The 143,597-nt window shown below is 40.8% G+C and overlaps 5 protein-coding genes across 11 annotated transcripts in view; 2 read left to right on the forward strand and 3 right to left on the reverse strand.

Annotated features, from left to right (window-relative positions):
• zbbx (zinc finger, B-box domain containing) overlaps positions 1-6,172 on the reverse strand; it is a 51,038-nt gene extending 44,866 nt beyond the window's left edge. The window contains exons 1-2 of the mRNA XM_017423951.2: positions 6,047-6,172; positions 5,480-5,593 (exon numbers count right to left, since the gene is read on the reverse strand). Coding sequence (XP_017279440.2) covers positions 5,480-5,593; positions 6,047-6,144 — 212 coding nt within the window. The 5' untranslated portion in view covers positions 6,145-6,172. The remainder of the gene's footprint in view (positions 1-5,479; positions 5,594-6,046) is intronic.
• Positions 6,173-29,117: 22,945 nt separating this feature from the next.
• On the reverse strand, positions 29,118-80,383 carry LOC108240470 (WD repeat-containing protein 49). Of its 5 annotated transcripts, none has more exons than XM_025007592.2 (19): positions 80,270-80,383; positions 77,577-77,600; positions 67,470-67,565; positions 66,987-67,295; positions 63,096-63,269; positions 61,891-61,974; positions 61,606-61,698; positions 61,308-61,479; positions 55,720-55,887; positions 54,266-54,414; positions 53,446-53,673; positions 51,982-52,146; positions 49,125-49,240; positions 42,902-43,032; positions 35,398-35,469; positions 35,122-35,178; positions 33,447-33,637; positions 31,218-31,415; positions 29,118-30,371 (listed from the first exon to the last, which is right to left on the reverse strand). In XM_025007592.2, the coding sequence occupies exons 3-19, from the start codon at positions 67,548-67,550 to the stop codon at positions 30,273-30,275; spliced, it is 2,487 nt and encodes an 828-aa protein (XP_024863360.1). In that variant the 5' UTR covers positions 67,551-67,565; positions 77,577-77,600; positions 80,270-80,383; the 3' UTR covers positions 29,118-30,272. The 5 variants fall into 5 exon arrangements, with proteins under 5 accessions (XP_024863360.1, XP_024863362.1, XP_024863357.1 ...); XM_025007594.2 differs by having other exon boundaries at positions 80,238-80,372; XM_025007589.2 differs by lacking the exon at positions 77,577-77,600 and having other exon boundaries at positions 80,270-80,382.
• A 1,696-nt stretch (positions 80,384-82,079) lies between these two features.
• serpini1 (serpin peptidase inhibitor, clade I (neuroserpin), member 1) lies at positions 82,080-103,894 on the forward strand. Of its 2 annotated transcripts, none has more exons than XM_017423934.3 (9): positions 82,080-82,173; positions 96,162-96,459; positions 96,748-96,978; positions 97,160-97,354; positions 99,072-99,276; positions 100,111-100,208; positions 101,047-101,133; positions 101,274-101,363; positions 103,048-103,894. In XM_017423934.3, the coding sequence occupies exons 2-9, from the start codon at positions 96,183-96,185 to the stop codon at positions 103,122-103,124; spliced, it is 1,260 nt and encodes a 419-aa protein (XP_017279423.1). In that variant the 5' UTR covers positions 82,080-82,173; positions 96,162-96,182; the 3' UTR covers positions 103,125-103,894. The 2 variants fall into 2 exon arrangements, with proteins under 2 accessions (XP_017279423.1, XP_037836596.1); XM_037980668.1 differs by lacking the exon at positions 82,080-82,173 and adding an exon at positions 85,232-85,505 and having other exon boundaries at positions 103,048-103,124.
• Positions 103,895-113,068: 9,174 nt separating this feature from the next.
• Positions 113,069-118,185, forward strand: LOC108240471. 2 transcript variants are annotated; one of them, XM_025007584.2, is made up of 7 exons: positions 113,069-113,295; positions 113,718-113,847; positions 115,570-115,726; positions 116,466-116,593; positions 116,719-116,861; positions 117,494-117,691; positions 117,796-118,185. In XM_025007584.2, the coding sequence occupies exons 1-7, from the start codon at positions 113,285-113,287 to the stop codon at positions 117,911-117,913; spliced, it is 885 nt and encodes a 294-aa protein (XP_024863352.1). In that variant the 5' UTR covers positions 113,069-113,284; the 3' UTR covers positions 117,914-118,185. The 2 variants fall into 2 exon arrangements, with proteins under 2 accessions (XP_024863352.1, XP_024863353.1); XM_025007585.2 differs by having other exon boundaries at positions 113,072-113,295; positions 115,570-115,663.
• A 3,124-nt stretch (positions 118,186-121,309) lies between these two features.
• On the reverse strand, positions 121,310-140,724 carry golim4a (golgi integral membrane protein 4a). The gene is made up of 16 exons (XM_017424024.3): positions 140,024-140,724; positions 130,923-130,997; positions 130,703-130,752; positions 130,572-130,625; positions 130,329-130,479; positions 129,322-129,404; positions 129,060-129,143; positions 126,594-126,800; positions 126,218-126,505; positions 125,835-126,121; positions 125,278-125,348; positions 124,203-124,276; positions 123,765-123,974; positions 123,563-123,625; positions 123,322-123,408; positions 121,310-122,395 (listed from the first exon to the last, which is right to left on the reverse strand). Exons 1-16 carry the CDS (start codon positions 140,208-140,210, stop codon positions 122,240-122,242), a joined length of 2,127 nt encoding a protein of 708 aa, XP_017279513.1. The 5' UTR covers positions 140,211-140,724; the 3' UTR covers positions 121,310-122,239.
• Between the last annotated feature and the right edge of the window lie 2,873 nt (positions 140,725-143,597).

The raw sequence follows: 143,597 nt of genomic DNA on the forward strand, positions 1-143,597 counted from the left end.
GGGGGGGGGGGGGGTAGAAAGTGAAGTCAGCACCCTGTTGTTGCTGTACTATGATGACACTGAGGGTAGGCGTCAGGTAATCATCCTACCAGCATCACCTAGGCAACTGGACTGTCACTAGAGGTGACAGTTGAGGTACACCCCCTGTCACAGCAGGTTGACAAGGTGTCCCTTTAGGACAGGCAACCTGGAGAGATAAAGTGTTGTGTGTGGGGGGGTATGTGTGTGTGTCTGTCTCTATTTAGGTTTATGGACTGCATAAGGAAAGATCAAATTATCTAATCCAAATGGACTGGGAAAGAAAAAACACTCACATAGATGTGTAAACACAGCCTTCAAAATAATAATAGCTAAGATAGCTTTTAGATGCAGACACAGACATTCCCACAGTCAACGATTCTCTTGCTTACAAGCACAACAACAAAAACACTTTTCTCATCTGTTTGTGTTGAGTTCTATGTTTTAAACTCTAATCAGAAAAATCTAAGTTCTTTGCCAACAGTTTTCCTATATATTTTTATAAATAAAACCAGTTTCATTGTGTGTGTGCATATCTATACTTCCCTGAACTCAGCACAAAAAGTGGGCAAAGTAAATGGCTGGATAGATAGATGCTCATCTGTATGAAAAATAATTTGAGGTTTAAAGTTGGGGGGGGGGCATGTTTGAATATTTTTGTCTGTCAACTTTAGGATAAAACAAAGATTCAGATAGTTTTAAAAAAAATTATTTTTTAAAAGTGTATTTGCTCAATAGATTAAATAGCTGAATAAGAACATTACAATCCCTGATCATAAATGGGCTGAGATATAATGTGATGTAATGTTTTACCAGTAATTTGGCATGGCTTCATGTGAACTCATGTAGGGCTGGGTGGTATAATGCAGTTTCTTTTTCTTCCCCAAATTAAAATAAAATGAGACCATACTCTTTTATATTGACAGTTGACTTTGTTTAAGATATTTTAACTCTATTCTGTGTCTGTAAATAACCAAGTGAGGTTTAGAATAGTTATTTTTTGTGTGTTTGTCCTACATCTCAGCCAGCATCTTGAGTTTTAAATAAGGTAACAATAAAGGCTTAGCACTGAGTTTTAACGACTTTGAAGCTGGGCTGAGATGTCACCTTCACACATCAATCAATGCTATGTATGAAATAACCAAGAATAAATGGAGATTTAAACTTGATCTACAGATGTTGCACTTTTGAGCCAGTGAGGGAGATAGTCACAGAGCTGAGTTGGTGAGTATGTGTGTAGGCTGATGGGCTGCTGTCACGCCACTGGTTTTGCAATACCAGTTTTATGTGTAAGAAATGTGAGACTTGGTCAGCTTGATTGGATCATGTGGTAATGACCAAAGGTATCTTAAAAACTGATTATTTTTATGGCCATAACATGAAATTATAAGATAATATTTTTTGTTTTATTTGTTTTATAATACTACTCGCAAGTTTATTATTTTATGTTATTTTATTTAAAATTAAAGCAACTTACATGTAAGGAACACAAAGGAAGTATTGTGAGATTGAACAAGATGCTTCATCGTGTAGACTGAGGGAGTTGGGGATAAAGCCAATGACCATCCAGTCAAAAGACCATTTTAATATCTAAGCTACAATCACATGGCCTTCAGGTCAAATGAAACCAAAGTTACAAGGGCTTCTCTACTTCTCTTCGTCTCTCACTCTTTTGAAGGGTTCAGGAGGGTTAAAACAGGACATGCAATGCAGTAAAAAGAAAAATATTGCAGAATCAAAGAGAAACACACACAGTCAAACAACATCTTAAAATAAATTTGTAACTTTTCCTGACTTAAAAATGATTGGTTGTCAACACACATGACCTGTTCCATTGCAAAATTAAACTAACGCAGTCAAAAAAAAAACACAGAATAAAAAGTTCAGTTTCCCATTACCTTGAGTCAAGTACAAATTTCTAAACATTACGAAGACATATTGCAATGGAAGAAGAAGTAAAGCTAAATAATTCAATGTCAATCCTTCTGCCGTGCTGAGAATGGCCCAAACTGATATGCACACATACAGCTATCACCTTTAACAGGTACGTCTTACCCAAAGGGAGAAATAACAACACCTATGTTCGACACACACACACTTTAAGTTTTACAATGCACATGTTCAGTACATGTGCCTTTGTGTTTAGCTACTAATGCATCAGTAATCTGTGCACACATAATGCTTCCTTGTAAGCATTATTATATGTATGCCTAAATATCCTCTTGCTCTAAGACAAGGAGAATAGGGCAAGAACTGAGTTAAACTTAAAAAAAAAGAATTCAGACAGGGCATGCACACCAAACCTGGTACTTGTCAGAGCCAAAATCAAAATAAAGAATAGGAATAAAACCTGGAAAGCAGCTGAACTAAAAGTTCACTTTAACAACCAAAGAAAAGAAAGAAGTAGGAAAGCAAGGAAGGAAGACATCTTTATTGTACTTTAAGATAAGACAAGAGCTAGTATATGTTAGCCATAATGCCTAAAGACAAAGCTACATCGAATCTGAGGCTCAGACAAAACATAGCTGAGAATGATGCACTATGTTTGCCCCGAGCTCCTTATTATTGCCTGAGTACCCTTCACAAACTGATTATACTTCACCTTTCTTCAGCAAACTGAATTTGTCTGCCTATTTCTTTAGTGCCTAAATGAGAGTGTGTGTGTGTGTGTGTGTGTGGGCTTGTATTCTGACTGTAAGACAAAGATGAAAAACGGATCTGCTCTGGGCACATTGCAATGTAACAGATCGGAAGAGAGGGAGAGAAATTGAGTGGTGCATCTTACAGATACAGTACAATGCAACACCTGAGAATAAATCGCAGCATGAAGGCTTAGTGTAAAGGCTTCCTAAAGATGTAGAGCTATGCTCTGCAAAGGAAAAGGCAAAAAGGGGGATAACGCTTAGAGGAAATTCATGTAAGATACATATCATATAAGGAAACTACTGATTAACCATATTACTCCAACTCAATTTGTTTTCCAAACTATATCATCAAGAGACTTAATTTCATTAAAGGAGTAACAACTAATGGATCCAAAGTGTAAAACTGGATTTTTCAGACTGTTGCACCCTTACACACCAAATGTAAATGGATAAATAATTTTTTTCAAATGTATATGCCTTGTATAAAATGTTATTATTTACTTGAAAACTGCTCCACTTGACTGTTTTCATAAGTTCCTATAGCCATTTTTTGTTGTTGTTGGTTTTCACTACTTACTGTTGATCACCAGACAAAAATTCAAATAAACCAGGTTGATGGATATGACAGCTTGATGAATATTCTTTGTGAAAACCCATTTGATTTACTGATAAAGTTGCATTATTTTTAAGAAACTTACATAATCTCACATTTAGGACATTACTAAACAATTTCCTACTACTTAGGAGAGTAATTCCTCTGTTACATCTCCAGTTGCACCTTTTCCCTTAAAGATTGTTATTATTAAACCCATTAGCTGATTTTCAAAAGCAGACTAGCATCACAGCTGGACCTTCCTGATGTGTACTTTTAAATCCCTAAAATATATTTTAAACATTCACTTGAACACACCACAAAGACAACTAACTTCCAACTTCAGCATACAATCTACTCGCGCACAAAAATATATAACATTGCAGCAAAGAATAAATGAAAAAGCTGTACACTATTTATTGGAGGTAAAAATGCTAACAAAATAATGTTTATGTAAACTTGAGTAATTATTATGATTTTGTGATTTTGTGTGTGTGTGTGTGTCCAACACAATTTAGCTCATTTAAGTTTGTTTTAAAGTCCTTATGTTTATGTTATACAGTGTTTTGCTCCGTCAAGTAAATTTTCACTCTTGCTTTTCCTTTTTTCTTCAGTTTGTTGGTATTTCTGTTTTGGACTCCCTGCAACTGCAGCAGCTTTGGTTTAGTTTTTCTAAGTAAGAAATACAAGTTTAAAGGTTTATTTTCGAGCCAGCTGCCCCCTGTGGTAAGCCTGGTTTTGGACCTTCGTACAAACTTAAATGCGATAAGCAGTGTTATCAGTTCCCACCTGGTGCCCGGGAATCAGTTGCACAAAATATGACTCTGTGAAAGAAGATGCATTACTGACGCATCTCTTGGATGGTGTTTATCTTCAAACTGTTTGCATTTAAATTCTGCCCACAATTTCTCTTTAAAAAATAGGACAACAAAACAAAACTCTACACCAATAATGTCAATGTTTTTTGTCCATAAGACAAAAAGGAAGATAGAAATTAAACTGAAAACTTACAGAAGATTGAGTTGTAGTCAATTTGTTGATCATCTCAGTCACTGTTTTATTTTGCAGGCTTGACCTTTACAAGAGGAAAAAACATCTACATGTTTGCATTCATGTTTTCCTATTAGTCATCTGCTCCATCCCATCGCCATCTACATTTATTCCTCAGTTCCTCTTAGCAACAGAAAATCTGGAAATAACTAAAGGCCTAGCATTCCTTGAAGGAACAATGATGCCTTTCATGCCAGAATCTTAAACTAGGATCTTTTTTTGATGAGAAGAGACAGAGTTGTATCCATTTTAAAAGTGCTGATATTGGTCCTTTGATGGAATAATGCTCATGATATGCAACTTTTCAGATATTTACTGGCCCCCTTTCTCCAATTTTCCATGGCTGCTTTGTCCAATCAACATAAAGAGAAAGTAATGCTGTCCTGTTAAGAGTTAAACAGTCAAATACTGAATAAACCACTAAGAAATAACAGTGTGACCTCTTGCAAATAAACCTCACTTTATCAGTTTATCTTGTTATGACACAATGTCTCTTTAACAATCCATATACTGCTATTCACAATAATGTTTGACACTTCACCTAACATAGATTTTTGGTAGCTGAATCTTCTGTGGCAGGAACACAGAGTCCTCCATCTGTCACACTGCATGTTACAATGTTCCAGACAGTGGTCAAAGTGTAATAGAAACCAGTTTCCGATGGATGGTACAAGCCACTACTCCCAAAAGTACTGACATTCTGATCCATGAGTTATACGCACGCTACTACTGTTTTTTACACAAGCTATAAGTATACTTGGGTCAGGACACACTCATTTTTTAACCCACCCTCATTTTGATCTCAGCCATGAAGATACATGTTTAAACTTAATGCGGATTTCGGCATACCGCCACAAAAGTTGAACTACAACTAACAAATGACAAAAAGTATAGACAGAATGCGGACAAGCATCAGTAAATGGAGTTAAAACTTTATACAGAAATACAAATACCTCCATCGTTTTGGATTTCCAGTAGTTTATACTGCACCTTTCTTCTCTATCCTCTCCATTTCCTAACCTTATTCAATGTTGTTTTATACTCTGCCTTCTCCCTGTGTGCCCTATGTTTGTTTCCTTACAATAAGGTGTTTTATTTAAATTTGCACGTATTCTTGTTTCACCTTTTTCTGCTCCCTGTTATTGTTTTCAAGGATTGTAACAGTCGGGCTCACCCTCTTTCCACTTTCTCTTTACTCATGTTGTCTCTTAGCTGTTGCAGTTTCTCTTCCATGTCCTTGCTCTCGGTAGCCAGAGCCACAGTGCCCATTTGCAGTTCTTGCAGGTTCCTAGGACAACAAGAACGTATGTACATATATACAATCAATCAGCAACAACCGATCATACAAATGACCTGTTCTGTCAGATTGAACAGTCAGACCTTCATCAGCACATGCTCAATTCATCTTCTGAACTAGTGGATCCCTGCTGTCATGACTAATCGATCCTTTATTCAATTAGTTACTGGATGAGTGTACTACCAAGACAGGCATCAACTCAGACAATTATTTGTTTGCAAATAAAAAAATGCATTGCAAGACAGATAAAACTCTAGCATAAATACGTGGTGAGGATTTCGCACTAAAAACTGCATAATCTGCTATTTCCTTCTAAGTGAAATAGTCTTCTCTGTATAAAAGTTGAATGGCTACAGATGAGTAGTAGATGAATTGCATGGCAGTGAAGGGAGGCAAACGGGCTTCTATCAAATGCCTTAAATCACATTATTGATCTTATCTTACCTGGCACTGAGCTTGACAGATCTGGCCTTGTTGTTGAGAAGCACAAAGTCATTTAATTTCATACTTCTCTTTTCCTGTGGCAGAGGTTTTTCTCCCATGTCTGTTGCTGTGCTTTTACAAGCAGACTGTCCCTGCAGTAAAATAAAAACACAGTAATGGCATAAAACCGGTCATCACGCATGGCTCAGGGTAAATAACAGGGTAAATAGTGCCGCGGTGAAATAAGAAGGATAGCAGGTGAGCATCTGCTGAGGGGAAAGACAGGAAGATGAATCTTTCAGTCCTGGGTTTAAAATGTATATGACAGTTTTATAGGTATTATAAATGTTTTTAAAAGGCAAAAGTCAGTTAATAATTAAAGACCTAGCCTTCCTTGAAGGACCATATATTGCCCACTGCCTTTTATGCCAGAGACTTAAACTAAAATCATCTTAAAATAAGAAGGGACAGAGTTATAGCCATTTTGGTTAAACAGTCAGACAGTGCTGACAGCATTAATGCCAAAGCTTTAAGCAAAAATCTTGTGCGTAGTGTATGTGTTGTGACAGACTCTCGGATACTACCACACCAAATTTTAGCTCAATGTCTCTTAAATTGCCTGACATATAACCATTTTTACTTTTTCTAAGATTAGTTAATTGTGGCAACCATCTTGCATCGGACTGACTGCAGAAGTTATTCATTCGTAGATGCACATCTAATGATTGCTTTCAGAAAGTTTCATTAAAATCCATGTATTGCACAGGTGTCAAACTCCATTCCTTGGAGGCCACTCTCCTGCACGTTTCAGATGTGTTCTTGCTTTAGAACATCTGGTTTAAATGACTGACTTGTGGACATGCTCCTGGAGAATTTGATGATTTGATGAGGAGGTAATTAAACCGATTGAATCTGGTGTGTCGGAACAGTAAAACCTAAAACTTCCAGGACAGTGGAGCCTTGAGGCCCTGGAGTTTGACACCCCTGATTTATTGGTTCATGAGATATTTTGCTGACAGAGTCAACTCCAACAGTTAATGTTAAAGTTTTAAGAACTGAATTTGTATGATCAGTAGCTGTCCAAATGTAAGGCTACATTCAGGCTGCAGGCAAAAGTGGCTCAAATCCGGGTTTTTTTGCCGAACTGACCTATATCTGATCTGAACATCATTAATCCATTTTTCTCAAATCATATCCAGGTCACTTTCACATGTGGTTCTAAATCAGATACACATGTGATGTATTTCAAAGTGACCTCGGTGAGCAGTCGTGTCGCATTTCATCCAACTTTTACGTCACTGAGGTGTGACAGACATCATAATTCTGGGCCAGAGTAGACGGGAAGCGGCACAAGCAACCTGTTGATGGAGCTAGTCAGTAGAAAGAAAACGAGGCTTTGGATTGGATTATAGTGTTTGTGGTGACAATCCTGTTCAAGCTAACTATGAGGAGGTTGTGCGGCTCCCTTTTTCAGGGCCGTAGACTGTTCACACCTGAGTCTGATTGTGGTTGCAATAAAATTATAATAAGAACAATTAAATTGAATTGAATTGAATTGAGCATTAAGACATCATCCTCAGCTACAGCCACGCCAACTGTTAGCTCATCGGCTGTAAAACTGACTGAGTTGTAGCCACTTGTGTTCATTAAAGTCATGTGGCAGCCTGCTTGACTTGAAATGACTCCAAAAGATAAATAATTGTAGATGAACAGCCAATGATAACTTTCTCAGAGTTTCATTAAAATCCATTCAGTGATTTAGGAGATATTAAGCTAACACAAGAGACAAACCAACACGCACACACACACACACACATAAGCAGACATGGGCAAAAACGGGATCATCCTTTCACCTTTGGCAGTGAACAATAAACAGCCAGTAAGGCAGACATTATATTGGCAAGACGGCAATATAGTTTATCCAAAAACTTTTAATCAACAGATGTTAAACATCTAAATAGATATTTAACCATCTTAATGCTGAAAACCTTCAAGTCCTGCCCTTTATGTGGATGTCACTTTGACGCACAGGACTCACCTGAACAGTGTTACAAGCCAGGCTCACCCAAAAGACACAAAACCTCCTCTAGAATACCTCAAGAACAAGCCAAAGAACTTGACCTCCAAGCTCAGAGGATTTACAAAATGCATTAGGTTTAGTAAGCAGAGTACTACAATATTTGTCCCAGAGCCAAACACCAGAGTTCCTGTATTTGAAAGTACTATGGTCCTGATGGTATGTGAATCTGCACAATATTAACCAGGTAGCTTTAACATTTAGGCTTATAAGCGTATAGCAGAATAAAGTCTGACTCCCAGTAAAATGGTTCTTTGCACGACGGGTCATTTTAAACCATTTTTCAGAGGGAATAGTCCTACTTGCTCTAGAAGGGAGAATGAATCAGCTAAAATCACATGCCAAAGTGATGCTGCATCATAAACCAGTTATTATCCAGAGTTTGCATCTCCTGTTTTTTCTGTGAACTCTGCACTTTTCCATTTTGATTTGAATTTACCTTTTTTCCCTCAACCTCAATGGGAAAAAGAAATGTCAGGTTTGAAAGTAAGACTATGCACAAAACTCTGAATAAAACTACACACAATTTATATATAAAAATATATATAGTCTCCTCTCTTGAAAGGCACACGAAAACTAGTCCGTTTGAAGAAATATTTGCTTCACTAAAGCTAAAACTAGCAGTGACTCACCTAAGAGGCCACGTGACAGATGCTCACCTGTAACACAAGCAGCACAGGTGTTTCAAATCTCATTAATGACGGGTAACATTACACTTAGTTTAGTTATCCCAGCAGGAACAACTTATAGCGATACTCCGTCATAACTGGCATTTTATTATTATTATTATTATTATTATTATTAACTGGCATTTTATTATTATTATTATTATTATTATTATTATTATTATTATTATTATTATTATTATTCCCACGAGTTCTTTTCACGTTCTCGTCAAACTGGCAACAATTTAAGCCAGATAAACTGAAGCTAATCAGCGTTAACACAGCAGCAGCAGCGTTTCCAGCAGGTAAGTCACACTTTTACACAGAAGCAGGGAATATTTAAACTTACCCCGAACATGAGTGTGACCCTCCGCTCACAAGCGTCAGTATGACACTTATATGTCACTTAGTTGCATTTCTCTTTTTTTTTTTTTTTGATCTTCGTCGGGAAAAGGTGCTACCAGTTTGTACTCTGAGCGCCTCTCTGTTGGGAATGTCGTCGCTATGGCAACCGATGCCTCTCTCTGTTTGTCTCGCGACAGCCCGGCTCCCACTCGACGCGTGCGTCCCGAGAAACTTTTCCCCGTCTGCATTTGGCATCTAATTTTCAACTTTAGACCGATTATTACCGCATGACTTCCGTTGTTAGGGCGAATAAACATCGAATTCAAAGGCATTAATTCCCGTCTTGCCTGAATAATCACGGGTAGTGGGAATTCTTTCTAATTGATGCCTACTCGCAGCATCAAGATAAATTTAATAGCACTGATTAAAGCTTTGAACCGCATTTTTTTTTCTCTCTTCCCCCCTTCCTTAGCATACTTTAGAGTTGTCTTTAGTCATCGGAGAGGAAGTTCTCCAGATATTTCATGTTGACAAGCTTTAAAGATCAGAAGCAAAATAATTTCCCATTAGTCCCCCATCAAAATGTGAAGGAATTAATTTGATAAGGCCAAAGAAAGAAAATATAGTGCATGTGTCCACAAGAGGGTTTTGGTTTGTTTGTCTGCAAGGGAAAGGTGTGACTATCTTTTTACTTCGTAAGCGTGTAATGTGTGCCTCTAAAGCTCTGGATTTGAACAAACAAGTTAACTGCATTAAGTTTTTTTGTCTGTATAATTAGCAGCATAAAGTGTAAGGCTTAAATAATGTGAATTTTTCTTTGTTTCTATATATATTTTTGCAAATAAGAAGCATATAAACACTTTTTTTTATTATTCCCAACCTTAAAATTCCTGTTTTAAAATAAGTCCTGTTTTTTAATGGCGATAGGAGTCACAGCTTCTTCCAGGATCTGGATAATTTTGGCTCAAGTGGGATCTTCTAGCACCAAACAAGCACAGCTCTTTTTAGTGAGCTGAGCCAAACTAAATGAAGAGCCGTCCAAGAGCCAAAAGAGCCGATTCTTTTCAGCAAGCTGAGCCAAATGAGCCAGATCCCAGAAAAAAGGTGGAATAAGCTGGAAGTAGTAAGACATCTATTGGGTCAAAGGAATGGGCCTGGTGTATAAGCAATGCGAACACGTAGGTCAATATTTAGGGGACATTAAATAAAAAAGTAAAAAAGAACATGAATCTATGNGTGGGATCTTCTAGCACCAAACAAGCACAGCTCTTTTTAGTGAGCTGAGCCAAACTAAATGAAGAGCCGTCCAAGAGCCAAAAGAGCCGATTCTTGGGGGGGGGCTGAGCCAAATGAGTCACATCCGGAAAAAGAGCAGGAATCAGCATCACCAAGCAAAATAAAAGGGGAGTCAAAGGAATGGGCCTGGTGTATAAGCAATGCGAACACGTAGGTCAATATTTAGGGGACATTAAATAAAAAAGTAAAAAAGAACATGAATCTATGTACCTGTCCAGGGTGTCCCCTGCCTGTCGCACAGTGACTGCTGGGGATAGGCACCAGCTCCTCGTGACCCGAAATGGAGAAGCGGGTAAAGAAAATGGATGGATAGATGGATGGATGGATGGATGGATGGATGGATGGATGAATCTATATCTGGTAAAATGACTAATCAAGCAGCTTTTCATACTGCACATAAAACACAAGCTTACTTAAAACAAACAAATAAAACTTCAAGCTTTGATTAAGTGTTTCCTTTTCCACACACATCCTTTTTGCTGCATCCTAAACCATTTGGTCTGCAATTTGATCATTTTTGTTATAAATTATTCATATAGATATACATTATCTCTGTCTTAAAGAGATAAAAACAGTAGTTGTAAATGAATAAAATGTAATTTAATATTTGGTACGGATTTTTATTATACTGGTAATTAGCAACTGTTGTTTACCAAAACCGGCATTTGTCACGAGTCTCTCTCTAATACACCCCACCCTCATTCATTACAGATGATGGTTTTTAATCTATACGCTGAATGCTTTTTTTTTTTTTTAGATTAGATAATACAGCAATCAAAATTTCCCTGAACATAAGACATTGTTTCACTTTGTTCCAGTTCCTTTTGTATGAGCTTGAGTCCAGATAAAGTAACAGATCCTTGTTTTTCTCTTTTTTTTTTTCCTTTGCCTGGTGTAGCTTTAACTCACATTTATGGATGCAATAACAAACAGTTATCACTCACAATGATGTCACAGGCTTTTCTGAGCCTAAGCCCTGATCTTTATTTTATAATTGTTTCTGTTTTTTGATGCAGTGCCACTCAGGAACAACCCAAATGAATTTAATACTCATTTTCTGTCTTTGACCCTGGGACATATTTCTGGCTTTTTTGTATTCCAGGGCAAAGGAGACATTCTGTCAGCCCAAACTTAACCCCTTTTTCCAGCTCCTCTATTCTTGTCATCCAACCCTCCACACCACAGCACAATCATGCTTTAGCAAGCACACCTCCTCCTCATTCCTAAACCCTGCTTTCTCTTTTTCCCTTTGTCTGTCTCTCCCTCTTCCAAAATTGTTGGCATATAACCTATTGTTCCTGCCATAAGGGAAGTGTGGGTATATGACTTATTGAGCGTGCCTGTGAGCCTGTGTGTGTGGATGGTCATTTAGGGTTGTGACCCTCCAGCTGGATTCTGTCTGTGCCGCTAAACAGTGACTCCCTCCAGCTCCTGTTCTCTCTCAGCTCTGCCTGCTCAGACAGCAGGGCGTGTGGCGGCATACCGATGAGCGGACAACAGAGGGGAGTCGGAGGAAGGAGAAGAGTTGGGTGGTGAAGACATGGAGAGCGGAGGTAGGGCAGGAGCGATCGGAGGGGGTGGAGGTGGGGAAGTGGGTGAGCAAGAGGCCAAAAGGCACGTGAAGGAGCCACACAAGAGAAAGAACAAGAGAGCAAAATGATGCATGAAAGGAGGGCTACAACAGCAGAGCAGTTTCAGGAAAAGGACAAGCACTGTTCTGTGAAATGTCAGGGCCATTTAATTCATTAGGAGGCAATCATTATGGCACTGCACTGAATGTCATCTGTTGGGTTAAACAGTTTCTAGCAGCCAAATGTTGAATATATTGTACACTGACCGCTTGACAATGATTGGAGGCATTTTAGAAAAGACACAATGGGAACAGTCAGGTTGGAGAACAGAAAGTATTGTCAGCCACCCTGAGGTAAATTCAGTCTAGGTCACTGTGTAATGTCTGTGCTGCCCCTCTGAAAACTGAGAAACCATCTGCTGTGCATCAAAACATCACTAACCAAAGAGACAGCAGATCAGAAGGTTGTTGTTTTTCTTTTGGCTGCTCCCCTCTGCAAGGGTCGCCACACCTAGCAGACTCGCACAACCGATTTGGCAAATGTTTTACGCAGTATATGCTTCCTGACGCAATGTGGGCTCAAATCTGCAGCCTCAGAATTACAAGACTGCGGCTCTGATCACCGAGCTAGCTCAGCCCCCACATGGCAGATCAGAATAACAGCGAGTTTTTCTACTGTTTTATGTGTCTTTACTTACTTTATCCTATATTCTAGATGTTTCTCTATTTTACTTAAATTTTTTGTAGATGTTATTTTATGTACTGACAGGTGCAACTTTGCAAATGATGGTAAAATCTAAAAAAACTCTACGTTCCTGGTTAAAGATAAATAATAAAAAGTATATAATCAACTTATCTCAAGTTGAAGAGGACATAAAAAAGAAAACATTTTCTATTTTTGGGAGAAATTTATTGAGTGTTTCAACTTATAAACACTGCCCAAACTCTGACCCTGTCACTAAGAAGGAACTCTGTTGGAAAGTATCTTTCTTAGGGCACTTTCACAAAACATCTCAAGCAGAAACTAAGACTCCCTCTGGTCATCTGAGGCGACATGAGGGATGTTGAAGCTATTCCACTGTTGTTACACCGTTGAGCCGCCAAGAGAGGTAGTATCAGGTAGTATCAGAGCCCTAACAGTCAACATGTGAAAAGGTAAGCTAGCTTTGCGACTCAAAGATGTGATATAGTATGTGTGACTGTAGTATGTGTGACAAGTCAGCCGTGGGATTTAAAAGCTTAAACAACAATAAACAGATTCATTATCTTGGAGAAGATCAATGATGAAGCTCTACAACTTATAAACTATTATTACGAAGCTGTTTGGTGTAGTTAAATATACAAATCCTGTATGGCGAAACATTACAGGACCATCTCTTAAATCCATCTTCTCCAACACCCTTTATTGTGAGTCAAATAGTGATCGCACATTAGTCTCGTTATTAAAGAAGACTTAGTGAACTTAAAGAAAATATATTTTTGCTGAGAAAACTACTCAAAAAAAAAAGTAAAACTCCTGAAAAGGCAGCTGAATAATGCCACTCCGAAAACCTTCAACCCCACTGGTGTGGAATAAGTGAAGTCTGCCTGCCATCAGGGAATGGTGGAGCTTGCAAACTTAGCTGAACTTTCTTTACAAAAAAAGCTTCCTCAGTGGCTGAGATTGAGGAAAGTCCTTCCAACAACAACAAAGGTGAGTCTGATTCAGGCCAAGAAAAATACTTGTTAGAATACTCAGGGAGATTTTCCCAACTCTACAAAGAGAGGAGCCTTCCCAAATGAAACAGGAGAAGAACAGTATAACAGGGCTACCAAAAAACTCAAAACAGACAAGAACAACCTGAATATAACATTTGGTTTATTAATGCCAAACACACATTCATAACACAGGGGAGTTACAAGATGAGGCAAATCAAGGTAAAGCTGCCCTGATGACAGCTCAATCTCATCTGGAAGGCCAAAACCAAGAGACACTGAAGAAAGAAAAAGTTTGAGAAAGGAGGGGTGGCTGTTTCCAGATCAGCATAAATTTCAGACAGCTGAAAATGACAAAAAAAAAACAAAGACAGTTGTTCTTCAAAAAGAGCTGGAAAAACAACCCAGCTCATGCAGGTGCTGTCAGGAAAGTTACCTAGTTGGAAGCAACTCTCACTACTGAGAGGATGACGATGAAACAAGCAGAAAGGTGTTTGGCCCAGCAAGCAGAGGAAAACTCCAAGATAAAAGCCTCTCTGGTGCAATTAGAAAAAAACCCCACTTTAAACAGCAACAACAGCTGTGGGGAAATGACAGGTTCAGTCTTCTGAATGAACAACAAGGAGAAAGCAGTCATCAAAGTCCAGAAAAATCTGAAATAAGAGAAGCGGCAATTGGAAAAAGAAAAGTCCGACCATTCAGAGACAATTTCAAGTCTGAAAGATATTGTCACTGAAAAGGAGGCAGAGAGAAAATTATCCACAGAGATCAACAGATGGACAAATTACCAACCCAGACAACCAAAAAGGATCTTCCAGGAAGACACTGACTCAGTTCTTTAAAAGACAGACTCCACCTCAGTTTGACATCACTTAAAATTCATAAGACCCCTTCTTCCCCGATCCTTAATCCCTACCCTTGACCTAATTTCCTACCTCCAGTCTTTAACCTTTTTAAAGTTAACTCTCAAACGTTAAACCATGAATCCCGTAACCCTTTAACCTTCAAACTGAGCTGGGCCTTTCTGTAGAACATTATAGTTTAAAACTGACTTTAATGTTTTAGCCTTGCCCTTATGCAAACCACTACGGATATTTCTTAACTGATATATTTTTCTCTGTTTTATTTTTTATTTATTTATTATCTGCCCACACATTCTAACCAAAAATACAGAAACACCCCGCATGCATTACTAGATGGCAAGATGGTGACCACTTTAATGACATATCAGAATACAGAAATCATTAGCTTGATAGTGGGAATATGCTAAATAGGCTGCTACGTCATAGTTTCTGAAAAGTTCTGCAGCTCAAATCCACACAGAACCACCATGAGTGGAGATTTTGGGCTGTGCTTAAAATGTTCACTCATGACATTAGTACATCGTGGTTACGATATAGTAGACTATAGGGGATAAAGGACAGTTTTTTTAGGTTTTTTTTTAGTTTTTCAGTTGAATGCAATAGTTCAATAGTAAATGCCAGCAAGATACACTATTGATATATTTAATTTATAATGGTAATAATATTATTTTATTGTGGTAAAAGTAGCTACAGCTTTTCTGTGTAGAAAATCTCATTTTATGTTTAATATGTAGTTTGAGACTTGATGATTCTGAATAATTTAAAAAAAAGTTTTAAAAAAATAATAACATCATTATTTTTACACTATATTTTGCTAAAAGTACACAAATGACAAATTTATCAAGACTCTTTTTTTATTATTTTGCAGTATAGATTTGTAGTATCTGTGGTCAGAATTCAATCCACTTGCAGGGTTTAATCTTTAACAACACATTCTGTAAATCTAAAAATTCATATTGCTGAAGTTCTTTTGGCTATACCCCACCACCCACCCCCACCCCCTTCTCAGGCCATGACTGTGAATAAGACATAGTCGGGGGGGATGTCAGTGTAAAATATGGGGGCTATAGATGATGAAGAGCCAGAGATGGAAATGCAGAGAATGAGTTTTTAGAGCCATCACTGTAGGCCACAGTGGGACAAGAAACATGGGGAAGAATACTTCTTCAGGTCCTTGACACAATGAGGAGAGTCCATTGTACTGACTCCACATTCTTCTTTGACTTTTGCACTGTGGGTTCTAGAAAGTGCGGGATTATCTGGGTTTTAAACAGTTTGCCTTTTTAGAGAATATACTGCTACTGGCCTATAAACACGAATAAGTTCAAATGTGCTCTACATACATTATGCATGTACCTAAAAACCTAAAAAGCGTTCAGTAGCCAAAGAAAAAAAAAAGAGACATCAAAATGAGGACTTAGTCTATTTATTTTTACAGTCTAACCAACACAGTGATGAGATGGCTGCATGAGAGACAGATAGGAAATTAGAAAGGAAGAAGTGAGGGAGAGGGGTACAGAGCAAGTGACAAAGAACTGCGGTATGAGTGAAAGAAAGAAGGGCGCGAAGGAGCGAGGAGGATATCAAGGTGTCAGGAACTGATGGCTGGTCATTGCGTGTCATTGAGAAAGAGACAGAGAGGTAATGAGAGCTGTGGTGGAGCGGAGAGAGGCCAGAGGGCTGCAAGCAAAGGCCAAGTGAGAAATTGAGAGGTGGAGTGCAGAAGGGATGGAAGAGATGGATGGGTGAGGGAGATGACAGTGCAGAGGGGGAGGTGAGGAGCGCGGAGGAACGTATACGCGAGTGGCTCTCCATCATGTGGCGTAGCTCGGGCTGACGGCTCTGTGTCACGCCCCAGATGGCTCCTCGACGCAGCTGCGCGTTGAAAAAGTGCCGACGTAGAGATCACACATCAGGCAAAGCTCAGATGAGGATCTGATGGCAGCCGGCGGGGGCTTCAGTTTCACTGGGTGGCAAGCAGGGATTCTGACGATCACCTGATGTAATAAAAGAAGCAGGGGAAGATGGGAGAAGGAGGGGGGAAAAAATGAAAGAAAGTTCAGTAGTAAAACAAAAGAGCTGTGTAATCCGCTTTGAAAGAAAAAGCAAGACATATGTAAAAAGAGGAATGATATAAAATGATCAAAAGCATTTGGATGACAGGAACCAGGCAAAAAGTGGCAAAAAGGAAGGGATAATGTTTGGGAAAACAACAAACTACATGTTCAGCAGGATACCGTATAACTGCAACCCACCAATGAGCAATGATAAATCACTAATTCAGTTCTCAGACTGAAGATTTGACAGGATCACTGACACTCTGATTAAAGCTGCATTGAAATACAATCCCGTATCATTATCACTTTTGGTTTTACTATGTTCTACACCAAGTGTGACAGGAGCTGCTGTAGAGAAATTTAAGTTGTACAAATAGAGGCATGAACAAGATTAACAATTTCTTCACCTTTTGTCCGTAAAACAATGTATGAGAATAGTGGCGAGAGAAAACTCCAACGCTTTTTGAGGGGGTTTTTTTTCTGCCTGGTCACTCTTGCTAAATCTCTTTTTCTTTTTTTTATTTACACAGTTGTACAGATAGCACACGCTCGTGTCAGTACAAGCTCATGCAAAACACTGAGCTGTTCCTCTACTGCCATCTCAAGGTTACAGGTAGAACATGGTCGTAACTGGACCAGTGCACTCGTGACTTCCCATGAAAGATAGGAAAGGGAGTGGTCATTACAACCAGAAAATCCATAGGTACCACTGGGAACGGGGTCTCAGGGACAAACGGGCTGCAGCTTGTTTATCAAAATAGGTGTGCTTCAACTCCACAACAATCCACCAGGGCATGTGGAAAACTGTTTGAATCTGATAAGACAATCTGTGTACTGTATATGTGGGGGAAAAAGGTTTTTGTTTACTTTTGATTACACTCATTGAAACTTGAATTAACAAGGACTTTATTGAGTCATACATATATAGACAACATGCATACAGTCCATGTATACATAAAAACTGTAAAAAGACCCACATGTTAAATAAATCAATAATATAATCATAACCCAAATGTGACCCAACATGAGAAAAGGCTGTAATTCAGTAGCTTAGATCAGTGGTTCCCAAAGTTTGGGTCAGGACCTCACTATGAGTCATGAAGCTCAAACTGTGGGGCATCGCAAGGACTTACTGAAATTAAATTTAAATTATTGCAAAAAGCATATTTTTACTCAATTGTTACAAAACCATGAGGGGCATAAATAGATACAAATAATGTAAAGGATGCTGTGGTGGTTTGAGTCGTAAATTTGATATTGGTAAATTAACTTATTAGCAGTATTTGTCTGCTTCAACCCCAAAATGTTTGCAGTTAGTCTGTGCTGCAAATATCAGAATGGCTTACACAACTATTTTAAAATCCCCCTACCAGTACCTCTGAAGCTCACAGATACACACATTACACCTTTTTGTGTAATTCACATTTAAACAAACTAAAAAAATGTGGGTCCAAGAACAAAACAAATATTGTAACTACTGCCAAAGGCAAAAATGGAACGTTTTATGACATGTGTACTTTTTCTCTAATTTGCTAATCTTAGCCAAATCAGTTGAAAGTCTTAGGCTTTCATGCCTAAACTATTTTAGGAATGGAAGTATTTGGCACTGACATCAAATCTCTCTCAGGTAGTCCTTGGAGAGGTAATGAAAACAATTAGCCAAACATGAAAACATATCCATCCAGGTTGGTGCATTGATGCGAGTATGCCAACAATGAATAAAGTTGAGTTGTACACACACAATCATGTGCTGTGCTTTTTAAAACTTCTAAAGGTAATATTCCAAAACCAAGAAAAAATATAATAATGTGTCATATTAGCTATTTGACAACAATCTTGACTGCACAGAATCATTAAACTTTAACAAAATGACTTTATCTCATGAGATGATAATACATTTGCTGTCTATCATAAAGAAGCAGCATAAAACATCTATGATAAATTTTCCATTTTCAGACATATACAAGCAATTATCAGTTTCTTTTTACAATGAACTATATGGATTTTTTTTTTCCTTTCAGCAGCAAGTTGAGCTTTATCTCTATACTTCCATGTTCAGCCACGCTTATCACCTCAAAAGCAGCTCAAGTTTTTTTTTTTTCCTTCTTCTTTTTTTTTTTACATAAGAAAAAAAGTCACAAAATTGTCAAACCATTTATTTAGGATCCAATATAACAGATGGGATCTGGTTCGCACTAGAACAGTGCATTATCAGTAACGTCATTTATTTACCCCGCTCCAGTCACTGCATTTTCCTGTTCCCACCTCCTCCATGTCAGACACTGAAGTCTTAACCACTGCTTTGTGATGTGATATTGTATTTAATTAGCTTTATTAATCTGTGTTCATTTATTCACGCCAGCTGGTAAACATCCCTGATTTTATCCCCTGCATCAGACGACACCGCCCGAATACTGATTAGCTATGAATTACTGGCCATATAAACAAAAAGGCTGTTATCGCGCACATGCACACAGGCAAAAAGACACCCAGAAAGATAAAAAAAATAAAATCTCTTCTCTTTTTATCTCCACTTATCATCTAGGCTTATACTCATGAACATACTGTAAAGTGCATACGTGCACACATATAGGCACAGCACTCGGGATGGACAGTTTTTGTCATCGCAGCACTTCGCCAAACAGGCTCTGATTAAACAGCAGCTTAGAGCGCTTTAATTTCATGGAAGACCAGACAGCGAGGGAGGGAGCAATGGAGAGAGAGAGAGAGAGAGAGAGAGAGAGAGAGAGAGAGAGAGAGAGAGAGAAAAAGTGGGTGTATGAGAGGAGGCAACAGATGTGCGGACAGGGAGAGGGAAAAGAGAGGTGGAGGTGAGGACGGAAACAGGCGAGGATGAAACGAGCTGCGGGGAGAGAGAGAGAGGGCTGATGGACGTGATGGACGGAAGATGAGAGAGACAGAGTGAGACACATTAAAGAGGGAGATTACTTAAGCAACGGGATTCAGCAGTGATGGACAGGATATGGAGGGGAGAACGCGAGGAGGAGGAAGGCAAGAGAGGGGAGATAAAAGAAACCAAAAGTAAGGAAGAAAGTGAGAGTTAAATAAAGAGAAAGATTTGAAGGCCCGTCCAGAATTAAATTAAAAAGAAAAGAGAAAAACTTGAACAGGAGAGAGGAGGGTAGAGAATATACACGCTGCGGGCAGGTGGTGGGCTTCAATTTTTCAGTCACATAAAAGATTCAAATCCCAGATAAAATCTGTGAGCACTGCATATTTCTGATTGGTCCTGTGATCCGTCACACAACAAACTCTCCCTTCTTATCTCCTATCAATACACATGTTCAAAAACAAAAAAAGATAATGCTTTCACAGCACAGTTTCCGGTTGAACGGCAAACAGAGAGAGACTATTAGAGGATATCAGGGACTCAACCAGGAGGCCAAACTGTCACACCCCGTCCTGAGCAAACAAAAAGTGAGCGGATGTGTCAGCAGAGCCTATAGAGCGCGTGAGAGGAGTTAAGCCATCATCCTGTAGCACTTTAAATGCGCAGCTATTCGTTTTTGGCTGGGGCATTGCTCTCCTTTCAAATGCATTATTCTATAGGCTCCCACACAACAGAGGTTCAAAGAGATGTAGCATTCAGAAAGGACAATATGATCTCCAAATACACACACACACACACACAGGGCCAAAGACTTCTGAAAATACAGTACACGGCATTACAATATAAGTTAAAGTACATTATCCTTTTGCTTTGAAGAACTCACTGTGACCTTATGGAGAACCATGCAGTGGCTTTAGCTGCAAACTCAAAGCAGTCACAATATATAAATATTAATGCTGCATTCCTTACTTTTGAGCTGCCTATTCTGTAGATAGACTCGACTCTTGGATGCATGTTAACTACAGTATATGTTCTGTGCAAAGCACATGTGCACCTGAGTGGCAAGTGCACATGTGCCGCTCCTCACCTTTACTCCCCGAGCCGTGACAGGAACGATTTAGGACAGGCGTTTCAGTGATCCGGACATGGACGTCGACATCAAACACCAGAGCTCCCAGCCTATCGAAGTGTAATGTTTGCAACTTTCAGTCTTTTATATTTTTGATCTTCTTCAAGCACCGAGCCCGATTCATCAAACACGCCGATGTTTGAAAACGTTTCCGCACGTTAGATATGAAGCTCAACTCTGCGTCTTGTGGGAAAAGAGCAACAAGGATGAAAATATCACACGAGAAGTCAATTGAAGAGGACTTGCAAGCATAGATTTATATATTTTTTGGTCATTAACTTCTGTTTACATTATGAACCTTGAAACATGTGGAGCAGCATGCCCTCAAGTTAATATTTTCCACTCAAATCACGGTGAAAGTGTGCATCTGCAGTCTTCATCAATAAGCTTCAGGTGGACATTTGAGTTCATCATATTTAAATGGTAAAAGCTCAACACATTCATACACCGCTTTCTGCTATACAGTTTTAATACTATATAGGGAACCTGTGTATTCTTACTGAAAGCCAAAAAACCCCTACGCTCTTTAAAATACAAAAGCATGTTTACTTCAGTTACTCAAATGCAATATGATAACTTAGCCTGCTCTTTCTGGAACCCATGAATACTTTCAAACACTGAGCTTTCTTCTTGCAAGGATTTCTTTTTTTGTTTGTTTTTTTACTGTACCATTTTCCCCGCTGTTTGTTTGCTTGTGGGTCTTTATGCCTTCAGTTCTGTAGCAAGCACATGAAATCAAGCTCAACAGGGAAAAAACAGGGAAACAATAGTGTGAATGCTGAATCAGCATTCACACTATTGTTTCCCTGTTTTTTATTTTTTATTTTTCTGTGCATTTCCTACACAACCAGTATCTTCTCAAAACAGTCAAGACTTTTTTTTCCATGTTGCTAAGCTTACCAGAGCATTTGTTTTTTCCGAATGTCATGATGATAATTTAGTGAATCATTATGTATTTTCATCTGCTTATGTTACTTTTAATCATTTATTTCAATTAGATTATCTTAGCTCATGTTTTAGTTAAGTTTAGTTTAGCTTTTATATTATTTCATGTGTTTTCATGTTATTTAAGTACTTTGAACCGCCTTGTTGCTGAAAATGACTTGTATCTGCTATCTGCCTAAATAAATTAGCTCTATTTCTGCGGCCTAAGGATGTCAACCATGTTTGCTGTGCAGCAAGAACATTCAAAACAGAACGCCAGCTGTGAACCTTATAAAATAGAGTTCACATTAATCATTATAAAACTTTTCAGACTGGCGTTGTTTTAAGACAGCAATCCACTTTAGTCATTGCCTCACTCAAACTAGCTGGTATCTGTTCAATCTGGTCAGAATTAAACTTGATTTTTCCGAACTGAAGGCATTCAATGAGATATCTACAACAGGTAAGATATCACTTGTTCGTAACCTTTCTACAGAGCCCCACTTCCAAAAAATATGAACTATTGTTTTTAACTTTGCACATGTTTTTCTCTGCAATTTGATGTTTGTTCTGGCAAATGTAGATTTTTTTAGAAGCAGCAGAGCCTTTACCAGGAGTTATTCCAGGTGCAGAGCTACTCATCACACCGCTTCAACCTTTCTCTCACCTCTTCCTCGTCTCCGTCTGTCCTCTTCAACTACAATTTCTCTTTTGCCCATCTCTGTCTAACATACGTCCTCTCACATTTTCTTTACTCCTGCGCTTTTCCCCAATTCTATATACCCTGGCCTCTTGTCCTTTTCTTTTTTCACTCTTCATCTACTGTCTCTGGCCTCTCTGTTCTTTTCATCGTCTCCTCACTTCTTGTCATGTGTGCCCTCTATTTCCACTCTCTCATCAGCTCTTTTTTTATTTGTTTCTTCCCATTTCTTTTTTTTTTCACCTCTCAGTGTAGTTTCTCACTTCTTCTTTCTTCTCTGCATGTTGAGGGCATCACTGTTTACAACCAAAGTGAGTGTGTAGCCCCTGATCAGAGGCAACCGTATAGCCCAGGGAAGCAGCACACTGTCAAAGTGGATTTATTGACCTACACTTTCTCACCATTAAAACTCTTTAAAAGCGCTGGTTAGCATTCTGATAGCACACATCCTTCTGCTTCAAGTCAATGTTCTCCGACTTGTTTAGTCCAGATATTTAAAAAAAGGAGCCGAAGTACGAGGGAAAACATGCATATCCCGCTCTCTTGGACTGAATTTTATTATGTTGTGATGAATGACTTTCATCTCAATCTTATGTTTTGTGTTCCTGTCTTTCAAGTACAGCTCTGCTCTAATTTACCATAATAAAACTGATGCATGGATGGACACACTGACCACACCCCCACCCCCACACGCACACACACATTCTTGTCTTGAGGGGACGATCAGACAGCGCATCAGCCCGATTTGAATAATGGTTCTTCATTATGCTGTAGTCCCTGTATATAACACGCTAGAATGGGTTGAAAATGCCTGTAAAACGGTAAAAAATTTACTGTCTTCCCTTGACTCTCTTCCTCTCATAAAAGATGTAATATCCAGCCATTTCCAGCTTTACAAGTGCAGCGGTAATCATAATGCAATTAAAAACGCATTCAGGCAGCATCCTCATGAAATGTAATGTTGTGAGAAACAAAAAACTGAGCAAATAGAAAAACAGGCAGGAGTCAGGACAGACTATTAGTATATGTTTAATCTCAGAAAGAGTACACTGTGTACTTGTACATACGATTCTAAATCTAATCTGTGTGATGAAGATGACCTCAGGATGTCACCTGCCACTAACCTAACAGCAAACTAAAAATTGATTGGGTTGGATTTTCTACAAATAAAAAAAACAAGCCATATTCAAATTAGTTGTTCTTTATTCTTCAGCGTAATTTCACTGCTGAGAGGTTGTCAGTCTGCATCTGTAGCTGGACTTTTTTTTCTCCCCATCAGCACATGTGATTTAATCACCTTATTGCCTGCTTCATTAGTAGGTACTTTGCCTATGTGATTAGATTAGCTAATCATTTCCTCAAGTTTTGAAGGCAATTAAAAACATTTGAAACAACAAAAGCATTGCAAAAGACATTAGGCCGACATGCTTGTGTAACTTGTAGTTTAACTAATATTAATGACAGATAATGAAGATACGCAGATGTGTTCACCTGCTGCCTCTTGCTAGTGAGATTGAGGAAAATGCGGGGAGGGTTAGATGTTGGGGGAAAAAAAGCCGAGAGAGAGGAGGACACTTTGTAAAGTACGTGCAGTCTTGTTAGTGACTGGTAGCAGAAAGTAGTAAAGTGAAAGGAAAGCACAAATCTTTTGACGTGGGGTTTTGTGGAAGCATTATGAACCATCAGTGTCTTATTTTTTGTTTTTGAACAACCTCACCTTGGAGAATTAGAGTTTAACTGACAGGACTGACGAGCTAAAGGCTAGTCTGAGTGGGTTGGTTCCGTCCTAAAACTCCAGTCTTCAAAATTTCACAGCGATTCATGTGAATGCTATTTTATAAACCTTTTATATTACCACCAGTTTTACATTACACAGTTATTGTGGTGGAAATATTATGGTATTCCTGCTGGAACTGTGCCAGAATGCAACTAAACTGCTACATCTAGCTGCTGCTGCTCTATGCAATCTGTGCAAAGTGAAACTGTCTGCGGTGTAAAGGTTTATAAAAAAGTAAATAAATAAACGCTCACACGAATAACTATGATATTTTGGTGAATGAAGTTGCTTTAAGACACTACTTTGGCCTCAGCCCCACTCTGACTAGCCATTCTGTTGTCAATCCAGTCAGAATCAAACTCGATTCCTCCAAACTGAGATCAGAACAGCCGTCTACAACAAGCTAAATGTGAATCGTTCAGCACCTTGTCACAGGATCCTACTTAAAGATTTGTACTTTAGGCACAAGAGCAAAAATGCTTCATAGTCGCTCAACTTGAGAATATAATAAAACTAAAAATGCTTTGAGTTGAGTTTCTGAATGGCAATGTTTCCCGTCATCCTGTCTTTACACCACTTCAAAATATAATAACACACATATTTAGGATTCCTGTTAATGAAAACAAGCACTTTCAGTCAGTCAGCTAGGTCAACAAAGAACTGCTCTGATTAAGTGTCATGACTCTAAACACACTTCGGCGTCATCACTCGAGACAGAAAAGTTTCCCAATTTGCAACTTGTATTCATTGTATTCTTTTACTTAACTTTTTTGGTCCTGCTCAATATAGAAGGAGACCATACATTTTAAAATAGTATAAATACAACCTCAGTCAAGCACATGCTGTATTGCACTACCCAAGCCATTTTTAGTTTAAGCAAAACTAAATCAGAAGCAGCGAGTAAAAATGTATGCCCTCGCTGGTTTCATAGAAATTTAAGGGTTGTTAGGCACATGATGTTAATTAAACACATTTAACTGACTGATCATCAGCGAGTAAAAGCAGCCCAGTAAAAGCAAAAGTTTGGAAAGTTTTCTGGTCTGTAGCATTCAGATGTCTGTTAACGGAATGACAAGGATGAAAGACATCAACATAATCTTATAGAAGCAACCGGTGCTGCCCATCCATCTGGAAAGGGTAATAAGGCCATTTCCAAGCAATTTGGAGTCTGTCATTCTCGAAAGATTAATCAAAAGTGGAAAACAATCAAGACAGTTGCCAGTCTCCCAGTCCCTGTAAGTTCACCCGGAGGTCAGACTGTGCAAAGCAGGGAGAGGTGTTTGTTTTCTGTCTCTGACAGGTGCCTAACTCAAACACTGAAAGAAAAAAATGATCAATGTGCCGTGCCCTTCTTCAATTTTTCATATTTATCTGTCGTGCTAAAGTTATTTACAGATTATGTTTGATCACAATTTTTGTCCACACGTCCTCCCAGTGGATTTTTTTTTTCTTACTTTCATGTTGGTTTGGCTCAGCGTGCAGTTTTTTTTTTTGTTTTTTTTTTAAGCTTGTCTTACTGAATCAAGGTTCTATTCTTACTTATTTTGACTGAAGATGTTTCTGGACTGCAGCTGCTCTCTGAAAGCCCAGCAGGGTTTAAATACACAGAGGTCTACTTATATATGCTCAGTGTGCTGAGCCTGATAAATTATTGGAAAGGCGAATTAAGCTGCAAAACCTTTACAGTTCAATCCTTCTGGGTTAGATTCTTTTTTAGAAAGTTTGTCTTTTGGATGCATGTGTATATTTCCCAAAAGCTATTACTGATGCATTAGCAGGTAATGACACCAGGGAGAAATCCATAAAGACAAAAAAACCTAAATAAATAAATAAAAATCCTGATAATATACTCTCAGTTGGGGTATAATGACAACTCCCCTGAGACGTGTTGGATACACGTGTGTGTACATATCTTCCAGTTATTAATCCATATCACAATAAATCTTACTTGTGCTGGGCACTAAAATTAACCAGCCAGTGCCAAGATGAGAACTAAATTATGTGACAAATGTAAATTTGATTTATGGTAATTATGCTGCAATCAGGCAGCCTGGGCTGCAACTTGCATACAGACTAATTCACCTGCCAAACAAACTCATACATACAAATGAAAGTCTCTTAAAAATATATATAAACACAGATCCAATGCACCATTGAAACAGATAAGGCAATATTGTATGCCTGGGTGCTTCAGGCCAATTATGTGGAAAGCATGCATGTATATGCATTTGCGTGCGCTTGCGAAGGCAATATACCGCAATGCACATAGTAACCATAACCTCAATTATGAGCTGAAATTACCAGCAGGTTCAACTAATTCTCTGAAGGCACTGTGTGAGAGAATGTGCTGCGAAATAACGACGCAGTCGTCGTTTCACAAATTAGTTTTGTGAGCGAACCTGTGCGCTCCGCACAAATTAGTTACAAAGTCGAGCCGCGGTGCGGCGCGACGGCGAGGACTCGGGTCGGCGCGCGTGCAGGATGAGAGGGCTTCACCGCGGTGCTGTAAGTCTGGAGAGATGTGTGAAGGTGCAAATACACACACACACACTATGAGGCAGCAGGGCACTTTGTTCACGGAGTTCATTTCCTCTCCTCCCTCTTTTATCGCCGGCTTGGTTCTTATTCATCTTCATAAGAAAGCAGAGGAGGAGAAGCCAGCTCCCCTAATAGCTCACTGATTTACATGATGAGTGCTTCGCCTCGTGTAGACAAACTCCTCCAAAAGGAGACCAGAGGAGGTGCACACACACACACACACACACAGGTGTCTTCACGCAGCGTCTGGAACACGTGCAAACACGCGGCCGGGAATGTAATTTGCTTTCATAGACAAAGACAAAGAATCCCCAGGTAAACACGCGCGATCGCTGATATCCAAAAACATACATGAGGGAAGAGCAAACAGGACGCCCCCCCTGCAACAAACACATGAGTTAGCGGCCCGCACGCTGCTCCTGCTTGTTTAGCGTGTAACTCAGTTTGAAATGCTAACACCGCCGCGCGCTACGGGGGGAGTGGGGGGCAGCAGCAGCAGAGCGCGCGTGCGCTTCCTCGTAATTTACCTCGGCTCTTTCAACGCTGCGCCGCCGCCGCCGCCGCCACCGCCGAGCAGTGGCCCCATATTTTACACACAGTGAATAAAATTAATTGGGAATTTCTGGGCACACATCATTTGCACGCTGGACCCGCTTTGAATTGCAGATGAGGAACACGGGAGAGGGGTGGGAGGTGTGGGGGTGGGGGGTGCTGTAATGTACTGCAGCGTGTTTAACTGGGCCCCTCTTTCTAGTTCTGACTATTTGAGATGGGTGCGTTTGCGCGTTTGTGCGTGCGTGTGTGTGTATGTGTGTGTGTGTGAATGATTACGACCTGTAGCTCCATCATTAGGATCCATCATCAGCTGATTTATGCGTCGAGGTTATTTCTATTTATTTATTTATTTTGAAAAAATAATGACAAGGATCTGGCACGAGAAGCGCGCGCGCACGCGAGGAGCACGCGGGCCCCTGTTTGTCGGCGGACGGACACAATTAGGCGCGGAGAGACTTCTGATAGGCGCGCGGGTGCGCTTACTGCTCAGCGCGCGGCGTTCAGGACGGTAGCCGAGGAGAGAAGAGTCGGCGCGTCGCGCGCGTATAATTCCTAAAATGCATTTCACTAAGTAGCGCCTATAACGACCTCGCACTAAAACTTCTCATCCAATTTATTAGGAGAGCTTGGAGGGGGGAATTGATGATTAGGCCGCGGGAATTTGGATTAGGCTGAGTGAGGAAGTTGTGCCGATCTGACAGGTTCACGTTTATGTTTGCTGGCTGTCGACAATAACAGGTGGAACTCGCAGCTAGGGCTCCAATTAAAATCAAAATCAACCTGCCTGCTTGTAATTGCATTTCCATCTCCACGTATGCATATGTGTGTGTGTGCGTGCATGCTAAATTTAATGACGTCTAAATTTCACAGATTGCTTTGCCTATTAGACGTTTTACCCTCGTTCGCGCTTTTAATCTAGTTCGTTAGAATTTCGCGTGATCTTTACGGCTGTGTGGGAAAAAAAAGAAAGGAACAACACAAAGAGCGTATCCTGTACTCGGCTGCGCCAGTGTGTGCGTCACACACACACACAGCAGTGTGTCTTATTTCTCCCGCGAATGCCAGAGTACTTTGTGTTGCCGCAGAGATTAGACCGAGCGCCCAGACCCATCAATATCCATGACTCCTGTAAACCTAAACACACACACACCCAGTGGTGTAGAGAGCGGAACAGACCTGACACTTTCACTCACTGGTGAATGGCTGCTCTGATGTACTGAGGCTATTTAGACACACACACACACACACACAGAGAGCTGGTGATGGAGTGAAAACATTCCCTCTCCTCACCTCATGCCCAGTTGCTGGAAAGCAGCCATGTCAAGACTTGCCAATTGGCGCCTGGACTAAAGCAGCCACACAAACTTCTTTTATTTAATTATTTATTTATTTTGATAAGCTCAGTCAGTATAGCACTCTCTCTCTCTCTTTCACACGCACACACACACACACAGATTAACACAGTCAGTATTGATCACCCCCTACCCATAGACACACAGTCCTCCTCCTGTTCACACTTTTCCACGTGTTTCCGAAGTTGATCGTTCCCTTTAAAATGTTGAGTCCTTCGTAGTTTCCCTCGTCCTTGGGCTTTAATTTCCTCTCCACATCTATCATTTTCATTATCCTTCGAAAAACCATTCTCCTCTGGATTAATATTACATTATCGCTCTGATTTCTTACATCTTATCGTGCTGTAATGAAAGCCTTTTAACTACCAGAACAGTTTGATTTTTTTTTCCCCTTGTTAGAGGAATATATTACTCCACCCCCAGTCAGTGAAACAAAGGGCTCAGCGTTATCCATTGTCTGTTGCAGACACAATGTAATTTGTACTACAAGCAAACAAGACCCACAAAGAGCTTTATACAGTTTGTTCAGCTTACTGTTACTAGTGACTCTGCTTTTTTTTTTTTTTTTTTGGACATTTTTTTTTTTTCCTAAGATGAAAAAGAACATTTCCTCCATTCATTGTTCCAGCCAGTTTTAGTTTTTATGATTGTGGAAAGCAGCGTGCAGAGGCTGTGCAGCTTACATAAGAGCAGGGGTTTTTCAACTGGTGGGTTGCAGACCTCTTTCAGTCGGTCGTGAGCCTTTGTCTAGGCAAACAAATGTGAAGGGGAAAAAAAATCAACGTTATGGCTGTTATGTCAGCCTTATGGTTGATGTGTGAATAAGTGACAATCACTGTTATGTATTCAGTGAGTGGGTACTCAGCTAAAGCTACATATTTTAGGGTTTTTTTAAACTACTTCTCAGTAGTTGGACTTTTTATTCAATGTGTGTGTGTGAAAGCACTGGTGAGTTTGTTAAAAAAATATATAGGCTGAGGTATCTGAAGTGAAGCGTTTTGGTTTTAATTGAAATGCAGCAAATTGAGCTGAAAAGGTAATATTTCCCTCTCTAGCATCAACACTTGCTGGTCGTTTTGGTTTATCATTAAACTTTTTTGTTTGTGTTGGCGTACTCTGATATTCTATTCTACTAGCTCAGTTCAAAGGGCACTATCTTTACAGTCAATAAACTTAAGAAGTTGAACATTTTCCTAAATTTGGGTCATAACTTACCATTATTGGGTAATGGTGGGTTCCAAATCCACACCGGTGTAGAACCACTGCATTAGGGGTTCATCTATGTTTGTTCCCCATGTTATACTGCAAACTTAGGGTTAGGGCTAGTTAGTTTGATTGTGTGCTGAAATGTTTTCTGAGAGGAAACTGTATGTGGCATGAAAGACAAAAGAAAAAAAAGAAGTTTTGGGAGAATCTTTAGCCAAGCTAATAACGCTCTTCCCGTGTATATTGGTGGGTCGTTAATGTGGACGTTCCTACGTGGTATTTCAGCGTTTATCTTAGAAGCATGTAAATGAAGAAAAAATATAAATGGAGGAAAAGAAATGTCTGTTTAAGAGAATATTCAAAGTAGTGTAAACGGAGGCCTTGATCCCATGAAATAAATAAATGTTTCCTGTCTGCTTAAGTATAAAACTAGGATAACCATGGTTTATATAGTATTATCTGCTGTCATAAAAGGCACTTACGGTGAGAACGGACAGCACATAAATATTATGCATTAATCCAGACTTGACTCTTCACCTGGATACAGGTTCTTTTTGTTCGCTTTTGTCCTCATCTCACTGCTTTCACTCTGAGTTTATATTTCCACCTTTCTTTCCTCTGCAGCAGCATCGTGTCCTGGGTTAACATTATTCTGTGGTACTTCTAGCCCCGGTATCTTCTATCTCTCTTTGGTTCCACCCTATTTTCTGTGGTGGGGGAAATCTTTCCAAGCTCCAACAGTCCTCCTGCAGATGATAAAGAAGAACAGCAGTGGGGAAAAAAAGAAATCTTAATCAACAGATTATGTGGTTATCTGGATTTGAAAAAAAAAACACAAGCCTGCAGCCTAGTCTCTATGAAAAATTAACACACTAATTAAATTATAGAGGAAAGCTGTTTAATATGAATCACTGTCTCTGTATTGTTGTGTCTGCTTTAAAACACATTCATAATTAACAGTGTATCCTTTGATAAACCTGGGATGTTGAATATGGATGTAGACCCATTAGCAGAACTCCTGTGCTGGTAAACACCAGGCAGTGAGCGTATTAATCCAATGGAACATAAAGAAATAATGGGGGAAAACAGTAAATATGGCATAAAACGTCAGAAACCTGTATATTCAAATTGTGTTTTATTTTAATGCACATGTACTATAAGTGTGCAAGCATGTTTGCTGCCATTCCTGCATGCTTTTTTTTTGGGTTGTGGGGAGTTTATGGGAAATAATTTGTTTCACTGTGTGTGGGCGCCCGAGGCAAGCTGAAATAAGGCAACAATCAGCAGTCACCGCCCCAGGCTAACTTCATATGGTCCTCCTTTGACACAAAAACAAACACCTAACCATGGCTTGACACCGAGTTTCACATTCATTTCCTCCACGTGAATGCTACCACTCACCAGCCAGCTGTAGAGCTGAAGGTTACGGTCTATATGAGCCTAACTGTTCAATTGTGAGGATCTAAGTTTGCTACTTTGACCGTGTTGCACTGGAAAACCTCTCGAACCAAATGATAAGCATTAATTCCAAGTCATGTTTCATAATTTAGGCTCCTGCTGTTCACTTCAATGAGCTGTACGTGTTTGTTTACCTGTCCGAACAAACCAACAGTCTCTCCCGGCAGGTAGCTCAGAGCCACGCTGCAGTCTGACGATGAGGACAGGAGGAGAAGCTTGTCACCGTGTTCGCATATCTCCAGATGAGTCACGTGATCGAGGTGGGGACGAAAACTATCCAGCAGCTCAGGGAGTTCTTCACTAACTTGTTCCTCTGGCTTGAGACAGTAATGCTAAATGATACAGAAAACACATGACCTGATGAGACCTGTTGAGGCTAGAAAAAGAAAATCCTTTTTGGGTGTACAAAAACACACTTTTAATTTCAGAAATTTCTGTTTTGTTTTTGTTGTTATTTTGTTTATTTAGTTAGTTGGGTTATACACTTGGACCAGTGATTCTGTTTGTATGTGTCCTCTCAAACCCCAGCTGGTCAAAGCACATGGCAGCTCATCCTGAGCCTGGTTCTGGTTCTACCGGAGGTTTCTTCCTGTTAAAAGGGAGTTGTTTCTTTCCACTGTCACCAATGGGCTGCTCAGGATGGGAGACTGCGACACAGTGAAGATTTGACGCAATCTGCTGGATGCCTTGGGTAGATAACTTTTACTAACTGCCTTTTATAATGTATGTGTTTGTGTACAGCGCCCTGAGACAACTTTTGTTGTGACTTGGAGCTATATAAATAAACTGAATTAAACTGAACTGAATTGGATAGAGGTTTATTGGTTTGGTTGGTAGATCGGTTAGTTGACTGAATGACTGGCTTGTTGGTCCATTTGTAGGTTTATTCATTCATTCATCTTCTTTTTGACAAAACATTTTTCAATAACACTCATCATAAAAACAATTAAATTGCAGAATCTCGATTTTTTTGAACAGTTTTTAAAAATGGGATTTTACGCAACTAGCTTTTCAACACAATCGTGATCCAAAACATACAGCCATGGTTGAGAAATTGTGAACAGGAAAAAGTATATCAGTACTTTAGATTGAGTTGTATTTTAATCTCAGTCTTAATCAGAAAAATAATAAACACTGTTCTGAGCAGACCAATGTAGTCTGCCAGACCCAAGGACCTGAAGAAGAAGCCCAAGAGCCAAGAGTTTCCAGATAAAACGTACAAGAAGTTTGTTAAAATCACGGAAACTTTTTATATTGATGGCAAATAAAAGTGTTGACTCTGATGGCTGAGAAAAAGTATGAATAATTTAAATTTCTTTTTCTTATGTAAAAAGAATTAAATGGGAATAGTAACAGTTAATAATTTAAAATCTCTAACACAAAGCCTTCCATGTTTTCTCACTTAATTGGATCATTTTCCAGAGGAGACATATTAATCAAGTAAAGATTTAGTATAAATCTTGGGCTTAACTGCGTTTTTTTGTTTCCACTAGCTATGCAATATATAATTTTAGGGTGAGACCTTTCCCTAAATTGTGAAGTACTGTGTCTGAGCAGGCAAAGCCGTACACTGTGCAATCATGTTAGTCATCCATCCAATTCAAAAGAATGCTCCAGACTTGCCACAGGACAAGATTTCTCCCAGAATACTGAGCACGCCTAGCTTCTTCAACTCTGTTACATACATACATAAATCTCCATAAATTAAACTGGAAGCCAAATGAAACATAGCCATCTGAATTCATCCCCACTTATAAACTGTGACAGAGGGCTGAGCTCTGAATATTGTGGCAATAATACCCAAGAGGATGTTCTTTTACTTTGATTATGGGCATGACAGTGACGCAGCTCCGCCTTATACCAATGGCACCCTCCCAGTCTCTGTTGATTCAAGTCAAAAAGTCAAAAGGTCTCGCTGAGGTATCAGAAAGTCTTCCTTTTTTCAAACATGTGACATGAAAATGTGATCAAATGAATCCCCCTTCCTAATCCACTAATTTCTTTGGTCATTTACCACATTTCAGTGCTTTTTATGAAATATATAATAAGCAATCTTGCTCTAAGTATTCCTATTGGCCTCAAATGTTTTAAAATAAAACACCAAAGAGGATTAGTTATTTCTGTTAATAAATCGGGGTAGATTTCAGTCTTGAATGTACTCTGGCAAGCTGCTGAGGCCTCAAAGTGACAGACAGCTTGAACAACATGGCTGATCTAATCCGCTCTTTCTTCCCTGTTCATTACAGTTCTTGTCTTGATTCGTGTCACTCCCTCCGGCTCCCCAAACTCCATCACTGTCCCTGTCACTTTCTCTCCTCCTGCACAAACGCTGTGGTGGAAAGAGTGTTTTAGTGTCAACGTACCTCTATGTCCCACACTTTGATTGTTCCTTCTTTATCGGCTGTGACTAAATATTTCCCACAGGGGCTGATGGCCATAACAATAGATCCCAACTTCCCGTTGTGAGCTGTGAACTGTCCCACCAGTTGGCCACGGTGGATGTTCCAGAGCCGGACAGCACCTAAACCACCGCAGGACACCAAATCTGCACCCCCTAAAGGAAATTCACAAATAGTTAAAGCCACAGTTCAGATCCTTAGAAGTGGGGTTCTGTGGAAAGGTTGTGAATAGGTGATATTTTACCTGCTGTAGAGTAAACCAACCACAGAAATAACACAATCACCAACAACTTTTCTTTAACCTTTAAAAGCACTTACATTTTGACAGTCTGAAACTGACAAAATCATATCTGGATTTCTGATATCTGGCTAAAATTCATGGTCAGTCAGCCTCAAACGTTTTGAGAATAAAAACCGATAGAGATATGCCTGAAAAGTGAGTAATAGCTGATAAATGTGCCACAACAAATAATCACTGAAGTGAGATAATTTCAGTAACATAGCACAAAACATCCCAACAAATAGGTACTGCTTTTTTATGTGTGAATACAATACATACAAAAGAAACCTGCATCTGTAATTGAAATTGTCTTTTTTACCAACTAAAAATAGATTTAAACATAGGGAATCTGGCCTTTTTCGGGGGTTTTTTGTTTTGTTTAGTTTTTTTTTTAAAAAAGACTTCTTGTTTTTTGAGGGAACATCAATATTTTTATCAACTCCAAAACTTAAATTACGAGCTCCAACACACAGCCTCAAACTTACACAGAAGATAATTATCTGTAGAATAAAAGGGGTATGTTTTGAGAAAAAATACATCAATTTTCAAAAGAGCTGAAGATTTTTTGTTTCAGCGTTCAACAGAATATGTCACTATTATTTATTTTTGATTCAAAGAATAAAAAGAAAAAAAACGAACATTAGGTTGAATTGGGGCAAAAAAGTTTCTTTAGTCCAGTTTTCAGTACCTTTGAGACAAAGAAATATTTTAAATCTAGGTCTATCTTGCAGCTGATCAAAGTAACTGTTACCAAATAACTGAATACTTACCAGCAAATTCAAAGTATACTTTGGCTTGACATGTCCATACCTACTCTAAACACTCTCAGGCCAGGTCCAAACAGAAATGCAGTATTTCTTAATTAATCTCACTTATGGTTTCTAAAACTGTCCTTTTAAACATATCTTCATCCACACAAACATGCAGCAAACAACCCTAATTGCAGTGGTAACTATGCCAGGCCTGTATGTGGCCACAAAAATGCAACAAAAACAGAGAAACAAGGTGTGAAGTGTATGCTTGAAGCTTGTGTCCTGGGTGCAAAATGTAAACACAACAAGAAAAAGAGGACACCCTTAGGTTATAGGTTAGATTAGAGGTGAGCCTGTGACTGAATTGCTTTGTAAAAGTTGGTTTTGGCTGGCACAAAAATGTAAAGGTGGCTTTATTCTGGAACCCCTTTGCAAAAAATATCATTTTAGAGCTCCTAAAATGCCAATTCCATGTGGATGCAAGCCTGAAGCAGTAATAAAAAATAAAATAAAAACGTTTACATATTCTCAAAAACCTTGTGTGAGTGTCCCCTAAGATGCTAAGGAAATACAGGTGATTTATTTATTTATTTTTAAAACGTCTTACCCTTAGCTGAAGTGCGATGAGGTATGAAAAGCAGTCTGGTGATGACAGTGGAGCCCTCTGTTGAATTTAGAAGTCGAGGAGGGACCCACGATGAGCAAAATGTTGAATAAAAAAGACAGAAGATCGACAGGAAACGGATCAGAAAAAAAGAAGTCAGGTTTACTCATCTTCACTTCCTAAAAGCGGAGAGCAAATTTCACCAGATAATTGTCGAGCACTGAATATATTTGCATTTGTCAGAGTGGGACCTCGCCGTTTTCTTAACTTTGTGTTCACCTTGTCGCTGCAGTTTTTTTACAGCCTTTTCTGTGCTGCTGTTCCACACAACGATCTCCCCATCGTCACTTCCTACACACGCCAGAACAGAGACAAACAAAAGGCTACAATACATTAGAAACCTGAAGGACGTGTTAGCACAATTAATGCAAAAGCTTTTATATTTACATCTTCTCCTCGCTGACAATGAAATGCTCATAGCAGATATGTAACCAAAGCACTTTTTGTCAGCCCAACACCATCTTGTTTAGGAATCACACATAACAGCCACTAAAACCACTTCAAGCCCTTAACATCTGTCCCCAGCTGCCATCTGTTTCACCACTCAACTCTAACTCAACTCTTAATTTCACCTCACAGGAAAACAGTTTTTACATGATTTCCATAATACCCGCATGAGAACCAGTGCATTGTACATATATGAGCATGTTTAGAGAGGAGGAATCTTATCAGAGGTTTTGACAGTCAAACGTTAGGAGGTAAAGAATGTGTGAAGAGTGTGTTCACTGCTGGTGCTGAGCATGTGTGAATAAAAAAAAAAAAAAGGTGTAAAGTTTATGAGCGTGTGGGTCGCTTGTATTATTCATGCAGCTCAGAGCCAGCGTCTGTATTTCAAGTGACTTTTAGCATGTCGTTTGTGTGTGAGGCTAGACAGAATGTACATATCTGCATCCTCTACGCAACTTCCCTTATTAGGTTGCAGGAGTGGCTTGATGCGCCGAGCGTGGGTAATTTATCAGCTCATACAGTATACAGAACAAACCCCGGAGCAGAATACTAATAACACAGAACAACAAAAATGCCTTACATTCCGGTAAGTGTTTATATTTTTAAGAATTAAATAGTAATTTGGCCCAACATTTTCTTTCTTCTTCATAACAAAATCCCAGGCAGGTGCATAAAACTGCATGTGCTGCTCGACTAAATCTGTCTAAATGCATAAAAGTGTGTTTATATTACTTTGACCAGATTTATAAAAGTTTGTGCACTTTTGGTTCTCTTTTACAAATCTGAATCATAAAGAAATTCTTCACACATGCACGGTCCTAATGTCCTCGCCCCCTTTCAACCATGAGAAGGTGTGGGCACTCCGTTAACTCATCTGCAGAGACTGCATCCTTTGCAGCACTGTTGTACAGACGTTGCAATGAAAGCAACAGCAATGACGAGTCGCAGTTTTACAGAATGTGAAAATGACGCGTTTTAGCAATGAAGAAGGAAAAAGGAATCTGTTTTTATTGACCGGTAAATGTTCTGGGATCGCAACCACAATAAAAGCTGCTAGAAGAAAATAATAGAAGCAATGAACTCCGTAAGCTCAGAGCAAAGGGCCCTGCAAAAGTGTATAAAAAAGATATGATTGTATTAAAACCATAAAATAGCGTCTGAGTGATTTCATGACAGAATCAAAGATAAGGCTTTACTTGGCTCTATTATTTGGACCAAGACCATCTGAGCAATCTCTTTTTAAATTATTTGTATGTGAAAGGTTTTCTGATTATGTTAGAGCAAGGATCATTACTTACAACCATTATGCATGGGTGTAGCACCTACAAAAAAAAAAATTATTACAAAGCTAATGAAAGGAATTAAACTAAAACTGAGCAATCTTTGTGAAAATTGCACTTTCAATGAATACAATTCCAGACGGATAACAGACATGGCAGTAAGGGCACATGGCTGTCCCCAGGTCAGGAGGGTGTGGGACTAGATACAAGTGATGATTTGATACAGACTTTATTCAAACAATTGTAGCAATTTCTTCTGATCCAAGTCAATGCACAGCGTTGGTAACTGGGTATAAAGATGAGGCAGACCTGGAACAGGTTGGTCTTTATGTCAGAGGTTATCCCACATGTTCAATTGAGCAAAGATCAGGAGGACTGGGTGACCACAGGAGGACCTCTATGTTATTCAGGCAGTCCGCAAACACATGTACCAGAACATACCTGCGTCCTGGAATTATGGTGTCACCCCATACCACGATGACAGAAGTAACAATGGTCTTCTCTCAATATCACCAGATGTGCAAACGATGGTCATACATGTCAATGCAGAACCAAAATTTGTGACTGAACAAACCAAATATCCATCATCATCAATCGCTGCCTCCTGGTTATCGCACCTTTCCAAACACAGCCATCTCGTCTCTGGTGATAATTGCATGCGTGAGATGGTGAAGTCATAGTCCTTCTGATGCCAGTAGTCAAGACACGGTGCAGGATGACAGGGTGTTGTAAAAAGTGCAATGCCACCATGAATGCCTTCATTGTCCAGATGGGCAAGTACCTCGCAATCTGAACAATGTGTATATGCATGTGTACCAAATGACATCCACATCAGACCATTGGGCAGTGATATCTTTTTTTTATTTTATGTTTTATTTTCTTTGTCAGAGAGTGTTTTAGTTAGAGTATTTTCTGTTACAAACTGTGCCGGGTTATGATTTCATATCAGTCTTTACTTTTTTCCAAAACACAAGAGCATGCTTGGTTGTAGGTTGGACTCACCCCCCTTATCAATACCAGTTTGTGCCAAAACAGGTCTATGCGTGGTTCTTTAGCACAAGCCTTGTTTATCCCTCTCAGGCTCAAATTAACTTTTAGTAACAGGAAAAATCAGATATGTTGTTGCAATGCCTGCCTTGAGAGGGTTATACATCTTGCCCCTGGATTCTGAAAGTACCACCAATGGAAACGAAACACCAAAAGTTCTGTTTGAGATTTGTTGTGCCAGTAATGGTTACTGGAGCACGAGGGGCTACAAATGGGAAATGACATCATCTCACGTAAAACTTCATTTATCTGATTTGATGCAGCACATTCTTGTGATCCAAAGACATTTACTCAACCTTTGTTATGCGTGTGGAAATGCTCTCCAATAAATACACTGACCAAACACCCCCTGCTCACAAAGAAAACTCATTGTTGTCAAAAGTATTTTGATTTCTGTCCAAGCAATTCCATTTGAGAAACATTCTGGTCATCAATCAAAGTTCAGATGAGTTGGAGCTTGGCTGCTCAGAAGTTATTCAGCCACGAGGGATTAAGGGATCCGAGGAAAGTCGGAAGAGTGAAAAGTAAGGTTGCGATTTGAAGAGGTACACAGAACCCCAGTGTACATGTATCTTACTGTGTATATGTGTGCGAAAGATAGTGTTTGTGTGTGAGAAGTCAAGCGGAACCTTGCAAAGACTGAATATGAATGAGGAGGCTCGGTCCCACATAAACCAAATGTTCCTGCTGCAACTGGAGACACAAACAAACAGATCTGCGTGCACACGCACACATATGAAAAATGCACAAACACACATAGTGCTCTTGAGTATGCTAGAGTCCAAACAAAACTTTAAATTGACTTTTATCACTGGTGGCCACGATGCCACCACTGTTTTCACTTGGCGGCACTAATGCATAACTTGGCGCCACATGTGCTTTGATGTGACAAACGCAGCCCTGAGGAATATGCTGCCAAGTTCACTGCTTTTAACATGCTGTGGTTGTACTCAGCGGATTCCTGCGGGAAGAATCAGCAAAAGGAAACTGTTAATGCGAAAAGCGCACTTGTATTTTAAACTCGTGATCAGATAAGTGTGGATGTACAAGATTCAAAGACAATCCGCACTATTTTCAAGGGTCAAGGAATAACAAAACATATGACATCAGGAGACCAAGGAGAAATTTCTGACTGACTTTTTCTTCTTTTACAATCCTTCAGAAAGGTTATATGGATAAACAGACATCTCCAGTCAAAGAAAGAAGATTTAACATGAGACCTTGAAAACTGTTTTCTCTTTAATAACACAGTAAAAGGAAACTATTCTTGACGGATGCTTCCTTTCTCTAGATGAGATTTGGCTCACTGAGGCAGGGAGATAATTGAATTTTTAACACCAATTTTATTACAAGGACCAAACATAAGCAGGTTCTAAAATGTGTGCAGTAATTGCTTACCTTCTTGAACCAGATACAGTCTTTCATGGCAGTTGTTAGGTCTAAAACAGAATGAAGTTCCTTTAGGTACCAAACCAAAGTACAGTTTGTCTTTCACACCACGTCAACCTTCTTCTAGTTCATGCAGAGATTGAAAAGGTGCCATAGAACCTTACAGATGGTTCACGCTGGGTTTCAGTGTCAGATAGACAGAAACACCATCTGTACTTTAAAACTTTTTTTACGAAGTGACTGGAACTTGCTCTCTAGCTTTTTCCCCCCACACACATCCTTGATTTTACATGGCTTATTTTCAGCTTCATCTGGACATTTCAAAATGAGTCTTTCTACATTTTTAGAGAGTTCCCTGAAAGCACCGGTGATCAGTTCTGAGACCCATCTGTGTGGATGATGTTCTCCACACAGATGGCTCACAGAGTGCATCCAACCTGGAATCTCATAAACAGTTCTGTAATATAGCAGCAAACACAAGGCCTCTTTAATCTGTCTCTGGCCATTCATAAATCACCATTTGAGCTGGCAATGTCTCATAATGGTGTGAGCTTTTACAAATGGAGCCGTAATCATGGAACCACAGAAGGCTTGGAGAGTAAATAAGCAACTTTGACGTGGTGCATTACTCCTAAAATGCGTGCCGAACACATCCCGATCAGTCTGTGCTGGGTACACAGACCAGCTGTTCTCACCACATTACTCCCTCGAGATGAGATGCTCACTTACGATTTCAAAAAACTGACCATTAGGGCTCTAACAACTCTTGGTGGCTCAGAGCAGAAAGAGTGAAGTTCAACCCCCCATGTCTCATTGATCTTTTCAGAAGTCACATCAAGACTACAAGAGGATGTGTCAGGCATGGCTTGAAAGTTTTTTATGAAAGGGACACCTGTTTGCCTGTAAAGTCTGAAACCACAATAGAGAAGTTTTTATGGAATTTGCTTGGACCACTGTAAAAATTTGTGGTTTTTATTCAAAATTATTTTTGTATCCGTTTCTCTGCCAGATTGTGCTTAACATGTTCCATTTTCAAAATGTGTTTTACATGGTTCATTATTGGTCTACAAACCAACTCAGTCTTCAGTGTAAGTAATTGTAGACCTCTGTGTAAATAGCCAGAGTTTTACACAATGATCTGTTAGCACTTTGAGATGTTTGAGATGACTCTCGGCTACTGTCACACCAAACTTTAGTTTAATATCTGTGCAATTGACTGAGTTATAGCCAGTTTTGTGTTTGCTAAGGTCAATTAGCTGTGGTGGCCATCTTGAATTGGGTTGACACCAAAAGTTAATTAGTTGGAGTTTCATTAAAAGCTGTTCAGTGTTCCATGTGATATTTACAGACAAACAGGGTCGACTTCAACAGTTAATGCCAAAGTTTTCAACAAAGATCTTGTGTGATTTATTAGTTCTCGGCATATGTGTTAAAGATGATGTTCAGCTACAACCACAGCAAGTTTCTGTTCATTATTTGCAAATATACAGATATACTCTTAAGGACAGAAAAAGTGCCAATTCCTTTTTCATCATCCCCACTGAGAAAGCTCTAATGGACATAATTTAAATTAGAATGATATTGTGGAGGCTGCATTGAGGAGGCTGTGTGTGTGCATACAGAAAGTAAAATCACGCTAAACTAAAAAAAAAACTGAAAAAGTTTCTTCATTTTAAAACAAGATCCTAAATTGTGCTTTTGTTCCAGCCACTAATGCTCATTTCCTTCTGCTTTGAAAAAACCCATCATCTACCCGACCACCTTTATCCTTCACTTTATCGCTTTTCTCTCTGTGACTGATCTGTCATGAAAAGCTATAGAAGGTCTGCGCTTTTTTATTTGCTCTCTGCTTGCATGGATTGGCAAAGTTATTCACCCTTTTTTTTTCTTTAGAAGTAAGTAAGCCAAAGTGGTGCAACTTCACAAACTGAGGAGCATAAGGGGGCAAATTGGGTGCAGAATATTTGTAGCTTGATGGTAATGAAAGTGGACGAGAGATTGGAGGACCGCTTGTTGTATCCTCAAGGCGTTTAAGTCCAAGGAAGTAAAGAGTGCCAAGATGCCTTGTTGGTATTTTAGTATGCTCTCTTTACATGGTAAAGATTTTAAACAGGTCACCGATTTTTGACATAAAGTGTGAGGATGCTGATTTTCTTAAGTAATAAGCACAACATCTGCTTTTTTTAAGGATGACTGACAGTCTAAATCTGCCTAATTTAAGCCATAAAGACAAAAAAAAAATAGTTAAAAAGCTACCAGACAAATTTTGAACATAAGTTTTAAAGTCTGCAAAAGTTCACATTAGTGGGAAAAGTAATGAAGAGATTGGAAGAGGCGAGACGGCTTCATTAGCCAGAGGCACCAAGCGTTTCTAAATTTTAATGATTTTAAGCTTTTACACTGATTTTTGTATTACAAAGCTGTTTCATGCTACTGAATCCACACTCTGATCAGTTTATAATTGTAACAAAAGATAGGTTTGTACACAGCAATTTCACTTTAGCTCTTACTTTCTGTATAAGAAGTGTTCATCAAATGGAACCAAAGTAGTTATACTGTACTGTAAATATATATATATATATATATATGGGGGTATTGTTATTGTGTATTTAAATATTTACTGATTATGTAATGACTTTTCACCTTCAAAGTAATATGAAGGTGGAATTCAGATCAATTTATTTTTTTCAACTGTATAAGTTTATTGAAAAATAGACCTGAAACAAGCAATTTACATTAGAGAACCCAGCAGCATACAAGAGGTTCTTTTGTTGTTCTGTTTGAAAGAGCAGGCTGAAAACTGAGCTGATGTGCAGGAGTGCTCAACAGTCATTTGAAACATTTATGTCTAATTAGCGCAACACAAGGACAAGGTCACATCATGCAATGAAAATGATTTTCTTATATCTAATACTCATTAGATATTCCTCCATTAATATATCACTTAGTGTAATAATCATCTCCTGTATTAAATCTGTTTCTGCTCATATTTAGGGATAAATAAAAACTATTCACGAGGTTTGTAAAGCTGCAAGGATTACTTTAGGTGCAGAAGGCCAAAGAGGTGCAAATGCAAGTGCACTTGTTCTATAGCTTGTGAACTGTGATTGTTTTTTTTTTGTTTCTGCCTGCATATGTATCCATATAAAAACATGCAGTTATTTCCAGCTGAGAACGAAGAGCGGAGCTTGGTTCCTTTGATAACAACAACACTTACTATAATCAGCAGATAACTGCTCCAAGTTATTTTTCCATTTCAGTGAAGTTTCTTTTTAAAAATTCTCTTTAATTCCCTTGCCTTTGTTTATAACTCTTTCCATCTCTCTTGTTTTTTTTTTCTGCACAAGCACTCAGCTTGTTCTCCATCCAAGCTGTGAGAGTGTAAAGAAGGAGAATGCACAAAACTGCAGGCGTGCAAAGGTTGAGCAACGAGTCTCTGTGCATTTCTGTGCAAATGCAAGTTCAGTGACGAGATGCTGAACAAGTTAGGTAATAAAAGACACTTTCTCAGTTGTGTGTGTTGTAAAAGGAACAATGGTGACACCTGTAAAAACACACACCTGTTACAAGAGTCTGCGGAGGCTGGAACGCAGCACAGAGGACATTACTGTCGTGCTGAACACCCCCGTTCCATTCAGAGGGCTCAACAACAGGCTGGGAGAAGGAATGCAGATGGAAAGCTGTTAAAACCCTGTGGAGACAAACACAGAGGGAAGAAGACGGTAAGTTCAAGCGTCCAACAATGTGTCACCTCAACGTGACAGGAATTCGATATGTTGATACCAAAAATAATTATATAAATGCTTAGCCTAAGTAGTTTACCAGTTGTAAAGATCTTACGTGGATAAAAGTTTATAAGTTTTATTATCAGCACTTACACAGAGATATTGAAAATAAATGTCAGAGTCAAGAGATCCTAGTTAGTCTTTATCTACTATAAAGTATATTTGCTGAAATGCTAAACATGTAGGGAGGCACAAGTGAACCCAACTGGCCTCGAGTTGCTGTAGGTTCTGGACATTGTGGGGCTGTTATGGCTGACATGCCTCCAGTGTCACATCTAGGACTGCCTGTGGAGTAGCAGACTGGGGTACCACCTATTGAGGGGTCACACTTCCCAGTCTCCTTGCATGGGAAAGTTTACTCAAGGGTGTTGGAATGGAGGCTGATCAGTTGTTGGTCAGAGCCTCCATTGTCCATTTGTGATCATGACCAATTGTTGGTCGAAGGGTGAACTTCAAATTCACCCTTTACCCTTGCAGAGTTACTAAAGAGGTCATAGGAGTTGGACTGCCCAGTTCACATGTGCCCTGTCGAACTGAAGAAGGCTTATGATTGTCTCCCATGAGGCATTCTGTGAGAATGTGAGTTTTCCGGTCCCTGTATGACCACAGCAAGAGCTGTGTTCACATTCCTAGCACAAAGTTCAGTTTGTTTCTATCTCCATCAGGGCTGTTCCTCGTCTCTGATCATGTTTGTAGTGTTCACGGACAGAATCTCACAGTGCAGTTGTGGAGAGAAAGGTGTCTCAGGGGCAGTTTGAAGCTGAGTGAATGGCTGGGATGAAAGTCAGCTCCTCCAAGTCTTGAGGACATAGTTCTTATCCAGAATAAGGTGAAACGAATCCACCGGGTCCGGTGTTCAAGTATTTGGGAGTTTTGTTCATGAGTGAGCCCAGTCATAGGGATGCTACTCCATTTTGTTGTGGTAAAGCAGGCGCTGAGCCGGAAGGCAAAGCTCTCAGTTCTAGTCTTCACTTGTGGTCATGAAGTATGGATCATGACTGAAAGAAGAAGGATGTAAGTAGCTGAAATGAGCTTCCTACGTAGGGTGGCCAGGCTCAGCATTACAAATAAGATGAGGCGCTAAGTCATCTGGGGAAGCCCTAAGTAGAGCCGCTGCCCACTACATTGAAATGAGTCATTGTAGATGGTTCAAGCATCTGATTAGGATGCCTCCTGGACGCCTCTCTCTGAAGGATTTTTTTGGAACGTCCAACTGAAAGGAGCAAGAGCTGGAGAGTGCCACAGGGGAGGGGTGTGTGTGTGTGTGTGTGTGTGTGTGTGTGTGTGTGTGTGGGGGGTCTGGATTTTACTCCTGGACCTGATATCTCTGCAACCAGACCACAGATAAGCAGAAGCCAATAAATGAGTGGAAAATAAACATGTAGTGTTTCAAAGCTGTAGACATAAAAAAAACATGAGATTATTGGAACAATTTTATGACTTGATGTGTGGTTTACTATACAGTAAAGCATCTTATTTTAAAAGCACACTAGGATTAGAACCACATTCAGTAATTCTCAAAAAATGAACTTCATTTTATTTTTTCATATTTATATTGTCCATATTGTCATCTCATCAATGTGTCTTCGCATTTTCTAGCTAATAAATGTTATTAAAACTTCAAATTTAAAGTTCAGAGGTAGATTAAGTGTTTTTTTACAGCAGCAGTGATGCAATTTTGCAGTGGCAGCAGCAACAGATTTACAGGTTTGCAAAAACCATATTAGTGCCACAAAAATAATAACATTATGAGTTGCACATAAGCATTAGCAATATAGCCAGATTAACAAGCAGTGGAAGCAATAAAGAGTCATAACTGTGTAAACAGTAAGAGGTATAACAGTGATAGTAGCTGTGACAGCAGCATTAACAGCATGTATAAAAAGTAGCTGTGGCAGTAAAATTGGTAAAATATGTACACAAGATTCATTCATTTTGAGACCAGACAAAAAGCTTTCTGAGTTCCAAAATAAGAAGTAGCATTTTCCTAATTTTGTAAGGCTGTAAACGTGACAGATCAGTACCAGCAGAAACTGTATTTGACTGAAATGGATTGTATTTTATCTCTCTGCAGCTCCTTTAAAATTTGCTTTATACTCGTAACATCTGATGACAGTCTCTGTAATGAATGTGAGTACAGTTTCTTTACCCCACAGTGCTTTGAAGGAGGGATATGAATATGCAACACCTTCATATTTATCATCTCAGGAGGGCTTTCAGCACACCTGCAAAGAGTTCTCCTTTTCTAAACTTTTATTTTTCTGTCATCCCAGCACTTTTTTTATTCTGCAGACGTGCAGGTACAGTCTATAAAATGAAATAATGATGCAGTATCTGGCTTCTAACTGAGAAGCATGTCTGTCAGCAGGATGTGGATATTTCGACCTGTGTGAGACTGTTTGGGCAGCGAAGTGCTACAGGACTTTGAATTAGATGCCATGTGATATGCCGCTGTATGGATTAAACTGGGCGCTATTTCATGCGAAGAAGCAGGAAGTTATGCGAGTGATGAAAGTCATAACGACACTATTTTCTTTTACCGCTGCTGATCTGTCGTCTCTGTTCTTTGTGCCCACTGTGAAACCATGGTGAGCAAAAAATTGTCTGTTGAGGCGTGTGTGGGGGTGGGGGTGGGGGGTTACTCATGTTGTGGGGAACTTAAATGTGTTTACACAGTCACAATTTTAGAACTTGTCTTCCTTACTGAGACAGAAAAACTAGTTCAAATGACCTCAAAGACATGTTTTAGGGTTGGGTTAAACTTGGGTTAGGATTACAGGTATAAAAAGGTAAATATTAGATATGGTGAAGCTGAGTAAATTTAAAGAAAATTAATTGTAATGCCCTCTGAAGTCACAGAAACACAATCCCTGTGTGTGTATGTGTGTGCGTGTACACGTGGAAACGAGAAAGAAAGAGTGGAAGTCGTATAACTTGACGACAGCATGCTACTGAGTTCAGCTCACTGGGTGTGAAATGATGATGATGATGAAGAGCAGATGTGATGTGGATACACAAAGGAGACACACACACATTCACACAAATCTGAGGTGGTGATGGTAAAGCGAATGTGAGCGCCCCAGAGCGTTCTGACTTGTTAGGGTCCAGATGTCTGGTTGGCTCTGAGTTGTTGGCACGCAGACGCAGCGGGAAAGGACAGATAGAAACACACACACTCACACACTCTTCTGCACTTCTATCTTTGTGAGGACAACCGCTGACAAAAAGTATCTCATTTCTCTGAAGCCTCACAATACTGGAACTAGTTTAACCTGGATCCTGAAATCTTAAGCTTTAAACAGTTTCTTTTTTTTCCCTAAAAATGAGCCTGTCTAAAACTGGTCCAATATACTTTAAGGTTCATCAAATTATCCATCCACCCATCATGGGTCATGTGCATAACAGCCTAAGTAGCGATCCTTGGACCTCCCTCTCCCCAGCTACCTCTTCTAGCTTATTTGGGTCTCCAAAGGTTTCTCAAGATACAATATTTTCATCAAGTCCATTTCTATCTGCTTAGTAATCTGCTCCCAGTGGGACTTGTCCAAAACACCTCCTTGAACAAAAGGTGTCCAGAAAACATCTTTACTAGATGCCAGAACCACCTGAACTTGCCCTTTTTAATGAAGAGGAGCATCACCTCCACTCTGAACTCCTCCTAAATAGCCAGTGTCTTCCCCCTTTCTCTAAGACAGCAAAATAACACATTTAAAAAGAAGGTAAAATAATACCCATCAGTGGCAAGGTCTTGTATGTCTGAGACACCAGGTTTACACTTTTAAACATGTGTGGCGTCACTAGACGGAAGTTTGGATTTTATGGGATTTTAGTTCCAATAGGTTGCTCAACAACGCCACTCTGGGAATTTCACCCAGAGAATATTACCTCCTGTCTGAGGCACACAGGTTCAGTTGTGCGAAGATTTAAAACATCTGAGGCAGTTCACAATTATAAAAGAAGTTTTATTAAATTCTCCTAAAAAATGTTCATTTTAAAACAAATTAGTCCTTTTAAGAAGGACACCGAATCAAAATAAATCAAAGAAAGTAAAAAAACTGCAGCAGCTGAGGTTACCGGCCGGAGGGGGCGCTATGGGACGACATCCACCAAGCACCGCAAACCAAAACAACCCATTAACACCAGACACAGTGAGACAACCCAAACTCAAGAATCACAGCACGCAAACGGGGGAGACGCCGTCACCACACCAACACCAACACCGGACCTCAGGAGCTGCAAACAGAAACAAAACACAAACAGTTAAATAAAAACGAGAATATCAGCCCGGGCTAAATAAAGAAAAACAAGGGGCTGTGAACAAAATAAGAAATAGAAATCAGACAAAACAAATTAAAACATCAGGACCCGGTGTGGCCCTCTTGTCACGCCACAGCGGGAGATGAGATGGGCGCCGCTGCCACGCCCCAAACGCTTCAATGCAGGCGGATACAGCACCACAGTCAAACCTCAAAAACAGTGGCGTACAAAATCCGGGAGATGAACGTAGATAAAAGCAGAGCAAATCAGCACAAATCCGGGAAACGCACACCGACAGAGCAGCAATGGTCCAACTGTGGGGACTGCCGATCCACAAACACGCGCACACACACACACACTCGCAGACCGAGGAAGAGGAGGGTAGCGCTGAGGCGTTTTTACCACCAGCCAGCGATTTGTTGCTTTCCGCTGCCAGAGTCCACCGGACGCAAACCACACAGTGGGAAAACAAAGACGACACATCCTGAATGAGCGTTCAGCTCCCTTATATACACCACGCCCACCCTCAGAACCGGAACTCCTCACCTGGAAACTATTTGTGGAATTACTATACTTCTATACCACTACACATGTAAACTCTTTTTTTATGCCCTCGCCTTATTGTTTAATACGTTCATTGAGTAATTCTAACCCTAACACTAACCTAAGTTTTAATACAACCCAGAGTTGCCACCTTATTGTGATGAGGTCTGGGGCAGTTCACCCTAGTAGGATCTCTCATAACTATTTGATTCTGGATGAAGCAAGATTCAATAAATCTGATGATTAAAAAAGACCAAGGGACCCAGACATTATGTCTGGATTACGGATACCGAGGCCTCACCTAGAGCCAGGTCTGGGGAAGAGGCTTGTCACCAAGCTCCTCATGGCAGGTACTTTACCCAACAGTATCTGATTGGACCTTTAACCAAAATGGTCTGGCTGGGTACAGCTTGAACAAGCATGGCACCACTCACATGTGGACCTGTTACCTGCAGGGGGTGATGTAAGGTATCATTGAATTCTGAGTGACAATTAGAAGCGGAGGCCTTAGGGCTTGTGTTTCCGAATTCTGAACTGCTTTAAGGTTTAAACTTCTAACGTTTAAAAATCCATCTGTTTTCAGCTGCTTATCAGTGGTCAGGTCACAAGCGTAGCAGGTTAACAAGGAAAACCCAGACATCCCTCCCCGAGTGACACTCTCCAGCTCTTCCTGGGAAATTCCAAGGCGCTCCCAGGCCAGAGATGATATCTAATCCTTCCAGTGAGATCTAGATCTTAACTAGGGTCTCCTCCCAGAAGGACCCAAAACACCTCCAAGGGGAGGTGACCAGATGGCATTCTGATCAGATGCCACCTCAGCTGACTCCTTTTGATGCAGCAAAGCAGCAACTTTATTCTGAGCTCTTAAGGAGCTCCTCATCCCATCTCTAAGGCTGAGCCTGGAGAAAAGAGAAAATTCATTTTAGCTGCTTGCATCTGGGATCTCGGCCATGATTAAAAGTGAAGGTTGGAACATAGATAGATCAGTAAATCAAGAGCTTCACCTTAATCACGCTCTTTATCACAACAAAGCCGAGCAACAATCTCATTACGCCAGACAAAGATCTCGATCCATCTGTCCATCTGTCGCTCCAATTCACCATTAACTCCATTTGTGTTGCTCCACTATCTGATTGAGCAGGGGAAAAAAAAAGAAAAATTATGAAGTTGCCTAAAACATTTAGCTATTATGTAGTACCTTTTCCAGCCCATCACCAATATGGTCCTCCTCAACAACAAGACCTGCGAGATGCTCCCAGTTCGACCCAGCGCAGGGTTCATTCTGTGAAGGCAGCGGCCGCTGAAGTCCCACACCTGAGTGGCAGACAAACTGAGCATTTAAAGTGCCACCACAAGGAACGTCCTGAAACTCAAAAAACAACAGGGAACATTGGTCAACATGTCAACTTGTTCTTTCGCAGGTAATTTACCAGATAAAGCAACACGTCTTCATAAGATTGCAGCGACATTTTCTTTCAAACAGGAATCTGTATTTTTATCTAGCTGCAGTTTCTGTTTGATTTACTCCTGAAAGAAACAAAAACTGGTCCCATTTTTTTTTTTATTTTAATGATTGATGACAACAGAATAAAGCGAGAATTAATGTTGGCGCTATTATTCTGCAGCACATTAATCCACTGTGACAGCTCAGTTAATATTTCTCACTGTCTCGCAACAACTTTGCATGATGACGCAGTTTGGGCTCGTGTTTATGGCATTTAACAAAGAAACACTGATTGGCTCAATGGGAACACTGTAATTAAAAGGTCAAAATTTCAAATTCTGAATGGTATTAACTGCTACGCCATGGGTTTCGGTGTTGATGAAAATTGGAGAGATGATGCTTTTTCTTCCTAATTGGCCCAAAGGGGGGCCAGCTTCTTCTGTTGAGGATGACATGTGGAGATGTTTCAAACGGCACCGTGAGTATTTCTGATGCCGCTCGCGCATGCGCAGGCCGCACGAGGCTGCACTCTCACAAGAGCTCATGGGGTCAGAGCTGATGTGGTTGATTATATTGATTAATTACAAAATGCATAATTATTCCATTTGTTTGTTAGGTCTGGAGTCATTATGCAGGGATGAAATCCGTGAAACAATAGTCACAGAGCACCTTGTGTTCAAACGGAGCAAATTTGAAACCACAAGAAGAAGAAGACAATAAGCAAAGCATAATTTTGCTACTTGTCCATGAATATAATCAAAGAATGGGTGAATAGGTTACACCTTTAATGTTGCTACTTTCTGCATTTCATGTTGCCTCCAGTAAGTGACACACGGCTTGATTAGGTTGTGATCCAACGATCAGTCAATGAAGAATATGAAAAGAATCGCGGCGCTTTTCACCGCAAAAATTCTAGGCTTGCTTTTGCAGCATGATTTAGGTCATTGTTCATCTGAATATTCTAATCATCAAAGCAACATTTGGCCGTGCTGAAGCCGGCAGTAATTCCCTGAAATATTCCACAATTCATCGAGCTGCTTCTGTCTTTGGACATGTCATCGATAAACACCAGGGAGACAGAAGGGCTCTCACTTTTCAACACGTTTTTGCACAAAGTCTAATCATGCCTTTGTATTCTAGTGGACTTTAAATGTTTTGCATCTTGTTTGTCATAATGAAGTATTCTCTTCTAGTTCTAAAAACCTGTCCTCCAATGGTTTGATGATGAGAATATGTTTAAGTGGCAGACTTTTTTTAATTCATTGTGCAGCTCAAACTTTAATACAGTGGGGAAAAAAACTAAAAGAACAAAACATGCATTAATTATTCATTTTGATGTGATTTCTTTGCACAAATACAAGTTGACTAAGTAAACTAATTTATAGTTATCTCAGGGAAGTTAGCTTTTGCTGGTCATGATAACTAAATATATATTTATACTTTATTTTTTAGAAAACAAGCTTTGTTATAGTGATACATATTTCATTATTTAAATGTATTGTAATAAAAAAAATTCTATGTCCTCTCCGTCTTTGTACATCTGTGGCCAGTTTTTTTTTTCCTCTTTGTATTTTAAAATGACTGCTCTCATTGTGTTTGTCTATTTACATCCACTGTATGTACTGTGCATTTTTTTTCTTTCCGTTTTGTTCAGTTATATCAGAATTGCAATTTGTGAATGCAATATTAAGTTACATGTATGTTATTATGAACAAATTTCTTATTGGACGGGTACACTGTTTTGTATTTTGCCACATTTTGTAAAACGTCAAGCCTTATAAAGTATATAACATGTGTACTGGTCATGATATGTTTCTGTTACTCATTTGTTTAAAGGGTTAAGGTTATATATGCCATGACAGTTACGTTGGACTGCCAGGACGTAACTGTGGTGTTGTTTTGGATGGCTCCTACATGTGATGTCGCTGCAGGGCATCGGTGGCGTTCACCAGTATATTCTTGTGGCAGTTTCCCCATTAATCTGTGGTAATGTCTGAACTGCAATCGTCTGTCAGCATCTAGCTATGGTCTCAGCCACCATCTTCTGGGTCTACTTCTACTTGCTAGTCTAAACCGACCAACGAAAGCAACTTGCACTGTAATTTCTTTCAAGTCCGAATTTGTGTAATGAATGACAAATACATTACCAGTAGCAAAAAAGAAAGAAATGCTATGTAGACGTTGGTACTCCTACAATGGCACACATACTGCAACAATATATCGCAACAATGTAACGAAGGCCTACACAGCAGCAACCGCACTACATTGTGAACAATGTCATTTTTACTCACTATATAAAAGAGAATGAGATAGTGTGACATTATTGTTGGGTCACTTTTGTTATTATGGCAACAAAAGAGTGAAATGGATGTGATGTTTTTAAGTTGCTACATTCATGCTGCAGAATATTTCGACGTGATCAATAAATCTTTGGCAACATGGAGTTTGTGAAGACATTAAAGCTCGTACACCACAGTATCAGACACATAAAGAGGCGATCTCGTCATGTCGTTCTTTTACATCCACCTGTCTTGATATGCCATAGAAATGCAAGGTAGATATTTAGTTAGTTTTTACGTTTGTGTGCGCGCGTGTGTGTGTGTTCACTGACTTTGACTGTTCTGTCAGCGCCTGCAGTAAACAGCCGGGTCTGCGTACCGTCCAGGCCCATGGTGGAGATCGCCGCGTTGCCGTGGCAACGGTTGAACTGTTTGACTTTTTGGCCCGTGTCAGGCAGCCAGCAGATCACAGAGGAGGCAGAGTCGCTGCTGACTACCTGCAGGGAGAAAGACAGAAGAGACTGAATGTCAAACGTCGAGAGTGTGATCCAGAGGATTTTACTTTGAAAACGAGCCCTAATAAGCCACTTCGGATATGCATACAGCTAATGATGCTGCTGAGAGGAAACATAGTAGTTTATACTGCATTCATTTACATGCATATGTTAAAAAGAGATAAATGCATGGAACAGCTAATACTTTGTGTGTCTCATGATTATAAAAGAAAAGGAAAACTAGCTATCAGAACCTGTTCAAAATTAAAGGCTTGGCATTCTTTAAAGGAATGGTAGGCCTGTCGCCTTTCCTGCCAAAGTTTAAACACTAAAATCGTTTTTTGTTAAGAAAGTGATGCAGCTGTAGCTGTTTTGGTCATCCCTGAAAATAACAGCATACGCAATCTCATGCAATTTTGTGAGACGTCACGCTCAGAATGTGTGTGTGTTGTGAATGACTCTCAGCTAAGAAGACGCCAAATTTTAGCTCAGAATTTAGAAAATTAACTGAGTTATAGGCCTTTTTCTGTCGGCTAAACTTGATTAGCTGTGGCAGCCATCTTGAATTGGATTGATTCCAGTAGTTAATGAGTTGTAGATGTACATCCAGTGATTAATTCCTGAAAGATTTATTTAAATTCATTCAGTGGTTCAAGAGCTATTTTGCTAACAGACAAACAGTGTTGACTCAAACACTTGACGGTAAAGTTTTAAGCAAAGGTCTTGCACACTAATTAGCACTTGGAATATGTGTTGTGAATGACTCAACTACAGCTACACCAGATTTTAGCACAACGTCTGTAAAACTGACTGAATTTTAGTCATTTTTGTGTTTTCAAAGATAAGTGGGCTGTGTCATTCATCTTGAACTGTGTTGGCTTTAACAGTGAATCATGAGTGGATGCACAACCACTGATTATTTCTTGGAAGTTTCATTAAAACCTAGCAGTGCTTCATGAGATATTTTTGCTAGCAGACAGACCGAGTTGATGGAAAATAGGCAAATGCAAGATATTAAACAAAGATTTTACGTCATATGTTACTGCTCAGAATCGATGGTGGGGATCAGGCTCAGCTACTGCCACGCCAATTTTTTATTAAATTTCTGTAAAATGGAAAGAATTACAGGCACTTTTACATTCGTTAAGGTCAGTTCCAAATACAATTTGTCCGAAGTTTCATAAAATATTCTGGTATTAGACAAACACAAAGAGGCTCAGGCAAAAAACACTGCTACCTGCTTTCGCCTTTCGACGGCGGGCAATAATAACTAGTGAGCACTGCGTCTCACGGAGGACACACCTGTCTGAACAGACTGTTATAAAGCACACAGGTAACCGGGTGTTCGTGGCTGCTGGTCCTCCTCTCCTCCTTCAGGGCCTCCAGCAGGAGAAGTCTGCTGTCGAATGAAAGCAGAAGCTGCTGATGCTCCTCTTGGTAAAACAGGAGCACACGTGCGTCCTCCGGGGTCCTCGGGAAGGTCACATGTTGAAGACACAGCTGGCTGGACACGTCCCACAGACAGAGCACCTGGACACATGAGACAACAAGGGGCTTTTGGCTGCGTTTACGGTCCACGCGCTGGCGAACTTTAAAGTTTAAAGCCCGCGACAAATTTGATGTCAACCAAATACAGTCACTGGCGGGAGGAGCTTGAACTCTGCCACGTTTCTTTCCGGCGCACAAACAACACGACTGTTGCCGTTTTTCAGGAAGCCCTCCGGAGGAAACCGAGGTAAAGCCGTTTGAGTTTCTTGCTTTGGCAGATGGTGTTTGAGCAAAGGGCAGATGGAGCATAAATCACCTCTAAAATATTCATTCTCTTCAGAAAAAAAAAGGACTAAAGAGAAGGCAAGCAAGCAGAATGCTACAACAGGGAGAGGCAGAGCAGCGCGGGCTCCCACGTCCTCTCTACATCAGAATGAAGACGAGTTCAAAGGCAATGAGGGCTTTATTCTGAGAAAAGACTGATTTTATTATTATTATAATTATTGCGACACGATGGAAACCGTAACCTCCCTCATCTGAGTTATTTATTCCAAGAAAAGCACGTTAATGCAAGGATGCCATGGTTCTTTGTCCTCACGTTATCTGTTTCACTCACAGACGGACACTCGCCTACCTTGTCTCTGGAGTAGCTGAGCAGTTGCTGCTTGGTTTGCAGGAAACGAACGGCGGTGACGGGGCTCGAGTGCCCGGCGAGAGCACACGCTGGCTCAGAAGTCACGTACGGGTTCCACAGCAAGACCCGATGATCCACACCTGCTGTGGCTGGAAGCAGCAACAATAATGTCACGTATTAGTCTTAATTATTTACCCTCGAAGCCTTGCACCTCACACACACACACTGTGTGTGTGTAAGGTACAAGGCTTTGTACACAGCCAATTACTTAGTGTTTGATGAGGCGTGTGACAGTTTGGGACGTGTAATTTGGATTGATCGTAAACTTGCCGCGGCTCGAAGGCGCAGGGCGCAACAGCGCTATGGACAAAGCACGACACGCACTCACTTCCTGTCCCCCCACTTTACCCTGTTCAGGGTCAAGGAGCGGCTAAAGCCTGACCCGGCAAGTTGACAAGCGAGAGGCGGGGGACAGCCTGGACAGGTCATCCGTCCACTGCAGAGACGCACAATCTCCCTCATGCCGAAAGGGCAATTTAGAAACTCCAGGTAACCTGAAGTGCATTCGCTTTGTTTGTTTTAAATCAAACGAAAAGGTAGAAATTCTGAGTTTCTCTTTGTGGCTTTTTGCCAGGAAAAGAGATATAAGCGATTATGATAGCCTGAAATATAAGCCAAGGTTCTTCTTTTTAGCCTTTAAAAACACCTAAAACAGTGGAGGGGACCTGCAGTGGAGTCTGTTATTTATGGAGACAATATTTAATGGAGACAATGTGAGAGCAACAGGTTTTACTGTTTGTCTGGGTCTGTATTTGCAGTATGATGCTGTTCGTTATTTACTTCATAATTAGGGACCTAGCGATATTTAAAGGGGGTTGACTCTAAAAGTTATTTCTAATGCTTTAAGCAAAGATTATATGCTATGAGTTGCACTTGGAGTATGTGTCGTGGATGATTCTCAGCTACCACCACACCAGGTTTGAGCTCAGGATCTGTAAAAACCACTTTATTAAGCCATTTTAGTGTTCGCTAACTTGACTCCAAAACATTAAACAGTTGCAGCCGTACACCCAGTGATTACTTTCTGGGAGTTTCATTCAAATCAGCTCAGTGGTCTATGAGATATGTTGCTAACAGACATTATATTGAACCCATGCATACAGACACAGGCAGTTTCCTGGCAGCAGGTGCTAATCAGGCACTGCCCGTATATTATTTAGAAGACAGACAATGTAAAAAAAAAAAAAAAAACTCTCATCTTTCCAGTTCAGATATTTTTAACTCATTTAAAACCGAGGATAAATTCTGTCAATTTTAGCTGTGAAATCACAACCTTTTGAGCAGAGCACTGTGGTTCGGTGCTGCAAAGGAAGGGAAAATGACAGTATTTGTTCTCCTCGCATTATTATGAAAATGCCGCAAATGGCAGCCTGGAAGTAAAAATTCCCTCCTACCGATCAGCCGGAGTCCACGGTGGTAATCCACATCCCACACACCCCTCTTTGTGACATGAAAAGAGACTTGCAGACTCCCGCTGTCCTTCTCCTTCCAGCCAACCGCCACGCTGCAGCGTGGCGAGGTGCTGCAGGACACGACGGCCTCCAGCGAGCCCAGGTAGAGCACTGCGGGAGGCAAGGCAGAGTCAGAGCAGGGGTCAGAACTGAGGCGTGCTGGAAAAGCTTTAGCAATACAAAAATACTGAGAGTCTGCACACAATTAGCTTTTTAATTAGGAATGTGAAGACTAATATATATATGTATATGTATATGTATATTGTCCTGTTGTGGCATATCAGTCATACCATATAGAGAAGATGGCTGCCTACATGTGCCAGAACAGATTTGCTCTACAATAAGGATATCTCAAGATAAGATGAGAATCCTAATTGCATGATTTACTTTATTGAATCAAGACTGAATCTAGCATCAGAGTAGGCAGACCACATTGCTGCAATAGCAACCTGTTTGTATGACCTTCAGTTATTAGGACTTTTTTGTGAATCGGTGCGTAAAAGTGTGTGTGTTGGGGGGGTGTGGGGGTTGGGTGTGTGTCAGGGGGAAAGGGTATGTGTAACAGAGACACAGAAAGACAGACAGCATATATATATTTATAGATATATATATATCCATATGCACATACACACATATATAGACTAAAATATTTTTAAATTAAGGGCTTCGGACTTCTTGAATTTTAGACTAAGATTGCTTTGTGGTGAGAAATGATGTTGTGCATGAAGTCATGCTCCTCAGTATGGTTTGTGAATGACTCTCAGCTACTACCACATCAGATCTGAGCCTAGTCTCTGTAGAGCTGCCTGAGTTGTAGACATTTCTCTGCTTGCTATGGTCGCTAAGCTCTGCCAGCCATCTTGAATTAGACTGGCTCTGAAAGTTAACCAGTTGTAGACGGACGTGCGGTGATCATTTCCTAGAAGCTTCGGTAAAAATCAGTCCAGTAGTTTATGAAATATTTTGCTAAATAGAGTTGACTCCAACAGTTAATGCTATAGTTTTAAGCAAAGACCTGGCCCAGCTACTGCCACACCACACTGTAGCTCATTATTTTGAAAAAAAAACTGAGTTCTAGTCATTTTTGTGTTTGCAGAGGTCCATTAGTTCTGGTGGCCATCTTAAATCAGGTTGACTCCAAAAGTTAATCAGTTGTAGAGGTACATCCAGTGATAATTTCGCTGAAAGTTTTATGACAATTCACCTTCTGGTTCTTAAGATACTTTGCTGGCGAACAGACAGAAAAAACAGGTTAATTGGTTCATTTTCTTTAAATTTGACCCCCCATCTCCGCTGATGCAAAAAAACGAAAGGAGGAGGAGTTGGTATTTTCTGACCTGGCTGTTCTGAATGTGCGATGACCGCAGCGCTGCTGTAGGGTAAACCAACCGACCCACAGGCGCTCAGCACAGCATGGAATTAGGCCCAATTCATTTGCTCTCTGCTATTACAAAAAAAAACTAATAGAGCTCACAATCCCATCTATCTCAATTAACACGTTGACTGAGAAGAGTTAAAATGGACGCCACGTGTCTCTGCTAGAAGCTGCTCCGTGCTCAAAGTCGCACAAAGACGTGCCGAGAGTGAGACAGGCTGAGGTCAAAGGTCGGTCAGAGAGCTAGGGCAAATAATTACGTCTGATTGCGCTCCAGACATCACGCCTTTTCTCCTCTCTCCCTAAATCAGAAATCAGCGAGACAGAGTGACTGATGAGACGCTCGGTCTTTCCCTGTCACGCGTAAATCAGACTGGAGTACAGACCCAAACATCTGCGCTCTTCGGCTGTTGTTGCAGCTCATCTCGCACTTTTATCGCTGAGCTTAGAGTTGAAATGGAAACAGAGCGGGATATCTCACATCGAAGAAAGCCATTTTATCACCCACCGCCAAAAGGCTGCTGTGCTGCTTCTCTGCTTTTCTCCTGTGTGTGTTTGTCTGTCTGTTAGCAAAATACCTCATGAACCGCCAAACAGATTTTAATGAAACTCACAGAAGGTAATCATTAGGTGTCCATTTACAGTTGATTAACTTTTGACGTCAACCCAAGTTAAGATGTCTGCCACAGCCAACTAAACTTACAAAAAAAAAGCTCTAACTCTGTCAGTTTTACAGATATTAAGCTAAGGTTTGGCGCAGTAGTAGCCGAGAGTCACTCAACATATACTCTGAGCACTAAGTGATCACACAATGTCTTTGACTAAACTTTTTCATTATGTCTAGGAGTCCACCCTGCCTATCTGTTAGAAAAATATCTCATGAACCAGTGGATGGATTTTCATGAAACTCTCCAGCAGTAATCATTAGATGAACATCTACAACTGATTCACTTCAAGTCAATTCAAGATGGCTGCCATAGCTAACTAACCTTAACAAACACAAAAAATATGATAATCCATTTGACATTAAAGACACAAAGCTAAAATTTGGTGCGGAAGTAGCTGAAAGTCATCCGCAACACCTACTCTGAGCAATAACTAATTGCACAAGATCTTTGTTTAAAACTTTGCCATTAACTGTTAGAGTCAACACTACCTGTCTGTTAGCAAAATATCTCATGAACTACTTGACGGGCTTTAATAAAGCTCTCAGAAAGTAATCATTAGAAGTTTGTCTACAGCTCAATTACTTTTAGAGTCAATTCAATTCAAGAATCCAACACAAAAATGGCTACAATTCAGTCAGTTTTACTGAAATTGAGCTAAAAAATGATTTGGTAGTAGCTGAGAGTCATTCGCTGCACTCCAAGCACTACCTGATTGTGTGAGAGTGTGCATAACACTTCCAAAACAGCTACAACTCTGTCACTTTTCAACAGATTATCTTCGTCTAAAACTCTCTGGCACGAAAGGCAGCGGGCGATATGCATTCCTTCAGGGAATGCTAGGCCTTCCAGTGGTTCTGCGGTGCTACCTACATGTTCATCCTTAGTGTTTATTTTCATGTATTTGGGTGAAACATTATGATTTTATGCTAATACTGCTGGCCTTACACACACACACACCCTCCTTCCTTGTCCTTACAGCCTTGTGTCCTTCCACATTTCCTCCTAATTTCCTCTCATTTTCCCCTCCGTGTTCCACCTCCCCCCACCCCCACTGCCCCACCTCCTTCTCCTCCGTCTCTCTGGTGGCCCACGAGCCCCGAGGTTTAAGAGTCTGGATAACCAGCCATGTCTAATGGTACACAGCCCACTCATACTGAAGGGGAGGAAACTTCAAAAGAATACCAGCAGCACCCCTGAGGTATGCAAACACACATAGACACTCTCATAGGCTGCTTCTTTTTTTTTTTTTTTGTACTCACATCGCAAAAACCCACCCCCCACCCACTTTGCAGCCAAGCTGGTTTCAAAGCACAGCCTCTGCTGAATCATTATCAAACAGCCCAATTACTCTTCAGAGAAGCTCTGTTCGAATGACGCAATTGAGATAAAACTAAGCATCCTCTTTGTTACACGCACCGAGCTGAAGAGGGGAGTCTCAGCGGGCCGGACCCCCACGCCTGTGACGCTTCATCAACAGTGGGGGGAAGAGGAACAAAAAAAAAAACAAACAAACAACAAAACAAAACAAAACAAAAAATAAAGAAAACAATTCGGCTGTGAAGTGAGTGACTGAGTGTGCATACAGTAAGTGACTGGGACCCACCCAAGCGTTTTTACACGGCGTTGCATAAGCAGGCCCGGTGGCTCTCATCCCAGGTGCCAAGGTGAGACACGTGTGGGTGTGGGTGTTCAGCCCCCTCCTGACACCCACTGTGTGTTCTTTTCCTGTCATCCCACCCATTTCTTTTATGTACTTTTGCATGCAGGTATGTACAAGAAGGGGGAAAAAAAGGTTAAACTTATTGGCCAGCGTGAAAATGAACTGGTTTAACAACAGTGGTCCGAGTGGTTTGTGTCTTCAGCTTCTGATTAACCTTTAGAGTGCTCACAGGTGTCTCTCATTCTTCTCTTGCATGATTTGTGAGGATGGTCTGCTTTTGGTAGATTTACACATGTCCCATATTCCTTCCATTTCTGGATGATGGATTAGAAAATTAGAAATCCTTTTGTATCCATCCTCCCCGACTTGTGCTATTCAAAATCTTTTCTCTGACTTGAATTAGGACAGTCACTTTTAAAGAGGGTGAATATTTATAAATTCACTCATTTTACATTACATATTTTTTTATGAAATTGGCATTACTTTCTAGAAATTTCATTTCACTTTGTCATTGAAGCGGGATTTTTGAAATTTTCCTTGCCAAAAAGGTCAATTTCATTGATCGTGGCTGATTTATAACAGCAATAAAAGGGTAAAACATCCAAGGTGAATACGTTTTAGGGCACTGTAAAACCAAACTGTCCCAATCTGAGTCTTGGATTTGGACTTTTTGCCACTTGTCTTTGTGTTTGTTTGCAAATCATTTCATAAACCAATTGACAAATTTTAATGTAACTCTCCAAAAGTAATGGCTGGGTGTACATCTACAGCTGATTATCTTTTGGAGTCAACCCAATTCCAGATGGCGCCACAGCTAACTGACCTTAGAAAACATAGAAATGTCTGTAACTTGATCAGTTTTACAGATATTAGGTTAAAGTGGTGGTGGCTGTGGGTGATTTCAAAATAAATAAGTGACATATGTGCTTTCTTCTCTATTATTACATTTTCTTGTTTTACCTTCATGCATTTAAGAACAGGCCCATGGTTTGGATCCTTGCTTGCTAAGCGGTCTCCCCTCTCGCCTTCAGGCAGGTCTTATCTTAGTTTCAAAGTGAATTACTTTGGATTATATTTCGAAAACCTCTGGATGTAAAATGCTATCTGTTGAAATGTTTTATAATCTTAAGGTTTTGCATTTTGAATGTACAGTAAAAAAGCAACAATAAGATTTTAATCACTTGTTTTGTACATTTTCTTCTCAACAATGTCTGACACTTATTAGAGGATCAACTCTACCGTTCCTGGCATGTCTGCCTTCTTTTTGGGAAGGCAACAGTGCAGCAGATTGCTCCTCTTCCTCTCTATCTGCTCCTTGGTCGGAGTTACCACCAACTCTCAGGAGGTGTTAACTGCTGGTCGCAAACAGCCCTGGTCTTTGAGAATCCAGCGATTATTGAATATTAGTTTATTGGCTGTAAAATCCAAACAAACCTTTGATGTATCAAGACCTTTGCATTTTGTCATTCCTGTATATTTCTGTTTATTTTCCTATTTTCATTTTGTGGTCTGGTCCTTGTTTTTCCTGCCATAGTCTCTAGATGTCCTCAGTTAGTTATGTTATAGTTTCAGCTCCATATTATCAATCAGTCCACCTGTTTCCACTCACCCCTCTAAGTGTTTATGGTTTTTATCATCACTGTCAGTTCCTGAACAGACTTCATGTCATGCTGTTGGGTCTGAACTATCTGTGCATTTGTTTAGTTCTTTAAGTTTTGTTGGATCCTGAACCTTCCTGCATTTGGGTCCTTTCAGCTATTCTCCATGACACACATTTGTAATTGTTTTTGACTATGTGTGTTGTTGCGTTCTTGTTTTTTTTTTTTACCTTTTCTGACCCAGGCCGGTGCGTGTGCTTGGTGCGTCTTGACATAACAGAAGTGATGTTTGCCTTTGACAAGCTCATTCCACAGGATGATGTCCGCTGAGTCAGAATCCATCTTCATTTTGGGTCTCTCAAACAAGGAGATCTGAGCTGAAGTGAAATATAAAGCACTGACCTGGGTAAACACACAGACATCGTTTGTTAAGTAATGGATCATGCAGACAGCGCAAGGAAAATGGTGGCTCATGACTATGTGCCACCTAACTCCTTCATTTTCCTCTTTTTTCCGCCTGCGTATTACCTGTCCTCCAATGTCTCCTATAGTGAGCACAGCCTGGTCAGGGTGACACGGGTCCGCCCAGTAATCCAGACACCAGGGGACAAACCTCAAACCCTAAAGAATTAAAAAGTATATATATTTTAAAAAGTATGCATACTATCATTTCCCACACTCCATTGTGTGTACTTTGGACAACAATCAAGGCCAAAATAATGAGTGAAAACAATGCCACATACAGAGACAAAAAAAGATTATTTTTAAACAGTGTATGGATTATAAAACAAATCATAATTTCATAAATGTTACCTGAAGTTTATAGTCGCATCGGAAACCTCGTTTAGGCAGTATGTCGTAAAAACAGATCTCTTTACACGTGAAAGACACAGCTATCTGAAAATAAGAACAGCGTGAACAAGCACAACACTTTTTACACTCAAAAAACAACACGTTGAATGAACTTTTAAAAAATGCACGGTTTTATGGCACTCCGTGAAACTGCAATATAAAGCTGTGTGTCTGCTATGAAGAAGGATGGCTTGTGTCCTGATGACGACCCCCAGTGGCAGCAAGTATAAGTTAAAAGGTGTAGGGCCTAATATTTATCCCTGTGGAACTCCTAAAGTGTATAATGTTTAGAAAAATAAGAACCTGTACCTAGAAAGAGTTTTATATTTGTGAGATATTACTTAATCCCGGAGATGCTAAATGATCTAAGCCTGACAACAAGGATGGTGTGGTCGAGGGTGTCAAATGCTGTGTTTACTTGTTTGAGTCACTTGTGTCCATCTTGTTGGATGAATGAAAACAGATCTAAGGCAGCAAGACTTGTGTTACTGATCTTGGCAACATATATATTGGTTCATTTATCAAACAAAACCAACCCAGTTAAGTTAAGAAGCAACACCAATAAAAAGGTTGGGTCAATTTAAAAAGACAGAAATGACCCAACTCATATGTAAAACAATATAAATGCTTAACTCTTAAAGGAAATAATAAAACTATGTGTAAAAACATTTCCAATGTATTTTTTTATTTTCATTAAACAAGTTGTTTTTTAGGCGTAAGAGTTACAAACAATTAATTAATAATTTAAAAAGGCTAAACTCATTACTGTGTTTACATTATGCAAATATATTTCTATTTAAGACAAAAAAAACACGTGAGGTTGTTTTTTGTGTATTTTTCTTGTGTATTCAGTATTTAACACAGCGTTCCTATCTCAGATGTATAGATTACAGAGTTTCCAATTAAAGGTTTTGATAAATCATTGATGGCTTCCCTCCAAACAAGTGAATGTTTACTTTGTAAACTTTACGCATCAAGGTACAGATCCATTATTCAATAATTGATAAACCAACAAGTATATGTCTCCCTCTGTAAGTTATCTGCTCCAATAACTCTGATTACTTATCAATTAATAATTCATAATCATTTCTGTGAAGGTAAATAACTCAGAGCCCAGAGTGTGTTGTCATGCTCTGCAGCAGTTAAATGCAGGGGAATCCAAAAACCTTGTCCGTGTTTTGCAGAAACGCCACGTCTGTGACCCAGAGGTCTTTGGGCCTGACCGCGTTGTTTTGCAGGCGCCGTGCGTGCAGAATGGACATGTCCCCTCCGTCTCGCACCACCACGGTCCCGCCTTTACTCACAGACAGGTACCAAGCTGAACTCTCAAGGTACAGCACCTGGAGAGATCAGAGGAAAAAAAGAGCATTTAACCGGGACAGAAAAACAAATTATCCAGACTAACAGACACTATTCCTAACTCACGCTGACAAAACAGCAGCCTCCACAGCGCCTTCAATACAGTGATGCATCTTTTACACTGGAGTGTGAAGTTAATTAGTTACAATGAGGCCTTTTAAAATAGAATTTTAAATATTTATTATAACTTGCTCCCCCTCCTCATGCTGGCCACTCAATAGTGATGAAACTGCACTAGAATAAGCCCATTAAACATGATCTCCCCTCTAAATCTTCCTTTTACCGGGTGCGAGAAAATAAAATTGAGCGGCCCACATTCGGCACTGCAGCCAATAAAACAATGCAGAATTAATGAATTGCTGGGTTTTATTGGCTGAACTGTAAGAGCAAATCTGCAAAATAAAAGGCTGCAATTAACTGCATCTCATGGGCAAGAGACACAGAATATCTAATGAGGGGAAGGTTTGTTAATGCTTTCAGAACAAAAGTAAGAGGATCAACGTTATTAAGGTCCACTTTTTCCCCATACTATCTGATGGATATGTACAGTTGTTTTTTTAATTGTTTTATCTTAAATTATTCTAATATTAGACAGAGATATTTTAGAACATGTATAAATAAAGTATATATTTTTGTCTGTGTTTCGTTTTGTTTGAACTTCTGCTTCGATGTCTACGAATGTGCAAAAGTCTTGTGTCATTCCTAATAGCCCAGCATGTTGTATTTACAAATATTTTTTTTATAAAAAAAACATCAAGCTCACTTTGATTTCTTCAAAAACATTGTTTTCTTTTGAGAACAATGTTTTTTTTCCAGCATGCTAGCTTTATTTTTGCCTTCTTGTGTTAGCTTTTAGCTTTTAGCTACTGTTCTGCTACTTTAAGATTACAGGCAGTTTTTTGCTACTTTAGCTTTTGCAACTTTAGAAAGCCTTTTGCTTGATTTAGCTTTCAGCTAGCCTATTTCTACATTTAACATCTAACTACTTTTAGTTTTTACCAACCGTTCTGCTATGTTTGTTTTTTTTATATAGCTGTTTGTTATATTTAACTTGTATCTAGCCTTTTATTACTTTTAGCTTTCAGCTAGCCTAATGTTACATTTAGCTTTTAGCTAACATTTTGCTGATTTTAGCAAGCATTTTTGGTCCTTTTAGTTTGTAACTTAGGTTCTGCTTCCTTTACTATCTCAGTTTCAGATAATTGTAGCAAACTCCTTCAGTATTCAGTATTTACACAGTTTCTCTAATTACTCTGTGTATTTTGCTTCCAAGGAGGCCGACTGTCTTGTAATCCTTTAAACTTGTCTTGGCCAGTTGTTCTTTAACATATGCCTTTGTTTCACTTTTAATTCAGTCCTGGTAGCCAAATCATGGCATGTCTTGGCAAACTGTCCAGCACGTCTTGAAGAAGTTGGACAAGTGATGAGCAAAATCAGAATTGGCACGTGTAAAATGGCAGCAGATGAAAAACACCTGACACTGCAGCTGTGAATAGCATCATCACTCACTTGATCCAGATACCATTTTTCAAAGTTTTAGTTCAAAATTTTTTAGGACGCAGATTGTTAGTAGGGGTTGGATTTTGCTAAGTTCATTTTTGTGTCACTGTACCTTACTTCCTGTTTTATTTCCTTCTGTTACTACATTTCACCTGGTCATTTTCTTCTTATCTACAGACCTGCCCTCTGTTCACTGAATACCTCCCTCAGTATAAGTCTTTTGTTTTCTGTTGATCAGTGTCAGATCAGAGGAGTTAGTTTCTTGTGGTAAGTTTTAGTTTAGTTTCTGTTTTTTTTCTTGTGTCTGCAGTTACTTTTATGTTGCTTTTATTAATTAAAGGCTTCTTTTTGTTCTCGCCTCCTGCATTCTGCACTGGAGTCCTACTTTTACTTCCATTTTATAACATTATGCATGTTAAATTGTTATCATCAGCAATTTTCTTTTAGTCAAATAAAGAAAAAGGAACAAATTGTGTCTTAGCAACACACTGCTGGTAACAAAGGACCCAAAAAAGTCCAACTTCAAATTGGTTTTTGCTTTGTCTTCTTACTTGTAGAGGTGGTTTTTTTTAAGACTAGATGATTCCCAGTTCTGTGGCTGAGCTAGCAAAAACACATTCCTTTGAAAATGGTCAGGTCAAAGAATTGGACTTAAAATAAATGATAAAAATGCCAATACTCACAGAAAAACTTCAGACATGTCTTCAAAGGAACACTCTTTGGGAAACCAACTCCTGCCAAACATCACTTTAAGGCTGAATCCCTTTCTTAATGGTACCCTAATTACTTACCACACACCTACTTATGGACCATTTAAAGTCACAAAGAGTGGTGAATAAAATATTTAACTGCCAATAAACATATCTTTGAGAAGTCATAGCCAATTAAAGTGAAGAGCTGTCACCAAATCCTTTAACATAAACAGATACAATGTTAATATATTCATTTATGGCAGGTAAAACCAATATTCAAGCCTGCATTTAATGATTTTTGTTTTGTTTTGTTTTTTGTTAGGAAAGATTGACAATAAAACCAAACTTAATATACTGATTCTTATCATACTAGACATCACAATGTTTGTTGGGAAATTAGTGGAAAAAAATACTATGCATGTAATTTTATTACACAGGACACATTGTATCCCTTCATGATGAGGTGTGCCCCACAAAAAAAATGTTTTTAAAGGCTAGGGAGCTCTGCCATTGTGCTTTAGGTCCCAAATGGGATTATATCACTCTGACCCTCAGTGTGAATAAATATAGGGGTAGGGCAAAAGAGTCAGGGGAAGGCGTGAAATGGGAGTACAAAACTTGGAAGCAAAATATATTAAAAACACATAGAAGTCATCGCCGGACTGATATTTTTTCTCCTGGCTCATTTTTGTCTTCACCAAGTCATGAAGAAAATATCTGGCTCGTGTTCTTCCTGTTACTCTGTCCACGAGTTATTCACTTGTGGCTCAGAAGGAAGCAAAAATGTGTCTGTTTGTTTTTGCATCCACTTGTTGCAAATCCAGACCCAAATAAATCAATGTGACACGAAACCCTCTGATAAGATCAGTCACACTTTGGTGAGTAAGTTGGACCATTATGAGCTCATTTTGACAGCTGATTGACACCTCTCATCTTTGCCAAAAAATAAAAAAAATATGTTGAATAAAACATCGATTAAAGCAGCTCGAACCAATGCTCACTGACTATACCTTGACTGAAGAAAATCGTGGACAAAAATACACTCTTCTAAAGCGACAGTATTCTGCCCGCCTCTTTAAAGGGTCGAAACCTTCCAGCCATGCAGAAAACAACTGACGCAACATTCTGACATTTTGACATCGTCAGGATTGAAAGATTAAAGTGGTGAGCCTTTGCTTCATCCACAGCGGTAGGGACTTTATACCGGCTCCCTCATTTGCATATTAATTGATAGATGTTAAAGCAGTCCGGAGCCATTTATCTCAGAAGTAGGTGTGCCATTTTGATGAGCAAGAGCCTAATACTTTTGAACATTTCCCAGCAGCACTATGTTTAATAATGTGGATTTCCCTCCTGTCAGCAAAGTTTTCTTTTTTCCTTTTTAAATCTTCACTCAGTAAATGTTTTTGGATGACATGTCACAATGCGTTAATGTGTTTAAAATGGCCAGTACGTTCAGAGCGAGCGTTGTGACAAACTTTCCCAGAGGGTCAGAGAGCGTTTCACCTTTTGGACGGAGTCTCGATGTGGACAAGTCAAGGTGCGCGGTGGCCTCCAGCGGGGCGCGTGAAGCCCCCCACTGCTTTTAACTTTCTCAGAAAGCTCCTGCAGCAGAAAGGAGCACAGCCCCGACCAGTCGATACGCACGTCCTCCTTCACGCTGCCACCGCCCAGGAGGAGGCCGCGAGGCCTCCGAGTGACAACCACGGCGTCGAACAGCAGGCCGTACTCCTCCCCGGATCCACGGCCCACTGCTGCGCAGGTGAGATCGATGAATTTAGCTCTGGACAGGGAGCGAGATGCACCAGAGGAGTCCTGCATGCGTAATGAACAGAGTCATTAATATGTTGCAAATTGCCGTCTCGTTTTTTTTTATTTTTTACAGAATTTCTCACTGTGGTTCCGTATAACACGGACAACTCACTTTTTCAAACTTTTTTTTTTTTGGGGGGTTTAAAATCAATTTAGTCTTTTAACAAATGGACTCACGATGAAAAGGCTCTTTAATTTTTGATAATCCTCCACGTTCATCCTGCTTTCCAGCTGTGCCACCTCCATCCTTGTTCCCATGGTTACAGCTCAGACCTGCCAATCAGTCACCAGCATATCAGACACAAGGTCAGAGACAGACAGCCTGTGCTCCATTTGTGCAGAAAGCTCGGTCAAATAATACGTCCCCTCCGTTGCATTTGTAGTTGTGTTACATGACAAAACAGGATGTCCCCAGCTTGAGTAATCCTTTAGTAACCTTCAGAATCTATATCACAGCAGGTTGTCATGTCATAATGGTCATAAAGCTGGTTCACAGCAGCAGACTTCTTTTTGTTCGCTCTTTATACCTAATCCAAACAGGGCTGTGTCGAACAGCATGCAAATGTCCTTCATTTTCACCCGGCTCGATGGCTTTTTGGTGATGGGGGAAAAGGGGTCCGATGTCACGCCTCGGAAATGGTTCAAACACCCAGCAGGACGCCGAAGTACGTCAAATCTCTGATATGTCAGCTACTGTCAAATTTTTTTTAAAAAAAGGAATGCCGGCTGGATGACAAACACAGTAAAACTTTAGGATATGATCAATTAGCCTCGTACTGAAATTTGGAGCACATTTGAAGTCTGAGAGAGGGATGGAAGATGATACTATTTTTTTTTTCCAATTCTCTGCGAAACACTTTAAAGGGCAACAGAGGACGGGCTCGCTTTTATAGTCTGCCCGACACAAGCATTTATGTGACAAATTCATTGGATGAGGCATCAAACTGATCTGAGATTTAGATGGCACGGCTTGTATTGAAAGCCAAAAAATAAAAAACTCAACGCTTTGCCACAACCGTCACTGCGCCGTGTGATCTCGGTATGATGCTTTCATCTATGTGAACAAGGAGACGACCGACAGATGTGTTTTTGTGGTGTTATAAACAAAAAAAATAATGGTACTAGGCTAATTGAGGGATAATGTTTTCACGTTTGGTTTATGAGTCTAACGATTTTTAATCAAGTGCATCTTGACTGAAACACACTGCTGGATGTGACTACGTGGCACTGTTCTGTTCAGAAGCAGCTTTTGAAGCTCCGTACAGATTTGTGTTTGAATGAAGGCAAAAAGTGGCAGAGTCAGCAAACGTTTGATTGTAACAGTATTAGCTGTAACGTTTTAACCACTGACCGGTGACAATGACATCTTGGAGCTAATAAAAAGGGAAAACGTCAGGATTTGAGCAGTTTTTGCAAAGACCAAACTGTTCCTCGGTGGTGGGTTTTCTCATCACAAAGGGAGTTTCCACAAATTTAACACTTCAATCTTTTTTCTGAACAACCTCTTTAAAGTCATAGGACTACACCGCACTGCTACACACAGAAACATAAACATTACTTGATTAAAGGCGATTTCAAAAGCGCAGAGTTGAACACAGGCTTGAAATCCAAACTTACCCAAAACGGCTAACTTTATCCTTCTAGGCCAGAGTGAATCGCCTGCACAGTCTTCAAGGTCAGGTGATTTTAAACAAAGACGTGTACCATTTCTCAAATCGTGCATCTCTGGTTGATCCGTCTCTGCCTCATTGGTCCAAAACTCAGCCAGACTTTGAGTCCGTGCAGAGGTTTGTCTGAGCCAACAATGACTGCGAGGCAATCAACACCAACAGCCCTGGCTGCAGCCTTCACACACCCACAGAGAGTTAACTAACTGCCCCCAAAGTAGCACAGACCGTGGGACACACACACACACACACAATTCTTGATTAACGCTCACTTTTAAAGACTCAGGCTAAGTTTCTTGGCAACCAAGTAGTCAATGAGAGTTGTGTTTGTAAGTCCAGGCGCTAGTGTTTGTATGTACTACAATGGGTGTGTGTGTGTGTGTTATTTCTATTCACAGATTAGAGAACATAATCTGTGTGAAGTACATCTCCTCTCCAACACAACCAGCACCGCAACACAACTCAAAACAACAACAGCCTCCACTCATAAAGGTCTCCACACACTAAAAGCTTGCAAAAAAAAAAATGCCAAAGTGGGCCTGAACTTTAATTAAATAAATAAATAACCAAGCCACACACCACGAGAGCCTACAGGGCTATTCACTTGCCTTTGAAAGGGATTTCTGGAGGTCATTCACAGCGGTGTACACGAAATGAAAGAGAGAGAGAGAAGAAAACCAAACTTAGAGACTTGTTAAAATCAAACAAAGAAGATTGTCAGCATGACAACCGACAGACAAAAACCATACGTCCAACACAGATACCCGCATTCCCACTTCTCCTGCCTCGGCAACCGCGACCAATCTCCGCGTGTGACTTAATGGTCCGGAATAACTTGAATTAGATGATTACAGTGGTTGTCAACAGTGACAGGATGGGAAAATTAAGCCTCAGCAATTTCAATAATAAAGCTTTAAAAATTAACACTATCACAATTGGATTACAGCAGTGCATGCAGGAGCCAGTGCAGAACCCCAAAATAGCCCAGCACAAATCCACCATGGAAAATCCACTATTATACAGGGAGAAGAATAAAGATGCTGGAATGGGGGGAGGGGGGGAGGAAGGGGAGAAAATTGGTGCGGATCTTAGCGCTAGAAGGGAAGAGGTGCAGCAGTCGAAGAAAAGAGAATGCAAGGGCAGCTGAGCCAAAATGAAGCCGTTTTCTTTCCACAATGCAAATCTGAAGGGAGACCCACTTTTGAAAATCCTCTTCAGAACTCTTTAACATATGGTAAAAAAAAAAGAAAAGTGTTCCCACTCTTTGTGACTCTTTCAGGACTTAAAGGTACTTCAGGTCCCGCTACTTTCATATGGCAGCTTTTAAATTCAAGGCCCAGCCATTGTCTGTGAGGAGTTGCATATCGCCCGCCGTCTTTTATGGTCAGAGATTTAAAATAAGATGATCTCCTGCTGAGAAAAGACGGAGTTGGAGAAGGTTTTTTTTGGTCAAACCTTGTAAATGATGTTATGCATGATCTGCCCAGTGTGAAATGGTGAGATTTTGCAAGATCTGTTCGTGCTCTTGGCTACTATCACGTCAAACTTTAACTTGATATCTGTGAAACTGACTTACAGCTGTTTTTCTGTTGGCAAAGGTGACCATTTAAAATTGGATTGACTCCAAAAGTTAATCAGTTGTAGACGTACATCCAGTGATTACTTTTTGACAATTTCATTAAAATCTGTTCAGTAGTTCATGAGATATCTTATCAGACATAAGAATAGATGATAAGTAATCAAAGTAAAACAATATAATTTGGTTTCCTTTGATTCAAGTTCCCTAGAAACTATAATTTTAGTTTAAATCTCTGATGGTTTACAGCATGTTTTGGTGATAAAAATAATCATAACTTGTTTTGTTTTTCCCAAACCCATATTTGTCCATTTTGGTTTCTAACTGTAATTGAACCATTTGGGTGTTTTTTTTTGGACACCAGGATGTGCATACAATTACAAATATTACAATATATTGTGTGAGATCCAACTTTAAACTGGACTTTCAAAGGAAAAAAAGAAAAACCTCTTTGATGTATACTGACTCACATGTAAAAACCTATTAGAGGCTTTCTCAAAAGTCTTCAAATCAGCGTTGATGTTCAAAAGCAAAAGAGACAGTTGTCAACAATATTTAGGACTTCTCGTATAGTTATATAACTAAAGTCAAGGAGAAAGCACAGTTGATGATTTACGGCTCCCCTGGGTGGTTGATGCTTCCAGTGCATCAGGGTGAAACAGTGCAGTCTACAACAGAACAGGATGAATAAAGAACTAAACAAAGTCTGCATTTATTATTCATAAGCGATGCATTTTAGTTCCAAACCTTGATTTCTTGGTGCTTTTGAACATGTCAGCTTTAAGTGAACAACGATGCATAGTGATTGTAGCAACTAGGGCAGTAACTTTACATTATCAGTCTAAAAAAAAAAAAAAAAAAAACGAAAGGAGAGGAAATTAAATTCTTTAAATATCAGATTGTCGACATTTGTGTGGATCCGACTTGTGAAATGTGAGTTACTCACTGGCACAAAACATTAAGCACCCAACACTGCATGTGTCGAGAGGTCCTGAGATTGTGTTGGAATGATTACATGAGATCAAATAGATAACAGGCACACTGCTGGTCTCTTGTCAGTGGGGTGTGAGCCCCCCTTGGGCCTGGATATAAGTAGTGATTCAGTGCAGTTGGAACAGTTGTTGTAACTGGCCCCCTGAGATCCGGCAGATCAGCACTGGGTCGGTGTTTATGTCCAAGGTGATCCCACGCATGTTCGATTGAAGCAAGATGAAGGGATCGGGCTGGCTACAGGAAGACTTCAACATGATGCAGGCAGTCTATAGGCAGAAGTGAAAGTGTCTGAGTGGGCATTGTCTTGTTGTAAGGCTGAACCAGGTGCTGTCTCAGCAGAGGGAAGAATGCAGACATGGGATCTCATTGATGTAGCATCATGTCATCATGGTTCCCCAAACCACTGTCAGAACTGACCTGACCTGTCATACTCTTTGGCTCGCCACACCATGATGCCAGGAATAAAGCCAGTGTGTGTGTCCGTCACACTGGTCCTCTCTTCTTGATACCACCATACATACACACAATGATCCTCTAAGGTAATGCAGAACCAGGATTTATTGCTGAGCTGATCATCGGCCCATGCAGCTCATCATCAGCCCATGCCCCTCAATTATGACACCACTCCAAACAAAGCTGTCTTTGCTCTGGTATTAATGGCAGCCCCCTCATAGAAAGCTGAAACCATAATCTGGCTGATGCCAGGCAACAAGATGTGGCGTAGGATAACTTGAGGTGTTGTAAAGAATTAGAAACAGCTTGCCCCCAATTGATGCTGGTTCATCCATTTATCACTTCTAGGTTTCTTTATTATCTAGGTGTCCAAACAAGTTCTTTAAAAAGTCTTCAGCTGATCCAAAATGCTGCTGCCAGAGTTCTGATAAGAGCTGCAAGGAGACATCCTATTTCTCCAGTTTTAGCTTCTCTCCATTGGCTCCCTGTCAAATTCAGAATAGAATTTAAAATCTTACTCCTAACATGCAAATCTCTCAACCATCAAGCTCCAGTTTGTATAAATATCTTATTGTTCCATATTTTCCAAACAGAGCACTTTGCTCTCAGACTGCAGGTTTACTTGTGGTTCCTGGAGTTTCTAAAAGCAGAACGGGAGGCAGAGCTTTCAGTTCTCAGACTCTTCTCTTGTGGAACCAACTTCCAGTTTCTGTCCATGAGGCTGACACTGTCTACTTTTAAGACTTTCATTTTTGATAAATCCTATAGTTAGGGTTGGTTTGGATTTCCTGAGCTCTCCTTTAGTTCTGCTGCTATAGGCTCAGACTGCTGGAGGACAAACTGACCACATTTCCTCACTCTGTTGCTGTCTTTACTTGCCTACTTTAATTATTTTTCTCAGTAACATGTGTTTTCTTTGTGTTTTTTTACCCCATAGAAACTACACCCAGACCAGTCATTGTGTTTGTGTTTGTCTGTCTCCTTCCTGTCCTCTCAAACCCCAGCTAGTCGAGGCAGATGGCAGCACATCCTGGTTCTGGTTCTGCTGGAGGTTTCTTTCTGTTAAAATGGAGTCGTTCTTTTCCACTGTTAATCTGCAATGTGACCTGCTTCTGTCACAGAGTAATTTTGCACTTCTGATCAGACAAGAGAGCACTCTTGAGAGTGACACCTTGGTCTCAGAGAAATTGTGATGGTCATTCTAACATTTAACGGAAAATATTTGGCAGATTAGGCAACTTTGGAATAAGAAATATACTGATTTAGATAATATAATATCTATATTTGCATATATTGTAGCAAAGCGCCTTTGTGTGTGTGACACTTTGCCTTCCCAGTCAGCTACAACTTATCATCAGAGGCCCACAGTATCATGCTGCTCTCTTAAGCGAGCCGGATGGCACTGACAAACACATTTCCCGCCCTGGAAACAACCATGACAGAGACACAAGGACACCTCATGTCAATCACACGGCAAAGAAACCATGGCAACAACATTAGGATTGATCTAGGAAACACTTTGATCTGTCTGGAATGGAGAATGTCAAGCTTCAGAGACGACGAGCCGGCATGAATCCACCGGAAATGGGTCAGGGGAATTTATTCCGCAATGGTGGATTTGATAGAAACGGGACTGTGATCAAACAAGCTCCATTTACATGGTTTTGACAAAAAAAAAAAAAAAAAAAAAAAAAAAACACGTGTATGCATTGGTATGTGAGCACACAGGCACTTAATGTGCTGATGGTGTGTGGGTGCATGTGAAGAAAAAGAGGTTAAACAAGTGATTGAAAAGACATGAAGAAGGAAATAAAACAGAAAAAATAGCAGAAAAACAATGTCATATTTTCCATCTCTGAGCTCAGTCTTAAGAGTCTTTCACAAACTCTTTTTTTTCCTGTTGTTACAACTCCTATCCAACCATAACAGACAGCCTTTCAGCTCTACTTATTTCACATAAAACTGTTTTTGTGCTTGGGATCTTTTTCCTTTTTTTTTTGTTCCTAATGTATCTGCTTGCCCGTCTGTTGTGATATTGTGGTATTTCCTAAAGACAGCACTAACTGTGTCTAACAGCTCCTTGATGACACTGGTATTTTCTCTGTGGAAGACACACATAAGTACATACAGTACACGGTAAAAAAAAAAAACAACCAATATCTCAGAATCTGCTCTTTGTAAGGCACTGATACCCTGAAACTAGTCCTTTGATCGAGGGTTGCTTCTTTTTTTTTTTGTATAAAACATAATCTCACCTTCAACTTTTTCCTCTTTTCACATAGCTGAATATTTCTTAGCGTTGCCTTTGAAAACAAATATTTCTAAGTTCTCTGCTTGGTAAGTAACTTCGGTTATGACTCATTAAAAGTATTGAGTTTGCTCAAAATAATAAAAGATTAGGGGAAGCAGATGAAATGTTTCAATGTCTTCTCGCTCCTCTGGCATAAAAATGTGTGTGTGGGCGTGTGTGTGTTTAGCACCGTGGACATAAATCATTGTTCGAAATGAATTGAACATACCAAGAAATGTTATTGGACAAGCGTGCATCATCCTTTCTGTGTGATATAATCTTTTTTTTTTTGTTGTTCAAGGTATCTTTACATCACTGTCAGGTTCACATTACTCAGTTGTATACACTGAATTGTTGGGTTGTTTCCAAGAACAAACAGCAGCAGCTGGCTGTAGCACTTCCTGCAGGGCTACCTTAAATTTCTTGTTGCAATAACAGTGCATTGTGTGAATGACAGCAGCGTAAAGATTAACAAAATACATTTCAGATGAACTGCTATGAGATTTGTGGAGGTTGGAGTCGTTTCCAAACAGCAGAGATCCGCTTTGATCTCGGCGGCACTCAGACCAGCTCATCGGTCTGTTCACAATGAAACTGTTTCTGAGGTCGGTCAAAGAGCAATCCACGACAGGTAAGGGAATATTTGTTTACAACCTTTCTGCAGAACCCCAGTTCCAGAGATCTGTGCTATCCCATTTACGAGGGGAGCAGATGAATTAGTTCCAAAGGGTACAGACAGCTGTGTATTTAAAAGGTAAAGCTTTTTTTCAAAATTAAAAGCAGATTTAATGCATAATTTTAGTTTTGTAAAGGTTTAGAGAGGATAAAAAAGTCAATTCTGAGCTACCGAGAGACATTAAATAACTTTTCCGGTGGTCTTACCGATGGTTTCTGAAACCTTTTTTTGTCTTCACCACAAGAGTCTGAATTTCATGTTTCCAAACGAACAAGTGAACCATCCTGACTGTAATCTGCAGCAGTGAACGGACTCTGTTTTAGGTTTGAGTCAGCAGCACACACATGCAACATTTTGCGGGCAGAATGAAGAATGAACCCTTATGAAATTTCAGCAATTTCTGCAAGCAAACATCACACAAACTTTAAAGCAGCTGAAGATGAAAGGAGGATCGCTTCCACGGCAGGCAGATGGTTGGTCTAAAGACTGCAGAGATCAAGACAAAAAAAAAAAAAAGTGGGCCTATACATTTCAGCATTTCTCATGTTTTATTTGAAACAATACTAATGAAACTAAACTTTTCCATATGTGAATTAAAGGAATACATATCACCCATCCAGTTGGGGCGGAAGTGGGTCCGGAGGTAGGGGTTCCTCCTGTAACCGGAGGGTTGTTGGTTCAAACCCCCACTCCATCCTGCTCAGCCGATCCGATCCGTTGTGTCCTTGGGCAAGACACCTCACCTGCCTTGCCTACTGGTGGCCGGTGTAATGACAGCCTCACTGTCAGTCTGTCCCAGGGCAGCTGTGGCTGCAGTGCAGCTTACCATCAGTGTGTGAATGTGTGAATGTGAGGATGAATGGGTGAATAACTGACTGTAGTGTAAAGTGCTTTGGGGTCCTTGGACTAGATAAGTGCTATACAAGTGCAGGCTATTTACTAATAAATGAAGATCAGCGTATGCTGAGAAGTAACAGAGTTATAACCATTTGATCAAACCTTGTAAAGGACAAAATGTGGTATCTGTTAGTGCTCGATATATAGCCATTTTTATTTATTTAGCTGTGATGGCCATTGGCTCCAAAAGTTAATGAGCTGTAGATGTTTGCCCAATGATTACTTTCTGAGAGTTTCACCAAAGTCTGTCCAGTGGTTTATGAGATAGTTTGCCAACAGACAGGCAGAGGTGATTGTAACAGTTACCGCCAAAGTCTTGAAAACAGATCTTGTTGGAGTATGTGTTGTGAATGACTCTCAACTACTACCACACCAAACTTAAACTCAATATCTTTAAAAATGACAGAGTTATAGACATTTGTGTGTTTGAAAAGGTTGCTTAGCTGTGGCAGCCATTTTGAAAGGGGCTGACTCCATAAGTTAATCAGTTATAGATGTACATCCAGCAACTACTTCCCGAGAGTTCTATTGAAATCCATCTAGTGGTCCATTAGATATTTTACTTATGCTTTAGACACAGTTTTTCAACACATACACATGTGTATATATATATATATATATATATATATATATATATATATATATATATATATATATATACACACACACACACACACATTCATTAACACAAAGTTATGTCCTACTTTATGGTCTGCATGTGTCATTGATCTCTTCTTGTATGGTGCCAAGGATGTTTTTCAGAGATCGGGCCCTTCTCGTTCACCTCCTGGAATTCAGGCTCACGTCTGTCAATCACGAACTCCGAAAACACCAGGAGGAAGAGCAAAAATCCACATCTCACACCGCTCAGTGATCAGCGCACATGCAAATGGCCCCACGAGACGCCGGAGCAGAGGCATCTATTGGCACGCGTTAAAGACCAGTGTTACCACCAGAAATGTGGAAAATGCAAAGAGGATCAAGTCAAAAACGTGCACATGTGACTCCGTGTGTGTGCACTTTGATGTGACAGTGTTGAGTTTGTGAAGTGAAAGGAAAGATTAAGGTAGAGCTTTGGATGTGCCGTGCAGGAGGTACATTAAAAATTCAGCCAAACGGGGGGGGTGCACGTGCGTGTGCGCGCGTGTGTGAATTCATTACTGCCATCAATCACTGTAGTCGGCAAAAGGAATTCAATTACAGACAGAAACAAGGGAACATCTGAAACAGGAGGTGCGGTTGATTTGTGGTGAAACAGTGCCACCCAGTGGACAACTGATGTAATGTCACATTACAGAGAAAGATGGTAATCTTTTAAGATCATCCTATCTTTTTTTGGTTTGTTTGTTTGGGGATTTTTTTGTTGTTACTGGGTGGTTTGTTTTTTCAAAATATAGAACTGGGCTCTATTTGGTGCAGGAAGAAAAGGGAGGAATAAAAACAAATTCAAAGTTACGCGTCAGCTCTGGTGATCTGTGACAACACTTATCAAAGCTACAAAGCTGCGTCCTCTGATAGTTTTAAAACTAAAAATGTAATAGGAAAAGTCATTTCAAAAAAGATAGCGGCCGACATGACGTATAAGTAAACAACCTAAAGGAATTTTTACGTTTTATAAAAGCTGCTCTCAAGGTGTGCGCTGCTGATAAATTGACTTTCTAAAGTTGCAAGTTGTAATACACAGACACACTGAGATAAGCCAGTGGCAGAAACCACAACCCATACAGCTTACCTCCCGCTGAGGTCCTGGATCTTTCTGAAAAAGAGCATATATATAAGCCAGAAATCATTTCATATCAAAGAATAACACGGAACTGTTGAAAAGGGGGGAAAGCTCTGTCGGGTCTGTTCATCTGGATTTTCCTTGTAAACTTCAGAAGTGAAATAGAATTCCGCTTTAAGGTTTGCCCACGGTGAATTCAGTCACCTTCTACCATCTTACTGCTCTTTACAAATACACAGAAACGGCAAAACCAAAAGGTTAATGAAATGGAGATAAGACTGGAGCTTATAGTCATGGGAAAAAGATGGTTGACCCTCCTTTAGTTTTGGCATTTTAAGTATACATACATACATACATACATACATACATACATACATCCCAGAACTGATCTGGTTCTTTCTAAAATTATTCAAATCTGACCTCAAGTGGACAAAAGCACAAAACAGGTCCCGTCATGCCATTATTTATTAAAGAAAAATGAAAAAGTTGTGTGTGGAAAAACTAAATCCATTCAATGATCCAGCAGCTTGTAGAAGCACCTTTAGCAGCAGTAAAGCTCTGTAGTCACATTCTACATGATGCCATCAGTCTCTCACATGGTTGTGGAAGAATTTTGGCCCATTCAGCTTTACAGCGTTGCTTCAGCTCATCGAGACTTGTAGACAATCGTTTCTGCACAGCTCCTGTTAAGGTCCCACCCCAGCATTTTTATTAAACTGAGTTCTGGACTTTGATTAGACCAATTGCGACACCTTGTTCCTTTTTTTGTTGTTGTTTTGGAGCCATTCTTTTGTAGATTTGCTGCTGTGTTTGGGATCCCTGTCCTCTTGAAAGACCCAATTTTGGTCAAGTTTTAGCTGTCAAGTCACATGGCTTCACATTAGTGCACAGAGGAGTTCTCAGTCGACTTACTGACTGCAAGGTAAAAAAGCCCAAATCATCCCAAAAGTAACTGTTTCAGAATCTAATCCAACTTTATCTACAGTCCATTTACAGGTGAGGAAGAATTTAGTGCTCATCACAACTTTAAATCTTTTTCTTCTGAAGATTACTGAGGCCATGCCCACCACATGCTTCATTTCCTTTTCTAATCACTGCACTAGACTCAGTTATTCATGAAAAAGAACTGGAGGAGAGACGGATCTGACGAGGAGGAGAAAAACTCCTGGTGAACAAGTAGGGATGGATCAACGGCACAAAAGAAATTTGTGTGAAGACCTAAAAAAAAAAAAAAAGCAACAATAACAAAAAGACACCATGAAGTATCAAAATTATATCAACCACTTGATTCAAAAGTTTTGAGAAACAAAGATAAAAAAAACCTGCCGGCTGATATTATCACTGATTGTGGAGCTGAGACACAAATGCAGGCAAACGAGGCAAAAGCCATGCAGGCAGGCAACTAAATCCACGGATGTTACTGACTGGAACAAACTCAACTAAAACAAACCAGAAGGTCTGACAGAGGACAGGCTGACCAGCAGCAGGTAGGATGGCAACCCAAAGGGAAGCAGGCGCGATCGAACAAGGAAGTCAAGAAGAAACTGCAACACGAGAATATGAAAACGTAAACTCGGAGAAGATGAAAACGTGACAAACTCACAAAGATAAATTAATCTTTCGCTGTGCGTGAGAGGCTGGGACTGACCCAGCAACCTGGTGAGCAACAATCGGTCCAGCCGTTCACTCACTGAGCGAACAAGCTTACCGAATAGTAAGAACTGCTGTTTTGTAAAAAGTCAACGTGGTAAGACACAGCTGTTACAAACGATTATCTTCAATCTGTTAATAAAATATGTTAAAGTTTGGCTTCATCAACCGGGATGTTTCCTAGCAGAGCAAAGGACAGTTCAGGCCCGGTGTGTTTGACCCGCTGCCCTCCGCGAGGCACTTCATGTGCATCAGAGTCCAGAACTCACGAACAGTCCTGAACCGTAATCATGCTGAATGGAAACGCGTACTAACCCCCTGTTAACTGAGCAGCATTCATTCATTCATTCATTCATTTACGTATGAGTAAGTCTACCACCTCAACAGTGCAACAGTACAAATATGATCCACGCTTTGTGCAGCTTTTAAAGCAGCAGCTTGTTTTAATGAATCCAATATTTATGTGGAGGTTTTTTTGTTGCTTTTGTTTTTTTTTTTTTTACACTTGAGGCTATACTTTTAATCTTGTACTTTGTGCAATGACGAATTATGACTCAAAAGCTTTCTGGTTTTGTGCTGGTTGACTAACTAGCCTGCACAGAATGCTTCAAATATTAGAGAGACGTTTTTCACAGCAAATCAAAATGTGTAACTGGACTTCACATTGGTATTCATTTAAGTACATGCTAATGAACTTAAATGATATTTAGCACCTCTACTTTCCTGGTGATTACTGTGAGTGACGTGTGCAGAGAGAGCACAACACCAGTGCTGCAAATTGATGAAAAAAATTGGGGGCTCAGCAAACACCTGGGTAAACAAATACCTCAAAAGTACTTTACCCAACACAAATACAGTACCTGCAGGGAGAATCAACACACACACACACACACACACACACACAGGGATGATGGTTCAATCAGGTCTCAGGTTTCCTCCTTTGCCTGCAGGGTCAGGTTACTCCCTAACTCCCCCTCTCATCTTCTGTCTTTCATTTTTGTTGAAAACAGATAAACTCACCCTCTGCCCTTTTTCTTTCGTGGTGCTTGTACCTGATTGGCAGATTTTCAATTAACGTGTCCGTTCTTGTGCACCCGGTGGATGTGTTAGAACAGGGGTGTCCAATCCTGGTCCTTGAGGGCCACCATCCTGCATGTTTGACTTGTTTCTCTGCTCCAACACACCTGATTTGAATCAATAGGTGATTAACAGGCTTCTTCTTCTTCTTCTTTTCTATTATGGCAGATCGCAAGCAACTGTAAGGTGCATACCGCCACCTACTGTACATGAGTGTGTAGCAACACTGCTTTACACCTATTAAATTCTATTTTTTAATCTTGTATTTTGAAGGAAAGTAAATAATGCTTTCCTTAATCAAAATATGTCCATTATGTTTCCTTCATTTCCCAACATTCCTTTCAGACCTGTCCTTCCAACCATTCTTTTCAATTTCTCCCTTTCAGGTTCATATGTTTTACATTTCATCAATACATGTTCTACATTTTCTTTTTCACCACACCCTTCACATTTATCATTATGTTTCCTCCCTATTAAATATAAAATATTAATAGGCTTCTGCAGAACATGAAGAGGTAATTCAACCACTGAATCAGGTGTGTTGGAGCAGGGAAACAAGGAAAACATACAGGATAGTGGCCCTCCAGGACCAGGATTGGACACCTCTGTGTTAGACAGACTGGTCGATGTTTGTTTTTGGGGGGTTTTCTTATGTCGCCCCTCTTGGTGCGGTCATGTGTGTGTCAGAAAGTTTCCTGTCTGACAAACTGTGGCTAAAACTATAAATAAGTAAAGCTGAAAAGTAAAGCCTGCTGTAGTACCAGCATCATGTGAGAGGGTGTTAGTTTTCCTTTTTGTTTTTCTTTTATTGTAGTTTTTGATGAAAGAGTAACCAGAAAACACTTCAAATCCCAAACATGTGGAAATGTTTTTACCTGGTGTTGTTTTGCTCTAATCTCTTTATTAAACCACATAATGAGAAAAAGGAAGATGTAAATACATCTAGATTGAACAGCAAAGCATACCAGAAGGAGAAAATGAAAAATTTTGGATTCTGAATTTTTTATTTTTTTGTTATGTAATTTCTAAAACATTTGTTTGTGCTTATACAATTTTTGCAAATTCAGTTACTTACATTAATATTTGTGTGAATGCTGTTCCAGTATTTAAAGCCTTGCTCCTTTTGAGCTCCGTTTCAGCTTATTAGCAAATTTGAGCAAAGTCATTCAACGCTCAGGATTCTCACTGAATTGTCACAGAAAGTGTAAATTGCAATTATTATTATTATTGTTTTGTTTCGTTTTGTTTGTTTTTAGAAGCTGGACTAAACTTTGCAAAAATGCCGTCCTGGGTTTTAAAGTGCAAATAATCAGATATATAACAGTAGAGAGCAGAAGTCAGTCATTTATTAGCCATGAAAATACATTCAGATTTAGCATACTGATGAACTTAATAGCCTAAAGTATCGAATAAGATCGATTTCGGTGACACTGATTCTGTGTTTACTTGCTGTAGGATCGATACCGCAGTTTGCGCACAGCACTACTTTGATTTGCTAAAGCAAAACTAGCCTTTGCAGCGACGAAGCAAAGAGTCAGAGTAAATAAAGTACGTTGCAGGAAAAAATAAGGTGTGAAAAATACTCGCGTGGCGTACAACTGAATAACACGAGGAAGCCCACGCGTGAGTGAGGGCCTTCGTCATGACTGATACATAAGCTACTCGAGCAGACGATGCTCCACATGCCAACCAGGAAATGTTCAGCAGCGACTTATTTCGACCCGCTTCTTTACTCTTTGGATGGGCTCCGTTGGGCCAATCCGGGCGGAGGGGGCGGAGTCTGCGGCAAATTAACAAGCAGCGAGCTGCGGATGAGAGCGTCAGAGAGAAGCCTCTCGTATCTGTTCGTCCATCCGGCGCTACCTGACTCCCTTTAACGGTAAGAGACGATTTATGCCTCGTCCGTGTGGTGCTTCCACTCATGTCGCTTTTACTCATTTATATCCGGGCCACAGAACAGAAGGACGTTTGCTACACCAAAATATTAAGTTTTTTTCAATAGATAGAATAAATTTTGAGGTAAGGTGGGGAATGTGGAGATGTTTCAGAGCATATATAGACATTAATATAATAAAAAATAAATAAATAAAAATGCCGTAATCAACATGTGTGGGCTTTCAATAAGGGAGGGGTATAATTAAAGCCCGTGTGTGTGTGTCCACCACCCGAGGATATTTGTTTGTTTTTTTTTTTATTTTATTTTTTATTTTTTTACCCTCTGGAATCATATGGGATGTGCTTGATGTCCTTGAAATGCAGCCAGAGACGCATTGAGTGAATTTGGGTGAAAACTAACAAAGTAGATTCTCGTAAACCCACACCCAAACACCCCCTCCTCCTCCCTCCTCACACACACACACACTCACACACCAGTTCACACGCATGCCTCCTGGATGCAGGTATTTGATGTGCGAGTACTCTTGGTGATTTTGAGGATAATTTATGTTGATGATGTTGATCAGACATTTTGGGCTTGTTTAAAAAAATACTGTTTTTGTTTAAAAGGCATCACACCTCCTATTCTATATTCTTTGAGGAGAAAATGTTAAATATAATCACATGTTTTAAATATAGTCGTTTTTATTCCTAACATCTTCTCTCAGATAAGAAACGTTTATTATAATAGCTATAATAAACATGGTCAATGTTCTTCTTTCTAATTTCTCACGATCTCTGTTTCCCTCTGTCCTCTTAAATCCTCATTTAGGTTTATAGTTGCCATTTTAGACTCAAAGAAAATAAAAAAAAGAAAAGAAAGAAACAAGTATCCTTTTAAATCCTAATCCCAGTGAATTAATCTCATATGCCTTTGAATCTCTACCTAATCTCTGCTGATAACCAGCTGTTTGCCTACGGTGTGAGTGCCTGTGTGTGTGTGTGTGTGTCTGTGTCTGTGTGTGTGTGTGTGTGTGTGTGTGTGTGTGTGTGTGTGTTGTGCCTATTCCCACAGAGCATTAATGCCTTAATTGCATTTCAATAATTAAATGTCTTTCAAAGCATCCAAGCGAAAACAAACGAGGAGGGACTGGGAGACGCAAGCAGTTGTCTTTGAACATTTCTCGCACGGAGGAGCTGCCACAGCCGTCCAAATCTGCATGTGGACGTGCATCACTGTCGATGTGTTTCTGTCAGGTTTTCCTGCTGAGAATAGGGGGGGTGGGGGGGCTGTAATAAACAGCGTAGTTGTTTATTACAGGCTAGAAAATATGTGTTTCCTCGAGCTAGAACCAAGTCTGCTATGCACTTTTTTTAATAAACTGATGAAGAAAAGTATTCAAGATTGATCTGCCCTTAATTTTAAATGCATTAGTTTTGCCCTGGTTACAAAATGAAGGGAACATGCAGAAGAAGAAAAGAACAGAAGTAATCATCTTGTAAAAAAAATTATATCTGTTTATGTCTGAAAATAATTTCATTGTCAGCCTGTTCACAAAGCAGTCACAGTTTAGACAACATTTTAAGTCCATGTTAAACCGAAATCATGCAGAAATGCAGTTAAAGAACTTATTTCTTCTATTTTAGCATTTGTTTTTCACTTGAGAAGTATAAACCACACACAAAAAAGGAGGTTTGGCATTAAAATAAAGATCAGTTTACAAATAAAAAGCACAAAATCAGAATTAAAAGATACAAAAAGTTGAGACTGTTACTCCCAAAGTAACTTAAGATGGTGAAATAGCCTTTAAACTTTAAAAATAATAATGAAAATTGTACAGTTTGTGGCCTCAAAGAAAGAAGTATCCTGGTTCGAACTGCAATTTATTTGTGAGGGGTTTGCGTGTTTTTTTTAAAACATGCATGTTATTTTGAATCGGATGGATGGATGGATGGATGGATGGATGGATGGATGGATGGATGGATGGGCTCATTTCTGCATTTTAAAAAGTAACTCACACCAGCATCCATCTTGGAATCCAACCTTCCATTGGTTATTGACTCTGAAGGGTGGAGAGGGGGTGATGAAAGTAACAGAAACGGATCTTTGCGTTGTTTGGTAGTACAATAGACGAGCAAAACGCACAAACAAATTTATTTTCTGGATCTGAACTACAAAAACGAGTCGGCACATTCTGTGTCAACGGAGACCCAAGTGTCATGGATGGTGGATGATGAGTCGAAGCGGGACTGAAAGCAGCAACGTAGGAGACAATCTCAGGAGCAAATAAGACTTTTAAGACTAACCAGCAAGATGTATGTAGGTGAACGGAGAACGTGACAGACAACTGAGGAAAAAGCAGGGACTGTTGGACACTAGGTGGAGAACAGGGTTCAGATGGGAGTCTCTAAAATAAAGAAACATTCAGGGGAGTTCTCAATGTCCCCGTGAGTCATGGAGGTCTTGTCACCTAAATTAAGAACATTTTTCAAGAATTTGTGTGACAAATCTGCTCTCAAAATAGTCAGAGTTGTAGGCATGCAGAAGCCTTTTTCGTTTATAACTCTAGAGTTGAATTTGACACCTGCATGGGAGCTCTCCTTATAGAGAAAACATCCAAGGCTCCAGGTCTAAATCCCAATCGATGATACTGTAAATAATATCCATTCTTAAAAATCTGCCTCTCTTTATTTCAAAAGTGTACACCAGTAGATTGTCGTGATGGTGGAGGGCAAGATGAACCCAGGGCGCAGACTCACTTCCAAGAAACTAAAATTTATTTAAATAATAAAACAGAAAACAAAGGGCTGGCGTGGCAGCAAAACAACTATAACAAAAATCCAAACGGTAGACAAAGGCGAGACAAGGCAAGGCAAAACGAGGAGGGACCAGAGACAAGACTAGAACAGAACACAAACAATCAACATCTAACCAGCAACAATGAATCGGCAGGGAGGTGGAGAGGAAGACCAAGTTTTAAACACTGGGGACAATCAGGTGAAGTGGGCACAGGTGAGTAATGAAGATTGACAACAGGTGGAGATGGGTGTTGCNTGTTATGGTAATGTGGGTGTGGCATGAAAGACTGGAATGTAACAGAACAGCATGGTATGGAAGAATGAGGCGTGGCAAGTTACTGAGGGAGGAGAAAGTGACAAGACATGAACAGGAAAAACTAAACTGAAACAATAACACAAACCGAACAAGACAATAATCAAAACAACAAACTGAAATCACCAAACCATGACAGAAACAAGACAATAATCAAAAACAACAAACTGAAAATACCAGACTATGACATAGATTTAATCTTAGACGGTGAGGCGGCTGCCAAGGTAGGTACAGAGCGGATCGAGGAGGTTGGCAACAAAACAATGTGCTCAGCCTAGAATACAGTTTTGCGAGCTGTGCACACAAAAAAAGTTGTGATTTTTTGAAACACTTTGGCATGACTCACTGCTCTCTTGATCACAAACACTGCAAATGAAAATTCAATTTTTTTTTTCGCAGTTTTGTTTCCAGTGAGACACTGGTTTGAGTACTGGCAGAGGTGATTACTGAATGAGAACAGGTGTGCTGATTACTAACAGAATACAGGCGTCATGTTAGGAGCTGGATGGAGCTATTGGGGTTTCAGCAAACAAAAATAAAATAAAACCATTACTAGATAGCCAAAGTACCAAACCTCATAACAATCCAAAGAAAACCAACCGGAGAACTTCACCATAAATCTCAAATAAAGCCAACATATGACACTGATAACTTACATCTTCTTACACAGAGCTCATAGGATGAGCTGAAGCTGAAAAGTCTTGGCTGTTGTTGAATAGCTTCAACACATACAAAAAAAAACACAAACATATTTCTAATTTTTACTGTATCTACCTCAATCAAACCAACCAATCACAGTTCAGGTTGTGTGTGTGACTCCTCTCTGCTCCTTCCAAATCAAGATAACCTTTCTGGTCTCTTGGTCTCACCCGTTACCCCCAAACAATATACCCTCCCTCCCATCTCCCCCGTCGGAGTCGTTGACGGTGACCTTTCTTGCACTCCGGCAGCTCCTCTGTGTCAAGTCTGTTTGAAAAGGCCTCTAGTCCTTTTTTTTTTTTTTAACTTTTTGTGCTGACCTCAAACACAGCTCAATATAGTTACAGCTCAAGGCTCTCAAATGCGCTCCCACAGCACCCTGTCTGTTAGTGTGTGGGAGTTTAGGTGTTTTCTGATACACGGTACATTTAAAGACGTTGTTGAGTTTACCTTGGCTGGGTTGAGGGGGGAGTGGGGGTGTTGTCAGTCAACATGCTCTGTGCACAGGGGCTTGCTGGATATCATCACCTGGGAGTCAAAACTAGCATGGAGGCCGCTTCTGTTCAGCTCCTCAGTTCACTTCCTGTTCCCATCATCTTATCTACTTCTTTATTATTTTCCTGAAAACCTCCAGAGCATCATTCTGGTTGAATCCTCATTCAGCTTTGCACTGTTGTTGTCCCGTTTCTAGTTTCCTCTAGATGTATTTTTTGTATTCCAACGACATCTGCATACTTTCAGCCGTTTTACCCTTTTCATATCAAAACATTCAGCTCAACCAGGGATAGTGTGACTTTTGGATTTTATATCTTATGTTGTTCAAAATATTTAACATATTTACATAAATCTCCCCATAGAAATGCACTGAGATCTCTTCAACTCTTTCAAACCAGTGTTCTCTTCGAAATCCACTTGTTTTATTTTCGTCTTATTATTATTATTTTAGCTTTTAGCTCCTCTTTTGCTCATTCTAAATTGTAGCTATGGTTTGGAAGCTTGTAGCTCCCGTTTCTGCTCATTTTCACTTTTAACTGCGGTTCTGCTCGTTTTAGTTCTGCTCCGCTTGTTCTAACTTCAAACCATTCGGCTTCAGCTTCTTCAACAAATTTGGGCAAAGTCATCCCCGTTTTAGCATTCACACCGCGTTTTAGCAGAAAATGCAGTTTCTCTAGTTTTGAATAAATTTCGGCTCATTTCTGTCTCTCCTCCCTCACTGCATTTCACCTTATGTGTCTCTCTCCTTCTGGGTGTAGCCGTGATTGATAGGGGTTGTTCATTTGCCCGCCGGGATGAAGGCGGCGAGCATTCTGGGATTCCAGGCAGGCTCCGTGGTGCATTTTCATTTCCCAACAAGGACCTGATTAAGTTTAGGTGCTGAGGTGAAAATGGGCTGCAGATTGGTCATTTTGTCTGCTACTGGAGTGGCTTAAAACGGCAGGGCTGGGAGTTTAGGATTGGGAAAAAAGTGCTTATTGCTAAGAGCAGCTTTTATATTTGTTTGGTAATGATATAAAGGTGCTTTCAGCTTTGGTTTTGACTTTAATGAAGGGTTCCTAATGAGCATCCACGTGAAAACCTCCAACTTCGGTCAGAGTGGCCTTTCAGCGCACACGCTACCTTCAACTGGCTTCTCAATTATCTCCAGACTTGATTAGGCTTCATTTTGCATGGGGAAATTTAGTTAATTAAATTGTCCAAGTAAAAGCTGTGAATGAGCCAATGCTGAAGAGACAGTCTACGATTCAAATGTTGGGGGAGCTTATTAAATTAAAATACACTAGATTTGACTGTCAGCGTTTAAATCTATTGGAATCCCATCCTCCCTGTTGGATCTAAAGTAAAAAGTTAATCTGGTGATGAAGCTGTTCGGTGCAATGTTTTTACAGACTGTGAAGGGAAAGCCGATTACCAGTATTTATCTTTTTTAAATTAATATTTACTAAGCAGCATCGCAATCTGCACACTCATAGATGCCCTGAGTTTTCTCTTGTTTCCATTTTTGGGTATATTTTTGAAGAAACAGATGATCATAAGTTGACCTATTTGTTTTCTTTGATCGTTTGTCAATGCATTGTTTTTGCTGACAGATTTCACTTCAAACAGAAATGACTGAAACTGTACGGTACTGTTACATGGGGGGGTGGGATATTTGCCAGGTTCTTTTCAGCAGGTTAACCCTTGAATGTTAGCAGGATTGATGACATGAAGGCTGTTTTGAAGCCTTTATGAATTGTTAGCGTACCAAACTAACAGCTGTTTATTTCTCCTCTGTTTTTATTTACTTGTAGATGAAAGAAAAAAAAATGTCTTACAAAACAGGAATTCATTGTCACAAGTCCAATACATTATAGTGTGTAACAGGGTGTTCGTGTTGCAGCTTTTTGATCAGTCAGATCACATCAACCTGTTGTGACAGTGGTATTAATTTCTCTCTTTTTTTTTTCTTAAGCACAGTCAGTATTTTAATCGAAAAGCACCATTTGACTAAAAAAACTGCCCAGATGAAATACACTGCGCTGTATCACCTGCTTGTGTGGTAGCTTTGGTGCAGGCCAGACAGCCTGATTGATAAATTGGATCAATTTAATTGCGTTCCTTAATGGAAGTTCCCACCCACCGCTGGAGCACAGAGCCATTTTTTTTTTCCTCCTTCGATCGCAATGAAGTTAAAGACCTTGAAAGGCGTTTGGCTTGATTGCAGCCCCTTTGGGGAAAATATTCTCCATTCTGCTTTGGTTCTCTGCGTCAGTGGGTAAGCAGTAGGTGATAAACACACAGGTAGTTCATCAAAGTGGCAAAAAGAGCAACTGGAGGTTGACCAGGTTTTCTTTAGGGGTGGGGAGATATCTATATCGTTTTATTATTTCTACATATTCCAGTCTACAAGGCAAACAAAAACAACTGTGACTGAAGAATACTAGCGGCATCAGAAAGCTCAAACCCTTATAGGCATTCTCGAAGATTTTTAAAGCCTGAAAACTGAATTAATTTCAAGAACTAGCAGCCATTACTTCATTCTTCCCCCAACGTGGATGCACAAAATATAAGAGTTAAGCTGAAAAAGTACGGTGAAGGAGTGAAATGGGATTTAGCATCTCTATGCTCTGACACGGCTGCAGCTGATAAGCTAAAAACATCCTTGGGCAATAATCAGCCTAATGATTTTGATCCATCAAGCAATTTGCCTAACTGTGGGAACGCTGAGTCAGCGTCCGCGCTATTGTTTTCCCACTTTTTCTTTTTCCACACAACTGTTTTTCAGTCCAACTACATCAGCAAACTTTGTCCCGTTTTAGCCATTCATACATCAAAACGTTCAGCTCATTCAGGAGATGAGCGCTTTTATATTAGGTTTGTGTAACTTTTATACTTCTCAATATATTTCACTTTATTTACAAATATTCTCCCCACAGAAGTACGTTAAGAGCTCCTCATTTCCTTCAGAGACGTTGTTCTCTTTCAAATCTGCGTCAGCATACTCGCTCGATTTTTTTTAGCATCTGTTCTGCTAGGTTTAGCTTTTAGCTCCCATTTGTCTACTTTCAGCTAGCTTTTTGCTATTCTTAGCTTTTACTTAGCCTTTTGCAACATTTAGCTTTTGTTTTGCTTTGTTTAGATAGCGTATTGCTACTTTTAGTTTTTAGATAGCACTTTGCCACGTTTGGATTTTGGCTACGGTTTGGTCCTTTTTAGCTTTTAGCTAGCTTTCTGCTTCTTTTAACTTTAACAACTCAGTTTCATCTCCTTCAGCAAAGTCATTCAGCGCTCAGCATTCAAGGTGTACTTTCACAGAAAATCCAGTTTCTCTAATTGCAGTTATGAGCTCCATCAGGAAAAGTGGCAGATCTCCGTTTTTAAGCCTCAGGCCTGCTTTTGGTTCACACCTGCATGGTACGGTTAGTTCAGACAGTGAGCCACAGCTCCGTGCGCTGTCACTGCAATGACAACTGAAAGCAGAGAAGCAGAAAAAGAAAAAAAAAACACTTACACAGACAGAAGTGATATAAGATTGATGATGTAGGTTTTATGTAAGTTTAATCAGTTTCGGCGCGGCCGTGCATGTGTCTTCTCGCGTTTGACTCAGTTCAAGTTTCAAATTAAAAGCTGCCCCCTTTCGGCACCTCCGAGGAAAACTCATGAATGATAATCAGAATCCATTATCTCGGCACCGGCAAGCCCCTTCATAAGTTAAACACAACGCAGTGAAAATCACGCCAAGATTAGCCTGCCATTTCACAAAGAGCAGCCTTCGCAGAAACTCGAGGTTTTTCTAGGCCAGCCATAATCACAGACATCATTCTCTGCAGTTTATCCCCAGAGGAAAAGGGCCTTGATGAAATGGGATGTTAGCATTTTCACAGAATTTGTCAAAGCCTCAGCACTTTGGAAGTGTAAGAGCCTGAGTGGAGAGAAGAAAGGGGGGAAAAAAAAGGTCCATGGATTTGAACAGATGAGGGAGATGCTGTCGGGGCTTTCCAGAGAGGAGAATGGAGAATGTTTGTCTTGTTGTTTGTAATGCAGTCTTGATTGTTAATTGTGTGTGTGTGTGTGTGTGTGTTTTACAGAGAGGGCATTAAGTGACTGGAACTGATGTGCAGAGATCCTGCAAACGGAGACGTTATTGGAGACAGAAATTGTTTACTTGAGTATGAAATGAGAGACAGAATTTATCTGCCTACTTTAAAGAAATAAGATATATGCTAACGGTAAAAAAAAATACAGAAATAAAACTGTCTCTCTGTCAGTTTGGCAAAAAGAAAAATGCCCATCACTTGCTGTTGCCTTGGTAACCCTGTTTTGGAATTCTATGTGGAAACCTCAAAGTGTGTGTGTGTGTGTGTGTGTGTGTACCTGTGGATTTGAATCATGAATGAGGATGTTTAGTAAATTCCCCCGGCCTTGGAGGCATGCTGTAGGAAGGTGTCGAGTTTAAATGGCAGTAAGGATTATGTACGTGTTGCGGCTTCGGATGACGTCACGATTTGATTGTGGAAATGTCAGGCACCGATCTGTTTTTTTTTTTTTTTGTCAGAGAATTAGGACTACACGGAGAGATTAGCGGCCGCTTTTAAAGGCCGGCGAGTTTAAACGCGTGGAAATAATCGGGTTGTCAGGATTAGACTCTCGTAACCTGAACTGCGTTCAGATTTTCGGACATCTTTAGGTCAGGAGAGAGCGTTTTTTTTTTGTCGATATGCAAAGACAAACGATAATGTTTCCACTTGGGTCTGTTCGTGTACCTGTCTGTTACCAAAATATCTCATGAAACTTGCAGAAAGTAAATGTTGGATGTACGCCTACAACCGTGTAACTTTTGAAATCAACCCGTTTTCTGCCCTAAGTAAAGACCAAAATGGCTATAATTCAGTCAGTTTTATGAATATCGTGGTAAAATTTGGTGTGGCTGTAGCTGAGAGTCATTCACAACACATACTCTGAGTGTGATAGGAAATGAAATTGCTGTTTTTAAGGTTTAAGCAAAATAACTGGAACTCCAGGTAGATAAATCTGGATACAACTCTGTCATTTTCCAGCATAAGGTGGTCTTAGTTTTCAAACTCTAGCATGAAAGGTGATGGGCGATATGCATTTCTTCAAGGAATGTTACGTCTTTAATAACAGCCTGGTGTTAGGCTTCCTCGATCTCTTTGAAGGTACGTAGGGAAACCCGCCTGAGCTAAAGTTGTGCTTGTAGTTATCAACAGCCGAGTGGCCAAAGTGTTTTGGACCCCCTTGTTGACCGAGCGCTGTACCACTCCAAAAGGTCAGAACGGCGTCACCATTTCCAGCGGAAAAAGCCCGCCACCCATGGTGTTGTTATCCGCTCGCACATGCACACCTTCACACACACACACACACACACACACACACACAGTCATGCTTCACGCTACTTTCCCAGGTGGAGCTGCATTGCTGGGTCTTTCCTTACAGAAAACAGGAACGACTGTTTCTGAGAAGTTCAGCTCCCACAGCTCAGAAGGTCAGAAACATTAGCTGCGATTCCATCTCTGCCAGAACCCCCTCCGCACACACACACACACACACACACTCTCCACACTCCCTCTGGATCCTTCTGTTTTTCTGGGCAACATCGGATAAACAGCATGACATATGAGCTTTGTGTCTGCTCAGTTATTGGATTTCTTTGTTGAAAAGGCTGTAAAGTCAAGTAAGGTTGTAATTTGCGTATCAAGGATGTTTCCAAAGCTTTCCAAGATGGCCGCCACAGCCAACTGATCACTGGAAACACAATTTTGGCTGTATCTCATCCAGCTTGACTTCTTTTGGTTGACTCCTAAAGTAAATCAGTTGTAGATGTACGTTCAGTGATCACTTTCTCAGAGTTTTGTTAAAATCCATCCACTGGTTTATGACATATTTTGCTAACAGACAGTCGAATGAACAAACACAGACACAGGCCTGATCACTCACCTAGTAATCACATACTTTCATTATTGTAAGTAAATCACATAAAGTACGTTCATTTTTACGTTTGTTTTTTGTTTTTCAGTTCATTGAGTTTTAAGCTGTTATTTATTTTGTTTCAATTTTGTTGCCTTTTTTTAATTTTAGTATTACATTTATGGAAGACTAACAAGTTGCTACCAGAGAAGAACATAAATGTTTCTTGTACAGAAAAAGGGATACATGTGCAGACTCACAATGATGTTTTTTTGTTTTTTTAAAAAAGGGGTTAGAGATGATTTATGTGTTTCTTTGACCCAGTTACAATAAAACCTGATTTTCGTCTGTCATCATTTCCACTTTTTCTTCAGCTTCTCTGTTAGTTACTCTTAAGGCTGTTTCAAATCTCCGTTTGTTTTTTTACGGCGCATTTCTTTTCAACGTGGAAAGTGTTCGTTGTCGAAAATGTTTAGCTCTGCAGTCTTTGCGACCCTAAATCTAAGTGGGGAAATGTAGCAGTTTTTTAAATTATTTTCAACCCCAGATTGTGTGCTGTAGCGAGGGGTTTTTTTGTTTTGTTTTTTTTTTTAACAGTAGGACAGCATTGGGGTGAAAATAATAATCACCCGGTGCAGGATTGCGATATCCTGATTGGTTTTTAATAGCTTCAGGAGAACAGTGGAGGTCTACAGCAGAACTGCAGACGTGAAAACGAGGCGTACAGTTGTTCGGCCTGGCTCTGTTCGGGAAGGGAGGCTGGCACATGTCAGAGAAGAAAGGACGGGATGGGCCACTAATTTTCTGGCCCATGCCCATTGTTGATGTTGTTGACAGCGCGGTCACCTGCCGCCTCGCACATATGGCAAAGCAGATTCCAGCCGCTAATTGGAGCCGTCAGCGTCACAACAGAGAAAACAGACCAAGCATCTCTGTTATCTCTTTTATCGTCCAACATCTCCCCTCTCCACGTTTGCGCCATAAATCACTGACTCTTCTGTTTTTCAGTTTGGCCAGCACAAAACGCCGTTGCCTGGCAACCGCAGCGCCGCGATGTTTATCCCTTTTGCAGCGTGCAGAGGTAAAGAGTCAGAGAAAGTCCGAGAGGAGAGATGGAATATGGATTAATGGAGAGAAAGGAAAAAAACTGCGAGGGCATGGAAACGCCGAGGGAAGCAGGGGAAAGATAAAGGCCCCGATCCCTCGTTCTGACCGGCCTCGTTTCAGTGCTCAGTAAAGTGCACAAATATACGGTGACTTCAGCTCTGCTGGGACGGGTTTCTGTGAACTAATCTGCTCAGTTTTGTGATCAAGTTTTAAACTTCACCCAGTATGTGACACATTTTTAAATTTTGGTTGTTTGGGGCTCAGTTTCACTCGCGTCACCCACGACTTTCGCCTGTATTTACATGTCGCAAAAACATTTCAGTTAGTTGTTAATAAATGTTTAAAGTAGTTTATCAGGTATTATCTTATGATCTAATATATTATATCAACAAGCATCAAGGCTAGACTGTTGATTGAAATGTTGAGTAAAGCCCACAGCAGAGTCGTTTTATGCATTTTAGTCGTATTTTTATTTCTCACCGCCAAAAGGCAGGCGATTGTGTTTTTCCAGTGTCTGTGTGTGTGTTAGTTTGTCTGTTAGCAAAATATCTCATGAACCATTTAGACAGATTTTAATGAAATTCTCAGAAAGTAATCATCGGATGTACAACAACCACAAACAACAACTGATTAACTTTTGGTGTCAACCCGGTTCAAGATGGGCGCTACAGCCTGTTGACCTTAGCCAACACAAAACCGTAAAAGTTCTAACTTCTACAGATACTGAGCTATGGTCTGGTGTGGTAGTAGCTGATGGTTGTTCAGAACACGTACTCTGAGAGCACTAAATCGCGAGAGATTTTGCAATATTGCATGGAAGTTGCGTATATTGGCATTTGCAAGATTTGACCAAAACGGCTCATTTCTCCACATGAAAGGCTTAAAACGCTGACATGAAAGATGGCGGGTGATATGGATTCCTTCAACGAATGCTAAACGTTTAATTTGTGATAAATGAATATTTGCATGACTTTAACTCAGGGGTGTCCAATCCTGGTCCTGGAGGGCCACTATCCTCCATGTTTTAGTTGTTTCCCTGCTCTTCAGCAGGTCTTCAAGTTCTGCAGAAGCCTGTCAATCACTAAGGCATTCAAATCAGGTGTGTCACAGCAGAGAAACATCTAAAACATGCAGGACAGTGGCCCCCCCAGGACCAGGATTGGACACCACTGCTTTAACTGGTACACATTTAAATGCAAACTTCTGAATTTCTATCATTCTCATCGGAAATCCTCTCTTTGATAGGTTATTTCATTATCTCGGCTGGGTTTGCCTCATTCTGCCCTGAGACGATGGTCTTCCATCTTGCCACATCTTTGTGTCCCTGAGACTTTTTATTTGTCTTCGGAGGGTCGATTCAAGAATAAAAAAAAAAAATGCTGCGGTTTGCTTCTCCATCTCCTTTTACCCTTTCCTCCCTACACCCCATCCCTTACTCATTGTCCCTGTTTTTTGCTGTCTCTTGCACTTTCTTCCCTCGACCTGACTGCCTCTGTCCTGGGTGCCATCTTCTGCACCTCACATTAAATCTACAGGAATAAAAACCTTAGACGGTGCTGGTGCACAGAGGCTACACCTGCATGGATAAGTAGTTACTGTGTAGACTTGCTTTACTACTACACTAAACCTACTTCTACTTTGCACACACGTGGTGCCTTATACCACATACAACACAATTAATTTGTTAAAATTCACTGGGATCAGGTTCTGAACTCAAAATTCTGGCAGAAAGCAAATCAGATCTCTTACAATGTTTAACTTCTCTGTTGCATACATCTCTGTGGTTCTGTGCTCACGTCTGCATTCATTTCCATCTTAAATCAGCTTTTATGTGCATATGTTAGTGATAGTTATCATTTTATAGCCTTTAAATTTTCTAAATTACCTAAACCCAAATAGCTACACTGCATTTGGTGATTGCAAGTGTACAAATTTTGAAAACGTGAACATAACTTCTCCACAACAATTGTTTGTTTTGATGCACTAGTAGTTCATACATATTCATTAATGTCTGCCTGAATCCACGTGTCCTTTCTCTTATCGCTCGAATTCATGGCTCAGCGTCCAGTTTGACGCTGACAACGTTTTAGTGGTAAGCAGGTGGATTAGCACCTTTAGGTTTGCTGTGCACATCTTTTGGCCATAGAGTTTAAAATGGCGTAACAGTTGACAGATACTGTTCTGCCTCTCTGGTCCTTGGCTTTCTTTCCGTCATCCCACAGCCCTGCTCTCGCTTTCATCTCCGTCTGTCACTCGCTTTCCCAAATCCTCTTGTCCTTCATCTGTTCCTTCCCTTACGCAATAATCTTCTCTGGCTCTGTCTCTCTTTGTCCCTTCCCTCCACTCTGCTGTCCTCCTGCCTCTTCACCTCTCTGAATCCTCTCAATCCTCTTCTCTCTACTTCTTGGCTCCTTTTCACTCTCCAGATCATCTCCTCTCGTCGTGTCTTGCTCCCACCTCTCTGTTTGCCTTTGCTTCTTTTGGAGTGCCTATCCTCTCCTGATATTTGTTCCCTTTCTAAAGCCTATACCCCATTCATCCATCCTTCTCTTTTCTCCAAGCACACTTCATCTCCACTCCGTTTTTTCCCTTCCTGTCGATCCCCTCCCAATCTTGACATTTGTTTGTTTTTGTTTTTTTTCTTTCGCTTCTTTCCTTCCTCTGTCTCTTAGCTCTCAGCGGTCTGTGCTGCGATGTTGATGCCGGACGTTCCCCCCTCGCTCCTCCCCCTCCTCCTCGTCTCCCTCCTGTTGCCGGGCTACGGTTGCCGGGCGGCGGACATTCCAGAGGACACTACATCAGAGTTCTCGGTCAGGCTGTACCACCGGATGCAGGCGGCGGGGGGTCAGGAAAACATCCTTTTTTCCCCGCTGAGTGTGGCTGTTGCCCTCGGCATGGTGGAGCTGGGAGCCAGGGGGGCTTCGCTGCAGGAGATACGACAGGCGGTGGGATTCGGCCACCTGCTGCCAGGTGAGAAACACTCTGCTCGTCTCTTAGAAGCAAAAGCCATCAAAAACATCTGGATACAGTGTTCTAAATAAAATATATATATATTCATTTACAATAAACACGATCCATCTTAGTTCTCTAGCAACAAGCTGACAGTTAATCCGAACGAGGCCAGTTTCGAAGCAGGTTTCTGCCATTTTAAAATGACACCCACCTCAAGTAATCCAGTAATCCAGTGATGTGCAAACCTGTATTTTATCTCTGCACACAGCTACAGTATGACCGCACCAGTCTCGTTTTGCTCTCCAGGAGTGGAGTTCTCGTTGCTCCAGAACCTGACCGAGGCCCTTCCCGACGACGACGCCCACTACGTGATTCGATTCGCCAACAGCCTCTTCCTGCAGGAAGGCTTCAGCTTCAACCCCGACTTCCTGCATCTGATGAAGAAGTACTTTCGGGCCGAGGTGGAGACGGTGGATTTCAGCGACTCGGCAGCGGTTGCCGAGCGCATCAACACCTGGGTGGAGAACCACACGGAGAGTGAGTCGGAGACAACAAAATAAAAATGATAGGTGACATTAAAGTATCTGTACAGCATGTCGAATTCTTGTTTGATCCCCTTCGTCAATAGATGCACAAATCTGTCGTTATCATTTATTTTGGCTTGAAAAAGCTTCACCACAACGAGTGCTTTTGTCGACCACAATCTCGCTCTGCGCAGGTAAGATCCGCGCGCTGCTGTCAGCAGACGACTTCAGCAGCGTGACCCGGCTGACCTTGGTGAACGCCGTCTATTTCCGAGGCTCCTGGAAGAACCAGTTCAGGCCAGAGAATACCCGGACGTTTTCCTTCAGCAGGGATGACGGCTCTGAAGTCCAGACCCTCATGATGTATCAGCAGGGAGACTTCTACTACGGTAAGAGAGCAGCAGCGAAACTTGTACCAGTCGCTCTGTGTCTGGAGTTCTTGATTTTAGCTTCTGCTCCCTGGGGTTGTTTGAAATGTTAATCTCGGATCTGAAATATTCATACGTGGAGCATTATTCTCCGTTTCTGCTCCGTGAATTCTGCTGCTTATTTAAAATTTTCCTCACTCGTTTAAACCTCCGGTATGTCTTTTTGATTTGAGCCATTTGCTCGTGTTGAGTTGTGAAATACTGTCATGGATTTTTTTTTTTCCCAACTTGCTTTTTACGTTCTCCAACAGAAAAGAGAATTATTTAAAAATATATATATTTTTTTTAACTTTTTATTTTTTAAAATTCTACTTCTTGATAGAAAATAGTAATTTTTTGTACATTTATCAAGCCTTTCAGTTTGTGTATCTCATCTGTTTAGCCCTTAAATGCAAATGATTGCAATGTCTTTCCTCAGCATCGAGTTCTGTTTTTTGTTTTTTTTTGTGAGCTGTTCTGTCAGAGACACTTGCATCATATTGTCTCTGCATTCTTACTAAAGGTTTGTGTACTTCAGTTATTTTAGCACCATCTATAAGCATGTGCTGAGAGCGCACACATGCATACACCTGCGTATTTACAGACTCAGGATGAATTGGGATGACGTGTGTGTGTGTGTTTCTGTGGTGAGCGTAGCATAGTGTGTGTGCATGTGGGGATTTATGTGTCGGAGAGCTGCGAAACAGGGACAGCTCCGTAGAGAGATGGCTGCATTTGATTTCTCATTTCATGGCATTATTACATTGTTTGCTGTATATTCTTTACACTTCATCAGCAAAAGCCGCCTGGAGTGCCACGTTAATCCAATAAAAATCTGTTGTTTTAATTCTTCCATTAAAGCTCTTTCTAAATGCCGGTACTTAAGATGTTACATCATAGTTAACAGAAGCATTCAGAGATGACGATCTCTTGGTGTGCTCACCAGCTGATGACGTGCGGTGTGAAGCAATTCTTAACCAAATAACAAAATGTGATGCTTGTCACAATCACAGTCAATAACTACAGACATGAATTAAAGGCCTAGCACTCCTTAACAGAATATATAGTATCACCTGCCACCTTCCATGCCAGAGTTTTAGACTAACATCATCTGTGGTTAAGGGGTGGACAGGGTGGTAGCCGTTTTAGTCATAAAAGACGTCACTCTCTGGAAGTGTTGTAAATGACTCTCAGCTACTTCCCCATGACAGTTTAGCTCAATATCTGTAAAATCGGCTGGGTTGTAGTCCTTTTTGAGTGACACTTAGCTGTAGTAGCCATCTTGAATCGGGCAGACTCTAAAAGTTAATTTGTCCATCCAGTAATTCTGCTATTAGACAGAGTTGACTCCAAATAGGATGACTCTTTCCTCTTACCACCTCAAATTTTAGCTCAATATCTGTAAAATTGACAGACTTATAGCCATTTTGTGTTTTTCAAGGTCAGTGGGCTCTGGCAGCCATCTTGAATCAGATTGACTCCAAATGTCAGTCAGTTGTAGATGCCCTGCTCAAAACTTGAATTTGATGACTTAAACAGTCAAAATAACTGGAATGACTAGAAATGAACAGGGTTGATGGGTGAGTAGAAACAGCTGAGTTGATTAGAGATTCAAAGCAGGTGATGTGTGAGCAGTCAGAGCGTGTGTGCGTGCCTTCATATGTGTGCGTTATTAATATGTGCGCCTCCTTATAATCAGGTGAGTTCAGCGACGGCTCACAGGAGGCCGGCGGTGTGTACCAGGTCTTAGAGATGCCCTACGAGGGAGAGGACACATCCATGATGATTGTGCTGCCTCGGCAGGAGGTTCCTCTTGCTTCCCTGGAGCCCATCATCAAAGCGCCGCTGCTGGAGGAGTGGGCCAACAATGTCAAACGACAAAAAGTGGAGGTATACCTACCCAGGTAAAAAAAAAAAAAAAAAAAATACACACACACAAATAAACAATGTAAAAACTGTCTCGTTTTGTATAAACCACTTATGGATTACGGTGTTGTTATAGGTCATAAATCAGTATATATATAGGTGGCTTTGCTTGTACTGGATACCATAAAGCTTCTGATTTTATTTTATGTTCTGTGCTTGGCTTGGATGTAGGACTGCACAATTTCAGGAAACATGCAAATATGACACGGCTGAATATTGCAATGACATTACCAGTTGCAATAAACCCAAATTTATCTTGTTCTTCTCCTTTTTTCTTTACATTACAATGCTCACAACACTTGCTGTGTGCTTTAGCATGTAGGCCATCATCACCTAAATCAGCCGAGGGCAGTGGGGTCCATCTGATGTGTGGGTGTGTGTGTGTGTATATATATATATATATATATATATATATATATATATATATATATAGTTCTCCATTGAAGAATGTGAGGGACTTGTGTTAATAGATGCTCCCTTTTCCTACTGCAATCTGCTTTTTAACTTCCTTAAAAACACTTATCAAAACTATAAAATCAGACACTTTCCTGGCCGCTCATCAAATCCTAAAATACTAAAAGGCTCCACTTTTACACTCATACATTCTGTTCTATAAAATTCTCAATTTGTAACAAGATAGAAACCCTTCATGGTATGATAAATGTCATTACATCATTTATTTTATTTCTTTAGATAAGCCCCTAAATGGAGCGTAACCTGTTTAAATGCTGTTTTGAATTTGTTATTCCTTTTGTTGTTAATCAGATCCCTTTCTTGAATTCCTAGAATCTCTAACAGAATTTATTGTTCAGGTTTAAGGTGGAGCAGAGGATTGATCTGAAGAGCACGCTGCAGGAGCTGGGAATTAAGAAGATATTCACCAACGATGCTGATCTCTCTGCCATGACAGGTCAGCAAAACGCTGACACATACTTTATAACACCCCCACCCCCCCACCCACCCACACACACCAGTCAGTTCCAATAACAAACACCAAGATACAGAAACGAACAGTAGAATAAATAAGATCCTCAAAAGCTTCAGCATAATTCCCATGTTGGCAGCAAGAAATGGGGAAGAAAAAAAGCATTTTGTTGTTTCTAAGGTAACCAAGGTAACTGGCGGTGAGTGGGCAGGTCAGTGCTGTCACATCAGCTATTAAAAATAGACCCCCAGTGAGAAGTCTACATGTATATAAAAATATATTGCAAAATACAGTATAGACTGAAATACATAGAGATATTTCACATCAAAATCAGAGCCAGGTATGAAACAATATTTAAAGCAAGATGGTGTTAATCCAAGAAAAAAAAACAACCTTGTTAGAACTAAGAGGATGATGTCGTTTTAATGAAAGTCGTTTCATTCTTAGCAGATGGGAAACTGGGATGACATTAGCTTGTTAGGCCCAACCTGTAGCCTGTTCGTATCTGCTTAAACACCTTCAGCTCGACATGAAGACGAGACCACTTGACATGCTTTCAGTCATGGGGGAAATAATTGTGCAGGATTCTGTGCATGAGCCGACTGTGTCGTGGGAACGTGTCGCTTGATGGGATCGGCCTATCGGTGTTAGTTTTACTAATGAGTACTCAAGACAAGGCATCTTCTTCTAGCTGTACATACAGATTACTCAGTGTTATGCCTTCGCTCTCCAGCCTAATGTACTTTATAAAGACAAGATGACTGGCATTGCATAACTGTGTGTGTGTGTGTGTGTGTGTGTGTGTGTGTGTGTGTGTGTTTAGATGGTAAGGACCTGTACATTGGAAAGGCAGTACAGAAGGCCTACCTGGAGGTGACAGAGGAGGGGGCAGAAGGAGCTGTTGGATCTGGTACACTTTGTTTTTCTATTTATGCTATTTTGTTTTGTTTTTGTGGTTCTCAAACAACACAATCAATTAAAGGTTCACAAATTACCATCTGTTGGTAACATATTCATATTAAATGCTTCTCTCTTTTATCTGTTTTTCAGGAATGATTGCCCTGACCAGGACTCTGGTGCTGTACCCACAGGTCATGGCAGATCACCCATTCTTCTTTGTCATCAGAAACAGAAGGACAGGTGTGTTTTAGATGCTAATATAAAACCATTTCAAGGCTTTTGTATCCATTTAATGGTAACTATACAGTCATGGGGAAGAGAACGTACTTCCTCGTTCAGTTTTAGGTTTTACATATCAGGACAATACAAATTATGAAGGTCTAAAGTTATTTAAATTTAACCTCAAGAGTACAAAAACACACCACAGAAACTGTGAAAATGAAAACGTTGTGTGCTGAAAAACTAAGCCTTGCTGCTTCCATGGGGTTTAAAAGGCAAAGTAATAAAATGTACTTGATTAACTGATGATCGTCAATGTGAGCCTCAATAAAAACAGGATTTTTTTTTTTTGCTCTGGAGCGTACAGGTATGTGTTAACACAACCCTAAGAGGAAAGACATCAGCAACCTTAAAGATGCAACTGTTGCTGCCCATCAATCTGGAGAGGGTTAAAGGTTGTTTCCAAACTTCCTGGATTTCATCATTCTATAATGAGAAAGATTATTCACAGGTGGAATACATTTGGGATGGCCGCCAATTTTCTCAAGGGTGGACATCCTGGGAAATTCACCCGAAGGTCAGACCGTGCAACGCTCAGAGAAATTGTTAAAAACCCAGAGAGCTCCAACTCTACAGTCCTCAGTTAGCAGATTAAATGTTAGAACAGAATATGAGAGTTAGAAAAAAGACTAAGCACCTACGGCTTGTTCAGAAGGGCTGCCAGTAGAAAGTCTCTTATCTCAGACCTCAGTCTGAATTATATAAATACTGTGGCAGGACCGCAAGAAAGCTGTGCAAAAACAAACACGGGAGGGGGTAAATGGGCAAAATTCCTCCACAGTAATGTGAGAAACTGATAGAATCAAACTACTGAGAAGTATTGCTGCTAAAGGTGGCGCTACAAGGTACTGAATAATGGGGTGGGCTTAGTGTTTCACACACAACTTTTCCATTTTGGCTTTATTTTTGATGAATAAATAATGAAAAAAATTAAAAATCTGTAGTGTGTTTTGTACACTTGAAATTGAGCATTTTTAGGTCCTAGTAAAGACCAGGTCATTTTAATATGTCCTGATACATAAATGCTTTCTTTTTTGAAAGAGGGTGTTCTTTGTTTTTGTCCTGTAATTATTGTATCGGTTCATTCATTTGCAGCTGCTTACATTACCGTATTTTCCGCACTATAGGGCGCACTGTCAATGAATTGCCATTTTCGAACTTTTGTCATATATAAATTGCACCGAACTATAAGGCTCATCGTCGTGCACCTCCCAATTTTTGTAACTTTGCGCGTACCGCGTGCCGCGCTCCATTCAAAATGGATGATTTCGCTGCTCTAGCGGAGCTGGTTTGCCTGTATCAGCAATTCTACGATCCCTCTATGAGAGACCACAAAGATAATCAAACTGTTCAAAACTCACGTATGGATACTGCACCAACGTAAGCGTCAAGTATAAACGCCTCCACCACTCGCTCAGGTCCACGCACCGTGCAGGGAGCCCTGCCCGACTATAACTGAGCCTTAATGCTGCAAGCGGTGCAGCTTTGTAGTTTAACCAAAGTCGTACTAAAACATCACGACTTCTTAAATATATAAGGCACTCCGGATTATAAGGCGCACTGTCGTTTTTTGAGAAAATTGAAGGCTTTTAAGTGCGCCTTATAGTCTGGAAAATATGGTAGTAATCTCTTGTCTGTCCTCCAGGGTGCATCCTCTTCATGGGCCGAGTCATGACCCCGGAAGTCATCGAGCCCAACGACCACGACTTCGACTCCATGTGAGCAAGGCGGGGGGGGGAGGCCTCTCAGTCTCAGCAAAGTCAGCTCCTGACGTCATAAATGCTACCTATTCTCTATCGCCATCTTCAGCTGTTTTATACTCTGTACGAAGAATATATATTAGCCGAATATTTAAAAGATATATTATATATTGAGGCACGGCATACAACACGTAATGTGACGGTGTTTTTTTTATACTGGAAGCTTTAAATTATCAAACACGGAGATGCAGGCAGACGTTGTAAATATTCACTACAAAGGTTTTATTTGTCTGACTTTAAATGAACACATGCAGTATATAAAAAAACACGCGTGACCCCTTTAAGTTTAGCCTAGCAGCTTCTTACGCGCATATAGATCACAAAAAACTGTTCCTCTTTAAGAGTATTCTTCTCTTTTTTTTCCCCCACACTTCATTTACATGCCGCACTGGCACTGTTTTATTGATCAGTATTTATTGCAGAGCAAACACGCCCCTCAACAATAAATCTTAGTAATATATTTGTTCCGGACAGTATTGAGACATTTCTACATTTAGTCACATGGTTTAACTGCTGATGAGTTATTATGCCTTATCATCTCTGAGTGGTTACCGAGGCAACTAGCTGGGCGTCTTGCAGGTGAGCAGGGAGGAACTAGGCCAGGTTGCCGTGGAGATGGACCGGAGAACGCAGGTGGATGTTCATGTAAGAACCAGTAACACCAGCTGTAACGATTCTCTTCTTGGATAAAATATGAATGTGTTGCCATTAAAATGTATATCCTTACATGTTTTTAAAGTGTCTGGGTTTTTTTCTTCTTCTTCTTCTTTCATTTAAAAGACATTGTAGCTTATTTTGGCTTTAAAAATAAGTTTCACTAACTATCAGCCTTTTTTGCGATGTCTGATTTGTGTTTTTAAAGTAAAAGATTTTGTTTCAATTATTATTTAAGAACAGATTAGTGATAGATTTCCAATCCCATTATATCCAAAGAGGTTTAATTATGTTTTAAAAACCTAAAACCCCCTCCATTTTTATTAGCTTTAAACCTCTCCAGCATGCAGAGTGTGTTGTACATTGAGGAATCACAGCTCACGGGTGTGGGAGGTTATTTATAATCTAAATTACTCCCACCAGCTGGGGTGATATCTGTGCCTTATGTCTTCATTCTCCTCCTACCCAGTAAACTGTACAGGAACTGCATATGGAGTACGTTTCTAAAAATACTCGATCAAATGACTAGTTTTTCAGACGTGAGAGGCAGTTATTATTCATTTACTCCTAATCTCTTTTTTTTAATACTTCAGTCATCTAATTTTGGAAGTTTTGTCTTTAATTGGGTTATAATCTATTGTCTATTCATGTCTATTTTTTTTTTTTACCTTTTCCTAATTTGCTGTACCTCATGTTTGTGTCTGCCATCGGCATGCCTGCCTTTTCACTCTTCAGAGTTAACTATTTTTTTGTTTTACTTTGAAGAATCCCTTATCATGTGTGCTTTTGGATAATCTCATTATTTTCGCTTTATCCAATTTCCCACTTTTGACTGTTCGGTTGCCTGATGACCTGGATTTGAGTTAAATATTTTAATTTACACTGAACAACATGAACTATAACTTGACAGCTTTGTGGGAATAGGCAGCACTCTATAAAGCTCCTGAGTCTGGCTTTCAGGTTCCTAGCACATTTTTAAAGCACAATTTCTCTTTTGGACATAATCATAAATATTTTTATTTTATTTTATTTAAGAAGTTGTGACGTTGCATAAAACATAAATAAAAGGAAGTAGTTTGTCTTAAATCTTCAATATATTTGTGTATTTAAGAGGGGCTTATTACTGATTTATTACATCAAATGATTTGTTGCTATTGTTTCTTTCAGACAAAACAGTAAGGGATTTCTCTCACCATATATATATATTTTTTGTAAAGATTTTTTGTTCAACTGTGAACCTAAACTTTTTCATTATTGCCAGTCTGTGCTTAATCTTTCAGTTTCTGACACAAAAAGAAACACTTATAATTCCTCCCTGAAGTTAAATTAGTGCTTTGTGTTGCTTTAAGAATAAATAAATAAATAAATCATAAGACTATTAATCATGTGGAGAGTTGTTTGATAAGCCTTATCTTTCCTCTCAGACTATTTCCCCCAAACCTCTGTAGATGTTGGGGTGGAGGATCATAAAAGACTCATAAACACTCTTGGTGAGGGAAAAAATCCACTCTCTTTCAATTCTAGGGTTTTACAGCTTTTACAAGACACAATAAAAATAAGCTGGAGTTTACCAGGTTTTAAAATGATTCAGATCCAAAAGATTCCTCTCCCTGAAAGAAATGTTCACACAGAACATGGATCTGAAAGGAAACAGGTTCCTGAACTACCTGAACAGGAACAAAAGGTTCCTTCAGACTCGGACACAGATGAAGATGATGAGGGGACGGCTGAGAGGCTGATCTGAAGATGATGAAGAAGTGCTGCTGCTCCTTTGATGAAAAACAAAACCCAGAGTTTTGGTCCATGGAGGACATCTGCCGGGTCGAACGTCTGCCTGACTCTGCTTGTGTGAGGGAGACTCAAAATTTGATTTCTCTCTTTTTTTTTTTGTTCTGTTTTTTATTTTTTCTTTTGCTCTTTTTCTTTTTGTTTGTTTTTTTTTTTTTGTTTGTTTTTTTCTCTGTTTTTTTCATTGATCTTTTCTCTCCCTGTGTTGATAGAAGCTCATATCTCTGAAGTCTGATCAGCACCTTCCAGGTGGAAATCCCATGTGCTGCATGTTTGGAAGCCTCCTCTGGAGTCACCAACAGCTCAGTTTTTGGAGAATTACTACATTTTAGCTGTGTTATAACTTAAACCAGTTTTGCAGTATTTTGGGATCTGTTTGACAGTTTGGATGTTTAAAACAATGGCAGATGTGGATTTAGTCTTTTTGGGGTCTAAGACTAAACACAGTTATGGTGCCCTTCACTTCAACTTGTTTCATTATATTTTAATCTTTTTATTTATATATATAAAATCTAAGACTTTTTGGTCACTCAATGTTGCTTGTTGCTACAAATTAATCTTACCTGTGAAGTGATTAAAAACTAGAATCTTATTAAAATCTTTTTGTAGTAAGATGTTGGTTCAGTTAATCAGGAGCTGTGGATGTTTGCAGTTTCTGCTCCTACAGTTTGTGGACTGATACTTTTAGATGTGTGACTTTTGTTGTGCTGACTCCTGGTCATGTAGAGATGTAAACCATTTGTTTGAATTTCACTCAACTTATTACTGAATAAACCTGCCTTTAAATGCTCATTTCTTTTGTCAGACTGTAACATAAAATCAAACCCTGACTGAATGCACCAATAAAAACTTTACTCCCAGTAAAAAAGACATTTTTTAATCTTTCTTACTTTTAAGTTATTTTACACTGTGCTTTAAAAAATTAAACACACATTTAAGTCACATAACACTCATTTACCCACTCAAAGGAAAATATTAAACTCCATGTTGAGTTTACTGTGTTATTTATGAGGCCCCTGGTATCTTTGGGCCTCAGGAAATTACTGAGCATTTCTTAACAGTTCAGATCACCTCTGTGAAAATGACATATTCAGAAATATCAAAAGCACCGTTCAATACATTTTATCATATTTTCTCCATAAAATAGGAAACATTAAATTGTTGACCTTTGAAAGTCTGTAAAAAGAGATAAATGCTGATGACAGCCCATTCTCAGCATCAGCTGAGGTAAACTTTATTAATATACACATATTGCACTTTGCCAAAGAGCTTATTGACATAAATATTATTTGAGATGTGATAAATACACGTTTTTACAAAGTATTTCAAATGTTTCAAATATTTTATTTAGAATAAAATGCCAGGACTGAGCCATGACCCCAGGCATGAACTGAGCCTGAGGAGGAGGAGGAGCTGGAGGAGGAGAGAAAGAGCAGGTGGAGGACTAGCTGCTTCTTTCTTTGAAAGTTCATCGTCCTCTTGGCATTTTGCTTGAATGCCGGTAAGAGCTCAGTCAGTTTTGGGCTTGAAGGAGTACGTCCTGGAGGAGGAAGCTCAGGTTTTGAGGAGACAGGGCCTGCAGCAGGAAGACAGCGTTTTGGCAGAGCAGGTACAGCAGCAGGAGGCTGGTGTTTTTAGTGGCCAGGGTCTGCAGCGTGACAACGGTGTTTTGGAGGAAGAGGTAATGCATCAATAAGTATGCTCTTTCGTTGAGGACACATTCGTTTTGGGGGGGACAGTGTCTCCAGCAGGATTGTAGCTTATTGATGGAACAGAAAACAGATCAATAAGCGTGAGCTTTTGTGGAAGACGTACTTCAGCAGTAGTCTGGCATTTTGAAGGACCAGGGTCTGCAGCCAGAGGCCGTCGTTTTGAAGGACCAGGGTCTGCAGCCAGAGGCCGTCGTTTTGAAGGACCAGGGTCTGCAGCCAGTAGCCGACGTTTGACGGGTTTTGGCTTTGATGGAGCACGCACTGCAGCAAGACCCTGGATTTTGACTTTCTCTGATGCTGACAGAGGGTCAACCTGAGGACAGAAACAAGCCTATATGTTAGTTTTCTGCTGGATTAACATCTCATAATAAAGGCTTTAATGAGCTGTAAAGACCTTATGAAATATTTAAATAAAATAAAAAGTGTTTTTTTAGAAAAAGTCCTGCATTGAAAGTTACTGACATTAAATGTGTATAACAGATTAAACACAACTAATAATGAATGATAATGATAATGAGTAAATTTAAATCGTTGATGTCATCAAATTGTTGTTTTTGAAACCTTTTGAAACATCAAGCTTTTCATGCCATCCAGTTCAGATCTCTGTTACTGGATTTAAATCTTCATATTTTGGCCTGAGAGATGACTTTAGTTGTGAATTGACCCTATATAAATAAACTGATAGAATAGTTAAATTAAGCTCAGTTATGCATTTCACCACAGCTCATCAAAACAGTTAAAACAAAATCACTCAATGAAAATGCAAATATACAACTAATATTATTAATATTAATAATATTATTAATATTATTATATTATAAAACTAATATACCACACTAAAATGATAGGAGCAAACATCATGGCTGCCCCCATAAACCCTGTAAACATTTAAAAATCATCAGTCTTTTCTGATTAGACCTTTTATAACACAAAGATTTAACTGAGGAGCTCTGCAAAACTCAGTATTTAAAATCATAAAAAAGCAAACAGGAACAAGTTATAACTTGGACTTTCAAAATAAAGTTCTCAAATACGAGTCGAAATTTTTCACTCTGTCTATAATGAGCCTAAAGCAGCAATGAAAAAGGAATTATGTAGACCTTTCAAAATAAAGCTTATTCTTCTTCAGTACCTGTTTGAGCAGGCTGTGTTCCTCTGACTCTGAGGAGATGGTCAGTTTGGAGCCGGAGGGATTGTCAGAAGTTGATGTCTTTCTTGACGTTGGGTGTCTACGAAAGACTAGTCTCAGGCTGCTGGGCCTGTTTGGGTCTGTAACCTCAGCTACAGACCATGTGCAGCGCTGGGCAGGCTGAAGAAAGAAACAATCATAAACGTTAGCTTTCTGCTGGATAAACATCTTACTAATGACTTTAATATGCTGTAAAACTTGTATGATGTATTTAAAATGAAATAAAATGTGTTTTTAGAGAAAGTCTTGTATTGAAAGTCACTGACAGGAAATGAACAGAACAGGTTCAACACCTCTGATTATGCTGACCTTTAAAAATAAAGCTTCAACATACTCTTCAAAATAAAAGTTTCATTCTTTCATAAGTTTGATTAGGATCCAAATTCCTAATGAGCCGAAACCAGCAATGAAAAGGTGGAATATGGTGTTGGATCGTATGCACCAAGAGGCAGACAATATTTAATATATTACTATTATTAGTAGTATCAGCAGTAGTAGTAGTAGTAGTAGTAGTAGTAGTAGTAGTCGTAGTAGTAGTAGTAGTAGTAGTAGTAGTAGTAGTAGTAATAGTAGTATCAGCAGTAGTAGTATCCAGTACCTCACAGTCCAGGTGACATTGCTCTGACTCTGAAGAGGAGTCTGATGGGAACCATGAACGCCCAGGGGTTTTTGGAGCAGTCAGCTCTGGTGACGGAGCTCGAAGAGAGTCGGGCCTGTTTGGATCCAGAAGCGGACTTCTCCCCCAGACGTGGAGGTAGTTGTTCTGAGGACAGAAACAAACATTTATGTTAACGTGTCACTGTAAGAACTTAAAGAAAGATTAGAAAGTTGATGTACTTGAAACCATTTGGTACAAGTTACTCTGAAAGCAGCAGATGTCTCGTTTTACTGTTGAACTCATCTTTATCTGTCCTCTTTGTCGTGTTTTAACGAGAGATAAATGGATCTGAAGACTTTGATGCTGTTCAGCTCAGATCTCTGTTGTTCGATTTGAACCTGAATGTTTTGGACTGAACTGGATTATCTGGAATCTGATCTGAACTGGACCTGTTTGCTTTTAGTGCCCTGAGGTCACTTTTGGTGCCAACAACATTCAAAATGGCCGCCACAGCCAATCTAATTACAGATAGCTGTCCCAGCCAGCTTTACAGATCTTAAACTAAAGTTTGGTGTGGTAGTAGCTGAGAATCACAACACGTATTCTGAGAGCGACTCATTAATCAAGATGTTAGCTTCAAGATTTATCATTAAACCACTGGAGCCGATCCTGTTTGTCTGTTAGCAAAATATTTCATAAACTCCTCCCTCCTCTCCTAATGAAGCTCTGGTAAACACATCTACACCTGAGTAACTACTGAAGTCAACACAATTCAAGATGGCCGTCACAGTGACATTAGCTAACACATAACTTTATTTTTAATGTTTGACCCAAACAGTCATAATTTTATCATTTCTCAGATTAAAACTCTGACACGACAGGCGGCGGGCGATATGCATTCACCCCACCCTCTGAGATTTTAGCTTCAGTAATCTAAGTTACAGTCTCTGACAGGTGTTTATGCAGATTTCTGTTAACTGAAGTTGTTTAAACTTGCTGAGTAACTTTTTTCTTGGTTGTAATCATGTAAACTACATGTTCAGGAAACATAATTAACTTTTCATTACAGAAACAATCCGTGAAAGTCGCGTTTTAAAGCCATCAGTGAAAGTTTTCAGGTGAAAACACGAAGCAGCAATGAAATCAGTCTTACTTCTTCCACGGCGGAGCCTCGTTGATGCAGCTTTTCCATGTTTTACACAAACAGATGCAGAAAAAGGGTTTTTCGCTCTGAACTCTTTGAGTAACTCTGGAGAAATGAATCTTATGTTCCTGATCGAATCTTTCAGTTTATGACGAAATAATGAATCTGGAATTAACTTTAAACGAAGCATTTTATGAAAACCTTCCATTGCTGTGACGTCACAAGAGTGACTCTAAACCCGTCATAATTAAGTGATTAAGCGATCGTGATTTACCTGTCTGTGTGTGTGTGTGTTAGTTTGTCTGTTAGCAAAATATCTCATGAACCAAAGCTCAGATTTTAATGAAACTCTCAGTAAGTAATCACTGAATAAACATTTACAATTGATTTACTTTTGGAGTCGGCCTGATTCAAGGAGGCCGCCACAGCTAATTAAACGTAGAAAACACAAACATAGCTATAAGTCAGTAAGTTTTACAGATATTGAGCTAAAACTTGGTGTGGTAATAGCTGAGACTAATCTCTAATACATACTCAAAAACCTACTTATTGCGCCTTACCTTTACTTAAAACTTAGACATTAAAATATTGCCTTCAACCGTGTTTTTTCTGTTGGCAAAATATCTCATGAACAACAGCGCCGATTTTAATGAAACTTCGAGTAAGTATTCACTAAATGAAGATTTACAACTGATTAACTTTTGGAGTCAGTCCGATATAAGATGGCTGCCACAGCTAAACAAACGTAGAAAACACACAGGCGGCTTTAACTCAGTTGGTTTTACAGATATTGAGCTACATTTTAGTGTGGTAGTAGCTGAGAGTCATTCAAATCAGAAACTATGAGAGTGAGATCGTACATAACGTTATTGTTCATATTAGACCAAAAACAGTTTTGACTCGGTCATTTCTCAACATGAGGTGATTTCAGTTTCAAACTCCTGCATGACAGGCCGCGGGCGACATGCATTCATTTAAATAATGTTACCTTCAATGTGATCTGAAGCAGACCTGTCAGCTTTGAGTCCCTGACATGACTTTTGTTGTGAATCGGTTTAATATAAATAAACTGAACTAAAAGTCGTTTTTCTGAACAGGATTGTGCGGAAAGTTGAGTAAATTTAATCAGGAATTTATTCTGATTTTAATCATTTAAACTGTTCATACTCGTCGAACAACTTGTTTTATTTGTTAAAATATTATAAACCACAGATCTGGAAATCATAACATGACTATTTAGTTTAAATTAAAAAAAAAACTTGTTAAATGAGTGAAATGAATCTTACTTCTTCCTCGGCGGAGCCTCGTTGATGCAGCTTTTCCATCTTTTACACAAACAGATGCAGAAAAGGGTTTTTCGCTCTGAACTCTTTGAGTAACTCAGGAGAAATGAATCTTATGTTCCTGATCGAATCTTGGAGTTTAGAATTTTAGGAAAAGGTTGGAGTCACGTGACTTTCCGAACGTTCTACTGACAGCTTCGTTTACTGATTATAATAATAACTTACACTGAAAAACACCTGGTTTTCTATCAAATGTGGGCATTATTTTATTGTTGTTATGAAGTTGAAGATAATCTGAATATTATTTCATCCCCAGCTGATAATATGTGGCCTTCCTGCGCTCTGCGCGTGCACGTGCGGATAAATTATAATTTGCGCTTTAAGACAGATGGAGGCAGAGCGCGCGCACCAGATATAAACTTATTGATTTCAGAGGAAAACTGAAGAGGTCCTGCAGCACGCTGACAAAAAAATAAACACATACACGTTAAACTTAACTGAAATAAAATAATAATAAACGCACAAAAAACATTAAATAAACTAAAACACTCATCTGAACGTTCAATCATAACAAACACAAGAAATAAACTTCTTTAAATAATATCATTAAACTCCTTTAAAATAAACTAATCAATTCTATGTTCATCATGTCTTTAAATACATTTATTAAAATTCAATTTAACTAAATTAAAGTTTGTTTTTTTATTTTGTATCCTGGCTGTCCTGCTGTGTTCGACTTGTCTCTGCTGGGAGGAGTTGGACATTGTAGGGACAGGACACAGACAGCTCTTCAGGACAGTGACAGCAGTCTGTCACTCTCTGCCTGATGATGGTGCTGCTGCAAAGGATTCTGGGAGTTGTCCAGTGTTGCCAGCAGCTCCTTCAGTGTCCTCCACTCAGCTGCAGACCCGACTGAGTCCAGCTGCAACAACAGAACCAGCCCTCCTCTCCAGCCTGTCCAGACGTCTCATGTCCCTCTCCTTGCTGTCTCCTCCCCAGCATAGAGGAGGACACAGATGTTAAAGGACTCCTCAGGACGCACAGGCGGTTTTGTCCCTTATTGTGGGGAGTCTCCATGTTCAACGGCTAGTCCAGTTTGTCATCCAGATGAAAATGTCCTGACCACCTCCCAGATGGACACGAGAGGTGAGCCTCGTCCTTTCAGAAGTCCACCAGCATATCTCCTTGGTCTTGGAGGCGTGGAGCTGGTATGGGTCACACAGGGTCATGAAAGAAGGAGTGGAGGACGGAGGAGTGGCTCACCTCTCACAGGCGGTCAGGAAGGCAGCTGCCATCACGACAAGAAAAGAACAAATACATAAAAATAAAGAGAACATTGACAAAAATCATCAACTGATCAGAGGGGAGATATTTTTTAGCTATATTTGTACCAGACAGATGTGCACGCAAACTTTAATCACATCAGTTGCGCGCGTTCCCGTGAAAGCTGAATATGAATTTTTTTGAGACGGGCTCGCGCAGCAGCGACCCGTAGCGTCGCTCCTCCTGAAGCGTGTTGCCAGGCAACCGGCAGCTTGGCGGTCACGCGCAGCAGCTCCAGCCAGCAGCTCCAGCAGCGTCTCATTCACGCACACAGCGGCGGCCCGGGACGGCCGACTTTCTCTCCGCGAGCTCTAACGGAGACAACGGGCTCCAATGGGTAACAACTGCCGGGCTACAGCGCAAAACCGAGCCGCTCGCCATGCGCTAACAGAAGCCAGGGGGGTTGACCGCAACGACAAGGCGTTTGGGACATGTCAGAAAGGTGAGCTGAACTTTTTAGGGTGGCCATTTTGTGCTCGCTAGCTTGCAAAACTCTTCGCTAGCCACCTATTCCCCCAAATAGCTTCTGTTTAGTCGACCAGAAAAGAAACAGACAGCATAAATAATACAGGCACCAGTGTCCACCTATCACCTGCGTACAGGGACTATTATAAGCTAATAGCCTCTGCTCCGGTGTCCACTGGTGCCATGGCAACGGGTCCTAATCTGCATTGTCAGGCCCAGTTCAGTGTAACTCAAACCACCCGGCCGGTGGTCAGGGCTCCAGCACACACACACACACACTGCTCATATTACTTCAGCTTCCCTTCAAATAGGTGTGATACAGTACCACATAATCTGTTTTTTTGTTTGGTTTTTATTCAATCTTATCTTTGTTTATTGTTTCCCTTTTGTCTCCATCAGTTCCTCAGGCGTGAACACTCTCAGTGGCAGTTTCCCTAAATCCCACTCGTCCCAGTTCTCAGAGGTTGGAGTCACACGTGCAGCTCTCTCGGTGGACCCCAGTCCAGATTCTGGACTGGTAACTACACCTGTAAGTCACACACACACACACACACACACACACCGGTGTGTGTTCACAGGACCGTTTTGCTCCTTACCCTCAGTTAAAGTGTACTTATAGTTATCTGTCTCCATACCCCTCCTCTATCCATCCCTCCTTTCTTATCCAGTCCTTTTATTTTTTTTAGTGTCTTCGTCCCTCCTGCAGCCAAGCCTGAGATTTTTAGCCTGTTTTCTGCTCTTTTCCCCTAAAGCTTTCAGGCCCTGCAGATCTTTTTTTTTTTTCATCCACCTGCTCCGTACAGACCGCATAGACATTTTTTTGTCGTCTAGCTCATTGTTTCTGGCACCGCTAGAGGTCGGTTCTGTTTAAGTAAATCATCTATTGCAGTGGTTCCCAAACTTTGCGCCCTCCGACCCATAAAATAGCAGTGACAAAGGTGTGTGACCCCATCTGTTGGCAGTTTAAATATCCAAAAGTGCTAACGATCCTATTAAATAAGACCATAATGACAACACAAACAGTCTTAGCATCCATTATGTTATTTTTTAATTTATTAAATGACTTGTATTTCAATTCTCTTTAACAATTATGGTGTAAATATATCATAAAAACTGGGTTTTTAATTGTAACTTGATACTTGGAGATTATCTAAGGACCCCTACTTGGTGCTGGGTGACCCAAATTGGGGTCCCGACCCCAACTTTGGGAATCATTGATCTATTGCATTATATTTTAGTGTCTGCAGTGTTTGGGATGTTTAGCGTGAAGTAGCCGAGCAGCTGTCAACTGAGCCCCGGCTCATTTCTGCACAGGAGGAGGTGTGAACTTACTCGGGTAAAGTAAGGGGAGGGCAGGACGAGAGGAAGTGGGGTCGAAAAGGTCGAGGAGGACATAAGAGTTAAAGCCCGCGCCTATTACAAAACGCAGCTGCTCCAGGGTGAGGGCTTGTTTTACGCCCGAACATTCCATCACTTCATTCAGCGAAACGTAGCTATACTGGCTGATTTGCTTGATTTGGCACGGTGGAGAAGCGGTGCCTGTGCTGCTTCGAGGCTGGGTAAGCGAGTCGGGAGCTCGTATGCGAACGTAAAGCAGGGTTAGGTTCGAGACACAGTAGAGCGGAGACAAGGTGTCGTTATCGGGTCATAAAAGGGCTGCAGAAGCGTTTGTGGATGACCTTCATGGTGGCTGGTTTTGGCGTACTGTAAGGTTAGATTAAGAAAGATCCACTGATTGTCACACACCTGAGTGTGTGAAATTTGTTCTCATCCCCTGAGGGAGTGGTGAGCAGCAGCGGTGCCACACTTGGGAATCTAACCCCCACATTCCAACCCTCAATGCTGAGTGTCAAGCAAGGTGGCAATGGGTCCCATTTTTACAGTCTTTGGTATGACCCGGCCGGGGATTGACCTCCCAGTTTCAGGGCGGACACTCTACCACTAGGCCACTGAGCTGGTGGCTAAGGCTAAGTGTGTCTCTTTATTTTATTCAGCTTTCACTCTGCTGAATGTTAGCCGAGAACACTTTGTCTGTGAGGGACTTTCGGTTAAGCTTTGGGAGAGGATTCCAATCTTTTTTTTGTTTTTGTTTTTTTTTTTGCGTTCAAAGCACGCTGTGCCAAATGGACGTGCAAACGGCGTGCGTCACTTCAGACCTCGGATCTGATTACGGGATGCTCCGCTCGTGCTCTCCTCTCACGCAGACTGATCACATCGCTGGCCTTAAACCTCTCCCTCCTTCTCTGCTCAGCTTCCATCGAGTCGCTTCCGCTTCGTGTCGTGGCATCGCCTGGAGCAGTGCAACGTCACCGGTGACCAGCTGACCTGCCCCCGGGTTAGAGAAGGTGCGCCTGACATGAGAAAAGCACCAGCGTCACCTCTGAATGACCTTATTTTCTTCATTGGTGGTGTGTGTGTGTGTGTGTGTGTGTGCATGTGTTTGTCTGTCTGTTAGCAAGATATGTAATGAACCCCTGGACTGGCTTTAATGAGACCCTCAGAAAATAACCATTAGATGCACATCTACAACTGATTAACGTTTAGAATCAGCTCAATTCAAACTGGCGGCCACAGCTATTTGACCTCAGCAAACACAAAGATAGCTACAACTCTGTCAGCTGTACAGATATTTAATTAAAAGAGTGAGCCCCAACTCCCACTCCTAGCGTTAATACATTGTGCAAGATCTTTGTTTAAAACCTTAGCATTAACTGTTGGAGTCAGCCCTGCCTGTCTGTTAGCAAAATATCTCATGAGCCGCTGAACGGATTTCAATGAAACTTTCAGGAAGCAATCACTGGGTGTACATACGCAACTGTTTAACCTTTGGAGTCGACCCGGTGCTGCCACAGCCAATTGACTTTAGCGAACACGAAAATGGCTTTACTCAGTCATTCTGAACACGTTCTCTGAGCATTAACTGTGATCGTGCATAATGTTACTTCCACGATTTCACTGAGCGCCTTAAACTTTCAGTTTTTAGGCTAAGATGAACTTAGTTTAAAACTCCTATCAAGAAAGGTGGCGGGTGATATCCTTCAAGGAATGCTTGGCCCTAATGTATACCAGGAGTCTCCTTGTTCATGACAATAATTTGAACAGTATTAAATCTTTTTTTTTTACCTTTTTGTCAATATAAACACAAAGGACCATCAGAGGAGGACCTGTTTCTGAGGCAGGGCGCTGACCTCTATTTGGATCGTGGAAGGAAGAGGAGAGAAGAGGAAGGCCAGAGATGGGAGGAGAGACTCCAGGAGAACTGGGAAAACTGTTCGGTACGTAAACCGGGGCTTAAAGGTGTGCAACGCAGGACAAGAACAGGGAATGAGAAGGAGAGGAGAAATCAAGATTGTTTTTTTTTTGTTTTGTTTTTATTTTTGAATCGCCTGCTTCTTTCCAGGAGTTGAATCTCTCCTACCAGGACTTGGGCGATCCCTACCAGCAGGATAACTTTTTCCGCATCCTTCGGAGGTTGATCCGTGTGGAGAAGCTACAGCTGATCGACAACTCTCTCACCAACCTGAGCTCTGTACGTCTGCCAAGGTGAATAAGCGCCGCCACAGCCTCGTTAGCCGCTGAGCCTTTTGTTCACTGGAGGCAACCGATGCCATTCAGTGCTGCTGAGTTTTCCAAGAAGTCTCAGGCAGAAACGTCCCGATCTGTTCGGTAATCATTCTGCCGTTCCTCGTGGCTGCATCGAGTGCATTCGAGTGGTTAAAATGGAGAATAAAGTTCTGTGAAGCATTACGGCGGACACTTTTCCACTGCTTCAGGTTCAGCTTGTAGGCTGCATCTGTGTATGCTCTGCTGTGATATAAGCATTTCCCAGATGGCATCCCTGGCAGCTTTGGAACTCACCGCACTCCTTGAGTGGTTTAAATTAACATGTAGTTAAAGAATAACAGCTTTGGAGCAACTATTTTAAGGTTCCGAAACCAGTTTTAGGAGCTTAATTGTCCTGATTTCCTGTTTTCCTCCCGTTTGTGACTTTTATAACTACTTGTGTTTGATGCTTGTTGTTTTTCTTATTACTTACATAGAATGATCACTGTGACTTTATAGTACTTCCTGTTTCCATGAATGTAAAAAAAATCTTTTTTTTTTCTTGTGCCTTTAATGTTGTTTCAGCTAATCTAAAAAATAACAAGGTGATTTATTTTTAAATCTTTGGGCAGGTGCAGGATGCTGAACGCGCACCGTAACCACCTGGTGTGTCTGCGTCAGCTGCCAAAGCTCCCCGCGGTGGAGCACCTCTGTCTGTCAGAGAACGCCATCAGCTCCCTGGAGGGGCTGGGAGCTCTGAGGAACAGCCCGCTGACATCCCTAAACCTGACCCGCAACCCCGTGACCTTCACTCAGGATTACCGTGCACGGTGAGAGGATCAGAACGAGATGCTTAAACAAGTGGCGGAGGAAAAGGTCCCCCTTTTTTCAGCTCGCCTTTCATCCCGTCTCTCTCCTTTCTCTTTGTGTGCAGTGTTTTCTCCTGTTTGCCAAATCTCCAGGTCTTGGACGGCATCTCCAAGATGCCGGAGGACTCGGTGCCCCCCAAACTAAAAGGACCCGAAAACACCAGGATGTGCAACATTTTTTGACTCTCCTCCATGGACTGGATGTGTACAGACTGGTTCTCCACTTCAGCAAAGAGCTGCACACTCAAAGTGTCAGCATTCTCCTCAGTGGAAAACAAGCCGGGTAACATATTTTTGCTTTTTTTCTAGCAGTTTTTTTTTTTTGTTACAAACTGTCACAACTGTGGCACAGAGACTTAATGGTAATGTGCACTTTTTTTATAGTCACCAATAATTCTGCTCAAAGTTTTCAAATAGAGACCTATTTGTACACATTAAAGAGATATTTTTTTACACTCGTGCATGTTCAGTTTTTGCCTGAGCGCGGTGCAGCGCAGAGACCGGAGCTACGCGTTGAATGATCAAGGTAAGACCCGGAACCGGACGAAAGGGGAGAGCTCGACGCCTCTCTGGGGTTTGCTGAGCCGACACGTTTGCACGCCTCGCTGCTGCAGCAGGCCTGCAGGACAGCAGGACAGAGTCTCATTAGACGCAGGTGCCTAGATCAGCAGCGAAGTCAATAGAAACGTAGCTTCTGGGTCTTCAGACGACGCTGGGAGGATGAGACGAGCAGGGATGTCCGCTTTTGAGACGTACCAAATATTTAATGTCCAGACTCCTTTTGGATAAGGGCCTCTCTTGTCCTCCTCCTGACGAGGTAACGACCCGTGGGCTTCAGTCTCACACACACAAAACAGCCAGTAATCACTGACTGGTTTCAAAGCTCTCAGATTGACTGGATTTATTACTCTATAAAAGTCCTCACCCTTACTATTAAATGTTAAACACCTCACAGTCCCTGAAAGAATGCATGTCGCCTTCGTGAGCATACTTTATATCTCAGCTACTATCACACACAATTTCACTCAGTATCTGTAAAACTGACCTAGTTACAGCTAGTTCTGTTTTAACACAGTTCAATTAGCTGTGGTGGCCATCTTGAACTGGGGTGACTCCAAAAGTTATTCTGTTGTAGATGTATATCCAGCGCTTCCAGAGAGTAAAACCCGTCCAGTGGTTCAGGAGAGAATTTGCTACAAGACACACACACACACACATGGGTAAAAACATCGTCCGCCTTCGCCTTTTGGCGGCGGGCAATAACTGCACGCAGGCTGACAATAAATATAAAGTGGTGCTGAGGAGGGAGGAGGAGGAGGTTTCCTTTATACACTAATTGCGGCCTACCTCCTGCTGTTGTTGATTTATTCAAACGTTGTGGCGTTCGGCTCTTCGTTAATAACGGTTTCGCTTTCAGCATTCACCTGCGACATGAACACACTTTGTTATCTGATATCGCGGGGCACGAACGCGGCCACACGTGGACATAAACGTCCACGATGAGCTGCGTGCCCCCACACACACACACACACAAACAGCACTCCAGCCCTCTGTGCTCACAGCAATGCAGAGAAACACAATTTAGCCAGCGAACACTCCCTAACAAGCATAAAGAGCCCGGCTCAGACGAGCAGTTACATGCCTCATTAGGATTTGTTTAAGTGTGGAAGACTGCTTGGTGCGGCTGGGTGTTCCGCGCAACAAGCTGAGGCTCCAGCTGATGAATGAGAGATGCTGCGGGATAATGAGCTCAGTGGATCTTTATGTTGCCAACGGGATCCAGGTCAAGCAGAGCAGCTGCTCTTTGAAAGTGTGTTTGTGTGTGTGTGTGTGCGTTGGGGAGGTAGTCCTTCGTTGCTATCACTGCTGCTGTGCAGGACTTCTTCCTGCAATGGGTTAAAGTAGAAGAGAAAGATCTTTCTTGCAGCCAAAACGACTGTGCACAGAAAACAAAAAAGTTCCACAGCTGAGAACTTTAAGCTTCCAAGTAAATCTCGCAGTGGTATTAATAAATAGAAGGCGAGATAATCTGTCGCGGGTGTGTGGGCTCCGTGTGTCTCGAGATAGAGTTTTGGCTCCGGGCTATCAACACGTTAAATTTACCCATGCCTGCTAATCCATCCATGAAATGACTGAGGGGAGCGCTAGAACGTGAAGAAAGTGGAGGAGTCATCCTCTCCGCCGCTGCTTGGTTCTGTAAAATAACACGTGTGTGTGTGTGTGTGTGTGTGCGTGCGTCTCCCTGTGGCCCGCTATTAGCAGAGTAATGAGACACCTGTTAGTGTCGCACTCCTCCGGCATCCTGCTGTCCCTCTGGGCCAGGGAAATCAGCAGTCTCATAACAGCAGAGAGGATGGTGACAGGAAGGGGGGTGTGGGGGGTGGATGAGGAAGACCCACAGGGATGATGAGAGGAAGAGCAGAAACCGAGGGTGACGGTTGGAGGGATGATCTGATTGAGAATGTGCGGTTGGGATAAATGTTATTTATTAGAGGCCTTTCGTCAGCCAGCCTCGTCTCTCTGGTTTGCCGGTTTATTTCCCGTGTGAGCCATTTTCACCTCCCAGGAATGGAAGGCTGGCAGAGCTCAGGAATGGGAACAGGCGGGGCTTCCGATGCAGATTTGAACAACTGTGTGCCCGTGATACAGAAAATTAAACCTTTTTTTTTCTCCATTGTTTTAAAAACTTATTAACATTAACATAAAAAGAAAACATTTTCATGATGTTTCTGCCTTTATGTCTGTTAGTTAAATAGCTCATGGATTTGAATGAAACTAATTATTGGATGTACCTCTACAACCGATAAGCTTCTGGAGTCAACGCCATTCAAGATGGCTGCCACAGCCAATTAAAAAAAGGTTATAACTCAGTCAGTTTTATAGACATTGACCGAATATATGGTTCGATGAGAGCTGAGACTGATCCCCAAAACATATTTTGAGCGTTAAAAGTTTGCACGAGACTTTTTTGCGGAAAAAGACGCTGTCTGTCTGTTAGCAAAATATTTCATTGACGACCAAACAGATTGTTTTTGAATCTTTCAGAAACTAAACACTGGGTGATCATCTACAGCTGATTAACTTTTGGACTAAATCCAATTTAAGATGGCCGCCACAGCTAATTGACATTAGCCAACACAAAAATGGCTATGACTCAGCTCAGTGTCTATAAAACAAACTAAAAGTTGACGTGGTAGTAGCTGAGAGTCATCCACAACACATAACAGAGAGATTGAACACCGTTTGATCAAAAACGGCTACAACAACAAGATGATGAGAGTCTAAAAAGGCCGGCATGAAAGGCAGAGGGCGACGCAGGGTCCTTCTTGAACTGCTAGGCCTTTAATAGAGATTTATAATCATGTTTTAGTTTGAATGTAAACAAAAAACAACCCTGCTTGTACTCAGAAAGCCTTCACTTGGTTCAAGAAGGCGTAGAAAGATTAAAACATAAAGGAAATACTGGGTTTGATTCATCAATACACCCCTGCACACACACACACGCAGAGCGACTCCACGGATGATCGATTCTTGTCAATCTCTCCCAGCTTTCTTCCAAAGACAGACTTCGACGGCACATTTACCTGTATTCTTTTTATTCCAAACACCCAACATGGTTCAACGCGGTAAAAATCCCTCATTTTGTATCAAATATAACAGGTGTACAAATTTACAAATATTTTTACTTTACATTGTACAGTAGGCTGAAAGGGTCCTGCAGTAAACTGCGCTCGATCTGTGGAACTAATTCACACCAGCAGCTGACTGGAAAGAGGCCTGAGCTTGTCTCCCTCCCGCCACGTGAAAACTCTTTCCTAAACGGTAAAATGGCTGGGACAGGCAGGAAGTTTCCATGAATGAAAAGGCACATGTCAGCGTGACGCTCAGCACTCAGAGGCTTCAGCAGAAATGTCTCTTTGATTGGCATTTTGCAGAAAAATCCTGTGAAAGCGCGCCGGCGAGCCCGCCTCGGAAAGCTGGATAAAGTCATCGTGTCAAACTACATCCGTCAGGGATGATAAAAAAAAAGGTGACACCTTTTCTGATTGTCAGAGTTGTTTCCATTAGCAATAAATAACAAAATGAGAAAAAAAAGGTCATGATTGATTGGAATGTATGGTGTAAAATTAACAACAAATACAATCTTTTGCATAAAATGAAACAAGGCCTGAACAAGAGGACAGCATTAAAATAAAACATCTGCTTTTTTTTTTATACACACTTAAAGATGGCACACAGATAAAAATACATTCACTGAACCAGCTGGACATGTAGGCAAACGTGACAGGAATGTAGATTTTAAAAAAAAATACCAAAAGGAAATGCAGAGTAAATAGTTTAAACCGTTTAAAAATGTGTCCGTTTCCACAGTGTAGTGTTTTCATTCCCGATCTTTCAGGCCAAGTTTCCAGAGTTCCTTTAGTGGAACTCTGAGTGTTTCACTGGTTTCATTCCTTTCGGAAGGACAGACCTGATTGGCCGTACTAGCAGCCGAGCTGTACGCTCGTCCTACATTTCTGCCCTCCGATTGGTCCTCTTATCTCCGCCAGCCGCGTCCTCCTCTACCTCCTCCTCTTCCTCCTCGTAGTTCTCCTCCTCGTTGTCCTTTGCCCCGTTTCGGTGGTTCCCCTCCTTTCGTGGTCCCTCCTGGTTTTTCCCATCATTCTGAGGGCACAAGCACGAGACGTGATCTATTGGCCTTTACACACACGCTCATGGAAACATGGGTGAACGTAAATATTTCAGATACTTATGAAGCTGGAGATTCAAACTCCACTCAGGTTTAAAATACAGAGGAGAGGAGAGGAGAGCAGAAACAGTCCAGTCTGGACTAAAATCTGCTGAAGTGACCTGCCTGCAGTCCAGACCTCTCACCAATAGAAAACATTTGGCACATCATAAAAAGTCAAATCCAGCAAAGATGTGTTGCTTTCATAAAATTAAGTTCCCTTTTTTTATTTTAACTTCAGTGTAATTTTTTTGTTTTGAATGTAAACTTCATTATTACAGATTTCCATCGAAGACGAACTAAATAAACCAAGCCCAGGCAAGAACCCAACACGCTAATGGACTCAGCACCTGGCTGACCTCATTTACCACGACTTGTTGGGGCTCGGCTCAAATTACATGGATGCAGCACAGACACAATCGAGCACCGGTGAATCCCCGCACCGTCAGTATGCCAGGAAAACAGAATTTATGTCATATTTATGTTTTATCTGCTTTGTTGATGCTCCGTTTAACGGTGTGACGCTGGAAATTAAGTAGTGAGCGTGCTGTGAATAGACCCTTTGGAATAAAAGCAGATGCTCCAGGTTTGGGGTGAAAGTGATCTTGTTGATAGTTATCAGCTTCACCATGTTGCTCTAATTGGAAGAAAAGGGTGCAGTTCCCTCAGCCACCACTAGATGCTGGCTCTGGGACAAACGAGATGACAGCAAAAAGTCTACATCCTACATCACAATATAATTAAAACTAATGAAGGAATCGGACTTGTCTCTTAGCAGAGGTGTGTTTGTTATCTGTCTGTTAAAGGCCTGCTGAAGGATGCAGGTCATTTCATTGTTTTTTTTTAACAGCTGGAGGCTCACCTGATCTGCGTTCTCTTCATTATATGGATCTTCTTCAACTCCCTCCTCTTCTTCTCTTTTCTGTCCACCAGCTATGTCCTCCTGGGCCTTAAGGAGGATAACGTCAGTACAACATACTTACAATGTCGTAAACACAAATGGATGATTGTCCGGCTGGTTTGGGTCAGTTTGAGACAGAATGCTCGCAGGAAGTTTAGTTTTCTACACACTGATGTTTGGGGCTAGTTTGAGCGTGCGTTACCTCATCTTCCTCCTGGTACTGGTCATCCAGTGTGTCTTCCTGTTGATCTGGGTTACCAGCCATCTGAAAGCGCACAAATCCCAAATCATTGCTGATCCTTCCTTGCTCACCTTTCCAACCTTCTGCCCACTTCCAGCTGCTGCAACCTCTGGAGCTTCCTTTTTTTTTTTTTTTCCTTTTGCATCCCTGTCCCCTTACTCACCACCAGTTCCTCCTCCACCGCGGGCGCTCCGGGTCTTCGGTGAGCGTTGATGTGCTGAGCAGGCGCTACCGGCTCCTCTTCCGCTTCCGGCCCTTCTTCTTCCTCTTCAGCACCCCTGTGCGCCGGATGCTCGTCCTCTGCCTCCTCGAACTCGTCCTCTCCCTGGTTGTTGGGGTCGTCCTTGGGATCCACTTCACCTTCGACGACAACCTGCAGAAAATCGGAGGGAATGAGTCCGATCCTAGAGATGACGAAAGTGGCCGACTAAAAGAAGATCAAAGTGGAAATGGTGCAATAAATATGGAACAAGTGCATCAAATTAGGTTAGAATGTGACATAACTGTAGGTGTGTGCATGGACAGACAAATACAATATGTTTTTATAGACTGATGAATTCATGAGAACATAAATTCACTGACAGAGGCAGCTAAAAATCACCTGGTGTGGTGGCACCCCGTGATCTGCTTCTCGTTTCTCCTCTTCCTCCTCATGTAACATGTGAACTCCTCTCACTGCATAAAGAAAATACATGAACAAAACGCAATACACCAACCCTGCTGCTACTGTACGGCTTTGTGACTGCATCAGGCTTCAAGATGATCATTCAGAAAACACTCTGAGCTACATTTGAGCTCAGATCTGATTCAGGATATTGAATAAGCCAATAAAAGCCTAATCTCTAGTAATTAAAGTCACATTTTATTTTTGACTTTTTAATCTCATAAAACTACTCATTTATGCCCTAAAATTACTGAAAACAGTTTGCATTATTTATTTAGCATTTCGGGGTCTATGAAAGTGGAAAATTAGCTGTAAATTCCCCTCTGCTGCACCGCTGAAGCCTTTTCTTAATTTATAAAATCTGCTGCGCTCCACTGCGCCGCTCCGTTCCACTCTGAACTAGTTCAGCTGCGTTTTCCCTCAGCTCTGGAACTTTGTACCCTCATTTGATATCCTGCGTTGGAGTCAAATGTGACCTCCACCTTGTGTTAGCATTTCATACCCACGTGCCTAAATTTTGCATACCACTTTTTCTACCCAGCTCTAATCTCAACCACATGCAAAACAGATGAGTAGATTGTAGCTGTATAGATTGCTCGAAATAATCTGTTGCCAAGGTGGGTACAAAGAGACCCCTCAGTAAGTCCAGGTATATATGAAGTGACTAAAAGTGAAACACAAAAGAGCTGCAAAGACAACAGTACAGATCCTCGCACTGCGACTGAACACAACCGTTTACAGAAGCATCACGTCTAATACAGGAAATCTAATGTTGCTAAATGTTACTGTTATTTAAGAAGAATGCATTCACAAAAGATGCAATCATTCATTTGTTTTCACTTATTTGTTTGTATGATAATTTAAAAATTGTGAAGCAGTGGTTCCAACATGGACAATGGTGCTCATATCCTCACGTGTTCAAACCAGAAGCACCAAAGGGTCATGTAAACAAAGTTACACTCAGTTTCTTTATGCTGATCAACAAGTATTTACTAATGAGTATTTGTCTCACCTTCCTCTTTGTTAGCGTGATGATCTTCTCCTTGAATGCCGTTGTCCATATTCTCGTACTCTGTCCTCTTCCTAAAGACGGTGTGAAAAGAAAAGAACTGTCTCTGCTCCAGAAGTCGCCCCAAAAACACCTTTGTTTTTGTTCTCTTTACACCGCTGCTGCAGTCTTAGTTTGACAGCTGTCTGCTGAGTATTCATTAAATATTTAAATGCATGTCACGGGTGTTTCACTTCCTCTTTAATAAGACACATTTGTTCTTGCAGATTTATAGGAATTTCACAGCAATGTTTCTCTGAATCGGCACAGTCATTTAGAATAATTTGAGTTGGAAAATGAAACAATTTAGATTAGCAGAAAGGAATTTTCTCCTCTAATTAATGAATTAAACTATGTCAGTCTATACCAGCAGTTGATTCTCTGTCTAATTAAAGTTTCTGAGCAAATGACGTGAAGATGAAACACATCATGTTTAATTCAATTTATTCTCATTAAATTAAAACTGGTGCACTTGTTTTTTTTTTTTCTTAAGTCACTTCCTGTCTGATTCCATGTCTAACCTTTGGTGCTCCTCCCTCAGCAGCTGCTCCCGTCTGTCGGCCTCCTTGTGTTGCTGCTCCTCTCTCTGCTGCTCCTCCCTCAGCCTCTGCTCCCTCTCCTTCAGGACCTTGTCCCTCTGGGCCTGCAGGACCTCCTGTCGCAGCTGCATCTGCCTGCGCTCCTCGGCCCGCCGAGCCTCCAGACGCTGCTGCTCCTGCTGCTGCTCGTAGGCCGACTTCAGCTGGTGTCCCTGGGCTGGAGCCTGGTGCTGCAGCTGGGCCTCCTGATGCAGCTCTGCGCGGGGGTCCTTACGGGTCACACCAAGAGGAAAATGTGTATGCGCGCAACTTTTGAGTGTCAGTCTCAGTTTAGGCGTGGCAGGATTGTGTAAAGCAGTCCTTACTGGCTGTGGTTGACGTCTCTCTCGGTCCAGGGCATTCTCATCGAGCCGCTGCTCCTCCTCCTCCTCCTCCTCCTCCTCCAGCTGCTCATCTGGGGGCTGGTCCAGGTCCTCCTCCAGCTTCTGAGGCTGCCCTGCTTGAGCCATCTCCTCCTCTGCCAGCTCCCTCTTCCTCTCCGCCTCTCCCTCGCCATCCTCCTCTCTCTCAGAAAAGGCGGGCTGTGACACAATGGGGTGAGACACAATGTCGGATCTGGCCTCGGCCTCCTTCTCCTCTTCCTGATGGTCCAACTAAGAAGAAAAGCCACGAGAGAAATGTTGATATCGTTTACAGTATACTGTTCCCTCAGGCTCGTCTGCACAAAGACCTCACACTTACCCTCGACTTGGTGTCCCAGTGAGCCCGGGGATCTTCCTCCGCGTGCTTCTCTTTGTGACTCTGTTCAGAGATGGCATTCTGCTGGGATTCATAGACGTGGGGCACGGGTGGAACGGTCACTATTTGCAGCTCCTGACGGACGTGGTTTTGCTCAGGCTGTGCCCCGTTTGGAGTCTCCTTCAGCTTCTTGTACTGATCCACCTGTGCCTGGAGAGCGCAGCACACGGCAGGAGGAAGGGTAAATCGTGGGAAACCTCTGTGATGCGATATGATCACAACTGTTTAAAGAACAGAGTCTCCAGTCAGGTAAAAGCCACAGTAAACCCAAATGAGTCGCTTGACACCATTACCATTGATTTATGTGCGTGTCTAAAAGCAGGATTTTTACACTAAACTGCAGAATGATGGTTTATATTTTAATAATAGTGAGACACATAAACATGACAGGATATTCTCAAAAACAGCCCAGTGATTTCTCCAATCCAACTAATACCATCTCAATAACAATGTAAAATTAAGTAGAGTTAAAAACTGAAAGTACTAAGACTTTCTTAAGGTATAATTTGTATGCAACTCTTAAGATGGCTTGCATTAGATGCAAGGGATGCTCCTAAATAGCAACTGAGTTCAGAACTAAATGTCCACCAAAGCACTGGTTGTGATTTATATGTTTATTTGCATTTACAGTGAGATCCAATCTCAAACTTCATCCATGCCGGGACACTTTGTAACACCAGGTAGGAAGCGAAGGGCTCGGAACTTGTGATTCAGACGTTCAAGACAAATCGCTCCGGAAACTTTTCACCTTTTTACCAAACTTTTCCTGAACAGTCTAGCCTAAGTACTTGAAGTCCTGCACCTCTGTGACCTCTGCTCCTTGTAGCCTCACTGTTCCACCTGCCTGTTTCATTCACACACATGTACTCTGTCTCGCTACGGCTGACTTTCATTCCTCGTCTGTTAAGTGCATGCCTCCATCTCTCCAGGTTCTCTTCCACCTGTTCCCTGTTCTCACCACAGATCACAATGTTATCTGCAAGCATCATAGTCCATGGGGATTCCTGCCTGACCTCATCTGTTAGTCTGTCCATCACCAGAGCAAACAAGAAGGGGCTCAGAGTCGATCCTTGATGCAGACCCACTTCCACATTGAAGCTATCTGACACTCCTACAGCACACCTCACCTCTGTCCTGCTGTCCTCATACATGTCCTGTACCAGTCTAACAGACTTCTCTGCCACTCCAGATGTCCTCATATAACACCACAGCTCCTCCCTCGGCACCCTGCCATATGTTTTTCTAAATCCACAAAAAAATTATTGCTTTCTAACCCGATCCTAAAACCCATTTGAACACTGCGCGATGTTAAATGTGAGAAAGAATCAGCTTTCAGTGAGAGCTCTTCACACCGTCATTTTTTTTTTTAAGACACAGCTACTTTGTCATTATGCAAAAACAAGAACAAAAACTCAAAACCACATCTTTTGTAAGAATGCGGAATAAATGCTGAGCGCCAAATGACTTTGCTGAAGAAGCTGAAACTGACTTGTTACGGTTAAAACAATGAGAACAGAAGCTAAAAGGTGCAGAACTGTAAATTAAAGCAAAACTTATTTTTACTCATTGGCCTTCAACCCCACTGAGACTAGATTTTACTTAATTTTTACTGGTATGTCGTTCTGTTGTGTTTGGAATTGAGCTTTAACGCCAGCTGTGGCTGGCGTTAAAGCTCTATACAACTAAAGTTGATGATGATGCTGGACAAGAGCAGGAGTTCCAGTAAAACATAGTTTTACAACATTTTAACACATTTAGTTTAATCAAAAAGTAACAGGCCTTTCAAAATGATTGTGTTCTCAGCTCATATACCATAATAAGGTGTCCAGGTTAGGGCTACAAAATCTGAACGTTCCTCCTGTTACTTTGTCTTGCCTCAGCTGGCCTTGTTTGTAGCTCTCTGGCTGGTTAGCTTCAGTGTTTTCTACGCACTGCTCGGACTAAACCGACCCCCCACCCACCCCCCACCCTGCAGCAAAGTAAAGAGTGTGTCCGTGGTGTCCAACCAGCAGCACTAATGGAAAGCAGGACAGGCTCTAAAACCAATTAGCAAATGCAAGCAGACAGAAAGAGCAGCAGGAAACAGGAGGAGGCTGAGTGAGTGAATGTCTGTCGCTGAAGACGGAGAGGAAGGCAGCATGCTCAGTGAATCAGTCAAGCATTCTGCAGGTTATTAAATGTGTTTCTAGAGGGAAAAATAATTACTGGAAAAAAAACAACAACCAGCACCTCTGGCATCCTCCGCATTTTGTACAGTTCTGAAATACACACTTTCTGCGCTAATAAGAAAATTATCACTGCAAGGTTGGATTTCTTGAACGAGATGAAAGAAAATTTAAAAAAAACAATCTCTTAATCAGCTGTTGTGTTGCAGGACTGCAGGAAACCATGAGGCTGTCGGCTCCTCACCTGAGCTATAGCCAGCGCACTCTTGTGGTCCTCCAGTGTCAGTGCGAGCTGGTCGTGGGCTACCTTCAGGTCCTGGTGCTTGATCTGAACCAGGAGCAGAAAGCAAACGCTTAAGAGTCACGGAAGGTCCGCGGCAAACTTATGCTTTTTGTGCCGGAAAATAGCTTTGAACAAAATGTAAATTAAATGTATCTTTAGAAGAAGGAAACCTGAGCAGACTTGCACAACGGAGGCAAGACAAACCTGTCTGACTCCTCCTCACCTGTGCATCCTGGAGCTTTGTGTGAATGTCATGGTGAGCTTCCCTCAACTTCTTATTTTCCTCTCTCAGGTTGTGAACATGATCTGTCAGAAACACAACACGCGTTAACAAAAGCCTCAGATTTCAACAGACGTGAAACAATCAGAAGAACTACTTTGTGTTAGTGGCTTCTTCATACACATAAGAAAACGTTAAAAATGGGCATCAATGTCAATTTTTTTAAGTTTATTTCATGGACAAGCCCATCCACCTACACATACACTTAAAATACCACAACAACACACACAATAAAATCCTTTTACCGGTAATTAGGAGCGTATATTGTTCTGTTATGACATACATTTCAATTCCATGAAACCACAAACGGTTAAATCACTTCATAATTATCACCTGCAGCCATAAAAAGCCATAAAAGGTGTGCGAGTCGCTCAGAAAGTATTTACTGGACGTGTAGCTATGACTGCTTAACGTTTGGATTCAATCCAATTAAACATGGCCGCCACAGCAAAGCAATCTTAGCAAACGCAAAAATGGCTCCAACTCAGTCAGTTTTACAGTAAATAAATGTTACTAGATGTGCATCACATTCAGTGTTTTCTGTGTTCATTCTTTTCTCAAAGTTTGATGTTTCATAATTGGATTTTTGTGCAAAACAAAGTATAACCACAGCAACCCTGTGGCCACAAACTCTCAATTCGAATCTTTGTTTCGGATTTTTTTTTCCCTCCTCCAAAAAATAAACACTGCCAAACAAGTCAAGCCTAAAAAAGTGTGAACTCAATGAAAGGATCCATAAAATTGAAAAGTTTGCAACAGAGCCCTGGCAGATGCAGTGATTATGAAAAAGGTTTTTCTGTGTGAAACCTTCACTGACTGATCTTTTTACTTATTAGGAGTGGAAACTGTCCAAAATGGAAGCTCTGCCGTACATTCCAACTAATCAGATGAGCATCCACGCTGAACTCAGCTGTATTTTTAATAATAATAATAAAAAGACTCATCGGTACCGTTGAGTTGGGTGATTTCCATCTGTTTGGCCTGCTGCAGTTTACTGTAGCGCTCCCTGTGTTCGTCCAGCAGCCGGCCATGGTCCTCGCCCTGCACCTGGTGCTGCTCCTGCAGGTCGTAGTACTGCCTCTTCAGCTCGTCGTGTTGATTCTGACACAAACAGAGGAGGAGGGCTTAACAGCGACACCACATCTCGAGCGCGGGCGCGGGCACACTGGTGGGAGCGTTTGGCTCCTGGTTACCTTTAACATCTGATGCTGCACTTGTAAAGAGTTGTATCTGCTGTTGGAATCTTGCTGTTTGAACAGAAAAGCCAGGGTTAAAAACCGCTCTCTGTAGTCCAAACACACAGAGAAGAAGCACGAAAACATACCTTCTCTTTGTTCAGCGACTGTTGTGCTTCCATTTTATAAACCAAATAATCTGCAAAACAACAAAATTCATTTGAATTTGAAACGAAAATAATAATTGTAGGGATTACAGATTACAGATGTATGCATTCAACTCATAGTTATAACACGTATAGCCTGATGTTAATTATCACTACAATGAATCCATAGAGAGAATTAAGTTTAGATGATTTTTTTCCTCACCTTCTTTGGCCCTTTTGTGCTCCAACCTCTCCTTCTGAAGAGACTTCTCCAGCCGGGAGCGATGCTCATACACCACTGCACAAAAACAAATAACATGGAAGAGGGAAAAAAAACCAAAAAAAACTTAAATAAAAGGGAAGGTAAAGATTTAGTCAGTGTTTTTTGAAGTCTGCTAGGCCCAAGTGTAAGGAAAAATCAAACACGGGGGGTTTTAATACACAAAAATAAATAAAAAGTGCACTGCCATAAAAACACGAGCTCACAGAAACCCGGGCGCCTGTTTCAGGGAGGCAGACAGAGAGACGGTGTGAACTTTATGGTTGATGCGACAGCCAGGCGTGATATTTACTTAACCCGACCGTGATCTCAGGAAATCTTCTCTCAGGAGAATCCTGCAGATGGAGGGGCTGCCGAAGGGTGTGTGTGTGTGGGGGGGGGGTGTTCTGAGGTGCTGTGACCTGATGGCTGGTGTCTACTTCACACACACTGGTGAAATCTGTATGAAGTGGGTCTTTGTGAGAAAGCTGATTTTTTTTTAAAGTTAAGTATAATTTCCCTTGACTAAGGCCTTTCTATTTCTGGTAAAATGACTCTACAACACCTGATCAGAGTACACAGAGCTGCGCAGTAACCACCAGGAGGAAATGCCATCTCTTTTTAAGGAAACATCAAATCTTTCTCCAAAAAAGTCAGAAACAAACATTATTAACATATACGAGCTCATTGTGTCCTTCGAAAGCCGTATTGCTATAAATGACTGGAGATGTAACCTATTGGAAAACCCAATCCAACGACTGCGGCCTGACATTTCCTGTAAGGTTCCATAACAACGGCACAAAAGAAAAAATTCATGTTTTATACAAGTTATTACAAAGATTTGATTCAGCGGCTCTTCAGAAACTTCTGTTAACTACTAGTGCCCGGAGAAAAAGTAAAAGAAAAGCTCCAAGAAGCTCAAGTTTGACATCGGTTAAAAGTTAGAAACAATGACTTTATTTAAAGAAACTAGCATTTCTTGAAGGAATGCATATCACCCGCCTGAATGCCAAAGTTTGAAACAAAGTCTCACATAATACGTTAGCACTCGTTGTCTATCCCTCAGCGACTACCACATTGTATATGTTAGCTCAATTTATGTCACACTGACTGAGTTATAACCATTTTGGGATTTGTCAAGATTGACTGGCTGTGGCGGTCATCAAACGTTAACCAGCTGTAGATGTACATCCAATGAGTACTTACTGAGTTTCAATATATCTGTCCAGTGGCTCATGAGTTATTTTGCTAACAGACAGATAAACACACGTGTGTGTGCACACACACACACTCACACAAGCGATTACGAGTGCCTGCTTTTATGGTTCTGTGCGATAACAGTTATAAAAAAAAAAAATAAATAATCACCATGCCAAGAATCTTTACAAGAGGATGATGTGTAAAAAACTGTGAAAGATCAAGTCCAACGGTCAGCCGATTACAGGCAGCAACAATCTGTAGGAAATTTTATAAAGAATTTTTAAAAAATGGAAGAGAACAAAATTTTGAGAGGGACCTTAAATTTTCTTGAATTATTAAAATTCTATATGATAAAAACATAAACAAAAAAAGATAATATCACTCCACAAAGTCCGTGATGGACATTCACACCCCTCCTTCTAAGGTCTTACAAGAGAAGAGGATACATAAAAATAATGTAGTTCATTTGAAAAAAGGGTCAGGTTTTCATGATCCTCTAATATGAATAAATTACACGGATTGAAGCACACAGGGTACAACTACATGTACGTGTATGACATTGCTATTATTTACCCTGCCAGTCACCAGAACTTCACTAACATGGAGAGTTCGGACATCCTTTACAAATCTGTAGAAACCCTGATTGTACGAGTTTATTGCTTTCACTCCTTGTGTAAACTAAATAATTGACAATGTCGTAGTGCGGAATGGGCGGCACTAGCAGTCTTCTGCATATATATTTTCCTCACACAATGGTAAAGAGTAAGGAAATACCTGGATATAGTTTGCCTTGACGCCATCGTTGTTTAGTGCTTACCTACCAACACAGCGAAAATCTCTCTTCCGGACGAGACTTGTGTTGGAAGCAGCGTCAGATTAATCTTTGTATCATTTAGTTCAGATGGCTTTAACTGGACTACTACCACAAAAAAACATTCTCATTTATACAGAAGACGGAAATCCATCGTGGCGGCAGGGAACTTTACCTGAAATTAACTTCTGGTCAAACTGTAACTGTCTGCCTTGTTTCCAACATGTGGATATCCAATGATTAACTAGAAAAAAAAAGAGACGGACACTATGCGAGGATTCCCAACTTCCTTCTGCCGCTGAAGCGACAAACCTGATGATGTAGCACATATTTCCACTGAGCAGACTCAACAAATCTCTCAACGAACCGCTGGTACAGGTAAGCTTTGATAGTTCCACGGCCACTGTAATATTGAGGAGGATAGGTTACCTACGAAAAAATAATCAGAGCTAAAACAAAGCTTTCCTGAACATTCAGGCTTCAGAGTTGACAGAAACCACAGCGGAAGCACTAAAGGTTACATCTATGTAAATATCAAAGCAAAGCAGGCGAGAAAGTGGAAATTAAGTGTGAGATGGGTGTGTTAATGTGTTGATAAGAGGTTCTCACAAGAGATTCATAAAGACAGAGGACAGAGAGGCATGTCCCTGGTGCTGAAATAAATTTGTCAGCTGTAAGACCAAAAAATTAAAGAGGTTTGGACCGAGACGGACCTCTATGACAACATTGGACACCATTCTTGATAGGAGCGTAGAGGCTGAGCACACAACCACAAGCTTATATGATCAAACTGAAATCACTGGGTGGAGGTCCGGAAGTCACTTTGTAGGCAAGTGATGTGGCAAAAAGAGAGACTGGGAGCATCTAAATGGTAATCTGCACACTTATGAGCATGAGAAGGACAATCTACCCCATCAGTTTAACAGTAAGAAAACACAAAAGGAGAATAATGAGAAAGATATTTATACACATTGAGAAAACTGTCCCAGTGGCTATCAGTTCAAGAGTGGAAAAAAGGGACAATCTGTGGTCCAAGAACTGGCTGAAACTGGAGCTCTGTGGGGTTTAAAATGACCTGAATCCTCACTTACTTACTTCCACAGAACGTAGTAAACACACAACATCAGACTTTATCGTCCATGACAGCAAGCAGAAATGACTAGAAATTGTTTTGAGCACATATATCCAGAGGCAGAGGAGGAAAGAAACAACTACAGATAAAAAAAACTAACTAATATAAAGCAGGTTACCTGTTTAAAACAGCTCTTTGAACGAGCTCGGTTTGGAGAAACAGAGTTGGATTCTGAATGGACTGAAGAGCCAACAGCTAGTCGGCGCTGGGCCCAACGTGGACTGATGTCGTCTTAAAACGAGTCCAGTCTCAAACGTTTCACTTTCAAAAGGACGACTGTTCATCTTTAGGGTATACTGGGTTAAGATTTACGTGTCCCTGCTCTATTTTTCATAAACAGAAAGCAACATCTGCAGGTTCAGGTTATGTAAACAGAACACACATCGTACCACTATGATGTCTTCTGGTCTCAAGGCAGAACGTGACACAATTCATGACTAACTCGTTGACACGCCGACCCCGTTTTACACCGAGAACTGTTCCCTAAGAGAAGCGAAACATGTTCTTCACTGCATTTACGTAGACCCGAAAAGTGTCTCTCGTGCACACACACACACACAGAGGACTATTAAAACTAGGCCTGTGGTGGGAGTTTCAGACAGCTTTGATCAAAAAATGTCTGAAAACCTCACTAATCTGAAGCAACACTAAAAAAAAACAGATGCTTCAGTTCTTCTAAACGGGGCCACATCGAAGACATTTACTCTGGAGTTAATGAAGCTACTGAACTATGAAGAGTACTTAGCTTTTATTTCAAACACTACCTCTGCATTTTGGTGTAGTTTTGATAAATAAACGCTTAAAAGGTGCAATAAGTTATTGTTCATCTCAAGCTGCAGCTGGTGTATTTGTCCAATTTCGACTGGTAGAAGGTTTTTTTTCCTTTTAATTTACGTGCTTAAAAGTAAAATCTTGGAATCGAAAAAGGTATTAGTGGTTATTTGACATAAATGATGTTTTTAATTACTTATGGCACCTGAATAAGTTAGTTTAGATTGCATTTCTACGCTTTCTCGTCACAGAAGCTTGACACGAGAAGCTCGTGCAAAGGTTTCAAAGCTTCCTGCTCTTGTGGCAGCTGCGGCTGCTTTCTTTCAACCATGTGGTGGTTAATGTTACACACTCAGGTAGATCTTTAATCAGGGATGTTAACCCGTAACACACCGACACTCAGTGTGAAGATTGAAAGGCAAAGACATCTGGACATCCTTGAAATTGCTAGAAACTTTGAGTGTGCAAATTCTGTTCCAAAAATCACAGTTTTGTGGCAGAAACAGCATTTCTGTGTGGGTGGAAGACTGAAACAAACAAACAAACAAACAAAATTACATTTTCATATTCACAAAACGCTGCTGCCAGGTGGACTGAGCCTCTTCTCAGTAGAAGATGGTTTTAGGTGGGAACTCTGGCAACATGCTGTCCTTAAAGGAATGCTAGGCCTTTAATCTCCTCTGTAGCATTTCCAGTTCTGCGGAGAGCACTGATCTAATTTTTGCAGCCGAGTTCGTTTAATTTGGGCCTAAAAATGAGAAGCCCCGAGGTCTGTGAGAGTGTGAAATTAAAAAAGGAGCACATTTTGTCAGAGTGCTTGCATAACCGCAAAGTGCCTGTTGAACCCTTTTTAAAATCAATAACAATCGCCAGCCTGTTGTTACAAAGTGTAACAGGAAATCAATACGGCTGGCGCGCGACCCACAAGCCGTGGCCAAGCTCTGAATTTAGAGCGAGGCAGCATTTAACTGATGGCTGCAGATATCAAAAAGACCCGGGCCTTGCGATTGGCCTGATTGCTCCATCAACTTACAATGAAAGTTGTGGGTGCGGTTCGCAAGTTCACAAGTTCAGCCACAGAAAATGTAGCAAGCCCACTGCATTCAAACCATAACGTAGCACTGCCACTCCGTCTCTCACACCACCAGCTTGGGGAAGTGAAAACGGGAACATTTAGTGAAACGTTAACCTAAAGCACCCTAATCTCTGCAGATCTAGGAAAGCTGACAAAACCACTGATTTACATACAGGAAAGCCTGTCATTTTTATCTTGGCAACAAAACGCAACAATCTCCATTCATGAGCAGACCTATACTCTTACACACACACGGCAGGTTGGAGCTTAAGGGCAGATCTGCGAGCCGTCTGCTCCACAAAGCAGCGGGGTGGGGGTGGGGGGCATCGAGAGATGATTGCCGGTTGGGTGGATTAAAGGCTGTGTTAGATGATCGGGTCCGGAGTTTGCGCTAAAGCCCCAAACACATTCTCTGACTTCCTGATAAGCCATTTAACCTTGCTCTGAAAGTGGGGAAAGGCTCTCCGCCCAGCTGGTAACTTTAAACGCGGGGCATAATGGCGCGATGGCGTGACATGAAACCTAACATCCTGTAAGCGCGGAAGAGTGTGTTTACACCAGCAGAGTAAATCAAGGAGGATACTACGACACATCGCTGTTTAAACTGCCTGCAAAAGGTGGAAGGAGCAAACAAACGTGTAATACAGTGAACATCTAGGTCCCTACTATTCATGAATGATAATGTAATAAATTGAACTAGCATTCCTTGAAGGAATTTGTACCACCTGCTAACTTCCACAAAGACTGAAACAAAGATCTTACATGATCTGTTAGTACTCAAAAACATGTGATGTGGATGGATGTCAGCTACTACCACACCACATTTAAGCTTAATATCTATAACACAGACTGAGTTATGGGCATTTTGGTGTTCGCTGAGGTCGACAGCTGTGACGATCATCTTGAATCAGGTCGACTCCAAAAGTTAAATCAGTTGTGGAGCCGATGATTACTCTCTGAGTTTCATTAAAACCCATCGAGTGGTTCACAAGATATAGATATTTTGGTAACAGACAGAGAGAGAAACGAACACAGACACACAATTGTATTATCGCCTTGTTTTTCATGACAACAGGTGATAGTTAAATTGATGTTTCTTTACTAAGAAAAGCAGAAAAAACTTAAAACAGTCTAAATTCAAGCTGATGTGTTCAATCCATTCAGGTCAGTGCTACAAACAGGACTAACTCAGCATCATTTTTAAATAGTGTGCTTTATAAACAACCTAATGTTGCCCTTATAGCATCATGATTTTCCACTAATAGTCTTTTAATTTTGAAGAAATTCATGCTGATATAAGATGGCGTTACAAACAGAATGCAGTTAAGTGCAAATAGGTTCAGACTTCAAGTAAACTGAACAGCTCCACAAAATAGTATCACATGTTGAAACTTTTAAATTGCGCATTACATTCTGCTTTTTAATTAAATACCGTTTCAACGATTTCTAGATCACAGTGTTTAGTTTTAGGAAGTTAAACCGGATCTGTAATTGAAGAACGTGCTTGGGACGCGAAGTTAAATCCATTATCAAGTACAACAGACCTATCTTTGTCCGGGAGGCTGGGCTGGGCTTTATTGCTGCAAATTAGAGCCTTCGTCCTGCTTTGCTTCTGCACAATAAAACAAAAACAGCTAACGCTTTCATCAAGAGCAGCAGCCATTCAAAATTAAAATTGCACATGCCATGATGTTAAAAAAAAAAGGAAAAACTAAGAAAACTTTTGAGAGAACTTCCTGAAAATGTTAATTTGTGCAACAAAACGAGTCAAATCTCCTGAGATTTGAACAAGTTGGTGGTAAGTAAATCACCTCAGTGTTTTGTTCTTTGATTATTGTTTTCATGAGAAAACTTGCGTTCTTCCTTGTGACTGTCACTTTGAATTTGCACATTACTACCTTGTCACAAGGTAGTAATGTGCAAATTTATGGCAAAAAGTGCAGCAAACTCTAATTAGATGATCTGCTTCCCACTACGTGTTGTGCTGTGAAAAAGGTATTCGCCACCTTTCTGTTCTTGCTTTTGTTGTCACACTTACACATAACCTGAGTAAGTAGAACGTGATTTTTTTTTTCTCCTAATGCTGGTTTCCTTTATTAAAGGAAGAAAGCTATCCAAACCAACCTGGCCCTGTGTCAAAAGGTAACTGCCCCCGATCCTAGTGACTGGCTGTGTCACCCTTGGCAGAAACACCTGCAATCAACCCACAATGAGTTCTTCCACATGGCCGGGGAGGAACTTTGCTGCTGTGCTGCCGATCATCGTCCTGCTGCAGAACCCACATGCCCTTGAGCCGGGCGTTCTCCTTCAGGATCTTACGGCAGCAAGTCGTCCAGGTCCCGAAGCAGCAAAGCAGCCCAGACCATTACACTGCCACCACCAATATTGACGGTGAGAATGAGGTTCTTTTTCTGAAAGGCAGCTATACTTCTACGTCGGATGCAACGGGATGCACACCCTCCAAAACGTTCTGCTTTCGTCTCATCTGTTCACAGAATATTTTCCCAGAAGTCTTGAGGATCATCAAGACGTTTTATTGGCAAATGTGAGACAGGACTTTGTGTTCTTTCTGGTCAGTGGTGGTTTAAGCCTTGGAGATCCGGAACAAAGATATATTTGTTGTACTTTCTTATTGTTGAATGGTAAACTCTTGGTTTAATTGAGGGAAATGAGGCCTGCAGAGGTTTAGATGTTACTCTGGGTTGTTTTGTCACCTTCTGGATGAGCCATCGGTGCAGTGTTGGAGTAATTTTGCTCGGCTGGCCACTCCTGGGACGGTTCACCACTGTTGCATGTTTTCTCCATTTGTGGATAATGGCTCGATTTAAGTGGTTTCATGATTCTACAGGTCTGGCAGTAATCAGACCTGGGTGTGGTTACTGAGACTAAACTCAATTAATTCACAATTTAACAAGGAGAGGCAATTACTATTTCACATAAGGCCAAGTTGATTAGGAGAGCTTTTTTCCCTTAATAAACAAATCTTTTGAAAACTGCATTTTGTATTTACTCAGGTTATCTTTGACTTACATTAATTATATATTTATATGATGATGTAAAACAGAAAAAAGAAATTTGTGAGGGGCCAAATGCTTTTTCACAGCATCTAATTATGAAACTCCTGGTTTTTGAAAGTACCATTTTCACTACAATGTCTGATTGTTGCAAACCGTCCCTTCATGTGTGTAATGGTGAGCAGCCAGGAAATGTCACTGCGGTACATAAATGTGCCTCACTGCAGTTTCGAAAAAGACTAGCGACAGCGCATCCATTTCCTGCTCCGTTTTTCCAGATGTGTGTGGCGGCATCAGCAGATGTTCATGCTGACCTCCGGTGCGTTACATACACTGTTAAGACAGCCACGTGACTGTGTGACTCAACCAACTGTAAACACAGCTTCTGAAGGAAGTGTGTGGTCTAACTTAGCTTGTGCACTGTTCAAGAAGGAGCTTTGTGGTGATTAACCTGCGATCCAAAGATTAGGAAAGCCAGATGAGGTCAAACACAGGGCCAGTTACGGTCCTGTTTGGTCCAACGGAGGACAGACAGTTTCAGACACTTTGACACTTTCGTCATACATTTTATATGCTGCAAAAGCAATAAAACAATGCTTTTATTGTCTTTCAGCTGCAGCTGGCAGCTCAAACAATCAAGGCCTCAACTAATGAGTGAGTATCTCAGATTCATCACACTATTTTTTGTAAGCAGATATTAGTTTAAATCTACAAGCAGATATTAGTTTAAATCTACAAAATATAGATGACTAAAATACACATGTAAGCGAGCTCAAAATCAGCAAAGAGGTCACTTTTTTGTTTATGCAAAGAACTTCCTGGGTATTTTGGTCAAAATCATACGAGAAATTCTTTAAAACGTATTTTCTGAGTATTCATCTGGTTGCCGAATTGAAGTGTAGTTAGTAAAAAGTCGAACTGAGATCTAAACTTTACTTTACAGTATGTGCATATTTGCCAGCGGAGACAAAACCGATTAATTCCTGGTTTCGCTAGTGGAGTCTGGTCAGACGGAGGTGCTCCGTCCTGCCAACATTCAATCACTTCTCCGCCAGTGTTTACCTTGGAGCTGAGCCGAGAGGGACTCTTGGTGCTGCTGATACTTCAGTGCCATCGCCTCGGTCCTCCTCAGCTGTCTGTGGGTCTCGTAGGAGATCATGCCGCCGTACATCACCCCGCAGACCACGGTGACCAGCAGCAGGACCTGGAAGATCCTCCGCTGCCTGCGGGAGCACACCCCGTTCCCCATGATGTTGGAGCCGCAGCCCTCCCCGCCGTCGGAGCGAGAAAGCCCCGTCTCTGCCGCTGGAAACTTCCCGACTCAACTTTTTTTTCTCTCTCTCTTTTTTTTACACCCCTCCTCTTACTTTCCCGAGCATTTCCAGCGCTAAGTAGCTGCTTTCGTGTGCATTTTTTGTCTTCTCTTCAACGCAGCCTTAGTCTCCGCTGAGACTTCAAAGTAGCCGCTCGGACTTGGTTTTTTGTTTTGTTTTTTTTAATAGTTGTCTGATTTCAAGTCCTGTTTTGAAAAACAAACGGAGGTCTGACGGTTCTCGCTCGCCTCCTTCGCTCCTCCTTTAACACACCCGAGTGTTTCCAGCGCAGTTCAGTTAAAAGCTTGCTAAAAATATATATACATATATATATTATTTTTTAAAATATCAAGTCCGGGACGAAACCCCCCCGAAGTACCTTTAATTCTAGTTACGTGTCAGCCGAGCAGGGAGGCAGGAGCCCGCTGCCATCGAGCCGTAAGTCCGCAGGAAGTCCCGCCTCCTCGGTCACAGAGCGCCCCTCTCCCGCCCTCCCATTGGTCACATCAGACCTCCATCAAAGCAGCGGGCTGGGTCTTACCTTTACACACATTCAGCAGACTCAAATTACAAGTTTAACGCGAACACCGAAAGAACAGCAGCCTTTAAACTTGTAATTCGACTGTGTTTGTGCGCAAAGGTGAGACCCGGGAAAGCTCCCTTGAACGGTCCTGACTCAAGGACCATGTTACACGTAACTGTGCCGATAGTTTTCAGAGCAGGGTGGGGTTTCAGGTAAATTCACCTGGCTTCAGTGTGTTTGCGCCAAACAGGTACAAAAGTTTAAAGGGTTAGGTTAGGCTTAGGGTTGCCAGCTTTCAGAAATTAAAGTAAGGAACACCGACTGGACAGGGCGGAACAGAGGGTACTTTTCTGTCTGGATAATGTTCAGCTGTGAGAAGTCGTTTCTCCTGAGAGTGTCATTAAGGAATGTTTACCAGACAAAAAGAGTTAAACAACAACAACAATCAGTGTTTGACTTCTTTTAGCTTTTTTAGATTGATTAGGTCCATTAACTTCTCATCAGTGACCATGATTGACTGCAGCTGGCAGTTTCTCTTTGCCAGCATAAAAAGAATTTGTTTGACTAATGCTCAGAACAATAGGAATGTCCAAGAAACTCAGCAAAGATCCAAGAAGAAACATAAAAGTTGGGAAGATCTTCTTGAGCCATTTCTAAACAACTTAAAACTCAGAGATCATCCATTCAAACAACTGTATTTTAGTACAAGTTATCCGGATATGTCACCACTTTGCCAAGGTTCAGAAGAAGACCCAAACTGTCCCCCTCAGTTGAAAGGAAATTGCTTCGGATGTTTCAAGTTCTCTTAGCCAGGAACCAACAAGGCTCAAGCCTGGGACATCGGAGTCACTGTTCATAGTGTCATCATCACCGTGCACTGAGAGGGTGCTGACCCAGAAAGACTCTCCTGCTACAGAGATGACACCCTTCAGGCTCGACTGTCCACATGGACGAAGCAAATGCCACCCGGAGAAACCTTTTATGGTCAGACGAGACAAAGACTGAGCTGTTTGCCACAGTGACACGAAATATGTTTGGAGGAGTCAAGGTGGGGCTTTAAAACCTAAGAATAATGTACTACTGTATCGAGCACGGTGGTGGTAGCATCATGGTGTGGTATTCATGTATTGCACTGAGCAGGTAATGAAGAAGGAGGACAACCTCAAAAATCTTTAACTCCACATCAAATCAAAACTTGGAAACCTGGACAAATTTGGATGTTTCAGCAGGACAACGATCCCAAACACACAGCAGATCTGATTTCTGATTGGATAAACCAGCTAATATTAATCTTCTAGAATGGCCTTCCCAAAGCTCCAACCTCAATCCTATAGATTCTTTTTTAACTATGCTTAAAAGCCAGAGCTGTGCCAGAAAAACAACTAATTTAAATGAACTCTACCAATCCTGACAAGAAGAACGGGGAAATATTCAGCCAGAATTTCACCAGACATTTGTTGATGGATACAAAAAGAGTGGTCAAGGTGCAACTGGCAAAGGAACAATTAACCAAATATTAATGAGACATATGTATATAATTGAGCCAGTCTATATAATTTTGACTTTGTGTAGATCAGAGAAAATCCCCGATAAATTTCAACCTGTGCACCCAAGTCTTTGTTTCTTAAAAAAAAACAAAAAATCATGGAAGTTACACGTTGCATAATCATCCCACCCTGGAGGAATAACGGCTCAAATATATCAATAAAAGCCCAAAATTAAAGTGACATTCACGCCCATGAGGAGTGGTATGGAAACATCTGACCGCAGCTGTATATTAGGGATGTTCCGCCCATGTGAGTGGATAATTCACTGGGGTGAACCCCAACAATACAAAGCCATTGGCAGTAAATCTTAAATAGAAGTAAATGTTTTGTTTGTTTTTTTGTGGTGGGGCTTTACTTCAACAAAGAAATGTTGGGGATAAAATTATCTTGCGTTCAAAGAGACCAAACATGCAACAAAATTTGTTTTCTTCTTTCTTCTACTAGTCAGTAATGTCGGTGTTTTGTACCCAGAAGTCTCTCTGGCACTGTGAGCCCACAGAAACCTCCCAGTTTGATGATTAATAGCTGCATTAGAGCCAAGACGTGTCTTTAGCTCAACATCACTGTTGTCTTCCAGTTTGGAATACATTCTGTATAAGCAAACCCAGTCCTTTTCACCTCCCCTTCACACACACAAAGACAGTTCTTGTTTGTAACTAACTTTTAATAAATATATTTTTTATGTGAATTTCTTTGAAGTGGACCACAATCAGGCAACACAAGTAATATAGAAGGAAGTCAAACATACTTGTAGCTATTTAGGTTTTCTGTGAAACTGTCCGAAATAAGAGCAGAGCTTGAAGATAAATGACTAATATTCATATCAAATATATTAACATGTCCCGCAAGTGTGTTGACACTAAACTCAATTCATTTTAAAGGTGACTGAGTGGAGATACAATTTTATTCTGTATTTTATTAATTCTGAACCTGGACCTGATCACTGAAGACGTGGTTTATCTATATTTTTTAACTATTTTATTTTAATTAGTCATTATTTACTTTTACTCTTTACTGTTCACTTGCTGAGGCTTGAACTACTGTGTTGCCTTCTTAGTTTTTAAGACTAACAATACATTTTCTAGAAATTTGAGTCTGAACTGAACCTCCCCACACATTATTAACCTTTCTGAAGGTACCAGTTTCTACATCTTTGGTTTTGAAGCCAGCACTTTGGGGCTTTTTTCGCAGGCTTTTTTCGTACACCAGGACTGCGCCTATTTTCAGCTTTTGGGGGTTTCTTTGGGGGGGAA

Source organism: Kryptolebias marmoratus, linkage group LG2, assembly GCF_001649575.2.
Source record: "Kryptolebias marmoratus isolate JLee-2015 linkage group LG2, ASM164957v2, whole genome shotgun sequence".
NCBI classification, from domain to species: Eukaryota; Metazoa; Chordata; class Actinopteri; order Cyprinodontiformes; family Rivulidae; genus Kryptolebias; species Kryptolebias marmoratus.

What these genes read in the sequence shown, in the direction of transcription:
- LOC108240471 (XM_025007584.2), top strand. An exon ending in CTGGACTGGTAACTACACCT is followed by an intron (nt 113,848 to 115,569) that starts GTAAGTCACACA and finishes TTCTCTGCTCAG; the next exon opens with CTTCCATCGAGTCGCTTCCG. An exon ending in ACTCAGGATTACCGTGCACG is followed by an intron (nt 117,692 to 117,795) that starts GTGAGAGGATCA and finishes CTTTGTGTGCAG; the next exon opens with TGTTTTCTCCTGTTTGCCAA.
- serpini1 (XM_017423934.3), top strand. Translation starts at nt 96,183, where the DNA reads ATGTTGATGCCGGACGTTCCCCCCTCGCTCCTCCCCCTCCTCCTCGTC. An exon ending in TGATCTCTCTGCCATGACAG is followed by an intron (nt 100,209 to 101,046) that starts GTCAGCAAAACG and finishes GTGTGTGTTTAG; the next exon opens with ATGGTAAGGACCTGTACATT. An exon ending in AGAAGGAGCTGTTGGATCTG is followed by an intron (nt 101,134 to 101,273) that starts GTACACTTTGTT and finishes TCTGTTTTTCAG; the next exon opens with GAATGATTGCCCTGACCAGG.
- LOC108240470 (XM_025007592.2), bottom strand. Translation starts at nt 67,550, where the DNA reads ATGGGAACAAGGATGGAGGTGGCACAGCTGGAAAGCAGGATGAACGTG. An exon ending in CCGTGGACTCCGGCTGATCG is followed by an intron (nt 54,415 to 55,719) that starts GTAGGAGGGAAT and finishes TGCTGCTTCCAG; the next exon opens with CCACAGCAGGTGTGGATCAT. An exon ending in GCGCTGACAGAACAGTCAAA is followed by an intron (nt 49,241 to 51,981) that starts GTCAGTGAACAC and finishes TCTGCCACTCAG; the next exon opens with GTGTGGGACTTCAGCGGCCG.
- golim4a (XM_017424024.3), bottom strand. Translation starts at nt 140,210, where the DNA reads ATGGGGAACGGGGTGTGCTCCCGCAGGCAGCGGAGGATCTTCCAGGTC. An exon ending in CAAAGCTCCAGGATGCACAG is followed by an intron (nt 129,144 to 129,321) that starts GTGAGGAGGAGT and finishes CTCCTGGTTCAG; the next exon opens with ATCAAGCACCAGGACCTGAA. An exon ending in AGAGACGTCAACCACAGCCA is followed by an intron (nt 126,122 to 126,217) that starts GTAAGGACTGCT and finishes GTGACCCGTAAG; the next exon opens with GACCCCCGCGCAGAGCTGCA.